Raw genomic sequence first — 144,179 nt, 5'->3', positions numbered from 1 at the left:
ATCCCCCTGTTCCCTAGAAGAGGAAGAGATAGTGGCCAACCACATCAAGACTGCTGGCTCTGAGTTGGGAGCCACTAAGACCTGAGGAGATTTTTGTTTTCTACTTCTCTATTTTTTCTTTTTAAAATTTAATTTTTTTAAAACAATTCTTTTTTTTTTTTTTGAGACAGGGTCTTTCACTGTCACCCAGGCTGGAGTGCAGTGGTGTGATCATGGCTCACTGTAGCTTTGAACTCCCTGACTCAAACAGTCCTTCTGCCTCAACCTCCTCAGTAGCTGAGACTACAGGTGCAACCTCCTCAGAAGCTGAGACTACAGGTGTGCACCACCATGCCTGGCTAATTTTCATATTTGTTTGTAGAGACAGGTTTTCACCATGTTGCCCAAGTTGGTCTTGAACTCCTGGACTCAAGTGATCCTCCCCTCCTTGGTATGTGCTGGGATTACAGGCATGTGCCACCGGGCTGGCCAATTTTTTTTTTTTTAAAGATGGCATCTTACTCTGTCATCCAGACTTGAGTGCAGTGGTACAGTCATTGGCTCACTGTGGCCTCGACCACCTGGGCTCAAGCAATCCTCCCACCTCAGCCTCCTGAGTGGCTGGGATCACAGGTACATGCCACCATGCTCAGCTCTTTTTTTTCTTGTTACCAAAATATGATATGTTTAGCAGGAAATAAAGCCAAACAAAACATTTTATCCATATCTTCCTTTTTATGTACTTTAAAATATATATAAATAATCTAGTAACATTTTACTGTTTCATAATCCAATTTTTTTCTTAACACTCTAATAATTTATTTTTCATTGAATTATAAAACGTTTATTTTATTTACTTTTTGAATAAGTGTAACATGACAACAGCACAAAATTTTAAAATACAAAAGTTACTTATGCAATAAGAATGACTTCTCTGCCATCTCTGTTCCCTAGCTGCTCTGTTGCCTGTTCTCTCAGAAATCAACCACTTTTTGGTTCTTTGTATATTATTCTGCATATAGCTTACACATATATAAAAACTTGTAAGTCATTTTTAATGGTTGTTAAAATGCCACCAAATTAATACACCATGATTTATTTAACTCGGTGTTGGACACTGAGATTGTTTCCGATTGATAAATTTATAAAATAACATTCTGATGAACATTTTTGTAATTAAAGTCTTTAGCTATATATTATTATTTCTCTAGGTTAGATTTAGAAGTGAAATTTCTGGGTCAAGGTTCATGTACATTTTAAGGCTTTGGGTTTATGTTGACAGTTATAGTTCCAAAAAACTGGACTTACTTATTTTCCCAAGTTAGTATAATAAAATGACCCTTTCCCCAACAGTATCGCCAAAACTGAGTACAGTTTTTTTCCTCCCACAATTATTACAACTTGGTAAGTAAATATATTTTGTTTTCCTGATCAGCTTCTTCCAAGGCCCTAGGCTCACCAGGTCCTCCTCTATCCTGTACTCCCTGAACTCCTCCCATGCCCTCTGTTTCAGAGGTCTTATGACCCAAATTCAGTGATTAGGTAGGACTCACAAGATGGAAGAGCAACTAATATTCATAGTAAGGCTCATTATAGCAAAGGTTACAGAGCAAAAGCAGTGGGAAAGGATATGCCTCAAGGGAGTTCAGAGAGGCCAGAACCAGGCTTCCTCAGCATTTCCCACTGGGGACTGCACAGGGGTTCCCTCACTCTCTCTTTCTCTCTCTGGCAGTGAATGTGTGGTATTTCTTTGTCCAGGGAAGCCCCTTTGAGTTTCAGGGTCTGAGACTTTTATGGAGGGGCTGGTGACTTGGGCATATCCTACTATCCCTCCAGCACAGCAACCAAAACCTAAAACCCACAAAATAAAACCAGGTATACATCATTAGTCTTTTTCACTTTTATTTTTAGTAAGTAAAAAACAGTATTATACAGCATTAGTTTCGATGCTTGTGCAAAGCAACCTGATGCTAGTTATGATTTTGTTTGTTCTTACATTTGAGCTCTGTGTTTTTCGATAACTGGATTTCTCAAAAGTCCTCATTCCAGAATTTATCATAGGCTCTTACTCTAGCCCCTACCTTGTACAGAGGTTTGGCCCTTGCTTTTTAAGCTTGCTGGCCTAAACAACTTGCTGGTTAGGGTTCTTACCTCTGTGTAATGGCCTCCCAGACACGGACAGTCTACTATTTGAACTTGCAAGTGTTGCCTTGTCTATAATTCTGTTTACGAGTTGAAGGTGGGAATGGTAACAGAAAAACCTAAGCAAGGCTAGGCACAGTGGCTCACGCCTATAATTTCAGCACTTTGGGAGGCTGAGGTGGGCGGATCACTTGAGACTGGGAGTTCAAGACCACCCTGGGCAACATGGTAAAACCCCGTCTCTACTAAAGATACAAAAATTAGCTGGTCATGGTGGCATGTGCCTGTGGTCTCAGCTACTCGTGAAGCTGAGGTATGAGAATCGCTTGAATCCAGAAAGCAGAGGTTGCAGTGAGCTAAGATTGTGCCACTGCACTCCAGACTGGGAATGCAGTCCAGAAGGTTTCCACCTCATTTTACCCAGTACCTGCACAAGATGAACTCACTCCGGTTTGAACACCTCTGACCGTAGAACCGCTCAGCACCCCAGTTCCATTTTCCAAATCATCTAATCAAGCCCCAGATCCTAACACCTCCTTACTGAGTCTTCTAATGGTTTCCCGTGGTGTGTGGTCCTCTGTGTTAGTCCATTTTGGACTGCTATAACAGAATAACTGAGATTGGGGAATTAATAAAGACAGAGATTTATTTCATAGTTCTGGAGGCTGGAAATTCCAACATCAAGGGCTCCACATCTTACGGGGGCTTTGTGTTCTATCATCCAGTGGTGGAAGGTAAATGTGCAGGAGAGTGCAAGAGTGAAAGAGCAATAGGTAGAAATTGAAGACTTAAACCCTTTCATAATTGGCATTAATCCATTCATGAGGGTGGAGCCCTCCCATTAGGCCCCATCTCCCATTAGGAGCCACCTCCCAACAATGTTACAATGGGTATTAAATTTCCAACATATGCTTTTTGGGGGACATATTCAAACCATAGCATCCCTTTTGCTGCCATTAATCATAAACAAAATTGTTCAATTGCTGGTGTGTTTCTGGTCTTAGTCTTTGACAGGTCCTAAAAGACATATCAACCAATGACAATGTATAAATTTCATTTTGATCTTGATTTGAACAAAACAGTAGGAAAATAAGTAGTTATTAAGACCACAGGATAAATTTGAACACTGTCTAATATTAAGCAATTACTGTTTTTTAAAGGTGAGATAATGATACTGTAGTCATTTTTTTTTCAAATAATAGTTATTTTTTAGAAGTATATGCTTAAATAATTGTAAGCCAGGTGTAGTTGCCTGTGCCTGTATTCCCAACTACTTGGGAAGCTGAGGCAGGATTTCAGCCTGCAGTGAGCTTTGATCATGCTACTCCAGCCTGGGTAACAGTGAGACCGTGTTAAAAAATACATATATAGTTGAAATGATAGGATGTCTGAGATTTGCTTCCAACTATGACTAGGAAGGGAAGTATTGTTTAGAGATATACACAAATCGAGATTGTCAAAATGTTAGTAACTGTTAAAGCTTGCTAAGGTAGTTATTCTATTTTTGTATATGTTTGGAATTGTCCAAAGTTTGTTGTTGGTTTTTTGTTTTGTTTTGTTTTGAAACGGAGTCTCACTTTGTCGTCAGACTGGAGTGCAGTGGCACGATCTCAGCTCACGGCAACCTCCGCCTCCCGGCCTCCTGAGTAGCTGGGACTATAGGTGAGCGCTACCACTCCCGGCTAAATTTTTTTGTATTTTAATAGAAACGGGGTTTCACCATTTTGGCCAGGATGGTCTCGATCTCCTGACGTTACAATCTGTCTACCTCGACCTCCCAAAGTGCTGGGATTACAGGCATGAGCCGCAGCGCCCGGCCAAAGGTTTTTTAAAAACTTATGTTTAATATTCTTTTAAGAGAAAACAATATTGTAAGATCAAAGAAAAGGCCATAACAAGGCACCCCAAAATTTTCAGCATTACTGTTATATCAAACTGAGCACAGGAAGTCAACACCAGAACAAAAGTATGCCAAATTGCAGGGTTTATTGCCGGCGACCACGGAGGACTCACGTCTCTCCAACCCGTGGCCCCGTAAAAGAGGGTGACAAGACATTTTATACCCGTAAAATCACCTTGGGGGTGAGGGGAGAGGATGGGGTGAGGGGCTTCAGACATCCCGAGGGCCAGTGGATTCAAATCACCTTCTGGGCGGAGAGGAGGGTGAGGGGGTTCCGGACATTTCGAGGGCCAGGGGACTATTTGACATTCTGATTGTTATCTAAGGGGTTCACAGATGCTGAGATTAACATTCGTTTACACATCGTCTGGGTAGGGGTGGGAGCCATAGATTTTTTATTTACTTGGCGACAGGATGGAATTATCTGGGGGTGCTTACTCTGGTAAACAAAGGCCAGCAATTCTGGCATTTACAGATAAGAGAAGGTATGCAGCTTTACTTCAATTTGCATCCTGCAAATGATCTCGCAATTTACAAAAGCCAAGGTTAGCAGTCATTGTGAGAATGGAAACAGCTTTCTTCTTTATAAAATGGCATTGTACAGGTTCTAACTCTAGGCCAGCTATATCACATTACTATCCTGAGGGTCAGCACTTCTATCCGCCAACGCTGGAATCAGGGCTGTCAAGTACAAGATGTTTCCAAGTGTCTTAGGCAGATAAATGGATAAATTGCTAAAACTGGATGCAGAACTCAAATCTGCCTCATACATAGGCCATGTGACACCCACCAGCGACTTTGCTCCCTGTCTGCCTTTCTCATGCCGTCCCACAGTCTGACACACTACCAACATGGTGGTGAGTCAGGACGGTGAAACAGGTCGGTTCCTTTCCAGGAGTGTGCGCAGGCGCCAGGCCGCGCAGGCGCATTCCTGCTCCCCTCCCCCGACCTTGGCTAATCGCGCCTGCGCAGTGGGGAGCATCTCGCGCCTGGGCTTTCGGCTGGCTGCAGTATCACTCTGAGGTCGGCCGAAGTGGCTGGCTCAATTAAGATGAGGCTTCTGCTGCTTCTCCTGGTGGCGGCGTCGGCGGTGGTCCGGAGCGAGGCCTCGGCCAACCTGGGCGGCGTGCCAAGCAAGAGATTAAAGATGCAGTACGCCACGGGGCCGCTGCTCAAGTTCCAGATTTGGTGAGTATGTGCACTGGGCCCCGGCCTCCCCGCCGCGCTTCTGCTCGGCGCCGCTGGCTACGCGAGACCCCGGCTTCGCGGCCTAGCTGGCTGTATCTTTGGTTCTGCAGAACGGTGCCGGCGCCCTTCCACAGCCAGCCTTCTCGCGGTCAGGCCGCCCTCCTTTCTTCCAAGTACAAATGCTGACTTGTTTTTCTGCCTCCTACTACAGTGGGAATGGGGAAGGAGGGCACGAGAAGGTTGAACGGTGAAAGGCAAAGACGGGGGGAACACCTGTTAGTACGGAGGACCGGTCGGCAGCGTCACGCCGTAGCCACCCCGGCTGCCTGCGGAGATGGGGATGAGTAGGCGCAGCGTCGGCGGAGGAGCGCCAAGCGTTTGTCACTCATTTCACTTTTCCTGCCCTCTTTTCCGGGGTTATGCCGGGCGGCCTTGTTGCTTGACTAGGTGAAGGTTAATTCGGGTCGTTGGAGAGGACCCGGGAGTGACAGACGCCGTTTTTCTCCTTGACTTGTTGGGGGCACTGTTGAGTGCGAGTGGGGCGATGGACTGCTGGAGGGCGTGGAGGGGAGGTCTAGGGATGCTGGTTCTCAGTTTGAGATTTCCAAAGTGTCAGAAAAGGAGCACGTTTTTCTTATAAACTTTGACAGTTTGCTCGCATTCCCGCCTCACCTGCCTCTCAGGAGTTGCCTGCTCTGGCATCTCCTTCTTCCTTTCAGTTGTCTTGTGTACTCGGAGGAAAGATCTCGGCAGTTTTCGGCAGTGTTTTGTTTTGTTTTGTTTTTTTGAGACGAAGTTTCGCTCTTGTTACCCAGACTGGAGTGCAATGGCGCGATCTCTGCTCACCGCAACCTCCGCCTCCTGGGTTCTGGCAGCTCTCCTACCTCAGCCTCCCGAGTAGCTGGGATTACAGGCACGCGCCACCATGCCCAGCTAATTTTTTGTATTTTTAGTAGAGATGGGGTTTCACCATGTTGACCAGGATGGTCTCAATCTCTTGACCTCGTGGTCCACCCACCTCGGCCTCCTAAAGTGCTGGGATTACAGGCTTGAGCCACAGCGCCTGGCCGGCAGTGTTCTTATAAATGATTTTGTTTTTAACCAAATAGGCATTAGAAGCAGGGCAATGATGCATTTTATACGGTAAGTGGGGTTGGAGGTGGGGATTGAAAGGCTCTGAAGATTAGGGAAAAAACACCAAAATTTTAGAATTATAGAAATGAGGATCTTACACCCCCAAAGATGACATTTTCTCAGGATAAACTGACCATCCCAGGATAACCAGGTTAGTAAATCATCAGAGTCCTGATACATTGGAATGTTGGTGTTGGACATCATTCATTTAAAACAGTTTTTTAAGAACTTCATGTATTAGTTTTTATATATTAAAACTAATAATTTCATATATTAAAGTTTAGATTTTCTACTTATCCAACTATTTGCTTACTCGTTGAAGACCAAGGAAATCCTTAAAATAATAATTAAAACATCAGTTTAAGGTGATGTTTAAGAGTGTTAGAAAATATGATGGTGAGACTTTATTTTTGGTGAAAACTAAAAACATTGCAGTTTCTCCTGATTAAAAAAAAAAAACAAAACAACTCCCTGTACAGTGTACTATGTGCCGGGAATATATCATCTTTTATGTAATATTGCAAATGGGAGGATGGTTTAACCATTAACATCATTAACTTTTTTTTTTTTGAGATGGAATTTCGCTCTTGCTCTGGCAAGATCTCGGCTGACAGCAACCTATGCCTTCCGGGTGCAAGCAATTCTCCTGCCTCAGCTTACCGAGTAGCTGGGATTATAGGCATGTGCCACCATGCCTGGCTAATTTTGTAATTTTAGTAGAGGTGGGGTTTCTCTATTTTGGTCAGGCTGGTCTCGATTTCCTGACCTCATGTGATCCGCCCGCCTCTGCCTCCCAAAGTGCTGAGATTACTTTGGGCAGTCTGGACATTTTAATGATGTTGACACTTGGAATCCATGAAGATGGAATGTTTTTCCATTTGTTTGTGTCGTCTGTGATTTCTTTCAGCAGCGTTTTGTAGTTCTTCTTGTAGAGTCTTCCATCTCCTTGATTAAATGTATTTCTAGGTATTTTATGTCTTTTGTGGTTATCATAAATGGGATTGCATTTTTTGGTTTTCTGCTTGAACGTCATTGGTGAATAGAAATGCTACTTTTTTTTTTTTTTAATAGACAGGATCTTGTTCTGTTGCCCAGGCTGGAGTTTTTAGACTTCATAATGTCAAACTATAACAAAATTAGTTAAATGGTGCAATCACAGCTTATTGCAGCCTCAGCATCCTGGACTCAGTTGATCCTCTGGCCTCACCCCTGGAGTAGCTAGGACTACAAAACGCATGGCATCACATCTGTTACTACTGATTTTCATATGCTGAAACTTGACTGAAGTAATTTATCTGGTTTAGGAGCCTTTTGGCAAAATCTGTAGGGTTTTCTAGGTATAGAATTATATATCAACAGTAGGTCTCGCCTGTAATCTCCGCACTTTTGGGAGACCAAGGCGGGAGAATCACTTGAGATAAGGAGTTCGAGACCAACCTGGGCAACATGGTGAAACCCTGTCTACTAAAAATAAAAATACAAAAATTAGCTGGGTGTGGTGATGCATGCCTGTAATCCCAGCTACTTGGAGGGTGAGGCGAGAGAATCGCTTGAACCCAAGAGACAGAGGCTCAGTGAGCCAGGATCATGCCTCTGCTTATTACTCCAGCCTGGGTAATAAAGTGAGACTCTGTCTCAAAAGAAAAAAAAAAAAGCAAGCAAAAACCAAAAACTAGAATTCTGTCAGCAAAGGCAGATAATTTGACTTCCTTTTTTTCCATTTAGATGACATTTTTTTTCTTTCTCTTGCCTGATTGCTCTGCCTAGGACTTCTAGTATTACATTAAATAGGAGTGGTGATAGTAGACATCCTTGTTTTGTTCCAGTTCTTAGGGGGAATGCTTTCAACTTTTGCCCAATTCAATATGATGTTGGCTATGGGTTTGTCATAGATAGCTCTCACTATTTTGAGGTATGTTCCTTTGTTTTAAGTTGTTGAGGGTAAAACTTAAGTTTTGAATACACTGTGCCATCAGTAACTTTTCGGCCTGGCCTCCATTTCTCTACAGGTGGGACTATAAACTTCCAGAATTCTGTGTTACTTCTCATTCTCTTCTTGCTGCCCTGGTACACAGACACACCCTTACTACTTATTCTGTTGATGTTTTTTCTTTTTTTTGACTGGGTCTCACTCTGTCACCCAGGCTACAGTGCAGTGGTGCAGTCATTGCTCACTGTAGCTTCGACTACCCAGGCTCAAGTCATTCTCCCACCTCAGCCTCTCAAGTAGCTGGGACTACAGGCACACACTACATGCCTGGCTAATTTTTTTTTTTTTTTTTTTTTTTTTTTGTAGAGAAGAGGTTTTGCCATATTGCCAAGCTGGTCTTGAACTCCTGTGCTCAAGCAGTCCTCCTGCCTCAGCCTTCCAAAGTGCTGGGATTGCGGGCAAGAGCCACCTCGCCAAGCCTTGGTGTTTTCTTTCTTTTTAAAACATCTTCTTTAAGGGTATAGAAAGTTGGGAATGAGAGCATGGATAGTACCTTACTTCACTGAAGTTGACCAGCTATTCAGTTCTCCCTTTGGGATGAGCCTTAGGTCTATGAGCTTTCACATAGGAATTTTCCTGAAGCAGAGTTTAGATAATTTTTCTTAATCTTAACCTTTCTCTCTACCTTATAATTAATAAAATTTTCTCCTAAATTTTGCAATTAGGTTGTTGGTTAGTGTCAGTGTTTGGTATGATTTATTTTTGTGAATTTTTATGATTTCAGAATTTGAGTAAGAATTTGAGAAAGGCTATGTACCAAAATTACATTCGAGAATTTTAGTAATGTTTTAAAAGGTAATTTTGACTGGTAGAAAAAAAATGTGGAACAGAGTGAATGGTATTAAAGATTCTTGCAGTAGTTATATGAATGCAAATGGAACCCAACTGTTTTACTTATGATTGGTCTCTATTGTCACATTACAGTGCTTGCTTTTGAAGGTAGCTTAACTAATTTTGTTATAGTTTGTCAGTATAAAACCTAGCATTTGCACCACAAGCAGGAGAGTCTTTTCATTCACCTTTTCTTACACTTTGACAAGGTGTTCATCTGATCCATAGTTGTGTCATTGAGCAGAATTACTTACTGTTGATTTGACCTGGTTATCTCAGCACTACAGATTCATGATGTCACCTGTGTTTGGTTTATCTTTCAGGTGTGCATCTTGGTAGCTAAAAACAGTCGTAGCATTTCAGTCAGTCTATTAAACTGGGTTCTTCTTTCATTATTTTCACTTTTGCTGGTATAGAGAAGGAAAGGATAGAGTGTACATAATTGATGACCTAAGAGAAGTGCAATAGAAAGATATACCAGTGAAATTATAGTTCTTTCTTTCCTTGCTCTTTATTTGTATTGGTAATTTGTACCCTGCTCTCTGGACCTGCTTCTGTATTACTTTATAATTGTTCCCCAGGGTGTGCTGTGTATTTGTCTCTCTGAAATTAGATTGTGAACTTCTTCCGGAAAGGAGACTAAAAAAAAGTTTTATTAACATTTTAAAGTATCTAGCCGGGTGCAGTGGCTCAAGCCTGTGATCCCAGCACTTTGGGAGGCTGAAGCAGGTGGATCACGAGGTCAAGAGATCGAGACCATCCTTGTCAACATAGTGAAACCCCGTCTCTATTAAAAAAATACAAAAAATTAACTGGGCGTGGTGGCACATGCCTGTAGTCCCAGCTACTCAGGAGGCTTAGGCAGGAGAATTGTCTGAACCCAGGAGGCGGAGGTTGCAGTGAGCCAAGATCTCGCCATTGCACTCCAGCCTGGGTAACTAGAGCAAAACTCTGTCTCAAAAAAAAACAAAAACAGAAACAAAAAAAAAACATTTAAAGTATCTAAATGTTGTTAACATTTTTCTAATAATGGTGCTGAGGGCCGGGACGCAAAGTCGAGCATCTCCTGGAGTGGGGACCCAGCTCACTGTCACATGGGGACTTCAGCTTTTGTGGGGTTTTTTTTGAGACAGTCTCACACTGTCACCCAGGCTCAATCTCGGCTCACTGCAACTTCTGCCTCCTGGCTCAAGCGATCCTCCTGCCTCAGCCTCCTAAGTAGCTGGGATTCTAGGCACCCGCCACCGCACCCAGCTAATTTTTTATTTTTAGTAGAGACAGGGTTTTGTCATGTTGGCCAGACTGATCTTGAACTCCTGACCTTAAGTGATCTGCCCACCTCAGCCTCCCTAAGTGCTGGAATTATAGGCATGAGCCATGGTGCCAGGCTATATATTTTTTTAATGTTGGGCATTCTTTCTAATGTTAAGACCCTTTACCTTATTTTTCTTTGAGGAGAATTAGATTTTGATGTTTCATATAATTTGGGTGGTCTCACATAATTTTGATTCTTATTCTGGATCGGCCACCTACTAATGATATGACTCAAACAAGTTAATCTGCTCATTTATAAAGTGTGCATGATAGAACTTCACAGGATTGTCTTGAGGGTTGAATAAGAATATTCAACTAGCTAGCTAGTTTGTTCAAGGACATAGGTATCTGATAAATCTTAATGTTTTCCCCCCCCATTGGATGAGTTAGAACGGAAATAAGAGTTGAAACTGGTAAGCCTATTTTGTCATCTTCTTTTGCCCATAGTGAAAAAGCCACTTTTGTTATATTCTGTGCTAGCCTCCAAAGTTCGTTTTATTTTAGCTTTTATTCTTTTAATTAGCCCAGTTTATTTTTGGTTATGTTCATCTCTTGTGCTTATCCTTTAGACATGTTTTCTAGAACCAAAAAGTCATGTTTCTGAAGCAGACTTTTTAAAAGATACTTTATTTTTCATCAAGGTTGTTTGTGACTCTAGCTAGAATCCCTTCCCACACACAGACTCCAGCTTATTTATCTTTCAAGATCTAATTAGAGTTCTTGGTATTATTCACATTTTTACTGTACCTTCTTGAAGGTGAAGGAGTTCAAAAGACTGAAGATGTAAAGGTTTTTGAGCAGAATTAGACATAAAACTCTGTTATAGTTTGGTGTTGCTATAACAGTATCACAGACAAGGTAATTTATAAAGAAAAATTTATTTCTCATAGTTCTGGAGGCCGGGAGGTCTGCTGTCAAGGTATAGGCATTTGGTAAGGGCCTTCTTGCTGAGTCATCCCATGGTGAAAGATCAAAGAGAGAGCAAGAGAAAGTAGGTGATTGAACTTGCAGCCTCGTCTCCCATTAGGTGCTGCCTCTCAACAGCGTTTCATCGGGATTATTTTCATGCTATGCTTTTTTGTAGGACATAAACCATAGTGTAAAGATACTTGTTAAAATTTTAAATGACTGCTAAAGCAAGTTTCTTTGTTATACGTGGAAAGCATTGCCCAGTAATAATAATCTTAAGGTAGTTTTCTGAAAAAAAAAAAAAAAAAAAAAGTAGGGAGTGGACATAGTACAAACATCTTAATACTTTTAAAATTTGTTTCATGGAGTGGTATGTGATACAATTTACAGTTTCACAAAAGTGAATAAAGGAAGATAATTGTAAAATTTGAGGCAGCTAAAGTTAAATACTCTAGGAACATTCTCGTCACTAAACTATTCAGAGGATGGGAACTTTTTTTTTTTTTTAGAGAAAAAGACCCAGAGATGATTGAGAGGTTCAGGTTAATTAACATGATGGTACATTCATCTCATTAGGTTCCTTAAGATTCTCAACACACGGTGTGTTGGCCACTTGATTTGACTCACAGGTTTTTTGGAGTGAGAATCTTTATAAGATGGCTTTTCTGCTCTTGAAGACTGACAGTAGTTACAGGTACAGATGGATATGTTACTGGTTTTGTGCCAGATGCCAAAGAGGAATGGTAGTGAAGCCACCTGGCCACAGGAGAAAGCACATGCAGTTATTCATCAAGAGACAATATATTTTAGGTTTATTAAAAAAAAATCCAAGGCTTTGGGATCAAGAGAAGGTAAGGTCCTATTGAACAGTTTTGAGTAGTGACAACACAATGCCAGAAAAAGATACATTGGGCTTATAGATGCTGTTATAATAAACGTTATACAATGAGAATGCTAACAAGTACAAAGAAAATAGATATATACAACTTTTAGAGTTAGCTGGCTTTTCTGTTGGAGATTCTTAGGAGGTAGGTGGGGGATGAGTAGTGAGAAGAAGCTCAAGTGAGGCATATCCTTCCTACTAGTAATTCTTAGAAGCTATGGATTAGCTGGTCAGATTTAAAATCTTAGTCAAAATAAATAAACCTGAGGTTTCTTGCTTAGAAAAGCAGGTCAGATGTGACCAGAAATGGAGTTGTTTTTTATTTTTTTAATGGAGGATTTTAGAGAGAAGGAAATAGTATAGAATTTAGAGCTAGAAAGGGTCTAACACATGAAAATATAAAAAGTGCACTTTGTAGGTTATCTAAGATTTTTATTTAGTGGGATCTAGTTCTGAGCTAGAACTAGGATTCAGGGTTTCTCTTTCATTATTAGTTCAGCTAGGAAGAATATTTAGAGAAGCCAGAGTAATTAAGATGAACCTTGATAGGTATAGGAAAGAGATAAGAGAACAAAAATGCAGTAGGTAAGATGGAAGAATTTTAAAATCATTTTTATGAGAAATGGATATTATTGGCTGGGCGAGGTGGCTCAGGCCTATAATCCTAACACTTTGGGAAGCTGAGGCGGGCAGATCACCTGAGGTCAGGACTTCAAAACCAGCCTGGCCAACATGGTGAAACACTGTCTCTACTAAAAATACAAAAATTAGCCGACATGGTGGTGCATGATTGTAATCCCAGCTACTTGGGAGGCTGAGGCAGGAGAATCACTCAAACCTAGGAGGCAGAGGTTGCAGTGAGCTGAGATCATGCCATTGTACTCCGTCCTTGGCTGTAGAGCAAGACGCCATCAAAAAAGGGAAAAAAAAGAAATGGATATTATTAATTTATAATTTATGATATGTTTCACAGAGGGCTTGAAGTGAGAAAATAATTGAAATTATATAGACTATGTAAATATTTCTATAAAACATCTGTTGAAATCGATTCTGTAATTCATTGTCATTTGAATAAAGAGGGTCTGTGTCAGTATTAAGTGCTATTCGAATGTCTACTTTGTACCAGGCACTGGGTATAAGAAATATTATTTATATTATATAAATATATATATATATTTGGGGAGAATATATTCTGGTTGGATCTTGAAGAATGAGTAAGAATTAGGTAAGAGGAAATTGGACAGTATTTTAGGGATGGTGACTGTGAGCAAAGGTATGGAGTCAGAAATATATAAGGCATAATTGAGGATAGGAAGTTGAATAACCCAGTTTCACTGGAAGACTCAGGGCAGTAATTAAGTTGGTAATAATGAGTAATATAGAGTTTTTTGTTTTGAGACGAAGTCTTACTCTGTCACCCAGGCTGGAGTGCAATGGTGCGATCTTGGCTTACTGCAGTCTCCACCTCCCGGGTTCAAGCAATCCTCCTGCCTCAGCGTCCCCAAGTAGCTGGGATTACAGGTGCCTGCCACCACGCCTGGCTAATTTATGCATTTTTTTTTAGTAGAGATGGGGTTTCACCATGTTGGCCAGGCTGATCTCGAACTCTCCTGACCTCAGGTGATCTGCCTGCCTCAGCCTCCCAAAGTGCTGGAATTATAGGCGTGAGCCACCGCGCCTGGCTATAAATTTTTATCAGGCTAGAAATTTAAGTTTAGTGCTCTGAGGACTACGGAAGTGAGAAATGTTGTTTTTGTTGTTGTTCTTTTTTGTTTTTGTACTTACTCTGTCATCCAGGCTGAAGTGCAGTGGCACAATCTTGGTTCACTATAGCCTTTGCCTCCCAGGCTCAAACAATCTTCCCAAGTAGCTGGGACTGCAGGTGCATACCACCATGCACAGCTAATTTTTGTATTTCTTGTAGAGATGAGGTTTTGCCATGTTACTCAGGCTGGTTTCAAACTCCTGAGCTCAAGCAGTACACCAGCCTCAGCCTTCCAAGGTGTTGGGATTACAGGCGTGAGCCACTGCACCCAGCCGAAGTGAGAAGTATTTTTACACAGGTGAATACTATGATGGAATCTACACTCAGGCAGTTGAATTGATTGGAGGAAGGATAGGTGGAAAGCAGCACACCAGTTATTATAATAGTTGAAAGGCAACTATTGGCATGTGGTGGTAAGTCCAGTTGTAACAGAAAAAGCAAATAATGGAGCTGAGTTGGAGGACTGTTATGAGGGAAGCAGGCTGGATATGTAAGGAATATTATATTCAAACTGCATTTGTTTCACTCAGTCTGTGTTCCTGCTTTTCCTCTCATCTCTCTCCAACTTGTGTTTCTTATAACTAGTCTTAAATCTTTTCTCTCATTTAGTAATTATGGAAATACTAAAAAAAAATTTTTTTAAACAAATTCAGGAGGATCACTTGAGGCCAGGAGTTTGAATCCACCGTGGGCAACATAGTGAGAGCTCATCTCTACAAAAAATTAAAAAATAGCTGGCCATGGTGGCACATGCCTGTAGTACCAGCTGCTGAGGAGGCTGAGGTGGAAGGATTGCTTGAGCCCAGGAGTTTGAGGCTGCAGTGAGATGTGATTGTGCCATTGCCCTCCAGCCTTGGCAACAGTGTGAGACCCTATCTCAAAAACAGTTCACTCCATTTTCAACACTCTTTTGACATTAATTGGCATTCTAAAATTTCTGCTTAATTCTTACCTTCATTATTTCATCTTGATGAGATGTTTTTCTCCCTAAAGTGATTCACTAATGTTGTATTACTCTTATACTATTAATGATTTGATAAACCCAAAATTAAATTAATCTGTTTTTATTCTCTTCATTTTGTGTGTGTGTTATTCTTGTGGTCACTACTTTTTGGTCTTCCTATACTTTTGGCGTAACATTTCAGGAAATCTTTTTTCTTTTCTTTATTTTTAAATGCTTTTGACTGTATTTATTTGAGACAGGGTCTCACTCTGTTGCCCAGGCTGGAGCGCAGTAGCGCAATTTGGGCTCACTGCAACCTCCACCTCCTAGGATCAAGTGATTCTCCCATCTCAGCCTCTTCAGTATCTGGGACTAAGGTGCCCGTCACTATTCCTGGCTGATTTTTGTAGAGATGGGGTTTCACCATATTGCCCAGGCTGGTCTCAAGCTCCTGGGCTTAAGTGGTCCACCCGCCTGGGCCTCCCAAAGTGCTAGGGTTACAGGGTTAACCCACTGCACCCACCCAAGAAATATTCTTCCTGGGGAAACAATTTTATCTCTTTACTCTGGGAAGTATTTTTATTAACAGATTTATATTGTAGTAGCCACTCAATAAAAGTGACTTGATAAAAGTGTTTAATAAATGGTGACTTACCTATGTCTTGAAGTAATTTAATTAGCTCTTGTTAAAAGAGCAACAGTTGACTCCGTATAGTAAGGCATCTCTGTATTACTAGAAAGGGATTTGCAAAGTAATAGGACTTAAGATTTCTTTTTAGGAGTTTGGTTTAATTCCTAAAGACATTTAGTTCAGGGGCAGAAGGATAGACATCATACTAAAAATGATGCAACAATTTTAGTATGTTCATATATTGAAGGTGTACTGAGAGAGGCAGTCTTACTCACTGACCCAGAAAGAGTGGAATAATTTGAAAGAACTGGGTGAGGTGGTAGAGGTGATGGTTACTAGCTCTTTACCATGTATGCCTTTAACATTTGTTCACCTTGGTATGTTACATTTTGTGTATTACTGCATTTTGGAAAACATCTGTTGGTAGTGGCGATTGCTGCTTCATGACAGAAAAATTATTTTTAGGAAAAGCAATGATATAGGAAAAAAGTTTCTTGGTTTTTCTTCACAAGTCTGGAGGCAAATATAAGGAGGAATACGCATAAGTAAACTTGTCTAAAAGTATGTTGTGGCTGTCTTATAAACCACTTTATTTTTCAGAAGTAAGAAAAGTTCAGTTTTCAAGTCCTTTTTGGAATCTAAGATCATTAATTAATTCTATTTGGAGTTTCATACAAAGTTCTAAGATTTAACTGAAGATTTAGGGCCAGATGAGTGAAGTAGATTTATGCTTCTAAACACAGTAGCCAGAGAAGTGGGTGACTGGGGGAATCTGACTGATAGTTCAGCCTCTGCATAAGCACATCTCTAGTTGAGTCTCTTACTCTTAAGGGACTTCTTGGGGCTCACAAACTTGGTCCTCTCAGAAGAATCTCTATTATCTTCATCATGGAAGAACCCAGGAGGCCAATTGTATGGGGTACCTGATGATGGCATTGTGGGCAAAGGGAACTTACTTCCTGGACATAGGAAGGATAGCTCGTGAATTATCTAATTATTGAATTTGGGTTCTAGTGTAAAGGGCCTAGGACCCCAAATCACAAACACTATGTCCTGGTCCCAGCCCTGGCACTGGATGGTATCTGTGTTACTCACCACTAAATACTGCCTAATACAGTGCTTGCCTTGTAATAGACATTCAGTAAGTATTTATTTGAGTGAGTGAAATAGTACATTGGATGCATAACTTGGGAAAAGTCACTTTATTTCTCTGGATTTCGTTTTTTCCCCCTTCATCTATAAAAATAACAAATTTTGACTAAATTAACCAAGTCTCTAGTTCTCAAATTACTGCATTAAAAGTTAGATACAATTATTTTAGGTAATCAACTCAACTCCATTGTAAACACCAGTACAAACTTGAGCATTGATATCAGGTAGCATTTCTTGATTTTAAGATAGGATTATAGGTTATCTGGATTACTTTTATAAAACAAAAGCAATATTAAACTTTTTAAATATTTTCCTTTGCTTTTTGGTGTAAAGAAAAGATTTATAACATTTCTTACAGAGAAGGGAATTATGGCAGAAATTTTTTTTTTTAAGAGACTGGGTTTCACTTTCTTGGCCAGGCTGGTCTTGAACACCCGACCTCACGTGATCCGCCTGCCTTGGCCTCCCAAAGTGCTAGGATTACAGACCCGGCCTGTGGCAGAATGTTAATAGGTGGTGAATCTAGGTGGTTTATGTAAGATCTTTATACTATTGTAACCTTTCTGTAAATTTGATATTATATTAGTAATTTGAACTCAGAAAAGCCCAACATGCGGTTAGAAAGAAAGTACGACAATGATAATGATAAAACATTGGGTGAATGTTAAGGATAATATTTGGAGATTCATCAATTCATTTAAATATAGAGATTCGTATCTCTTTGCAAAATATTTAGACTTGTAAGGGACATTCGTTCTAAAGGTAAAGGAAATACTCACTGTAAAGCAAGACTGGTGAGTTTCTCACTTACTGCCCAACCCCCCCCCAAAAAAAACCCTGCAGGTTTTCTTAAATTTAGATCTACTAATATTTTTTACAGTTTTACCCTGTCAGATATTTTTACCCTGTCCCTGCTGTTCCTTTGGGTTGGTAGTGGTGGTTACCAGTTTTTTCTTGATTGACAAAGCTGGCACCTTACTGTAACTTAATTACTGAGCCTGCTACCTCTGTACCAAGTGGAACCTTAAATATTTATCTTAACTTAGAATTTAGTGAACTTTGGTGTTTAACAATATTACCTGAATTTGTAAGCTCTTCTATTGATATAATGGTACCATCTTCTTTTTTCTCATGTGCACTCTGGAGGCTTATTTCCTTTTTTTTTTTTTTTTTTTTTTTTTTTTGCTGGGGCAATGTGTATCTGAAAGTGAGACTTGAACAGAGAAGATTGGATACTGTTGGCTCAGCTTAATCTCCAGAGTAATGATAAGGATTATCCATGTTGTTGAAAATTATGTTCCTAATCTTTGTTTTCCTTTGCAAAGTAGAATCAAATTGTAGAGTTAGAAGGGATTTAAGAGTTTAGTCTAAGTTCCTTTTGTTGTGTTGGGGGAAACAAGTTTGCCTAGTTAGGGGCAGAATGGGAATAAGAACCAGAGTTTCATTCTCTTACGCTTTGATTTTTTTTAAGTCTTGTGTCCCAAATTTGAAAGTCTCTAGTTCAGATGAATAAGAATTGTTTTCATTTCATTTCACTGTTTATACAAGTAATTGGTATTCCTCCAAAAAGGCCAAATCTGTGTGAGAGCTCAAAATATGCTGAATGTGAATAGGTATTTGCTGTTGTCCAACAGTAACCAAAATCTATAAAGTTTAATATTCTTGTTTTTTTAACTTAAAAAAAAAATTAGGCCACATACTGGCAAAAACAAAGTTTAATGTCTTAATGGAATGATTCATTTGAGGGTGTGGTAACTGAAATATGTGAAATATATTTTTTAAAAACTTCATGTATTTATCATCCTGATTCAGTTATTAATTTGTGACTGATTTTGAGAAAAATTTGTAATGTTGATCATTTTTAGGCTTTGTCTAACTACAAAATAAATCTAGGTATATTCTAAATGACTTAATGCAGACACTTATTTTTCTGCAGTGTTTCCTGAGGTTATAGGCGGGTATTTGAGGAGTACATGCGGGTTATTAGCCAGCGGTACCCAGACATCCGCATTGAAGGAGAGAATTACCTCCCTCAACCAATATATAGGTAAGAAATTTTAATTACTTAAAAGGAAAAGAATTTATTTGACTTTATAAATATTTGTGAATTGGTTTAATTAGCTGTCCTTAGTTACTGTAATTACTTAGTTGGTTATAATATACAGAGAATGCTATTTTATATATAACAAGTTTATTTGACCCAAATATAGGAGGCTTTTTCTGTAAGAAGGAATGGGGTCATTTCAGAGATGGCAACCTTTCTAAAGATGTGTTTTCTTACATATTTTTAATTGTGGAAATAGAATAACAATCCTCAGTTTTTATAGAAAGTCAGTGGTATTAAATTCTCTTTCAAAAAATCGTGTTTTTAAAGACCAATTCTGTATAATTTTGTAGTTTAATTTTTCAGTTGATTTTAAATATATTAAATATTTTTGTTTTAAAACTGCACAATAAACTTTAATTGCTTTTTCTATAAGTAACTTTCAGATTTGGTGTCTAGAAAAGTCTTTGCATACACTTGAATTACTAAATTTTAAAGTAGATTAGAAATTGTGACTTCTGATGATTTTCTTTCTTTTCTTTTGATAGACATATAGCATCTTTCCTGTCAGTCTTCAAACTAGTATTAATAGGCTTAATAATTGTTGGCAAGGATCCTTTTGCTTTCTTTGGCATGCAAGCTCCTAGCATCTGGCAGTGGGGCCAAGAAAATAAGGTATGTAACTTAATAGCTTTGGTAACTAGGTTTTTAGGTTGTCGATAAAATATTCTAATGGATTTTCTTATTTTGATATTTGTTATTGATTCACACCTGTTCATGTATTATTTTAATTTATACCACTTTTATCTCTGGACAAGTCACTTAACCTCCCTTCACCTTTGTTTCCATATTGATATATTATGAGTGATAAGGGCTCAACCTTTTTATTTCGGGGGGATAGGGAGGTATTACTTTAATATTACCAGGGCACAAAATAGTTTGTTTTCTGATTTTGATTATATTACTTAGGTCAATTCATATCCAGCAAAACGTATCATATACATAATGTAGGCCTTTTATACCAACTAATGTGGTATTAGTGGGTTGATTCACCTTAAAAAGGGGATTTCCATTAACTTGTTCTTATCAAAACTCCTTTCTTTTCAAATTCTTTGTCCTTTGCCTCTTCTGTTCATGGATCTGTTTTAATTGCCTGAAAGAAACAATGTAAATATACTCAAGAACTTTGTGCTGTTTCTCTTTTCCTTTGTTTGTGTAGGGTCTTTTTACTTCATACATTCTTTCTAGATTACTCTTATTTTATTTTAGTTAAAATCTTTTTTTTTTCTGGAGGGCTCACTATCCTGTCTAAAATGGGTCTAATTTGTATTTTTCTCATGAATTAGATTTTTTTTGTTTTTTAATTCTAGGCCGAATACCTTTAGCAGACTCCTGCATAGCTGTCCCTATTTTTCTTAGGGAACCATTTCTTTCCAGTAACAGGCAAAACTACTTAACATAAATATCTTCAAGTGCTATCTCTAATTGAAATATATCTCTACCTTGTAGGTTTTATGACATTTCCTTGTGTATTGTTCCCAGGAAAATAGACTTAACATGCCCAAATGGTAGAGTAATTCCTATAAAAACAAACCCCACCTAGCTCCTGTGGGGTAGTAGGGAAAGCTCTCTCTCAGCTGCTGTGAACATTTGATTTATTTTTCTGAAACAGCTTGCTGTGAATTGGCATTCTCACTGCATCCTACTCTTAGTCCAGTGGTTTTGTTAAATTAAAACTTTTCTGTCCACTAAGGAATACCTAATCACTTTTGGGAGAGAGTATAGATTTGCTTTGAAAGGTGAATGATTATACTTTAATATGCCTGTGCTTTCTAACCTACTTCTTTCTTAGTTTGACTTAAAATGATTTGTTTGAAACATACAGGTTGTATTGAATACTATATGGAGTTGCTAGTTTTGCATCACAAGTCTCTTATGAATTTATATGTATGTATGTGTTTGTGTATATATATATTTGAGATGGAGTCTCGTTCTGTGGCCCAGGCTGGAGTGCAGTGGCATGATCTTGACTCACTGCAACCTCCGCCTCCCAGGTTCAAACAATTCTCTGGCCTCAGTCTCCCGAGTTGCTGGGACTACAGGCGCGTGCCACCATGTCCGGCTAATTTTTTGTATTTTTAGTAGAGATGGGGTTTCACTGTGTTAGCCGGGATGGTCTTGATCTCCTGACCTCGTGATCCACCTGCTTTGGCCTCCCAAAGTGCTGGGATTACAGGCATGAGCCACCATGCCCGGCCTTATGAATCGATATATTATAAAAATGGTAAAGTTAACTCTTCTTAGGCATGTATTCTTTTGTTTAACTTATTAAGGCTATTATGAAATCTCTTAGAAATTCTGTGTACATTATGAATATCATCTATAAGTGCTTCAGTATGTATAGAGTTGCAAATTAATATTGCTTTACTTTTGCTCTGTGTTTGTTATCTGAACTATGGAATAGCAGTAATAGTTTTTTTATGGGAACTTTTTAAGTAGATTAAAAAGAGCATTTACCAAAATGACTTTGCTTGCTGTACTTAGTTATATTTTCTTTTAGGTCTATGCATGTATGATGGTTTTCTTCTTGAGCAACATGATTGAGAACCAGTGTATGTCAACAGGTGCATTTGAGATAACTTTAAATGGTAGGTTCTGAATAGTTTGCATTTTGTGATAGATTTTAAATGATTTATAATAAACATCAAACTTTTTTACTTTTTATAATAAAAGAAACTTCTTTAGTGTTTATATGAAACTTATTTGAAAGAAATTGAAAATTTAGGAGAGAAGAATTTAGAAAATTTTAACTTAATTTTTTTTAACTTGCTCCCTCAACTTAATCTCTTTACCTCTACTTGAAATTCACATTTTAGAATTCCTTGATGAGTTGGTCCTCTTCTTAGGTCAGATTGTCTCTGTGAACCTTATCTACTTCCATGACTTTAAAATAACATCTGTATGATAATCCCTGAATGTATATCTCTGAATCTCTCCTAAAATGTTGTGCTCAAGAATCTTAAACCTACTCTAAAATAAACTCTTGCTTACTTCTCCTACTGATAATGCCTGTACACTCTTCTGCCCCTCCTTTGACATTTCTCATTTATTTTATGACACCATCATTTGTCTACTCAGTTGCCCAAAGACCTATGGTAACATCACCGTCTCCCCTAGTCTCCATATTTAATGGATTACCAAGTCTTCTCAACCCCATCTCCTAAATTTTTCAAAAATCTACCTTCTGTTCATCTTCACTGCCACCACCCTAGTCCAGGCCATGATTGACTTGTTACTCTCTTTTACATTCTCTAAACCAGGGGTTGGCAAATATGGCCTATGAGCTAACAATGTTTTTTATACTTTTTGGTTAAAAAAATAAAACTAATATTTTGTTACACATAGAAATTATATGAAATTCCAACTTCTGTATTTATAACTAAAGTTTTGAGTTGCATCAATGCAAACTTCATAGAAATTTATAAGTACGCACATAATGTTCTTGATTTATTGTCTCTTGGTTCATAAAGGGTAAAATATTTACCATCTGCCTTCTTACAGGAAAACTTACCGATATCTGTTCTAAACAATATCTTTTTAAATGCAAATTTTATCTTGCATTTAAACGAGTGTTTCCAATTCATTAAATGACTTTACTTTGTTCTCAAGATAAAGACCAGAACATTTAATGTGGCCAGAAGGCTCTGCATGATCTAGTTCAGTGATTATAAAGCTATGGTCCTACGAGCCATATCCTCTGCTGCTTGTTTTGTAAATAAAGCATTATTAGAATGCAACCATGTCCATTTGTTTATATATTGTCTATAGCTGCGTTCAGGCTACAAGAGTTGAATGCCTGTGGCAGAGACTGGTTATCATCCCCAGCCCAAAATGTTTACCCTCTGTCCCTTTATTAGCCCCAGTCTAATCCTTCCCACCCTCCCTTATATCGTTCTTCTATATTTCTTTCAGCTATGCTGATTTTCCCTTACTTTTCGTGTGCCTTTATGTTTCTGTTCTCTCTCCCTCAAAAGTTTTCTGTTCAAATGAATCCCCACTCTGTCATGGTAATTTTTTATCTTTTAGGTCTATTATTTCTCTGACTAGTCAGGAACAGCCTTGTGTATATGTTCCTCCTAGTACAATAGTGCCTTCCACTTTTAATTTTAAGTACACAATTGTAATTTTGTAGCTGTTTGTGTACTTCTTTTGACATTCCCCCTACTAGAATGTAAATTCCCTAAGAATAAGCAGTGTACTTTTTTCTCACTTTTGTATCCCCAGTTCTGTACATAGATGATAAATATTTGTGGAATGAATGCATATTATAAAATAATCCTTAATCTTTTGGGGGGTGGTGCCATTTATTTTTATAGATGTACCTGTATGGTCTAAGCTGGAATCGGGTCACCTTCCATCCATGCAACAACTTGTTCAAATTCTTGACAATGAAATGAAGCTCAACGTGCATATGGATTCAATCCCACACCATCGATCATAGCACCACCTATCAGCACTGAAAACTCTTTTGTAAGTTTTTAAAAATATAACTATGTATAGATTTCTGTTAATTCTTACGAATCAGCATGTTAGTAAATATTACATATATTATCACTTGAGTTTCCAATTTAAGATTAAACAGAGGGATGTGTTCTTCATTAAAATGTTGAAGTGTATGAAGAGAGTTTGGACCTGCCAAAATAAAGTCAGGTTGTTAGTAGTTTTACCTTCAAGGCTTAATAATTGGATCTGTAACCTTATTTTCTTTACTCTAAATTCCTAATGGCCAGAGTCGATCTATTATGCTAGAAGTGTGTATACTTATCCTTACCTTCAAATAATTAGTTCCTGAGAGTATGCACATTCTTTGAACACACTCATGATAAAAGATTTATAAGCAAATGTGTGAACACAGATTAGTTAACTTTTGCTTGGCAGAGTTGTTCTTAGTTCCTTTCTGATCAATGAATTGACTTTGTGAAGAGTTTTTATGAGTGATTTTTGACATAAAATACTCTTTTTTCTTTGTGTCTTTCAGGCATTAAGGGATTTTTGCAAGAGCAGCGTGACTGACATTATGAAGGTCTGTACTGAAGACAGCAAGCTGTTAGTACAGACTAGATGCTTTCTTGGCAGGCTCGTTGTACCTCTTGGAAAACCTCAATGCAAGATAGTTTTTTAGTGCTGGCATCTTTTCAAATTCTGCACATTCGTGGAGTGCAATAATGCTGTATAGCTTTTTTCCCCCCCCAAATTCACTCAGTTAATGTGTTTTTGTTAAGGTAGATATTATTTCTTACAACTTTTTTCTTAGTTGTATTTGAAAAAGTAGAAAATTGAGTTATGATTTGATTTTTTTCCCAAAGATGTCTGTTAAATCTGTTGTGCTTTTATATGAATATTTGTTTTTTATAGTTTGAAATTGATCCTTGGGAATCCAGCTGAAGTTCCCAAATACTTTATAAGAGTTTATCAGACATCTCTAATTTGGCCATGTCCAGTTTATATAGTTTACAAAATACAGCAGATTGTGAACAGTATATTATGCAAGATTATGGGGGAAATCCTATATTCAGAGTACTCTACAAATTTTTGTGTATGTGTGTATGTGTGTGTGATTACCAGAGAACTACTAAAAAATCCAATTGCTTTTTAAATCCTCTTGTGTAGTTCAAGTGTCATGCCTTGACCAATCTAATGAGTTGATTAACTGGGCCTTTATACTTAACTAAATAAAAAAACTAAGCAGATATGAGTTGAATTTAAAAGTTTCAATTTATTGCTCAATGTACCTGTTAACATTATATTTAACAATTGTCTGCTGAAACTTTTGTTTTTGATTTATGGATAATTTTATAAGATTCACTTTAGATTCACATACAAATAATAGGCTCATTTACCGTCTTTAGGATCATTGAAACTCATCCCTCGGAAGAACATTCACTTGAACCTCTTTACAGCATTGATATTAGGTGAACAGGAATTACCTGACTAATAATTTGTCTAACACCATATATCAGAATTTTATTGCATATGATGAACAAACCTTAAAATTTTTTAAATATAATTTTTAAATATTGTTTCAGAGTTCTAAATAGGTAGTTTAAAAAAAAAAAAAAAAAAAAACCTAAATTGATAAAGACTGTAAGAATAATTTAGCAGAAATAGAGCCAGAATGTAGAAAAATAGTCTTGTAACAGAAATCATAACACACTTCAGCTTCCATATACAATTAGAAGTGGTAGAGCCAAAAGTGATTTAGGGAAAAGTTATGAGGTACAGGTTGAGTATCCCTTTTCCAAAAATGCTTGGGACAAGAAGTGTTTCAGATTTCATATATTTTTTTTGAAGTTTGGAATATTTGCATTATACTTAACAGTTGAGCGTCCCAAATCTGAAATCTGAAATGTTCTAATGAGCATTTCCTTAGTGTCATGTTGGCACTCAAAAAGGTTCAACATTGAGTCCACCTAACACTTAGGTGTTAGAAGACCTAACTTTCTATAACAATTAACCTTATACTTTGTTTGGATATTTGTTGAATGCATGTCAGGTAATGGTCCTGATTGTTAAAGCTTCAAGGTGGAACATAGTGTAGTCTCCAGATGCTAGGAAGTTAGTCTAATAATTCACTGCAGAAAATGGATTAAATGGCTCTCCTTTTAATTAAGAGTGTGGAACCATTAACCTAAGTTCTTCATATAGTGACCTTCATATCTCTAAGGGTCCTTAGAGATTGTTATTCAGGCATAATATTGTCTTGTCTTTGACTGGAGCTTAAAAACCTTGTTATCAGATTGTGTTACACTCCCAACTCCCTACCTTCTGCAAGTTGAATGTCTTGCTAAGTGTGTCTAGGGGTTCATCTTCAGTAATGGACATTCCAGTATTGCCACAGTAAACTTCATGACATGTAGACATTCAAAACTTGGGCGTTGGATTTTCCTGTGAACCCGACAGTTGAAAATACAGAGATTCAAATCCAACTTTCTCTGTGTTTGCCTTGGGTTGAATTAAGTTGTCTTTTGGAGAATAGCTTTAAGTGGCTTAGACACTGATAAAATTCAGCTGTTTTGTTGACACTCATCTCTTTTGTCTTATGCTTAGCCATATTTAAATCTTGAATTTAATAGAGTCTAGTGAAAAAATGAGTAGGAATGAATATAAAAATAATATAAGGAAAAAGGGAAAGTAAACTATTTAGACTGTAGTTTTGTTATATTCCCAACGTTTCAAAATTTATGAGTTACTCGTAAATTACTGTGGCTGTGTAGTTTATAAATGTCTGTGCACTATTATTAATTAGAAGACCATAGAACATGCCAGCAGGTTGGCTAATGCTATGGGGATTTTTTTTTTTTTTTTTTACCACAGTTGCCATTGTGGAAGAAATTATTTGGTACCTTAATAAAAAAAAGTTGGTAAAACATGGCTTTATATCTCAGTGTGTAACATGTGCAAGACAAATATGCTTATATCTTTTTCTAGAATATAAGTGGTATAATTTGCTTATGGCACTAACACTATTAATGACAGGAGCCAATCAGCCTTTACAGCTGTCAAAATATAATGAGATCCCAATGATGATTCTTTCTTACTTTGAATGTTAATTAGTTTAGGACTTTGATTGGCTGGCAAACATTTTATCATTGTCAGAATTTAATTTAGATTTCAAAAATAGTTTACAGGATTTTAAACATGGTGTGGTATTCTAAAACTTTTTTTTTTTAAGAAATCTTTTTGAGAGAAAAGATTGTAAAGCTTGGGGACTTACCTCTGTAGCATTGTGAAAATAAACTTTTATTAAGCTGATTTGAAAGGAACTCCTACTCTGTGCAATTAAATCTACACTAGAGCATATGATAACCATACTTAGAAAATTTTGCATTATAAAAGTGATTGTCATTACTTTCTAATGGCTTCTTAACCCAACCAGTATTCACTACCCACTATCAAGTCTGGCACGCAAGTCTTATCACATTCTTGGACCTTACACTACTTCTCAAGCCTTACAGTCTACTTGTGCTTCAGTGCTGCTGAACTGTCAACAGCTCTGTCAATTGATGTATTCTGTGCTGGAGTGGAGCAAAGTGGAACAGTTTACATCACTGTCCTTCTTTACCCCGAACCTGCAGAATTCCTGAAACATTCACACTAACATCTTTAAATCTGGAGAGAAACAAAATGAGTGTTCCCTCTGTATTAACTAGTATAGACAATTTAACCATCTCAGAAGAAAGAGCAAAGATCAGATGTATATTGTTTTCAGTCAGCTGGCTCCTTTTTCCTTAGGCTTCAGAAAAGCAAATAGAAACAAATAGATCCATAGGCCAGGTGCAGTGGCTCATGGCTGGGAGGCCACGATGGTGGACTGCTTGAGCCCAGGAGTTCAAGACCAGCCTGGGCATCACGGTGAAATTCTATCTCTTAAAGAAAAATAAAAAATTAGTCAGGCATGGTGGCATGCACCTGTAGGCTCAGCTACTTGGGAGACTGAGATGAGAATATCGCTTAAGCCCAGGAGGTCGAGGCTGCAGTGAGTCAAGATTGCACCACTGCAGCTGACAGAGCAAGACCCTGTCTCAAAAAACAAAAATAAATAAGAGATAGGCCCAGCTCCAAACTGTATCTTGAAGAAAAATATAAACTGGTGTCAGATACAGTAGAAAGCTGTAAAGTCATCCAATCTATATCAAAACTAATAGACTGTCTTCTGTTGCCTGTGCTGAGCATGAGCAAAATAAAAAAGAAAGCATGCAGACAAACAGTGGTGGTTTTAAATTTTTCATGTGCTTAAGAATAACTGGATCCCATTCCTAAAAGTTCTGATTTGGTTGATCTGAAATGGTGCCTGGTAATTTCCATTTCAAACAAGCTTCAAAATAATGCTGTCTATGGTCTGCACAAGTCCCTAATTTTTGGGTCATGGACTGGTAGTGGTCTACAGCCTGTTAGGAACCCCGCTGCACACCAGGAGGTGAGTGGCAGGCTAGCAAGCCTTACCTCCTGAGCTCCTCCTCCAGTCAGATCAGAGGTGGCATTAGATTCTTATGGGAGCCAAATTCTATTGTGAACTGCGCCTGCGAGGGATCTGGGTTGTGTGCTCCTTCCGATAATCCTAATGCCTGATGATCTGAGGTGAAACAGTTTCATCCCGAAACCATCCCCTCAACCCCCTGTCCGTTGATGGAAAGATTGTCTTCCACAAAAACAGTCCCTGGTACCAGAAAAGATTGAGACCCGCTGGTCTACACTAAGTACCACCATGCCATAGAGCAGAACGCAGAAGATTCACAACTCATTCTAGATGCATCACATGTATAGAAGGACTTGGTAACATGAATTCAGTAAAATGGGAACTCAAAAAGAATGATACGAGAGGGAGATTATGTTTCTAAGAAAACAATGACATAATTGTCCCAGTCTTAAATGCACCATAACCTTTCTTGTTGAGTTATTACATCACAACCTTTTGCATGAATTTCTCTTAAAAGAAAATATTTAATCTTTGAGTACAATGTAAAATAACTGGTTTGAATTGCCAGATTTTCTCAGAGCAAACCAAGTAATAGCATGCCTGCATTGTTCTTATAGTGACAACTGATTTTGATTTTCACATTAAAAGTCTGTTTAAGTTCTTGTAATTCTGAGTAGAGAAAAATTTACATATTTAACTTTATTAGAGTAATTAACCATAACACAACTGTTTAAATTGCCAGGGAAACCCAGTCTACTATTTTATCCCCACCAACCCCCATAGAAGGATTAATTAGTTCATGTAACTAAGAAAGTCCAATGTAGAATTGGCTTCAGGGATTCAAATGAGAGTATCAGAAATCTCTAAACTGGCCTCATTTTCTCCATGAACCTCACCATAATTAGCATAGAGAATTGGAGGTGGGGGTGGGCATTGAGAAGAGGGGATAATGAGGGGAGGGAAGGAAAGAGCATAGATTAAAGTCCCAGAAAAGTACTCTGGTCCAACTTTTGTCACATTCCCTATCTTGGAACTTTCTTACTTGATACCTGCTCCCTCCTGATCGTTTTGTCATCTGTTAACCTCATTTTCCTTTATTGACCCCTTCTGCCAACCTCCTCATTCAGAATTGAAATTGTTATAGGCTGCTCAGATCAACTACGTAGCTATTTAACCTGTTTGAGAGTTGTCTAGAATGGATGGTGCCAGCACTTGATTGCTTAGTTAAGAAAGAAAAACATTAGGGCCTAGGGATGTTGCTGCCTTGCTGCCAACACTCCCTTGGGCCACTGGCTGTACTGTGCTCTGTGTACTAGCAACTCTTACAAGAGGAAAAAAACAATTACAGCTCCTTTATTACTCTTGGAGTTGCTAAGAGAGATCTGTTTGAAAAAGAGTGAGCTGTTGACATTTTCCCCTAAGCTTTTTGAAAAGTGTATTAGCGTTTTAAAAACTGTTAGAAAATGCTGCTAAATTTTATCTTTTAACAGCTCATAAAATCTAGGGGTAAAATTACTTTTTAAGATATTAAAATATATAATGTATATAAGTAACAGGTGACACATAAATATGATTCTTCCAGTAAAATTGTGTTTTATACAGATGTGTAGAAATTTGGTGTTGAGATCTACTTCATTACTTCAATTTTCAAATTTAAAAAGGGCCTCTCTTGGTTAAGTATCTTGCCCTGGTTATATAGCTTATGGCAACAAAACAAAACAGACCCTACACCCTTGGTGGGGCTTGGGGAAAGCAGAATAACAGCAGAGGACTTTGTCGGAAATTTCTCTAGGTGGGAAGAGAGAAGACAGTAACAAAGCAATCTTACAAATTTAATCTCAATTTCACTTCACATTATGCTTAATTTTTCAAATAAACTAAAAAAGGCAGATGTATGTATGTGCAAGAAACACCAGAAAGCCAGTTTATATGATAATTTCTTATACTAATAGAACTAAATTCAGGCTTCAGATTGACTGGGCCTATTTCCCCACTTGGAGAGATCCTTCTCCAAAAGCAGGTTTATAAATTGCAGTTCTTCAGACCACTTATCCTGTTCACTGATTACATGATTAGAAGAATTGTGAACATATACAGAGATTACCAGCTGTGTGTCCTACGCAAGGTGGTTACTTCATGTAAGTTTAAAAACAGCACACCCGGCCGGACGCAGTGGTTCACGCCTGTAATCCCACCACTTTGGGGGGCTGAGGTGGGTGGATCACCTGAGGTCAGGAATTCGAGACCAAGCCTGGCCAACATGGTGAAACCCCATCTCTAAAAATACAAAAATTAGCTGGGTATAGTGGTGCATGCCTGTAGTCTCAGCTACTCGGAAGGCTAAGGCAGGAGAATTGCTTGAACTCAGGAGGCTGAGGTTGCAGTGAGCCGAGATTGTGCCACTGCACTCCAGCCTGAGTGACAGAACAAGACCGTCTCAAAAAATCAAAAACAAAGCACATCACACCTGCCTCTCAGCTGCAGATTGGATCGTGTGTTCTTTCAATGTTCTTGCAGCTTTCATATGGTAAAATGCTGTGTTCAACTAGATCTCAACTTCGGTGAAGCACTAACCTGCATGGGGACATGGCCCTATGCGGCCCATTACAAAACACAATTTTGTTGATGTCTCATTTTAAAATTCATGCCAAGAATCGTTTTATTTCAAATTGTTTGTTCTTGGGTTTAATATAAAAATTTTGTTTGTTTTTAACTCCCTAAATCTTTAAGCAAAATGGATACTCAGGAAATGTGTTTCTCCTGAGGCTGCGTGTAACCCCTATTCCACTGCATCTTGTTCCCTATGGGTGTGGGGGTTTTGTATGTGTGGACAGCATCTTAAGAAATACAATGATCATTATAGAGTCATCTTCAAATTTTTATAAGTTTTCTATATAATCTGCAGTACGGCCTTATGCTTAAGGATTATTGCAGTAACAGAAGATGTGTTTCAGGAACTTTGTATCCGGAATATACATGTGGGAAGATGGGAAATGAAGATGTGAGTTTTAAAATAATACACAAAGTTACAATACCAAAAAAATTAATTAAATGCTATACAAAGTAATGACAAACATGCTGAAAACAGCGATGGGGAAGGCTAAAATGGTGGTTCTATAAACATTGACTGATGAACATAATTAAGACAGTGGGTCTCACGTGGGGTTTTACTCTCCAGGCTCCTGCAGAATGGCCTCTTTGGTCCTGTAATGGATCCTGTTCTTAACTACTATCTCTAGCTGGGACCTGGGGTGGAAGAGTCTGATCGTAATCAGTCCCCAGATGGGGAGAGGGCAGTGCTTCTTTCCTAGCCACCCTGAAAGACTGAAAACTATTAAGGAGGTTTAGTGTCATTTCAAGCGGTCTCCTTTGCCTTTGTGGGTAGTTTCTCCACATTTATGCTTAAAACAGAGGAAGTCTTTCATTCCAGTAATAAAATAAATGGCTAAATTCAAGGTGATAGACATTTTAGTGGGAAAGATTTTCAAGGATAACAAACCAACAAAGGGAAATAGCTCTTATTAGATCTTTTCTTCTTTGATTAGAGAAAAAAGCCAAAGGACTATTTTTGGGGTTTGAAGTGACTAGTGGACTACTCCAGAGGAAACAGAGAGGGTTCAGTGTTTTCTAGAGCACTTCCTGTTTTCTTTGAACTTTGTGGGAATGTGAAGCTTTGGTAAGAAGCAACTTTGAAATGTCACCAAAAAAAAAGACTGGTTTTAGTATCGTTTATTTTTTTTCTTTCAAAGCATTCGTATTAATGAGTTGGATGGTAAGAGGTTATTAACATTCCAGACCAGTAGATCTCAGAAATGTCTTCCAACAGTGAAAATAACTTGTGTTAATCCTCTGGGCTTTCACCTTTACTTAGGCTGACTGAGGGGTGGGAAATAGCTTTGGAATCTGAACTGAGGACCAAGCAAATTTAGTTCGAAAGTCAATCCTATTTAATTTTCCAACTTCTCCGGAATATTGTTTCCATTTAGCTTCTTGAGAGCATTTCTGGAGGGATTGGGGGTGGGGCAGTAACAGTTGTGAAGTTGTGTTGCACAGATCCTGCATTCAGGGTGCATATGGTACAGCAGAGAAGAGAATCACAAAAATGTTACAGCAAAATTGTTAAGCTTCATGAGAGCTATAGGAGCGGGAGGGGACATTGGTTCTAGATCCTTGAGTATATAATTTTCCAGAAATGGGCAGTGTGCAGGAGGAGCAGCACTTCAAGGGTGAGAAAGCAGAAGCACAGCTTTTTTTTGTGATAATTCCTATCGGGAAGGGGGCTGGACCATAGTTTATATCAGTGGGGTGGAGGGAGATATGCTGGAAAACAGCTGTGGGCATTGATGGCTGAGGTGAGGAATTGGACTGCATTCTATGAATAGTAGCCAAGGATTGTCTCTGAGCTGATGAGCCGTAAGATCAGATCTGGCTTTTAGGGGTGAATCTGTCTGCACTGAGGATTGGTGGGCAGAGAGGAGGATAAAGAGGTAGAGGTTCTAACAAACACATTCTGGGCACTCTCAGCATCACATTCCTTGGATTAATAATTTATAAGTAATATATTCAATTTTAAAATTACTGTCAACTTCTGTGGTTACATTCCTTTTGTATCCTTTGCGTTTTACTTTAGAGTTCAGTGTCATGCTGAAACCTGTACTCTATTAGTTTCATTTCTACAATTTAGCTTTTAAACTTTGGGTATCATTTAAATTTTTTCTGTATCTATTTTCTGCTCATTGGCTAAGGAACCTTTTTCCTGCCCCGAGAATATGAGATTCATTGCAATTAAAAACCCTAGTGGTTTAGTGTGATTATTCCTTCTTGTTTTTCTGAGAAGCCATCCATGTCTTTTGTGGACCAGTCAATCCTGACTTTGATCTTTAGGGACAATACACTGTATGCCTTGTGAGTATCAGGAAGGACACTGATCCCAGATATTCACTTAGGGGATGAATTTTCCTCATTCCAACGAAAATTGTATGTAGAAGTTAAACTGATTACCCTTGTGGACTGAATGAGAACCTCCATATTCTCATTCAATACAAGCATTAGGACCTAGACATCTTATCTTGCTGAACTCTAGCAAGGCATATGGGCTGTCTGGTATACAGTACCTAGGATGCTCCCTCCCACCCCAGCCAAGATAGCATGATGCACTTGTCCTTCTCTGGGAAAATAATGAGCAGTGACTGCAGATTTCTCAAGGGGCCCTTATGATAGAGTTGCAATTCCCCATTCTTTTTCCCTTCTCAGAAATTTCTGAAACTCATTTAGTTAAAAGATTAAAAAAACACCACATTGCAAAAGGATTTGTTGAAGTAATTGGGACCTGACTCACCTTCCTGATACAAATCACTGTAAGTAGACAAAATATGTGAAACAGCTACTCTCAGAAATTGGACAACAGGCAGTTCAGGGCCTTGATCCCCAAGAGAAAGACAAAGGAACAACACAAAATATTTCGTTTTCTCCTTGGAGGCTATATTAGTTAGCTAGGGCTGTCATAACAAAATACCACTGACTGGGTGGCTTAAACAACAGAAACTTATTTTCTCACAGTTCTGATGGCCTGAAGTCCAAGATCAAGGTGTTGTCAGGGTTGGTTTCTTTTTAATTTTAAAAAATTTTTGTGACAAGGTCTTTCTCTGTCGCCCAGGCTGGAGTGCAGTGGTTTGATCATAGCTCACTGTAGCCTTGATCCTCTTGCCTCAGCCTCCCAAGTAGTCAGGACTATAGGTGTGTGCCATCATCCAGCTAATTTTTTTGATTTTTTAATAGCGACGAGGTCTTGCTATGTTGCCTAGGCTGGCCTTGAGCTCCTAAGATCAAGCATTCCTCCTGCCTTGGCCTTCCAAAGTGCTGGGATTATAGGCATAAGCCTCTGTGCCTGGCCAGGGTTGGTTTCTGATATGGCCTAATTTTTGTAAAGACAGGGTCTTCCTATGTTGCCCAAGCTAGTCTCAAATTCCTGGCCTCAAGTGATCTGCTTTGGCCTCCCAAAGTGCTGGGATTACAGGTGTGAGCAACTGAGCCTGGCCAAGGGGGCACTTTTTAGACTAAGGTACAGAGAGGGGGATCCCAAGCAGAGTACAGTCGTCTCACTGAGTTCAAGAAGCAGATTGGAGTTTAAGAAGGTGATTTGGAATTTGCAGGGCAGACAGCTATAGAGGAGGGAGCTATGCAGAGAAAGAACTCCAGATATCTGCACAGGAGTTTCTTTGAGTATTGCTGAAATCCCACGAGCTAGGTATACTTTGCCTTATGCATCTCTTCTGTCTGGCTGTTCCTGAATTGTATACTTTATAATAAATCAGAAAATTTTAAGTAAAGTGTATTCCTGAGTTTGTGAACCATTCTAGCAAATTATTGAACTTGAGAAGAGTGTTATGGAAACCCCTGATTTGTGTCTTATTGGTCAAAAGTATGGGTGGTCCAGGACCTGCAACTGGTAAGTGCGAACAGTCTTGTGGAACTGAATACTTAACTTGTGGGATCTGACACTTACTCCAGGTAGACAGTGTTATTAATAGAAATGAATGGAATGTCAGGACACATAGCTGGTTAGCGTGGGAACCCTTCCTCCCTCAGCACACACATTTGATATCAATGTGAGTAGGGAAACAATATAAATAATTTTTAAAGCATTTTTTACTTTTTAATTTTTATTATTATTATTATTTTTTGAGACAGAGTTTTGCTCTTGTTACTCAGGCTGGAGTGCAATGGTGTGATCTCGGCTCGCCGCAACCTCCACCTCCTGGGTTCAGGCAATTCTCCTGCCTCAGCCTCCCAAGTAGCTGGGATTACAGGCACGTGCCACCATGCCCAGCTAATTTTTTGTATTTTTAGTAGAGACGGGGTTTCACCATGTTAACCAGGATGGTCTCGATCTCTTGACCTTGTGATCCACCCACCTCAGCCTCCCAAAGTGCTGGGATTACAGGCTTGAGCCACCGCGCCTGGCCCTACTTTTTTATTTTTAAAGTAGAAATACGGATGCAATCTTGCCGTGTTGCTCAGACTAGTTTCCAGCTCCTGAGCTCAAACAGTCCTCTTGCCTTAGCCTTCCAAAGTGCTGGGATTACAGGTGTGAGCCACACCCAGCCTAGAAAGTTTTCCTTTATGATTTTAAAACTTTTTCACTTTGAAAGCCTCATAGTGATCCAGAAGTAACCCAACAACCTCACAGAATAAAGTATTAGCTCCATTGACAAAAATAACAGTTCAACACTCCTCAATGTAGAATTTGCAGTGTTAATCCAGTAAAAAAATGACTAAACATGAAAGCAGAAAATATGAACCTTAGAAGAAAAATCAGTAAATAGAAACCAACCCAGAGGCTACATGGTGACTTATGCCTGTAATCCCAGCACTTCAGGAGGCCGAGGTAGGCGGACCACTTGAACCCAGGAGTTTGAGACCAGCCAGGGCAACATAGCGAAACCCTGTCTCTATTTTAAACATTTTAAAAAATGTAATTTAATTTAAAAAAGAAACCAACCAGAAGTGACAAAGATGATGGAATTAGCAGACAAGGATTTTAAAAGTTTATATATATGTGGTCAGATATTTAATGAAAAATATGAATAGAATTTATTCATATTTAATTTCAAATATGAATAAGAGAAATTGAAGATATTAAAAAAAGAACCAAGTGAAAGTTCTAGAATTTAAAATACAGTCTTTTATATGAATAATTCACTGAGGCTTAACAGAAGATTAGATACTGATAAAAAGATTCGTGAACTTGAAGAGAACAAAAGAAACTATGCAAATGGAAGAAAGACTGAAAAATCAGCAGACTAAGACCATCAGTGACCTGTAGACAGCATTCTGAGCTATAACTTACAGATAATTAGAATCTTAGAGGAGGCAGGGATGCGAAAAAAATATTTGAAAAATAATAGTGAAAAATATTCTGAAATTAAAAAAAATAGAGACAGGGCCTCACTATGTTGTCTAGGCTGTTCTTGAACTCCTCCACTCCAGCGATTCTCTTGCCTCAATGTCCTGAAGTTTTGGGATTAAAGATCTGAGCCACTGTGCCTGATCATTTTAGAATTTTTTCATTGAAACGTAATTCACATGCCTCACATGCTATCTCACCCCGTTTAAGTAGGCAATTTGATGTTTGTAAGTATATTCACAGGTTTGCGTAACCATCACTGCCACCTAATTTTAGAACATTTTTGTCCTACCTAAAACAAGCCCCTCCAATTACCACAGTCAATTTTAGAATATGTTTATAACTCAAAAATGAAAGCCTGTGCCCTTTGGCTATCACTTGCCTATCCTGGCATCTCTGTAGCCTTAAGAAACCTCTAATCTATATTCTATATCTACAGATTTGCCTATTCTGAACAATTCATATAAATTAAATCATATAATATGTAGACTTTTGTGGCTGGCTTCTTCCACTTAGTGTATTTTCAAGGTTCACCAATGTTTCACTTACTAACATTTTATTTTTTAATTGCAAAATAATATTTCCATATATGAGTATAGCACATTTTATTTCATCAGTTGGTGGGCATTTGGGTTGTTTATTTTTATTTTTTTAGAGACAGGGTCTTCCTATGTTGCCCAGGCTGGTCTTAAACGCCGGGGTCAAGCAATTCTCCCACTTTAGCCTCCCAGTGTGCTGGGATTATAGACATAAGACACTGTGACCAGCCAGGTTATTTCTTTTGGGCTCTAAGAATAGTACTCCCAGCCGGGCGTGGTGGCTCACACCTGTAATCCTAGCACTTTGGGAGGCCAAGGTGGGTGGATCACCTGAGATCAGGAGTTCAAGACCAGCCTGGCCATCATGGTGAAACCCCATATTTAAAAATAAATAAATAAATAAATAAAAAGAATAGTACTCCCATCAGGTGCAGTGGCTCACATCTGTAATCCCAGCACTTTGTGAGGCCAAGGTGGGCATATCGCTTGAGCCCAGGAGTTTGAGACTAGCTTGGGCAATATGGTGAAACTCTGTCTCTACTAAAAATATAAAAAATAAGCCAGGCATGGCAGCACACACCTGTAGTCCCAGCTACTTGGGGTTGGGGTAGGGGCTGAGGCAGGAAGATCACTTGAGCCCAGGAGACTGAGGCTGCAGAGAACCCTGATCGTGCCATTGCACTCCAGCCTGGGTGACAGAGTGAGACCCTGTCTCAAGGAAAAAAAAAAAAGTGCGCCCAAGAACCATAGAATATACATTCTCATATACACAAAGAACATACTCTAAGATTAACCACATGCTCAGTCACAAAGCAAATCACAATACATTTTTAAAAATCAAAATAATACCAAGCAGCTTCTTGGACCACAGTGGAATAAAAATAGAAATCAATAACAAGATGAATTCTCAAAACCACACACATAAAAATGGAACAATTTACTCCTGAATGCCTTTTTGGTAAATCACAAAATTAAGGAAGAAATCAAATAATTATTTGAAACAAATGAAAATAGAGATGCATACTGAAACTTCTGGAATGCAGCAAAAGCAGTGTGAAGAGGAAAGTTTATAGCACTAACCTACATCAAGATGATAGAAAGATCTCAAATTAAAAACCTAATGTCACACCTAAAAGAACTAGAAAAACAAGAACAAACTAAACCCAAAGCTAGCAGAAGAAAAGTAATAACTAAAATCAGAGCAGAACTAAGTGAAATTGAGACCCTGAAAAACCATTCAAAGATTAACAAAATGAAAAGTTCGTTCTTTTGAAAGGATAAATGAGATTGATAGGCCACTAGCTAGATTATCAAAGAAAAAAAAAAAGAGAAGATATAAATAAGCACAATCAGAAATGACAAAGATGATAGATATTATAACCAATCCCACAGGAATATTCTCAGATGTATTATGTACATCTCTATGTGCACAAACCAGAAAATCTAGAGGAAATGGATAATTCTCTGGAAGCACACAACCTTCCTAGATTGAACTCTGAAGAAATTGAAACACTGAGCAGACTAACAATGAATTACAAAATTGAATCGGTAACAAAACCTACCAACCAAAACAGCCCTTGACCAGATGGAATCATGCCTGAACTCTACTAAATATACAAAGAGCTGGTACTAATCCTACTGAAACTATAAGAAAAAAGGTGGGATTCCTCCCTAACTCATTCTGTGGAACAAGTATCTTTTTTTTTTAAACCAGTGTCATCCTGATGCCAAAATCTGGCAAATACACAGCAAAAAAGAAAACTACAGGCACTATTCCTGATAAACAGAAAAATCCCTGACAAAATACTAGCAAACTGAATCCAGCAGCACATCAAAAAGAAAATTCACTACAGTCAAGTGGGCTTTATCCTTGGGATGCAAGGATGTTTCAACACATGCAATTCAGGTCAAGTGCAGCGGATCACACCTGTAATCCCCGCACTTTGGGAGGCTGAGGTCAGTGGATTGCTTGAGTCCGGGAGTTTAAGACCAGCCTGGGCAATATGGTGAAACCCCATCTCTACTTAAAATACAAAGAATTAACCAGGCCTGGTGGCATGTGCTTGTAGTCCAGCTACTCAGAAGGGTGAGGTGGGAAGATCACTTGAGCCTAGTAGGCAGAGTTTGCAGTGAGCCAAGATCTGCCACTGTACGCCAGCCTGGATGAGACTGAGACTCATACCAAATGGGCAAAAGTTGGACACATTCCCTCTAAGAACTGGAACAAGATAAGGATGTTTGCTCTCACTCCTCCTATTTAACGTAGTACTGGATGTCCTAGCCAGAGCAATCAGTCAAGAGAAAGATATACAAGGCATTCAAACAGCAAAAGAGGAGGTCAGATTATCTCTCTGTTTATGACATGATTCTACACAAAGAAAATTCCAACGATTCCATGAAAAGACACCTAGACCTGATAAATGACTTCAGTAAACTTTCAGGATATTAAAAAATCAGTGCGCAAAAATCAGTGGCATTTCTATACACCAATAACATTCTCGCTGATAATCAGATCAAGAATGCAATTCTATTTACAATAGCTACACACACACCCAACACAAAAATACTTAGTAATACATCTAACTAAGGAGAGGAAAGATCTCTTCAAGAACCAAAAAACACTGCTGAAAGAAATTATAGATGACACAAACAAATGGAAAAAACATTTCCTGCTTATGGATTAGAAGAATCAGTATCATTAAAATGTCCATACTGTCCAAAGCAATCTACAGATTCAGTGCAATTCCTATCAAATTACCAATGTCATTTTTCACAGAATTAGAAAAAACTATTTTAAAATTTATATGGAACAAAAAAGAGCCCAAATAGCCAAAGAAATCATAAAAAGAACAGCCACACAGGCATTACATTACTTGAGATGTTTTTCTTTTTTAATATAGGTCTTTACATCTACAAATTTTCTATTGAGCACTGCTTTAGCTGCATCCTATGTTTTGGTACATTGTGTTTTGTTTTCATGTATCTGAAATATATTTTCTACTTTCCCTTGTGATTTCTTCTTTGGCCCATTTGTTAGTTAGGAATGTATTGTTTAATTTACCATTTACAATAGCATCAAAAACAATAAAGTAGGAATAATTTAACAAAGGAGATGAAAAATCTGAAAACTATAAGATATTGATGAAAGAAATTGAGGCATAGGCTGGGCATGGTGGTGGGCTCCTGTAATCCCAGCTGCTGTGGGGGCTAAGGCAGAGAATTGCTTGAACTTAGGAGGCGAAGATTGCAATGAGCCAAGATCAAGCAACTGTACTTCAGCCTGGGTGACAGAGTGAGACTCCATCCCCAAAAAAATTAAAAAAAAAAGAAATTGAGGAAGACATACATAAATGGAAAGATGTCACATGTTCATGGATTGGAAGAATTAATATTCTTAAAATGTTCTTACCTTCCAAAGAGGTCTATAGATTCAATATTATCAAAATGCTGATGATATTTTCCACAGAAATAGAAAATAAGCAGTTCTAAAATTCATAAGGAAACAAAAAAGACTGAATATCTAAAGCAAACTTGAGTTAGAAGAACAAAGCTGAGGCATCATACTTTCTGGTATACAAGGAGGAAGCTATAATAATCAAAATGTAATTTATATAGTATGGTACTCATATAAAAAGAGACACAGACCAATGGAATAGAACCAAGCACCTGGAAATAAACCCATTCATATACAGTCAACTGATATTTGAAAAGAGCATTAAGAATATACAATGGGCCGAGTGTGGTGGTTCACGCCTGTAATCCCAGCACTTTGGGAGGCCAAGGTTGGCAGATTATTTGAGGCCAGGAGTTTGAGAAATATGATCCCTATCTTACACCACTCACAAAAATTAACTTGAATTACATTAAAAGTTTTAATGTAAGACCTGAGAATATCAAACTACTATAAGAAAACATAGGGGAAAATCTCCTTGACATTGGTTTTGGCAATGATTTTTGGATATGACACCAATAGCACAGACAACAAAAGCAAAAATAAACAAGTGGAACTACATTAAACTAAAATGTTTCTACACAGCAAAGGAGACACCCAACAAGGCAAGCTGCAGAATGGGAGAAGTATCTGCAAACCATGTATCTGACGAGAGGCCAGCATCTAAAGCATATAAGGAGCTTATACACCTCAATAACGACAACAAAACCCACAACAATCTCATTAAAAATGGGCAAAGAACCTTAACAGACATTTCTCCAAGAAGACATACAAATAGCCAAGTACAGAAAAATAGTGCTCCACGTCACTAAAGATCAAGTAAATGCAAATCAAAACCACAGTGAGATGTCACCCCACTCATTACGATGAGTATTCACAAAATAACAAAAGACGGCTATTGATGAGGATGTGGAGAAAAGGGAACCCTCATGCACTGTTGGTAGAAATGTTAATTGGTACAGCCATTAAGGCAAATGGTATTGAGGTTCTTCAGAAAATTAAAATTATAACTGTCATATAATCCAGCAATCCCACTTCTAGGTACATATCAAAAGGAAATGAAATCAGTATCCTGAAGAGATATCTGCACCCCCATATTCATTGCAGCATTATGCACAATACCGAAGACATGAAATCAACTTGTGTTCTTTGACAGATGAACAGATAAATAAAATGTGGTAAATACTGATGCAGTGGAATATTACTCAGCAATTAAAAACGGAAAGCCTTACCATTTGTGACGGTATGGATGAATCTTGAAAGCATTATGCTAAGTGAAACAGTTCAGACAGAAAAGACAAATATGATCTGAAATCTGATCATATATTTGAACAATCTGAAAAAGTCCAAGTCATAGAAACAGAGTAGAGGGTGGTTGCCAGGAGTTTAGGAGTGGGTGAAATGAGAAAGATGTTGGTCAAAAAGTACAAACTTTCAGTTATAAGATAAGTAAATTATAGGGATTTAATGCACACATGGTAACTATGGTTAATAACACAGTATTAAGTACTTGAGATTTGCTAAGATAGATCTTCAATGTTTTCACCATACAAAAAAATTTTAACTGTGAAGTGATGTACATATTAACTAACTTGATTGTGCTAATCATTTCACTATAGATATATATTTATATATATAAAATATATAAAAGATTATCAGGTTATATATCTATAAAACTATCAGGTTGTATACTGTAAATACATACAATTTTATTGATTATATCTTATTAAACTTGGAGGATGGGGAATGACAAACCCATCTCCACCCCAACCAATTTATTTTTATGTTTTTAGAGACAGTATTTGTCTATGTTGCACAGGCTGGTCTTGAACTCCCGGCTTTAAGTGATCCTCCTACCTTAGCCTCTAAAGTGCTGGTATACAGATGTGATGCCTGGCCAACATGGTGAAATCCCCATCTCTACTAAAAAGACAAAAATTAGCCAGGCATAGTGGCAGGTGCCTGTAGTCCCAGCTACTTGGGAGGCTGAGGTAGGAGAATCACTTGAACCTGGGAGGTGGAGGTTGCAGTGAGCTGAGATTGTGCTATTGCACTCCAGCCTGGGGAACAAGAGTGAAACTTTGTCTCAAAAAAAATTATTTTTTAAATAAACCAGCAGTAAATTTACTGTGAAAATGAAAATCCTAACAGTTTCACAAGATATTTGTTTACAGTTTACTAATAAACAATGTGCATTTAAATTAGTTGGCTTATTTTGCAGTTCCTAATAGTTTTTTTACTTCCTATCTTTCAAAATTCTTATTGGCAATGATTAATTCCCCTGCATGAAATTTAACACACACACACACACACACGGAGAGAGAGAAAGGACTGGAAAGAGATGGAGCACAATATTAAAGATGGCTATCTGGCCTGGTGCTGTGGCTCACACCTGTCATCTTGGGTGTGTCAAGTTGGGTGGATCACTTCAGGCCAGGAGTTCAAGACCAGGCTGGGCAACATGGTGAAACTGTCTTTACTAAAAATACAAAAATTAGCCATGTGTGGTGACATGTGCCTGTAATCCCAGCTACTCGGGAGGCTGAGACACAAGAATCACATAAACACAGGAGACAGAGGTTGCAGTGAGTCGAGACTGTGTCACTGTACTCCAGCTTGTGTGACAGAGTGAGACTCTGTCTCAAAAAGAGTTGTCATTTTTTAAAAATTATTCAGTTCCCTTAAATAAGTCTAGCTGCCTTGAAATATGATATTGATAGATAGATAGATGATAGATAGAGATATGTTTTCAACTTGGGAATATTTTCATTTTTAATAATTTTTAAAAGAAGCAATGTGAATTTCTTATAAATCAAAGAAAATGTAAATCAAATTAAGCTACTGAAGTGAGTCTCAATCATTTTAGAGGTTTATTTTGCCAAGATTGTGGATGTGCCTGGAGAAAAGGAGCACAAAACCACAAAAAACATCTGCGACCCATTCTTTTTCCAAATAAGGTGTGAGATTTCAATATTTATTTATTTATTTGAGACGAAGTCTGACTGTGTCACCCAGGCTGGATCCACTGGCCTCAGCCTCCCAAAGTGCTGGAATTACAGGCATGAGCCAGTGCATCAGGCCTGAGATTTCAATATTTAAAGAGGAAAGAGCAAATAGTAGGAAAGAAGGAAGGAAAAAAAGAGGGAGAAAAAAAAGGAAGGAATGAAAGGACCAAACAATTGTATATTTTGAGTCTTTGATCAGCATTCACTGAATCCACATTTTACATGGGAAAGGAGGGGATAGAGGAAGTCAGTTATGCATTCATCTCATGCTGATGGATCTGCATTTTTACATGTGATAAACAGAGAGTAGAGGAAGCAGTCAAATATGCGTCTGTCTCAGGTGAGCAGAGGGATGACTTTTCCCTATGCCTGTGATGAGAAGCTGTTAATTTACATTGTCAGGGTGACATTCAATGAAGCTGTTTTAGGGTAAAGATCTTGGGACCCAAAAAGAATTTCCTTCTGATGGCCCAGCGTACACCTGTAATCCCAGCACTGTGGGAGGCTGAGGTGTGCGGATCATGAGGTCAGAAGTTCGAGACCAGCCTGGCCGATACAGTGAAACCCTGTCTCTACTGATAATACAAAAATTAGCTGGGTGTGGTGATGGGCACCTGTAGTCCCAGCTACTTGGGAGGCTGAGGCAGATTCGCTTGAAGCCGGGAGGCAAAGGTTGCAGTGTGTCGAGATTGCGCCACTGCACTCCAGCCTGGGTGACAGAGCAAGACTCCATCTCAAAAAAAAAAAGAAAAAAGAATTTCCTTTTGAGTAAATTTTGAGGGAAGTATGTAGCCTTTTCTTTTTGTAGCTATCTAATTAGGAACAAAATAGAAAGCCGTTTTGTGTGACTTAGTTCTCAAGCTTGACTTTTTCCTTCGGCATAATGAGTTTGTAGTCCTAAGATTTTTATTTTTCTTTCACACTCTTATTACATATCATAAATTATTATTTGGCAAAGTAAATATAATCCAAATAGGCCAGGCGTCGTGGCTCACGCCTGTATTCCCAGCGTTTTGGGAGGCCGAGGTGGGTGGATCACTTGAGGCCAGCAGTTCGAGACCAGCTTGGCAAACATGGTGAAACCTCCCTCTTTAAAAAAAAAATTCAAATAACATTCTGGTATTAGACATGAAGCCACATGATGAAAGACGTTGTCCCATTATCCTGCTAATCTCAACCAATCAAGGCCTTGTTCAGTATCTGCTATAGGCTCAGCACCCCAAAAGTGGTTTTTAAAGATGTACCAAAACAGATTTCAGTTAGCGCTTTGTTGGGATGTGTCCTTATATGCAAATTTTTAGCGCTATTCTCATACATTTTAGCTTAATTATTCTACTATCTATCTCACTTGATAGAAACTAAAAGTTTACTTATCAATGAAAAGGATGAGGCTAAAGGCAAAAATGAAAAAAGAAAAAGAGAAGAACTTTAATGTAGATTAAATTCCTTCCTAGATGTGAATCTAGGAAGCTCTTTTTCACAAAGATAGCAGTGGGAAATGGCAAGAGTGAAAATAAAAAATAAAACGGAATCCTCAGTATTAACAAAATTCCTAGAAAGAAGGCTAACTAAAATCAGGAAAAGAAAGAAAGAGAAGTTAATGGTTTAACAGCAGGAACTAGGTCCCCAAGTCCCAGTAGCTCAGCCTCCCTGGAATACTCTATTCCTCCTCTTACTCCTTTCCCTCTTGTATTTCCCCAGGTAGCTCTTAGCAGGGAAACAATATAATTTGACACTAAGTCTTGAATGGTGGGTAGGCCTAATTCCTCTTATTATACACTAGCACCAAATTTGGAATTCAATGTAAGGCGTGTCCCCTGAAACTACATTTCACCCTCTCCCAAAGAACAGAGAGTTGAGAAGTAAGTCTCAGGAAGTGCAGGAGCTACAGAGTTCTGGCACCCTTCTATGTCTGGAGGTCCTCCACCTTCAACTCTCAACTTTGCTTTCTGTTCTGAAGCAACCCTATCATTGAACCGGCTGAGGTGGTAGGATCACTTGAGCTCAGGAAGTCAAAGCTGCAGTGGGCTGACATTGGGCCACTGCACTCCAGTCTGGGTGCCACAGCAAATCCCTGTCTCAAAATAATAATAATGATAATAGTGATGATGATAAAAGGCATTCTTGTGTTATTAGGCTGGGTGCAGTGGCTCATCTGTAATCTCAGCACTTTGGGAGGCCATGTTAGGAGGATTGCTTGCACCCAGGAGTTCAAGACCAGCCTGGGCAACACAATGATATAGGAGTTAAAAAGGAATTACTTAGGCAAATAATGAGGGTAATGACGTCCTGTAAGGTTTTCCTTTTAATGAAAAGCAGCCCCCAAAACATTTTCTTTTCTAACAAAGAGCGACCTGTAAAATTGAGCTGCAAACATAGACAAACCAACTGGAAGCTTGCATGGGTGAATGTTGGTAGCTGTGCCAATAGAAAAAGGCTCCCTGGGACTGGGCATGTTCAAAATGGTGGCTCCATCTTCCCTTCTCTATGCCAGCCACGTGTACAGTAAGAAGCAGCCAGGCAAAGATCCCATTTACATAATAAGATTAGAGTGGGGCAGCCAGTTTCCCTGTGTATTATGTAAAGGTCACATGATCCAACCAATCAGTAGGCCCTATGTAAATCACACACCGTCTCCTCAAGCCTGTCTATGAAATCCGGTGCCAGAAGTCCCATTTGGGCTTCTCCACTCATGTTTCTCTTTCTTTTGCCTATTAAACCTCTACTCTTTTTTTTTTCTTTCTTTCTTTCTTTTTCTTTTTTTTTTTTTTTTTGAGAGAGTCTCACTCTGTTGCCCAGGCTGGAGTGCAGTGGCCCAATCTTGGCTCACTGTAACCTGTACCTCCTGGGTTTAAGCATTACTGGTTTACATTCTTTTTTTTTAGAGATGCTCAGAATGTGTTCTAAATTGATAAAATAGCATATTCCTTGGTATTTTGGTCATTTTGTATACTTTTTTTTGAATCTGCCCTGTATTAGGGTTCTCTAGAAGGACAGAACTAATAGGATAGATGTATATATGAAGGGGAGCTTATTCAGGAGTACTGACTCACACAATCACAGGGTGAAGTCTCAAACTAGGCCTTTGGCAAGCTGAGGAGCAAGGAAGACAGTCTGAGTCCCAAACCTCAAAAGTTAGGAAGCTGACAGTGCAGCCTTCGGTCTGTGACTGAAGTCCTGAGAGCCCCTGGCAAACCACTGGTGCACATCCAAGAGTCCAAAAGATGAAGAATTTTGAGTCAGATGTTTGAGGGCAGGAAGCATCCGGAACAGGAGAAAGTTGAAAGCTGGAAGACTCAGAAAGTCTGCTGGTTCTACCTTCTGCCTGGTTTATCCTAGTTGTGCTGGCAGCTGATTAGATGGTGCCCACCCAGGTTGAGGGTGGGTCTGCCTCTCCTAGTCCACTGACTCAAATGTTAATCTCCTTTGGCAACACCCTCAAAGATACACCCAGAACAATACTTTGCATCCTTCAATCCAATCAAATTGACACTCAATATTAGCCATCACACTCCCGATCCTTCCACCCACACTCAATATCAGCCTGCTAACTCCTGATCCTTCCACCCAAAAAAACTCAACAAAACAAATGAAAGCATCATCATCTTAATTACATTTATTCATTTATTATATTTGTTATTGTCTTCATTATATCTTGCTTTATACCAGAACTGTGACAGAGGGCAATTAGTTTTAGAGAAAGTGAAGAAAGGTAGGAGGGTTGCTTTAATTTTTCCCAAACCTGGCTGGAGGGAAAATTCACACATCCTTCCAGTTTGTGAAACAGGCGACGGATCTTTATTAAATTGGCCAGCAGAAGAAGGTCATCTCCACTCACGTATTGGAGGATTGGAATCTCCTCAGGGTTTGGTAGCTTTTCAGCAAAGAGAAAGAGAAGGAAAGTCAGTCCAGTTGTGGAACTGGGGTGGTGGGAGGAGCCGAGTCATGGCACTAATGTGGGGTTAGATTCCCTGATGAGGGTCCACTCTAATTCATCTGTAAGCAGGGGTGGTGGTCTTATTCTAATCTGAATGAGAAAAGAACTGAAACCCTGTGAAGACTTGAGATACCAAAGAGAATCTGGATACCTTCAAAAGCTTATAATTTATTCAAGTAAATTAACCAGCACCTACTGAGGGGATCACAAAGATGCCTCAGACACAGTCCCTTGCCTGGAAAGTGCCCAGTGCAGGGGGTAGGACGAGTGCTGGTCTGAAGGCTGGGTGCTCACCAGGAAGGCACTGAGGAGGTCAGTTTTCCAAAGAGAAGTTAGGACTGGGAAAAACTACAACTCTCTTTACTGCTGTTAAATGTACCCTACCTCCAGGAGGCCTTTCCAAATTAACCTCTCCATTACCCCTCTTTGGCCTCTCCTCTCCCCACTCCCTCACAGCTTTTGATGATTCAAAGCTAGTGTCTCCTTGTAGCTGCAGAAACCTGAATGGATTGGCTAGGACAGTCTTACCCAAGGTGTTTTCAGTCTACAGCTTCAGGGCCAGCCTCGGAGGGGCATTTAGCCTCTATGGGGCAGGTTAAATGCAAGCAGAACCCTCTGCAAGCTGAGTGACCACTTACCTGCAAAAGATGCAAAAACTTACAGTTTCATTTCTGCATTTCACTCCTCCTTCCATAGAAAGGAAGGAATCAAGGAAGGAAAGCATGTGAGATGAACAAAGAACAAAGAATAGGCCAGAATCTTTAAATCCAAATCTCACACAGTGACAGAAAACTTTTTACAGATTAAGTGAATGATGGCTCTAATAAGAAAAATTTCTCCCTATGTTGCCCAAGCTGGTGTCAAACTCTTGGGTTCAAGTAATCCTCCTGCTATGGCATCCCAAAGTGTTGGGATTACAGGCATGAGCCACCGTGCCTGGCCTGTGTTAAATTTAATGCCTTCTTATAAATCCAAATGGATATATTGAATTGGAATCAGAGACTTGCAAGTTTTGGGATCATATGAGATCTACCTGGAGATACAAATTAAAGGGCTATCAGCATGTAGATGATATTTAAGAACGTGGGACTCAATGAGATCGTCTGGGGAGAGAGTATACAGAAAAGTCAGCCCGAGGACAAGCTCTAGGTTTCTCCAATATTAGAAAAAGGGGAGGTGAAGAGTAATCAGGCCAGAAAAATGAGAAGAAACCGCCTGTGAGGTACAAGGAAAATCAGGGGAGAGTAGTCTCTTGGAAGCAAGGGAAGAAATGATTCCAGGAGAAGAGATCGTCTGTGTCCACTGCCACTGAGAAGTCATTAAATTGTATAGAAATTAACTATAGTATGTATGAAATATGTAGCAATTTAAAAAATAAAATAGACTGCCAATATTCTTCAAAATGTAGACACCAAAAAATCTTCAATACTCATTAAATGGGAAACAAAATCAAATAGGAACCCCCTACAACAATACAATCTGTATATTATCTAATTTTTATTTTTTAAAAAGATGTATAAAATTGGCCGGGCATTGTGACTGACACCTATAATCACCATACTTTAGGAGGCCCAGGCAGGTGGATCACCTGAAGTTAGGAGTCTTAGACTAGCCTGGCCAACATGGTGAAATCTCATCTCTACTAGAAATACAAAAATTAGCTGAGTGTGGTGGTGCACACCCATACCCCCATGTACTCAAGAGGCTTAGGCACGAGAATCTCTTGAACTCAGGAGGCAGAGGTTGCTGTGAGCTGAGATTGTGCCACTGCACTCCAGGCTGGGCAACAGAGTGAGAGTCCATCTCAATTTAAAAAAAAATGTATAAAATAATTTATAAGTACGTAATAAGAAGAAAGATACACACTAAATTTTGGGTGGTGATTGCTTTGGGGAAGGGAGTTAGAATAGAAAAAGAAATGAAGGGAATCTCATTTTTTAAAAAAAAATTATATTTCCGTATTGTTGAAATCTTTAAATATAAAAATATATTCACAAGTCACTCTTGTAATTAAAAATAAAAACCTAAAGGGTGTTTGTGAGAACAATGAGAAAAGTAAAAAATTTTAATAATGAACTCTTCCTTTTTCATAAAAATAACTCTTTTTTTGATTAAAATTAATTTCTAAGTGAGGAGAGGAAGGGAGGTGGGGGGTGGGGGAAAGAAGTGCGGGGGAAAGAGAGAGGAGAGAGAAGTATTTTTATGTTTTAGGTAAGAGTGTATTTACTATGAATGTAATGTAACCAAAGGAAGCTGTGTTGCAGATTTCTAACCAAGAAAGAAGTTTGTCTGGAGCCTAAACATTTGACTGCAGTTGCCAGACTTACTGAAAGTAACTGTACATTGTAGACCCTCGCTCTGTGCCTGAATCTGAAATATCCCCTTTGTTTGGTGGTCTTGAGATACTCCTTTCTGTGTTGATTACTGAGATTCTATTTCCACACACTGAAAAGTTGAAGGCACCTTTGAAGCTATGTCTTCCTTTAAAAATCGATGAAACAGGACTGGTGTGGTGGTGTGTGCCTGTAGTCCCAGCTACTTGGGAGGCTGAGCCAGGAGAACTGAGACAGGAGAATCGCTTGAATCCAAGAGGTGGAAGTTGCAGTGAGCCGAGATCGCACCACTGCACTCCAGCCTGAACTATAGAGTGAGACTCCATCTCAAAATAAATAAATAATAGATGAAACAGGCCAGGTGTGGTGGCTCACACCTATAATCCCAGCACTTTGGGAGGTCGAGGCAGGTGGATCACTGAGGTCAAGAGTTCGAGACCAGTCTGGCCAACATGGTGAAACCCCCTCTCTACTAAAAATACAAAAATTAGCCAGGTGCGGTGGCAGGCGCCTGTGGTGGCAGGCGCCTCTAGTCCCAGCTACTTGGGAGCCTGAGGCTGAAAGAATTCCTTGAACCCAGGAGGCAGAAGTTGCAGTGAGCCAAAATCACGCCACTGCACTCCAGCCTGGGCGACAGAGCAAGAGTCCGTCTGAAAAAAAAACAACAACAACAAAAAAGAAAATCAATGAAACAAAGGTCCTCAAAGTTTAAGAGCCTTGTTTGAAGTGACACACGATATGTGTTATTTATGTATATAGCTATACATCAATCTCTATTTGTATCCATCTATACATCTATATTATTTTATTTAGTGCCAAGCACCACCCTTAGTACTTTGCATTCTCATCAAATCTTCACAGCAATCTGTAAGGTCGGAATCATTATTCCATTTTATGGATAAGGAACTGAAGTTCAAGTTCGGTCAGGCAAGTGGCAGAGCTGAGGTTTGAAACTACAGAGAATCTGCAACCTGAATTCCATGTTCTTAATCAATGTGCATTATGGCCTGTCACTGAGAGTGTACTCAGGCTGTACCTTGGGAGAGAAGTCAATAGGATAGAGATTCCTTCTTTCAGGAGCTTGCCATCAGTAGGAAAGGCAGCACTGTTCAGCAAGCGCAGGGATGGGGGCAAGTACACAGAAAACCCAGAGAAGGATGTAGTCGAGGCTGACGGGGTGAAGGACTAGGAGATCTGGGAAGTGTCTCCAAGGAGACGAGGCTTATGTTTGGTCTTGAACATGATTCAAACAAGTCTCCTGACCCAGCCCAAGGCTTTCTACCATGGCAGGGAGAAAAATAAACACAATATGAAATCTTTAAACAAAACCCCCAAGTAGCACTACTCAGGCACAAAGCAAACACTCAATAAGTGTTACTTGAATCTAAGTCTGAACTAAAAGGAATTTCAGAGTAAGAAACAATAAGGCTGCCTCAGTTCCACATGAAGCTTTCACTGCATGTTTTTCCATTGAATTCCAAAATTCTAGTGGACAGTAGATTATGCACTATGTAATCTATCAGTAATAAAACTAACAAAAGTTATTTTACTCTTATTATTATTCTAAATGCTTTAAACTGTTTTTTAAAATGTACCTACCTTCACTTTGGTTCCAACACTGATTCTTGCCTGTTGGCCCATTGCTAGAAAAGTTATAGAAATCTTGTCTTGTTCTAGGATTCGGACTCCAATATAACGGTTCAAAGCCAGAAAGACAGGTTTAAATGAAACAAAGGGTGGGGAAGTGATGGAACTTGTCCAATTCCAAGCCCTTATTCTGTTGCCGGCTTGATCTGAATATTGACCTCCCAAGATATTGACGTATACCCTGGGCAGGAAGGAGATTTAAAAATCATAAACAGTAACACTGTAATTAAATACTAGAATTATCCCTGTCACTTGCTAAGGGGAGTAATAGTTTATGCCAGCGAATAGCATGAGTGGTAGAAACGTCAGGTAATCTTAGGAGTGATAATACTATGACTAAATTCTACACTAACTCGAAGTACTGTATCCAATATGAGTCACACTGATAAACTAAAATGGATCCAAAGCACCAAACTGGGATGAAAGAGTCTGGAAGGATGACGAGGGAGCAGGGAAGGTTTAGTCTGAAGAAAGTGAGATACAGAAGAGTAGATTAACCCTGAAAGAGGAGGGAATACCAGTGCTTAGATTTCCACCACACCGAAGTAAAGACCTGTGGCTGTAAATTCAGGGGAAGACTGTGTTGACCTTAGTACAGGAGAGCTGTTTACTGGCAATGCCCAGCTAGGAGCCAGGTGTCCTTCCAGGAGTCCTCCCATCATGGCTGCGTGTGGGGGCAGAGGCTCAGGGAACACCTCTCTGATCACTGCAGTGGAGAACAGATCTGTGACAGAGCAAAGGTGGACCTTAGACCCACTGGGTGACCCCATCTCTTCAGAGTGTGAACGCCTTGCACTTTACTGTATCACATTTAGCCCAAACCATCTGAGATCTGGTAGCACTAATCACTGTGCCATTCTATTCAGTTATCTCTTCCTCATACCCTCTTACCATCCCCACCTTGAGGAGAGACAACAGATACAGTTCTGGGTACTCAGAAAGTTGACTTAATTTGATAATAATTTACTTTTTTAAAACTAGATGACTTGGCCATGAGGACCCCTAACTAACATCTCATGTCCTCAGTATTGATCAGTGGTAGTAATCTAATAACAAAAGCACAAATGAGAAACTAAGGTGATTATCTTGTTGTGTCTGGGAAGGAAAGATTTATAGTTTTATCTTGAAATGTGGGTGAAAATAATATTTGGCTAAAATTATCTGGATAAATCAGACCCTTGTTTATTTAGTAAACATTCTTTGAGTCTACACTAGGTACAGATACACAGCTATGTAGTAGCAAAGATTCAGGATGTGCCTTCAAGGAATGTTAGTCCAGTAAGGGAAACGGATTCACTACACAAGAGGCAGAGAGAGGGCTATGAGAGTATAAAGGAGCCATGTCAGGGTGCCTGGGAGTTCAGTTCACAGGGCAGGGGTTTCATAAAACCATTCTGGGAGAACGTATTGGTTTCCAGTCTAGAAACCAATGAGTGTTGGTGACAATTAATATAGCAGTCCATCAAAGGTAACATAGAATTGCTATAGAATCCTGAAAGATAAGTATAAATTTTCCAATATACATGGTGGTAATGAATTGACTACTGCTGTGGATGAAAAACACAAATAGGTCAATATCCTAACTTTCTCAAGGACTAGCAGTGTACAAACATCACCAATTACTGGCAGTTTCCCGAGATGAGACTGATATACCTGTATATAATTTAAAGGAAAAGACCTCTTTTTGAAAAGTTCAAAAAGTTTAGATTGTATTTGAACTAGAACCAAAATTTCACTTTGTCGGGCTAAATGAAACAATACGAAGTCACAGAGTATATACATAGTAGATTACATTGGGACCGGATCTTAATGTCTCTGGAGCTTTTGTTTGTATGTTATTGCTCTTGGCTGTGGCTATAGGAAGCTTACTAGTTAGTAATGTATCTCAAACAATAACAACATAGTATAGCAACTGTCTACTGACAAGTTGTTTCCATAGATGAAGCGGAATGACATCATCAGGGCACAGACTCTGGAGACTGCCTCAGTTAACATCCCAAATCCCCAGAGTTACCGTATCATTTATCAAGTTTTTTTCTATGTTGTAATTATATAGTTCATATATTCTTACTATGTACAGAAAGAATATGATGAGCTTTATTTTTATAGTTGCTTGCGATTTTTCCATTGAGAAGCATATGGAATGGTGTAAACCAAAAACGCCTCTGAGTTGAACATTACCATCTAAAGGCCACTAACTTAAATAAATCTTACTAAACCCATTCTTAATATTTAAAAAGAAAAACAAACTTTCTCAGAACTAAAACCATGAAAAGAACCTAGTAGCTTACCAGACATTTCCATTGGGATGATAGCAGGAACTTCTGCCAGAGGAATCCAGTACTGCCAGGATAGGAGGGTTAGTGGGCATATCTTCTTGGACTATACAAGTGAAACCATTTACCTTGTTGGGCACTCGAATGATGGCTAGGTTTCCAGATGGATAGCTGAGATCGGATAAGGTCATGTAAATTGTTCTAATGCTCCTTGACTCTTCTGGGAACAAATTTAATTTATGAGAGAGCACTCTGAAATCACAAAGCATTCGGAAAATGGGAGGCACTATATAAATACACAAAAAATGTTATGCTTTATATGTGGATCAGAATGCAGCAATCCTCAACAAAAAACTTGCAAATGAACTGTCCCAATAGAAAAAGGATTATGCACCATGATGAAGTAGGGTTTACCCCAGGTATGCAAGGTTGGTTTAACATCTGAAAATAAATTAATGTAATATACCATATTAATAGAATAAAGAGCAAAAACACACGGTCATCTTAATAGACATAGAAAAAGCATTTGACAAGCTTCAACCCTCTTAATAGTAAGAAGACTCAATGGATTTCAAATATAAATGAATGTCCTCAACCTGATAAAGAGTATCTACAAAAAGTCCACAGCTGGGCTGGGCATGGGTGCTCACATCTGTAATCCCAGCACTCAGGGAGGCCAATGCAGGAGGATTGTTGAAGCCCAGGAGTTCAAGACCAGCCTGAGCAATATAGTAGGACCCTGTTTCTACAAAATGATTTTTTTAATCTTTAGAATTTTAATTTTTTTATTAAAAAAATCCACAATCAAAACCATACTTAATGATGAAAGAATCAGTGCTTCCTTCTTAAGATCAGAAACTAAACAAAAATATCTACTCTTACTACATTCACTATTCAACATTGCACTATTAATAGATGTTCTAGCCACGGAAGTTTAGGGAAAAAAGGGAAATGAAAAGCATCCGATTGAAAAGGGAAGTAAAACTGTATCTATTACCAAATGACATGTTCTTGTATATAGAAAATCGTAAGGAATTCCTAATGTATTAAAACCAATAAATGAGTTCAGCCGGGTTGTAAGCTACAAGATCAATATGCAAAAATAAATTGTATTTCTATAGACTAGCAGTGGACATTCTAAAAATGAGATTAAGAAAGCAATTCTATTTTCAGTAGCATCAAAAATAATAAATATACTGAGGATAATTCACTAACAGTTAATACTCATTTCCATAGCCAGGCTGATTAGAAGTCCAGAAATAAACACAAGATTGATTCTAAATCATTTTGCAAATCAGCCACAGCCTTCAAGAGAAGAAGAATAAAATAAAGTCAGGGCATGAAATGATTAATAATAAAAGTTGGAAAACCATATATTTTTATATGGTTTTTATACAGCCACAGCCTGTAGTCCCAGCTGCTTGGGAGACACTTGGGAGGATCACTTGAGCCCAGGAGTTTGAGGCCAGCCTAGGCGACATAGCAGGACTCTGTCTCTAAAAACTTAAAAAAATGTTTTAGGTCAGGTAAATAATTTAAAATTTATTGATGTAATTAAAACAAAACCTACACACTCTCATAGGCCTAGGGAGCTAAAACTTTATTATGCTTCCTATGCTTCAAAAGTCATTTTTCTGGTATATTATTGGGGTTTGAGTAAACACTTAGGAAATGATGTCTAAAAATGACTTTCTTCTACAAGGGAAGGCTCTCAGTTCATGAAAAGGCTTCCTCATTTTTTGGTTTCTTGTTTTTACTTTCAACAGATATTATGAAGATCTGAAAAGCTCAAAAAGTTTAAATATTAAATGAATGACATAGCTATCAGTCAGAAAGTCCAAGTGATCCATAACTTAGTGTTCCATGAAATGGATATTGAATTTTGGTATTAAAAATTGTCTACCACTCATGGGTGTGAAAACTGGTATACATTTTCTGGGATGGAAGGATGGCAACATCTATCAAAACTTTAAAAGGTACAAATTATTCATCCGGAATTTCTACCCCTATATGTTTAATTAATTAATTTTTTGAGACAGGATCTTGCTGTGTTGCCCAGGCTGGAGTGCAGTGGCACGATCACAGCTCACTGCACTCACTGCAGCCTCAACCTCTCTGGCTCAGGCAATCCTTCTACTTCAGCCTTCCAGGTAGTTGAAACTACAGGTGTGCACCACCATGCCTGGCTCATTTTTTGTATTTTTTGTAGACACAGGCTTTCACTCTGTTGCCCAGGCTGGCCTCAAACTCCTGAGCTCAAGCAGTCTGCCCACTGTGGCCTCTCAAAGTGCTGGGATTATAGGCATGAGTCACCATGCCCAGCCTCAACCCCTGGGCATTTAATTCAAGGAAATAAGTGGCAGCTATGCCACAAAGTATGCCCAAAGCTGTTTATTTAGCTGCTGTGTATAATAGCAAAAATTATGAAATCACCTAATAGGTTAAATGAATTGTAGTACATCTATATAATGAAGTACTATGTGGTTATAAAATGGTGTTGCTAAGTTTCAGTTAAGGTATAAACTGGTTATAAAATGGTGTTCAATTCAGGTATAAAATGGTGTTTCTAAGTTTCAATTCAGGTATAAAATTGGATTTTTTGGGGGGAAAATTATGTATGTTTATTGCATATTATATATTCATAATGTTAGTGTATAATATCATGTAAAGGAATCAGAAAATATGAATAAACAGTTAAAGAATCAGTTTATATGTATGTATATATATGCAAATATATAGTATCCCAGCACTTTGGGAGGGATAATCCCAGCACTTTGGGAGGCTGAGGCAGGCAGATTACCTGAAGTCAAGAGTTCAAGACCAGTCTGGGCAATGTAGCGAAACCCTGTCTCTACTAAAAACACAAAAATCAGCTGGGTTTGGCGGTGTGTGCCTGTAATCCCAGCTACTTTGGAGGCTGAGGCAGGAAAATTGCTTGAACCTGGGAAGTGGAAGTTGCAGTGAGCCAAGATCCCACCATTGCACTACAGCCAGGGTAAGACTCTGTCTCAAAAAACAAACAAACGAAACCATATGTTTTTATTTATTTATTTTTCTTTCTTTTTTTTTTTTCTGCTCCTTGGGAAGCAGGGCTACTTCATAGGAAGTGTGTTCAGAATAGCAAAAAAATCATGTTTTTAAATGCTGGCCAGATATTCAGTGGCTCACACCTGTAATCCCAGCCATTCGGGAGGCTGAGGAGGGAGGATTGCTTGCACCCAGGAGTTCAAGACCAGCCTGGGCAACATAGAGAGACTGTATCTCTACCAAAAATTTAAAAAATTAGCCAGATGTAGTGGTGCATGCCTGTGGTCCCATCTACTTAGGATGCTGAGGTGGGAGGACTGCTTGAGCCCCTGGGATTGAGATTGCAGTGGGTCATAATCATGCTACTATACTCTAACCTGGGCCTCACAGTGAGACCCTGTCTTAAAAAAACAATAGTAATAAAATGCTAACAACTTTTCTCTGGGTGGTAGAATTTGAGGGTAGTAGTTGCCTGCCTGCTTGCTTCCTTCCTTTCTTTTTTCTTTCCCTCTCCTTCCTTCCCTCCCTCCCTTCTTCCTTCCTTCCTTCCTTTTTTCTTTCCCTTTCCTTCCTCCCTCCCTCCCTCCCTCCTTCCTTCCTTCCTTCCTTTTTTCTTTCCCTTTCCTTCCCTCCCTCCCTCCCTCCCTCCCTCCCTCCCTCCCTCCCTCCCTCCCTCCCTCCCTCCCTCCCTCCCTCCTTCCTTCCTTCCTTCCTTCCTTCCTTCCTTCCTTCCTTCCTTCCTTCCTTCCTTCCTTCCTTCTTCTTTCTTGGTCTTGCTTTGTCATTTAGCCTGGAGTGCAGTGGCATGATCATGACTCCCTGCAGCCTTGAACTCCTGGGCTCAAGCAATCTTTTCACCTCATCATCCTAAGTAGCTGGGACTGCAGGTATGCACCACCACACCTGGCTAATTTTTTTTTTTTGTAGAGATGGGAACTCACTATGTTGCCCAGGCTGAGCTTAAACTCCTGGACTCCAGTAATCCTCCTGCCTCAGCCTCCCAAAGTGCTGGGATTATAAGTATGTGCTACCATGCTCAGCCAATATAGTTTCTTTACAGTTTTCCTTTATCTTTCTATTTATTTGTCTTTTTAATTAAAATTTCTATTTTTCAGTTACACTGGATCTTTATGTTTTTCTGTTTTTGTTGTTTGTTTTTTGAGGCAGGGTCCCACTTTGTTGCCCATGCTGGAGTGCAGTGGCACAATCTCAGCTCACTGCAGCTGCCACCTCCTGAGCACAGGTGATCCCCCTACTTCAAATCTCCCAAGTAGCTAGGTCTACAAGCATGTGCCACCACACCCAACTAATATTTTATGGAGGTGGAGTTTTGCCATATTGCCCAGGCTGGTCTCAACCTCCTGAGCTCAAGTGATCTGCCTGTCTCAGCCTTCCAAAGTGCTGGCATTACAGGTGTGAGCCACTGCGTCCGGTCCTATATTTTCTTTCTTTAACTTCCTGTTTTTTTTTTTAAAGTAATAAAGCCAATAAAAATAGCTTGTTGAAAGAGGATACAATATTTGTGTTGTCCCATCTGGAAATGAAGTCAGAAACTTGCTCCCATGTTTGTAGTGCTTCTCTAAGAGCTCATTCCTCACAACCTATACACGACAGAAAAGAAAAGACACTTGTTTCAGATATAAAGTAGTAAGTACGACAACAACGCACATCAGCTGGTTACTAGACAGTGATGCAAATCATTTCTTAATTTAAATTTTGGCCATGCTCAACAACAGGAGACAGTCCTTACCAATTATGTATAGATTGTCCCTAACCCTTGTAAGTATAACTTGATAAAAATCCTTCTGGTAAAAAAAAAAATCCTTCTGGTAGAAATCTGACATTACATGTCTATTTGAATTTTTTTTTTTTAACTTTATACACGGTTACTATAAGAACAAAACAAAAGCAGATAAAACCCAGCCCCAGCACAAAGTGCAGTGCCATTGCTGTCATAAATCAGATATTCACACGTGCATGAGTCTGTTTCTGGACTCTATTATGTATATGGATTTTCTTGTTTGTCCTGCCACAATACTATACTCTTTTAATTACTATATTTTGTAATAGGTCTTAATATCTGGTAGAACACATTCTCCTCTCCTCGGCCTCTTCTTCTTCAAGAGTGCTTTGGTTACTCTAGGTTCTCTATATTTCCACATACATTTGAGAATCAACTTGTCGAGACTTCCCTTCCCCCAATACACACACATGTGCAATCTTGTTAGAATCTGAGATTGTATTGGAGCTATAGATCACTCTGGAAAGAGTAATCTGATCAAAGAGTGTCATCATTAAAATATTTCCTCTGCCTATCCATGAACATTAGGGCAATTTGTTAAATGGATTGCACCCCCATCCTTGTTTTTTTGTTTTGTTTTTTTTTTTGGTCTAGTAATTCCTGAAAGAGGTAGGGCCAGGCACAGTGGCTCACACCCATAATCCCAGTACTTTGGGAGGTAAGGCAGGTGGATCACCTGAGGTCAGAAGTTCAAGACTAGCCTGGCCAACAAGGTAAAACCCTGTCTTCACTAAACGTACAAAAGTTAGCTGTGCATGGTGGCCAGTGGGATTACATACCTGTAATCCCAGCTACTTGAGAGGCTGAGGCAGGAGAATCACTTGAATCTGGGAAGCAGAGGTTGCAGTGAGCTGAGATCACGCCACTGCACTCCAGCCTGAGCAACAGAGCAAGACTCTGTCTCAAAAAAAAAAAAAAAAAAAAAAAAAAGTAGGCTAAACCATCTCATTATGAATATGGTTTTCTTTATTTCTCCTTTTACTTCTGTGAAATTTTGCTTCATATATTTTTGAGGCTGTGCTAGTAAGGACAACATATTTTATAATGATCTTCCTGGTAGATTGAAATTTTATTAATTATAAAAGAGATCATCTTTATCTTTATCTTATAAAGTGATCCTCTTATCTTTATCTTACATTTTCACTTTTCTTTTTTTTTTATTGTTTTGTTTTGAGACAGAGTCTTGCTCTATTGCCCAGGCTGGTGTGCGGTGGTATGATCTTGGCTCATTGCAACCTCCACCTCCTGGGTTCAACCGATTTTCCTGCCTCAACCTCTCAAGTAGATTGGATTACAGGTGTGTGCCACCATAGCTGGCTAATCTTTGTATTTTTAGTAGAAATGGGGTTTCACTATGTTGGCCATGCTGGTCTCAAACTCCCTACCTCAGGTGATATGGCTGCTTTGGTCTCCCAGAGTGCTGGGATTACAGGTGTGTGCCACTGCATCTGACCTATCTTACAGTTTCTTGAAATACATTTTAACTGGGTAGAGAATTCTAGATTGACCATTGTTTTCTTTCACCACACTTAAGACATTCCATTGCCTTTGAGCCTCTATTGTTGGCCGTTGGGAGGTCATCTGCTAGTCTGTTTACTTTTCAACGTAACCTGAATGCTGAACTTTTATTCCCTCTGCTACTTTTAAGATTTCTTTTCCTTCCTTCCTTCCTTTTTTCTTTCTTTCTTCCTTCCTTCCTTCCTTCCTTCCTTCCTTCCTTCCTTCCTTCCTTTTTTCTTTCTTTCTTTCTTCTTTCTTTCTTTCTTCTTTCTTCTTTCTCTTTTTCTTTCTTTCTTTCTGTCTTTGGTTTTCTCCATTTTTTCTTTCTCATACTGCTTGAAATCACTGGGATTCTTAAACCTGTGGATTGGTCTCTTTTATCAGTTTTGAACAGTTATCATCCATTATCTTTTAAAATATTACCTCTTCCTGATATCTTTTTTTCTTGTCTTCTGGTATTTTGAATAAGTGCACTTTAAACCTTTCATTTTATTTTTGTATTATACACTCTCTCTTGTATTTCTTTTTTTTAATCCCCATAATAAATTTTGATATTTTTTCTTTTCAACCTTTCGTCTTGGACATTAGCTCTTTCTTTAGTTTAACCTGCTTTTAACTCTCATCTTTTAAATTTTTATTTTCAATTGTTTTATTTTTCATTTCAGTTGTTGCATTTTTCATTTCAGTTCATTTTCTTCTTTTTAAATCTGCTACCTGACTTTATAGTTTCCTGTTTCCTTCATATAGCTTCAGCTGATCTTTTATTTTCATTAACACAGTTAGACTTCTTCATTTTCCAAAGTCTTTTCAGGTCTCTTCTTATTGGATATTATTCCTCTGGGTTTTTAGTTGTAGTGTTAAGTTTTCTTGTGTTCTTGTTTGACTTTTACTGTGTGCTATAACTGAACTTGAAAAATAATTTGTAGATGTGATTTGAAGGTTGAATTCGTGACTTCCTCCAAAGACAGTTTGGATTTACTTCTGTCAGGCACCTGGGTTTACTGACACCCTTACTTTCTTTTCTTTCTTTCTTTTTTTTTTTTGTTTGTTTGTTTTGAGATGGGGTCTTGCTTTGTCACCCAGGCTGGAGTACATGATAGCTCACTGCAGCCTCAAACTTTCAGCTCAGGTGATCCTCCTGCCTCAACCTCCCAAATAGGTGGGCTTATAGGCATGTGCCACCATGCTCAGCTAATTCATTAAAAATAATTTTTTTTGCTATCTAAATGTCACATATTGTGCTAACAACTACAACAAATAATAATAATAATAAAATTTTTTTGAGAAAGAGTCCTACTCTGTTACCCTGGCTGGAGTGAATTGGCGTGATCTTGGCTCACTGCAACCTCTGCCTCCCAGGTTCAAGCAATTCTCCTGTCTCAGCCTCCCAAGTAGCTGGGATTACAGGTACATGCTGCCACACCTGGCTAATTTTTTGTATTTTAGTAGAGATGGGGTTTCACTATGTTGCCCAGGCTGGTCTCAAACTCCTGAGCTCCAGCAATCTACCCGCCTCGGCCTCCCAAAGTTTTAGGATTACAGGCGTGAGCCACCACGCCCAGACAAAAATTTTTTTTTAGAGATGGGGTTTGCTATGCTGCCCAGGCTGGTTTCAAACTTCTGGCCTCAAGTTATCTTCCACCTTAGCCTCCTGAATAGCTGGGATTACAGGTGCAAGCCAGTTTTCCTGGTTTACCCCTTAAATTCTGTACTTCCCAAAAGAAACAAACCAGGTCTCAGTAATTTAATGTTGGGAAATCTATTCTGAGGAACGATACTATAGAAATGTACTTACATACAAGGATATTTAAAGAAATGCTATTTAGTATAGCAAAAAAATTGTTAAGAATCAGTATGTCCAGGAACAGAAGAATGGGTTAAACTACATGAAAAATTACATAGCTATTAAAATAATGTAAACTATATAATATCATGCATTTTAAAAAAATTGAGACAGGGTCTTGCTCTGTCACCCAGGCTGGAGTGCAGTGGTGCAATCTCAGTTCACTGCAACCTCTGCCCCCAAGCTCAAGGGATCCTTCCGCCTCAGCCCCCTAAGTAGCTGAAACTGCAGGTGTGTGCAAACATGCACAACTAATTTTTCTATATTTTGTAGAGATGGGGTTCTGTCTTGTTGTTCAGGCTGGTCTTGAACTTCTGGACTCTAGCAATCCACCCACTTTGGCCTCCCAAAGTGCTGGGATGTGAGCCACTGTACCTAGTCTTGGAAAATTTGTTTTTATAATCAAGCTAAAAAAGAGGTTAAAATTATATATATGATAGAATTATAAATATGTTAACAAAAACGTATGCAAGGGAAACGATCTAGAACAGTGCTAATATAACTTGATTACGAGAAAAGTGTTCTCCATCTTCACTGTGGTGCAGTAGCCACTAATTACATGTTAGCTATCTAAGACTTGTGGAATAGCTAGTGTGATTGAGGAATTACATTTTTGATTTAATTTAAATCTAAACAGCTCAATGTAGTATTGCTACCATAGTGGGCAGTGTAACTCTAGAAAGTACTGAAATATTAACGTTCTGGAAGAAGTGATTGGGAACTTTTGGTAATTTTCTTCCCTTCTTTTTAATTTTCTATGAGTTCCAAATGTTCTTTAATATGCAACACTTACATTTTAAAGTAAGAAAGCCCTTAATACAAACATAAGACATTGTTATAAAGTCTAGTATAAGTTAAAAGGCCAAGCCTGTGCTAATTCTTTTTAACAACTAGTTAAATGCGTCATGTAGCCAAGCTTCATGAAAGATTTTATAATTTTAGGTAAAACTTATTTTTTTTAATAGCAAGTAAAAAAATTACAAGTTCATTACCTTTCCACATGCCATCCGGGAATCACAACAAATGATGGACATGTTACTGTTTTTTAGTTGAAAATCAAATATTATATCATCTATTGTCGGTTTTTCTGGAATATCCACAGAAAGTTGATAAGAAATTGTTTTTAAGCGCTTTAAATCTAATGGGAAAAGAATCACATAGAAACACATATATGTTTAAAATTTTCTAAAGCCTCTTTTCTAAAATGAAATTTCAAATCCCAATATGAATGCACTGATTCATAAGACATTTTTATATCTGAATTTTTCATCATCTTTAAAAATGCTATTATCCCCATTTTACATATGAAGAGGAGGAAAGAAAGAAAAATGTCAGCCTTCGTTAAATCAGTTAGGGGCTTCTTTTGTCAAAAAATGAGAACATTCCTTTGTTAAAAGAAGAAAAATGAGGCCAGGCTCAGTGGCACACACCTGTAATCCCAGCACTTTGGGAAGCCAAGGCAGGCAGATTACTTGAGGTCAGGCATTTGAGACCAGCCTGGCCAACATGGTGAAACCCCATCTTTACCAAAAATACAAACATTAGCTGGTCATGGTGGTGTGTGCCTGTAATCCCAGCTGCTCAGGAGACTGAGGCAGGAGAATCGCTTGAACCCAGGAGACAGAAGTTGCAGTGAGCCAAGATCCCACCACTACACTTCAGCCTGGGTGACAGAGTGAGACTCTGTCTCAAAAAAAAAAAAGACAATTTTCGTTAAGTGGAACTTTCTGGCTTTTAGTTCCTGTAGAACTGACACTCTAAAGAGTTGGATATCAAGAAACTTTATATTAGGGATCTAGTTACAAAAATAAATAAAAATATATCTTCTCTAAGCATTTTTGTTTTTCTTTTTTCTTTTTTTTTGGCAGTTCAGCTTTTATTTTTATTTTATTTCAGTAGGATTTTGGGGAACAGGTGGTGTTTGGTTAGGTGAATAAGTTCTTTAGTGGTGATTTCTGAGATTTAGGCACAATTATCACCTGAGCAGTGATGTGTAGTCTTTTATCCCTCACCACCCTCCCACCCTTTACCCACAAATCCCCAAAGTCCACTGTATCATTCTTATGCCTTTGCGTCCTCATAGCTTAGCTCCCATCTAAGTATCTTTTCAGTAGCTCTGGGTGGTAGAGGAGGAGCCTGATGCCTAGGAAGATTAAATCATTTACCCTGTATCAGACAGCCTGTGAGGAGAAAAGCACGGATATAAATCCAGGACTTCCGATTCTAAACTCACAGTTTCTTCAACGGTACCAGTACTACAGTGATACTGGCCAGCCAGCTTACACAACTAATAGATGAACAAAATAAGCAGACTCATTTTTGACAGATTTTCCATATCCAAGCTTGAAAACAAAATGGAAAGTATGCTTAATAAAATATGAGACTTGAAAGCTTTTTGCGATTATCTGTAAAGTGCTCTATAGGTGTTGCTAATTTATTTCAATGAATAATAACAATGAGATGAAGACTGAAAACTCCAAAGGCCAGAAGGCTGGAAACGCTAGGTTTTCTGAGCCATTTTGACCGATGCAGCCTATACTATACTTGGAACTAAAAACTTCAATACTACTAATTATTATTATTATTTTTAATAGAGATGGGATCTCACTATGTTACCCAGACTGTTTTCAAACTTTTGGACTTAAGTGATCCTCCCACCTTGGTTTCCCAAAGTGTTGGGATTACAGGTGTGAACCACTACACCCAGCCAATACTATTTTTTAAATACACCCATTTCATCTTTGGTTAAACATCTGAGCTTTCTGATGTTGCACAGCTGGTCTATAAGATCAGCATTGAGGAACTCACCTTCTCCAGAGAAATGAGTCTGTTCCCTTGATATTATTGCAAAACGTCTGGCCATTCGTTGCTCCTGTTTCCTATAAAATAAAAAAATATTAGGCATAAATCTGAAATGTGGTTGAAGCTTAAAACAGTCTACTACAAAATTCAGCTGCGTAAATGCCATCCCTTGTCAATTTGATCTGTTATTGCTTGTGAATCTAGGGAATACATCTTTAAAATTACATATCTTGAAAAATTGAGGTTCATTTGCAAAATGTGCTCTGATTAAGCTGGCCTGTCTGAGTTTCAGTATCAAAGGCTCAGTGTTACCTTTGCATGGCTTTTTCTTTTGCCTTGAATCTGTCCACCTCACTGCCATGGGCTGCATGAGGGTTAATAGCGATCAATTCAGCCTTAGGGGGTTTAATTTTTCTTTGCTCCTCATAGATATAGTCAATCAGATTTTGGAAAGCAATACAACAGGAGGCCTGGAAAACATAGAAGTTACTTTCATCTCATCAGTCCTAGAAGAAGACAATTAGAGGGGATACAAATGACTAAGACTTGGACAACAATCTATCATAACTTTTTATTCTAGTAATAGCTTTATTACGACATAATTCACATACCATACGATTCACCCATTAAAAAGTACAATTCATTAGCTGTAATGTATTCACAGAGTTGTACAATTATCACTACAATCAATTTTAGAATCCGAAACCCATTCTCACTAACAGTCACTTCCTTTCCTTTCTTCTTCACAGCCCCTGGCAACCACTAATTTACATTCTGTCTCTCTAAATGTGACTGTTCTGTACACTTTATGAAATGGAACCATGCAACAGGCTAGGTGAAAGACTGGCTTCTTTCACTTAGCATACTGTTTTCAGGGTTTATCCATATGGTAACATGTTTCAGTACTTCATATTTCTTTCTATGGCCGAATAATATTTAATGGTATGGATATACCACATTTCATTCAGCATTCATCCACTGATGGACAGTCAGGTTGTTTCTATATTTTGGCTATTAAGAATCATGCAGCTGTGAACATTTTTGTACAAGTTTTTGTGTGGACATATGTTGCCAGTTTTCTTGGGTATAAACCTAGGAATAGAATTGCTGGGTCATATGGTTACTGCATGTTGAAACGTTCGAGGAACTACTAGACTGTTTTCCAAAGTGATGCACCAGTTTGTATTCCCCCTCAGCAGTACATATGGGTTCTAATTTCTCTACATCTTTATCAACACTTGTTATTATCTGTCTTTTAAATTATACCCATCCCAGAGGGTGTGAAGTGGTATCTCATTGTGCTTGCGATTTGCATTTCCCTGACAGCTCACACATAACTTTTTTGGGAGACAGAGTCTCACTCTGTCGCCCAGGCTGAAGTGCAGTGGCACAATCTCAGCCTCACTGCAACCTCTGCCTCCTGGGTTCAAGCAGTTCTCCTGCCTCAGCCTCCCTAGTAGCTGGGATTACAGGCGCATGCCACCACAGCTGGCTAATTTTTGTAGTTTAGTAGAGATAGAGTTTGACCATGTTGCCCAGGCTGGTCTCCAACTCCTGGGCTCAGGCAGTTCGCCCACCACGGCTTCTCAAAGTGCTAGGATTACAGGTGTGAGCCAGCGCGCCCAGCCTAACTTTTAAAAATGACAATGTGGGGAAAGATGCAAGAGAAAATCCTACATATGTTTAAGGATAACACTATTTTCACAGGAAACCTGCCTTAGAACTTACATGCCCTTTTGCTTCAGAGCAAATACCCTCATTAGAAAAAAATGCTCTTAGATCGCTTCCACAAAATTCACATTCAGGTGATGTCTCCTCCTCTTCATCCTTCAGAGAGAGAGGAAAAAATTAAAGAAGTCTCCACAAAGACTCGGAGCAGCAAGAGCATGGCCCTGCACATAGTTGGTGAATGGAACAGCAGCGGTGATGAGATGTGCCACTATGTGGTATCACTTCCATTTAAGGGCTGGTGAGGCTTGAGAGCCTGAGGTGGTGTTTTTCAGTTCTCTGTCTGTTGGAATTCCTCAGAGCAGAGCTGAACACATTAGGAAGTATGTGGTCCTCAGAATGCCTCCCTTGTATAAGAAGAAAGTTGAAGAAATGAATTCACTGTGGATACCAGAGTCCCTTGTTGGGGAGGGAAATGTGTTAGTGTGTACCCAGATGCAAGAGACAAGGATAACATACTGGATTTTATACAAATGGTCTAAGGTATTTGAACATCGGTCACTCTTTCAAGAAGTGCCGGGTAAGAAAAAGCCTTGACGTTACTGTGTAGGCTACCATGCACAATGACCAACTTTCTAAAATAAATGAGAGTCCTTTCTCCAGGGGAGCCTAGGTTGGAGTTCTGAATTTTGTCTGTATTGTGAAGGTAATTCAGGACAGGGAGGAGGAGGGGAGGCAAAAAATGGGAGAAATTGGGAGTAGGGGCTCAGCTGACTCAATGTGGAGCTGATACACCGCAGCCATGTCAATGGCCTGAGGCCATGTCTGTGACTGCACAGGCTCCTGAGCAGGTGAGCAGCCAAGCCTTAGGACAGGCCTCCAGAAGAGACCCAGATCACGACTTGCAGATCCTTAACACCACCACGGCATCTGTATTTGCCATGGAAGCCATTCTCCGAGACTGGCAAAAATGCCCAAGATAGGGCTAAAGTGTGACTAAGGTGGCCAGTGCAGCCAGAGATTCACTACCCCAGAGTAATGTCCATCATATTCAGGCCACTGAACCTGTCCAATGCTAAGTACTGCACATTGCGAAAAGCAGAATGCTTGGAGAGGGAAGTCTTGCATTAGGGAAATGATGGAGGAAAATCTAGGCTAGCTATCAAATGACGGAGTACGGCAGAAAGAGAGCTGGGCAATGCCAAGCCATTCACAACCTGCTTCATACAAGGGACTTGGTAGTGAACTCCTCAGCCCGTCGTCCTTTCACCCTCAGCTTGGGGTGAAGCACGGTGGAGATGCTTCAAAAGACCATGAGAAAGGCTGGGTGCAGTGGCTCACACCTGTAATCCTAGCATTTTGGGAGGCTGATACAGGCGGATCACCTGAGGTCAAGAATTTGAGACCAGTCTGACCAAAATGGTGAACGCTGTCTTTGCTAAAAATTCAAAAATTAGCCAGGCATGGTGGTACATGCTTGTAGTCCCAGCTACTAGGGAGGCTGAGATGGGAAGATCAGGAGTTGGAGGTTGCAGTGAGCTGAGATTGTGCCACTGCATTCTAGCACTCCAGCCTGGGTAACAGAGTGAGACTCCATCTCAAAAAAACAGACCATGAGGGGAGTAGGGATCTGCACCTGAAGGGGGCGTGGCTAGAGAGAAGAGCTGGGCAAGCCAGCTGCTGCTTCCCCTACTAGATTGGCATCAACACGAGACCTGAAAGACCTGCTGGGGAGCAGGAGGAGCCACCCTCATCCAAGTGCCAGTTCAGGGACATCTTTTGGGAGGGGCCTCAAGGCCTTCCTCATGGTCAGACCCATCTCTGGGTGTTGAGGGAGGAGAATATAACCTCAGGGACATCCCTAGATACAAGCCTTTGTGGTGCAGAAAAAGGAAGGTGCTACATTTAAATAAAAAATTTCTGGGGTGGGCTGATGGGTCATGCCTGTAATCCCAGCACTTTGAGAGGTCTGAGTAGGAGTATTGCTTGAGCACAGGAGTTCAGCCCACACTGGGCAATATAGTGAGACCACATCTTTTAAATAAATAAATAAATAAAAAGCAAAAAGAATTTCAGCCTGAAGAGTCTGTTGAGTGACCATAAAATTTAGAAACCTGGGTAAAAATAAGAAGCAAATATTTATAGACACTATATTACATGATATACTTAATGTTTCTCCTCATTAGATTGCATAGCTCAAGGTGCTGTACAGAATGGCAATGAACACCACATCAGTGCATCTGTTCAGCATTTCCATAATCTCTATATGGGCATCCATGATGTGTTGCCTTGCATGATTCATGCCCCTCATTGTCAAAGAATAAACCTGCATTTTTACTATGCCCAAGAAGTCATCAAGGGTTTTCAGATCTGGGGAGTAAGCAATTCTTTCCACATGGCCATGAAACCCAGTCCAGGTTTGGAAACAATCATTCCACCAGTCAGTTCCTCACCACTCTGGTTATTTATTGGAGTTACTTGAGGTATCCTTTCTCTTGCCCTTCAAGTACAGGCATTAATCGGTCACTTCACACGATCAAATATGGCAAATATTCACTCTTGTTTCCAGGTCGCCTCCTCCTCCTCCTTCTTCTTCTTCTCCTTCTTCTTCTTCTTTTAATAATAATCCTGGGCAACATAGTGAGACCCATCTCTCCAAAATACTTTAAAAATTAGCTAGGCATAGTGGTGCACACCTGTGGTCCCGGCTACTTGGGAAGCTGAGGTGAGAGGATTGCTTAAGCCCAGGAGGTTGAGACTGTAGTGAACCATAAGCGTGCCACTTACACTCCAATTTTGGTGACACAGCAAGACCTTGTCTCAAAAATTAATAATAATAAAATAATATATTTTTTAAAAGACAAGATCTCTTTCTGTCACCAGGGTGGTCTCAAGTGATCTGTCTCAGCGTCCCAAAGTACAAGGATTACAGGTGTGAGCCACCGTGTCTGGCCTGTTTCCAGGCTTTGTGGCCAATCATAGGGGTTGAATTGTGTCTCCCAAAAAGATATATTGACGTCCTAACTCCTGGTACCTGTGAATGTGACCTTATTGAGAAATACAGTCTGTGCAAATGTAATCAAGTTAAGATGTGGTCATTCGAATGGGCCCAAATTCAATATGACTTGGTGTCTTTAGAAAAGAGGGACATTTGAGGCCAGGTGCAGTGTCTCACGCCTATAATCCCAGCGCTTTGGGAGGCCGTGGTGAGTGGTTAATGAGGTCAAGAGATCCAGACCATCCTGGTCAACATGGTGAAACCCCATCTCTACTAAAAGTACAAAAATTAGCTGGGCATGGTGGTACCCGCCTGTAGTCCCAGCTACTCGGGAGGCTGAGGCAGGAGAATTGCCTGAACCCAGGAGGCGGAGGTTGCAGTGAGCTGAGATCGTGCCATTGCACTCCAGCCTGGGTAACAACAGCGAAACTGTCTCAGAAAAAAAAAAAGAAAAAGAAAAGAGAGACATTTGGGCCCAGACACACAGGGAGAATGCTGTGACAACTGATTCAGAGATTGGAGTGATGCAGCGACAAGCCACGGAATGCCAAGGACTGCTGCCACCACCACAAGCTAGGAAGAGGGAAGGAAGGACTCGCCCCTATAGGTCGGCTCTGCCAAAACACTGATTTCGAACCTCTAGCCTCCAGAACTACAGAAAGTTACAGAAGACAGTAAGTTTCTGTTATCGTAAGCCACCCAGTTTGTGGTACTTGTTATAGCAGCCCTGGGCAGCGAACACCGTCACTCTAAGTATTATTCTAAGTAATTGAGCTCTTTGGCATTTTTTTCCCCTGTAGTGTATGTTCACTGTCTATTGTGCAAGTCATTATGTATTTTTCATGTCATTTTAAAAGAGTAATAAAAAAACATGAATTAAAGTCACCTTGAAGTTCAGGCCTAGATTGGACCCCTCTTCTTTGTATGCCAGAATGGATGGTGGTCCGATGCTGGGTAATGTTCTCAGAGAAGGCTCAAACAGTGTTATGAAGTCCTCCTTAAACTAAATTTAAAAAGAGAAAAGGGTGGTGGGGGGAAATAATTGAAGACTGAATAAACTATTTTTACTATGAGAACAGCGTACTAGTTAGCACGATAAACATTTCTTACCTCCAGCTCATATAAAATATTTAGTTTTGGCTCTTCTGGATCAATTACCCATTTTTCTGAAGAGAAAGAATAGATTTATGAGAAATGTTTAAAGCCTTTGTGCAGTGCATTCCACTTCGGTAATCTGGGATTCACACTCACCATCATCCTCCTAGCCCAGCACACACACACTGTTCAGATGTCCTGAACCCCAACATTTTCACCACCTTCTTACCCATGTTCTTAGGAGAGTCATTTTTCAAAGCGGATGGGCTCTGTGTGAGTTAAGGTGGTTCCCTACTGGTGGTTTACCTTTGCCAGCAAAAGGAGATGATGCCAAACATATATTTACCTCTTAACTTAGATGCCAGAGACTTAGGTTCAGTTTTCTTCCCTGTGAAAACAGTGTACGTTTGTCATCAATCTGACAAAGTAGAAAAGAAGCTGAATATAAAAGAAAGTACATCTCTTGGAAAAATAAGCACCCTTACTATGTTTCTTTTATCTTTTAATCTTTTGCCCCTTTTCCCAAATAACGTTTTGTCAACAATAAGGAAGAACAAAGGAAAGTAAGCATTCTATATATTACAGTTTAAAATGTTTCCCCTTCCTTTCTAGCCCTAGAATAGAGTAGTCCCCCTTGATCTGCAGGGGAAACATTCCAAGACCCTGAGTGGATGCCTGAGAGTTCAGATAGTACCAAACCCTACTGTGCACAAATTTCTTTTTCCTTCACAATTTTACAGATATGATTCATCCTTACCATGTGTCTTAGCAACCTCAGCATACTATTTTTTTCTTTTTTTAATGAAGTCAGTAACTTTTACCTTTTCACTTAAAGGACACACTTTATAAATTCTCTTTGGCTTATCCAAATTGCCAGCATCACTTCTCTTGAGCTTTGGGGCCATTATTAAGAAACTGAGTGGCTCATGCCTGTAATTCCAGCACTTTGGGAGGCCAAGGTGGGTGGATCACTTGGGGTCAGGAGTTCCAGACCAGCCTGGGCAACATGGCGAAACCCTGTGTCTACTAAAAGTACAAAAATTAGCCAGGCGTAATGGGCACCTGTAGAACCAGAGAGGCAGAGGTTGCAGTGAGCCAAGATCATGTCATTGCACTCCTACGTGGGCTACTGAGTGAGAGTCTGTCTCAAAATAAATAAATAAGTAAAATAAAATAAAAAGAAACTAAGAGTTACTTAAACACAGCCCTGTAATACCACTACAGTCAATCTGATCATCAGAAGGCTGCGAAGTGACTCCAACAGACAAAGAGATGATTCCTGTCCCAGGCAGGACAGAGTGGAATGGTGAGAGACTTCATCACTCTACTCAGAATATCATGCATTTTACCACGTATGTGTTGATTATTTCTGAAATTTCCCTTTTCAGACTGCAGGCAGCTGAAACCACAGAAAATGAAATTGTAGATAAGAGGGGACTACTGTGCTACACAGATTAATATTTTCCTCGGTTATAACCATGCCTTGCGTACCCTTTTGTTTTCTGCTTCTTTTAAGTACCATCAGTCTACTTTATGTCTGTTATCCTTGGTGAGATTTTTCAGGTAGGAGGGTGCTGAGGGTTATAGTTCAAGACAGTGAAGTAAACCACCAGGATTACTCTATCTGTAGATTCCAGAGCAGCACTGGAAATGGGGAAGAAGGTAATCCACAAATCAGCAACTTTGAGTAAATGTCTAGAAGAGTTAAAGCAGACAGGATTGTGATGATGAAATCACCAATCAGAGCAACCTATAATGGGACAGAGGCAAAGGGAAGAGGCTATTAAAATGCAAGGGACTCATTTTCTCAACAATGCCAGGACAGCAAGGGCTGCTAGGGCTGCTGTTAGAAACAGAGAGGCTTCAGAAGTTGATCTAGGCTAGGCGTGGTTGCTCATGCTGGTAATTCCAGAACTCTGGGAGGCCAAGGTGGGAGGATTACTTGAGTTCAGGAGTTTGAGACCAGCCTTGGCAAAATACTGAGACTCTGTCTCTGTGAAAAACTTTAAAAAATTTAGCTGGTTGTGGTGGTGCATGCCTGTGGTCCCAGCTACTGGTGGCTGAGGTGGGAGGATCACTTGAGCAGGAGGTCGAGACTGCAGTGAGCTGAGATCACGCCTCTGTACTCAAGCCTGGGTGGCAGAGCAAGACCTTGTCTCAAAAAGTAAGTAAATAAATAATTTAAAAATTTTAAAAGAAGTTGATCTATTTTGGGGAGGTGGGGGGCAATGTGGATCATCTGAAAAAATTTTAAAGATGTTTTAGGTATCCTTATCTAACAGAAATGCCAGCACAGATATTTTAAAAAATTAATGCACAAAGATTTTCATTAATGCATTATTTGTTACAGGGAAGAGCTCAAAAAAAAAAAAAAAAAAAAACAAAAGACAAGAAAACCCTGATATGTCCAGCATTACATAAGTCACAATAACTGTATATGAGGAAATATCATGGAGTAATTTCAAAGAATTAGGTCAGTCATTCCTGGTATGGAAAGACGTCCATGATACACTACTGTCTTAGTTCATTTGGGCTGCTATAACAGAATACCCTAAACTGGGTAGCTTACATGAAAGAAAAATATCTTGTGGCGCCAAAATCACTAAGCTAAGGGGAAAAGTCAAGCTGGAAACCACTTAGGGCAAACCTGCCTCCCATCCTATTCAATGTCACCCTTGTGCTCACTGAGATAAATGCATATCTGATTGCCTCCTTTGGAGAGGCTAAACAGAAACTCAAAAGAATGCAGCCATTTGTCTCTTATCTACCTATGACCTGGAAGCCACCTCCCTGCTTTCAAGTTGTCCTGCCTTTCCAGACAAAACCAATGTTCATCTTACGTATGTTGATTGATGTCTCACGTATCCCTAAAATGTATAAAACCAAACTGTGGTCCTACCACCTTGGGCACATGTCACCAGGAGCTGAGGATGTTTCACAGGTGCGCATCCTCAACCTAGGCTAAAATAAACTTTCTAAATTAACTGAGACCTGTCTCAAATTTTCAGGGTTCACATTTTGGTAACCACAGAGGGATTCTGAGTGGAGGTTCCTCTGACATTTGACAAATCTCCTATCAGTGCTTGGTACTAGCTTGAGCTATCTTTATGGCTCAAACCAATAGGATAATTTGCTGAGGCCTGGAAGCACCCTCTCCAGAGAATCCCTGATCTAAAGTTTATTTTGCTCTACAACTTTTTATTTATTGAAGTTTTACTTGCTTCCAACATAAGGAAGGCATTTTTTTCCCACTTCTATGACAATGGAAGGGAGGTAACTCTTTTACAGAGTTTGAGCTTGCTTCCAACAGGAAAGATGAGATTTTTTTTTTCCCTACTCCTTGGATGATAGACAGCAGTCTTCAGCCTGAGATCCATCCCTAGGTAAGTAACTGAATTGGGTTTTGTCTTGGCTAAGGGTAAAATTAACATCCAGCTGGTCTTACTTCCTCCTTACCACTAGAGTACTCGGTAATCACATAAGCTGTGCGATAATTGTTTTGCTTACTGTTTTTTTTTGTTGTTGTTTGTTTTTGTTTCTTGCTTTTTCCCGTTGGGTTTGAACAATTCTATCTGACTTGGATCAAATCCAAAAGAAAGTTCCAAGTTATGGGGAATGAGGCCTCTGAAGTGGCTAATTTCCCACTGGGGCGGCAGCGAGGGGGAAGGTGGCATGGTTGGGGGAGAAAAATGGCCAGCAAAAGAGGGAAAAAAAAAAGGAAAGATTTTTGATTTTGACTACCTAAGGGGATTTATTTACAGCAAGGCCACCTTTTTGCTCGCCAGGCCAAACTGAAAGCCGTGGTTGTTGCCCCATGCTGCAGTTCCATAGCTAAGGTTCTGCCTTCTTTTTCCACCACAACAGCCTGGGTTTTGGTTCCTAAATCAAGCCCTTTCTGGTTTGATACTTAGTACTTCTGAAATAACAGCAATTTGTCCTAGCTGAAATACAGTGATGAGATTTAAAAAAAATTTTTTTAAAGGAGCTCAATGGTTAAAATCAGCTAACATCCAAAATGTGTGTGTGTGTATGTGTGTTTGTATTTAAAAGGCCTTCAAGTTTTTTTCTTTTCTCTTCTAGAATCTTGTCCCTTTTTTTGAGCAAAAGTTTTTTTTCTTCTCAGTTGACTGAATTCCTTTTTCTTCATTTACTTTTGCTGTCTCTCCTTTCTCTTGCACCCTCTGCTGCATGAGGAAACTAAAATAGTTTATAATAGCCTGGGGTTCCTTAAAGAAAACGGAGAAGGTGCCAGACGCCCTTTGAAGGAGAAACCTGTTTTTCCTTATAGAAAAGGCCCCACTTCTTAATATGTACACACATGAAATGTATATACAATATATATTTGGTAATTTAGTATAGGATAAAGACACCATTTCAAAGCAGAGTGGAAGGGTTGGACTGCTCAAGGAGTAGTTCGGGGACAAAGGTTGGGGGGATAAAAGAATGGCTATTTTCTTAAGCCATTCACAAAAATAAAGTCCATATTGATTAAGGTGCTAAAGGGAAATAGTAAAATTCTAGAAGTTTTAGATGAAAATGTAGGAAAAAATATATATAACCTTGAATTAGGAAAATACTTTTTAAACCACAAAACGTGAGAATCACAAGGAAAAGATTTACTTACATCAAATTTAAAATTATATATAACAAAAAATGACCACAAGCAAATGTAAAAGACAAACTAAGAGGAGCAATCTGTAACATATACAACATTCAAAGAAGTATTACAGATATGTAAAGAGCTGCCAAAAAAATAAACATAAGGAAAAGACAACCCAATGGAAAAATGGGCAAAAGATATGAACACTTTTGCTTAATTCAAAGAAGATATTCAGGTGACCAAAAAATATATATTGGTATCAAGATGCTCAACCTCAGCAATCATCAGAATAATTAAGAAATATAATAATAATCATTTCCACCTACCAGACTGTCAAAAATTTAAAAGAATAACAATATAAAATATGGGAAAGGGTGGGAAAAGGGTAGTCTCAACAACCCTTTTGATGGAAGCATACATGGGGTCAGCTCTTTAGGAAGGTGATGATTAAAATGTGTAACAATTTGCTCAACAATACCACTTTCTTGGCATCTGTCTTAGAGCGATATTTGGGTGTGTAAATAGAGAGGAGGCAGCTTACTGTAACACTGTGGAAGTGAATATCTAGGAGAAACTTTATCCATCAGTTGGGGAATCTTTAAATAAATAATTGTACATCTATACTATGTACTATTACATGACAATTACAAAGAATTTTTACCTGGATTTACTGGTAAAAATTTTCAAGGCATATTAAGTGAAAAAGCAACTAGAATAATATATTCAGCATGCCACCAGTTATGTAAATAACAACAGCAAGCAAAAGGGGCCTCACTACTATACTTTTATATGGATGTAAAAGCTTAGGAAAGGATTTGGAAAGACACACACCAACGTGATGACAGTGGTGACACCTAAAATTGAGGGTAATGGTCAAAAGAAACTATTGTTTGATTTGTATCTTTTGACTTTTTAAAAGTAAGACTGTGTTGATGTTTTGGTTACACCATTGTGCCATTAAAAGCTTAGTAATGGGACTGTGGAGTATGATTCCGTTTCTATTCTACACTTATTTTGCTGTCTTTTGAGCCCACTCCAACCAGGCTTTTATCCCCACAGTTACACGGAAGCTGGTCTTAACCCACATCACCAATGACTTCCACATGCTAGATCTAGTAGTTCTCAGCCCTCATCTTCCTAACCTCTGAGTATCATTTGAACCTGTTGATCATTTCTGCCTCCTTGAAACTTTATTGGTATATAGGACACTTCTTCCTCACTGGATGCTTTTCTTTAATTTCCTCCTTATGCCCCCAACTTAACAATGGAGTGTTCTGGGCTCAATCTCCGGGTTCTTGCCCTCATATTTTCTCAGCAGCCCGCAGTCATTAAAAATAAAAATTGGATTGTATCACTTCTCTGCACAAATTATCCAGCAACTTCCCACCTCGCTCCCAGAGAGAAAGATCTGGTCCTCAGATCTCTCTAACCTCATCCCCTAAGATTCTCTTCCTTGCTTGCTCTACTGCAGCTACACTGGCCTCTTGTTCTAGAAAGAGGCACTTGCTACAGAACACCTTTCCCATGAGACTGTCCTGGCTCATTCTCTCCCCTCCTGTAGGTCTTTGCTCAGATACCTCAGGTTCTCAGGAAAGATTTCTCCGGGCACCCTGTATGAGCTTGCACCCCACCCCCAACCCTCGACACTTTCCAGCCCCTTCCCTGCTTTACTTTTCTCCTTGGCACTTACCTCATCTAATGTTTTATATATTTACTGATTTATTCTGTATATCATTGCTCTTACCATCACCTCCACTTCCCACACTTTAATAGCACTGAGATGGGGGATTTGTTTGGTTTTTTCACTGCTGATTCCCTATTTCAGGCTAGGCCTATGATAGGTGCTTGGCAAACGGTAGGTGCTCAGTAAGCATCTGATGAATGAATGACATAACATAAAATGTGAAGATAAAGCTGAAAGGAAATACACTAGCAAAGTTAAAATTTTAATTATTACATTATCTACTTGTCAGCGGTTTGACATTTAAAAAGTGTGCATATGTTACTTTTATAATAAAAAATAAAGATATGTATCAAAAATACAATGGCAGATTATTTCTTGATGTGAACATAATTGCTACCGTTTATTGAATGCTGAAAATATTTAATCATTTTGATCTTCATAGAATCCTGTCACAATATGACTATTACCAAGAGATGAATAAAATAAGGCTCAGAGAGGGTAAGCAACTTGCCCAACATCACAAGGATAGTATGTGTTGAGGCCAGGATTCAAATCTGGCTCTACCGGCCTTCTATACCTGTGCTATTTCCAATAGGCAATCCTTCCTCCCAGCAAAAGCTAAGAAGTCAAACTACTCACTTGACTGCTCTTTATCAGACAAATCTCGAAGCCAACTTTCTTCTGTTTGTACTGATATTGGAATTCCTGAAGACAAATTGTGATTCATATTTCTGAAATTTAGACCAAAATGTTAGGTTTGAGTAGACCTATATAGTTGTCAGCAGGTCTTCTAAATATAGAACATTTTAAAATCAAATAATTAAGGCACATAGAAAATACTGATTCTATTTTCTTTGAAATATTTTCTTCCATTATTTTCAGTAAACTTAAACACAGTGCGTTTGCATCAGATCTTTTTTGTGGGGGATGAGGTGGGAGGATAGCTTGAGCGCAGGAGTTCGAGACTGGCCTGGGCAGTATGGTGAGACACTGTCACTACAAAAAATTTAAAAAATTAGCCAGGTGTTGTGTTCTGTGCCTGTAGCCCCAGCTATTTGGGAGGCTGAGGCAGGAGGATGGCTTGAGCCCAGGAGGTAGAGGCTGCAGTGAGCCATGATCGTGCCATTGCACTCCAGCTTGGGAGACAGAGCAAGGCTTTCCCTCAAAAACAAACAAACAAATAACCACAACCATACACTGAAGCGTCCTTGTCCTAACTCTAGTAATATTAGAATTACCCAGCTTGACTCCTTCCTGCCCAGACACTCCACAGGAAGTGATGCTGTTATGCTCCACCTACCTGCACAAAAGACATAATGGACTCTCCCGTGCAAGGTCCTTCAGAAAACAGAACTACTAAGCTAGGGAAGGATTCCATTCTAGCTACTTACCAGCCATTCATTTATAAATATAAATGAGCAACGAAGGATTACCAGTCACTTAAGAAAAATCAATAACACTGAAGAAAAAAAGCAAGAGAAATAAACAGAACTCACTTTGAAAAAATAATACAAAGAACAAAGGAGAACTTTAATATATTAAAACAGTACCCTCAAAGAGATAAAAACAAAACAAAATACAAAAAAGAACTAAATTATTTTGAACAGCAACAATCAGAGAACAAGCACTGGTTCTTGAAAATTATAAGTATGAATCCCCCAATAAAAAAATTCCGTACAAGGGCTGAATAGTAGCATGCAAAAAACATCAAAAATCTGGAAGATACTGAAAATACAAAGGAAACGTTATTAAAGATGGAGGATCTACCTAAGAGGTTCAACAGCATCTAGGAGGAGCTCTGAAGAAAGGAAGAAAAGGCGAGAAAGTAATCACATATCAGAATGGTCTGAGGGTAAGACTGGTGAAGCAGTATTGGCTACTAGGAGGCAATGAAGCAATGTCTTCAGAGCTCTAAGGGAAAATGGTTTCAAATCGCTTCTTTCATTCCAGGTTTTATTATTAACAAAGTATGAGGACAAAATGAAGAAATTTCGAGATAGGCAAGAACTCAGAATTTGACTATTCCATGAGACCTATATAAAAAATTCACCTGAGGAGTTTCTCCAGCAAAAGGAAAAGGAACAAAAGAAAGAAGGCAATATGGGAACCAAGAAAGTGTGGCTGGTGAGCTAACCCAGAAAAACTGTAGACAGAACAGTTTGTAGGAGAGTCAAAAAGTCTATTTTTAAAATTTTTATTTATTTATCTTTTTGAGACGAAGTCTTATTCTGTCTCCAGGCTGGAGTGCAGTGGCGCGATCTTGGCTCACTGCATCCTCCATCTCTTGGATTCAAGCAATTCTCCTGCTTCAGCCTCCTGAGTAGCTGAAACTACAGGCACGCGCCCCCATGCCTGGCTAATTTTTGTATTTTTAGTAGAGACGGGATTTCACTATATTGGCCAGGCTGGTCTTCAATTTCTGACCTCATGATCCGCCCGCCTTAGTCTCCCAAAGTGCTGGGATAACAGGCATCAGCTACCGAGCCCAGCAAAAAGTTTAACAAGTTTTACAGACATAGGATTATATTTTCTTGTCCATGGATTCAATCATATTATTGGTTTGTTAACATGGAAGTATGAGTCTTGTTTATTGGTTTTTAATTTTCAAAATCAATCTATTGATTTTAATTATAATTAACAAGCCATAATACAAGCATAATAAAGCTTGGCAAAGTAAATAATGTAAATATATTACATTTAATATAATTTATGTATCATATATAGTTTGTTAATTGAGAAAAAAGAGAGGAGAGATGGAAAGAGGAAGTGCAAAAATATGTTAATTTTTCATAATAGTCAATGATACTAAAATTGATCAATCAAGAAGTAGAAGTTTAAATATCCTGAAGTCCTAAATGTTAGAGAAACTAAAAATAATATAACTACCAAAGTGGAGAGGTGAGAATTCCATACATAGGTCAGAAATTGATAAACCAAGAAATGAAAATGTTATTTAAAATTATAATGGAAACAAAGCTGAAGGTAAGTGGGACTAGGGGTGAAGAAAGGCATGGAGATTTTCACTTTTATACCTTTGTATAGTTTGATTTTTTTTTAACCACGTGTATACATTATCTTTATTACAAATTGAATTAAACTTAAAACATCTAAGTGGAACAGAACAATTCTCCTTAAACGTAAGAATTTAAAAGTTGTTTACAAAAGCAAAGTTAGGTTAACTAGTAATTCAAGATCATGGACTTAGGTTTGGTGTGAGATTTCAGGGAATATTTACAAAGATGTTCCAGATTTTTGTTATCTTCTTATTATAGTCAAAGTGCTTGAAGGCTAATAGCAATAACAAGAAAAAGGAGAGAGAGGAAAAAGGAAAGGCCATTATTTCCCTTTCACAAAAATTGTCCCTGATCATTCTTGCATTTAGCCAATAAAAGCCTATGTTCTAAACTCTCAAGCACTTCCAGTTGTACACCTGCACATATATTTATTCTTTCATGTTACATTGATAAGTGGACATGTAATCTCTAGAGCTAGAAGCTGGGGATAGGTAGGAATCATTATCTCTTCCAAAGTGTCTGCCAGTGTATATTTTTTTTAAAAAAGCTTTTTTTTTTTTTTTGAATAAGTAAGTCTTAAATGCCCTGGATTATTTTACTTCCTAACATGTTTGTGCATAAGGTAAACATTATTGGGTTCAAAAAATATGAAATTTGAAAACATTTTCTTACCTATCTATACTCATTTCAGACATGTCTTTCCTAAACGTCTGAAATATTTTAGGGAAACCTGTTGAATGAATGAAACATTTAAAAATCAGCTACTCCCTCTAAATCAAAAGGGCAGTTTTGCCCCCCAGGAACACATGGCAATGTCTGGAGCCATTTTTGATCATAGCAAGGGTGGAGGACAGGGGTGCTGCAACTCACAGAAAGTCCCCAGTCCTTCTCAACGAAGAATTATTCAGACCCAAATGTCAATACTAGAGCTTCTTTTTTCAAGGAAGTGACTAGAGTGGCTTCAGTACAGGATGTTAAATTAAACACAAAAGAGAGTTGTTTTTTTGCAGAACTGTTTTAGGTAGTACAGCACCCTTAAGGCACTTCTCTGGAAATAACACGAGTGTGTGTGGTGGGGGGAGGGGCGAGGGGGCAGGGGAAGGGAGAAGGGGAGATAGAGGTAGGGGAGGGGAGAGAGGGAGAGATGTCCTGGTGTGAACGCACGCAAAAGTGTTAGAAAAATGAGCACTACCAGTAGCCTGGGCAACAAGAGACCCCATCTCAACAACAACAACCACCAACAACAAATTAGCCAGGGGTGATGGTGTATGCCTGTAGTTCCAGCTACTCGGGAGGCTGCGGTGGGAGGCTTGAGCCCAGGAGGTCGAGGCTGCAGCCACTGCACTTCAGCCTGGGCGACAGAGCGAGACTGAGCCTCAAAAAACAAAACAAACAAACAAAAAAACAAATGAGCACTCCATACAGCAATGCCCAAGTTCAACTTTTACAGTGTTTCGTCTATATCCTAAATCTTGCATCATCACAATAGCTCAGCCGAGTTCAGTGCCTCTGACCAGAGCGTGAGAGAGATTGTGTGTGGAGTGGTGCATGCATTTAAAATCAGGCATGAAACGCAGGTCAACGAAGGCACAGGAGTGGGTGGACCAGTTGCCCCTGGGGACTAGAAAGCCCTCGAGGCAGGGGTGGGCCGGGGGCGGTACTTTTATGGGAGGAAGCGCTGGAGGGTAGGCTCGCGCTAGGCGTTTCGGTGCTGGTCGCGCTGTGGCTGGGCTCGGGCGTCGAGCTCAGGCTAGGGCTGACGATGCTGTCCAAGCGGGAACGCTCGTCTGGGAAGTCCTCGTCGTAGTCACCAATGTCCATGACCTTCCAGAGGTACTCATCACTGAACGTCTCTAGGGCCTCCAACTCCTGCTCTTCCCCTACCAACTCCTCCCCTTCTTCCTTCTCCTCCTCCTCTTCCTCCTCCTCTTCCTCCACTTCTTCCACTTCTTCCTTCTCCTCCTCCTCCTCCTCCTCCTCCACTTCTTCTACCTCCTCCTCCGCCTCCTCCTCCTCTAACCCCTCCTCTGATTCCTTCTGGTCATTCTCCTCCCTCGGGTCTCCGTAGCCGCTAGGCGAGCGCAAGTGAGCCATGGCTGGCGGGAGGCTGGAGTACAGCCAGCCGCGTGGCTGCCGCCCCCGTGGGCTCCCGCGGGCGCGCGCAGCTGTTGTGCGTCTGTCTCCCGGGGCAACTGCCTGCCTCGCGCCCCGGAGCCTCCTGGATTTAAAGCGGCCGGACCCGGTTAGCCGTGTGGAATGTGGTGCGGGGGGCAGGCGGGGGCCACCGCAAGCTTCTTTCTGTCCCTACTTTCCAGCGTCTCTGAGGCTCCTGGCAGCCTGCGGAGAAACTGTCTTTTCTTTCTTCGTCTCTCAGACTTTTTTTTTTTTTTTTTTTTTAACTGGGGTGGAGGAATTGGCTTCTAGCGACGGACACCCACATTGCCACTTGGTATGGCGGATGCTGGAGTCTGGTTTTTGAGTGGACAGATGCTTGCTGGAACCTCCAGTGAAACTTTGTTTACAAAATCAGGCGCCAGCGTCGTTTGCGTATTTTTAAAAATTGCCTTAAATATTAATAAGCGTATTAAAAGTTGTGACAGTGTGTAGGGGTGGCCAGTGACTGTATTGGTAGGAAGAAGAGTAGAATAGACCCTGGGGAACACTTAGCAGTCTCCATTATGGATCCTGGTTAAGAGAGGTAAAGAATGACATCTCATTCCCTCAATGGTCTAATGGGACAAGCCCAGCTCAGGAGAGACAGTAATACGGCTTCACACATGAGGAGGGACACCTGATAGTTCTCTGTGTTAAAGGAAGATGAATTCAACTGGTGGTTGTCAAACTAGAGCATACATCAGAATTATGTCGAAGGCTTATTAAAATGTAGATTGCTGAGTGTTACCCAACCCCCCGATTTTTTTTTTTTTTTTTTTAGATAGAGTCTTGCTCTGTTGCCCATGCTGGAGTGCAATGGCAATTTCATAGCTTACTATAACCTTGAACTCCTGGCTCAAGCGATTCTCCTACCTCAGCCTCCTGAGTAGCTAGGACTACAGGGGCATACCACCATGCCTGGGTAATTTTTTATTTTTATTTTTTGAGAGATGGGGGTCTTCTTAAGTTGTTTCCCAGGCTAGTCTCAAACTCTTGGCCTCAAGTGATTCTCCTGCCTTGGCCTCCCAATGTGCTGGATTACAGGTGTGAGCCACCGCACCTGTCCTTCCCTGGATTTTTGACTCAGTATGTCTGGGACAGATCTGAGAATTTTTGTTTCTAACAATTTTCCAAATGATACTGATGTAACTGTTTCAAGGATCATACTTTAAAAACACCGTATCTTGTGCTCAACTAGCTTGTACTGGATTTGCTTTTATGAGTCGATGAAAAGGAATGTGTATAACAATAATATAACTGAACTCTACATTTTCAGCTGCAGGATACTAGAATCCTTCACCATTGTATTATTGAGGGGATCACTGTAGTCTAGGTAAACTCCTTAACATAGATGAATATAATCACTTCACTTTTGATTTAATACCTGCTTTCTTTCTTTCTTGTTAATTCCGATAGAATATCTTGGAAAGCCAGTTAAGTCTCCTCACTTGAAGCATCACTGATTAGCAGATTTCACTGTGTGCTTACATCACAAAGATGTGTGTGCAGTATATTTTTGTAGATTATAATTCATACTTTGTGAGAATTTTATGAATATAGGCAGGTCCTGATTTTTCAGGCAAGATAGAACATGAATTATTTGATTCCTTTTTTTAATTTTAAGAGACTGATCTTTTTACGTAACTGAATTCCCGTATTAGCTATAGAATGGAATTAAAAACAAGGAAAGATCAATTTGAAAATAATTATGTCAGGCCGGTGCAATGGCTTATGCCTGTAATCCCAGCACTTTGGGAGGCAGAGGTGGCAGATCACCTGAGGTCAGGAGTTCACAACCAGCCCGACCAATACGGAGAAATCCTGTCTCTACTGAAAATACAAAATTAGCCGGGCATGGTGGTGCATGCCTGTAATCCCAGTTACTTAGGAGGCTGAGGCAGGAGAATTGCTTGAACCTAGGAAGTGGAGGTTGCAGTGAGCCTGGGCAGTAAGAGCGAAACTCTGTCTCAAAAACAAAACAAAAACAAAAAAGAAAAGAAAAAAATTATGTCTTCTGTGGAAATTGCTAAAAATGGATGGAATCTACAGGTTTTATTTTTGATGATTGGCATCTGCAACTTTGAGTTTGGGCTGTTTCCAATTTCAGTTGCATTTAGCAGGCAAGGGGGAGAGGTGATCCTTAACTTCTTGTTATCAAAATCATTCCCAAATGGGATATTAGGGGACACAACTAGAAAAACAGGAAGGAGCTCAAGTGTGAAGGAAACAAGAAATGTGGCACTAGCAGGGACAGAGGCTTGTCCCATGTGGTTCTTGTTTTCTCAAGCATAGGGAATCCAGTCTAGTGGAAATGAATTGGAGATGCAGTTTCAAGAGAAAACTTGGTAAGGGTCTTGATGTTAGATACTGAGGGTCACTCCAATTACTGTATCAAAAGTTCAGGCAAGGAATCTGAATAGATAGAAAAGCCAAGAGACCTAGGCAGGAGAAGAGAAGGTCAGGTGGGACTGTGGCTGCCGCCCAGTCCTGTCCCTGAAGCATTCAGGGAATTGGATCTCATTGAGGAGAAGTAACTGTTGGTTCAAACTCTACGAGTTTTATGGGCAAGCATGTTCTAGAGAGTGTCAGGGTGGCCTCTGGGCTGTTAGATGCTGTTTCAGATAAGTAGCTGACACTGCCTGGACTGAAAAAGTGACTCTTTCTGCTGCTGAAGTCTTTGGGACACCCAGGCTGAGTCAGAAAGCCCTTCCCTTAAAACTACCCATCCAGAATGCCCTGATGAAATGGAAGACCTTAAATCTGAAGAAGACTTGAGAGGCTTTCCCTCTAAAAAGTGGTGCTTCTATTTATTTATTGAAACAGGGTCTCACTTTGTCACCCAGGCAAGAGTACAGTGGCACAATCATAGTTCATTGCAGCCTCGACCTCCTGGGTTTAAGTGATCTTCCTGCCTCAGCCTCCTGATTAAGTGGGACGACAGGCATGCACCACCATACCTGGCTAATTTTTTTATTTTTAAAAAGCTTTTAATAGAGATGAGGTCTCACTATATTGCCCAGGTTGCTCTTGAACTCTTGAGCTCAAGTGATCCTTCTGCCTCGGTCTCCCAAAGTACTAGGATTACAGGCATGAGCCACTGCACCCCTTCGTTTTGGCCTATTTCTCCCATTTGGAATGGGTGTATTTACCCAATGCCTGTATCTCCGTTGTATTTAGGAAGTAACTAATTTGCATTTGTTTTACAGGCTCATAGGTGAAGGGACTTGCCTTATCTCAGATAAGACTTTGGACTGTGGACTTTTGAGTTAATGCTGAAATGAGTTAAGACTTTGAGGGACTGTTGGGAAGTCATGGTTGGTTTTGAAACATGAGGGCATGAGATTTGTGAGGGGCCAGGAGTAGAATGATATGGTCTGGCTGTATACCCACCCAAATTTTACCTTGAATTGTAATAATTCCCACATGTCAAGGGTGGGGCCAGGTAGAGATAATTGAATCATGGGGGCCGTTTCCCTCATACTGTTCTCACGACAATGAATATGTCTCACAATATCTGATGGTTTTATAAATGAGAGTTCCCCTGCACTTGCTGTCTTGCCTGCTGCCATGTAAGACATGCCTTTGTTCCTCCTTCGCCTTCTGCCATGATTGTGAGGCCTCCCCAGCCATGTGGAGCTGTGAGTCCATTAAGCCTCTTTTTCTTTATAAACTACCCAGTCTTGGGTAGGTGTTTATTAGCAGCATGAGAACAGACTAATACACTGCTGTAACAAACTACCATAGACTGGATGGCTTATAAACAATGGAAGTTTATTTCTTATAATTATGGAGGTGATGGGAAATAAATCAGGGTGCCAGCATGATCAGGTTCTGGTGTGGGTCCTCTTGTAGGTTGCAGGCTGCTTTCTTCTCATTTTATCTCACATGATGCAAAGACAGTGAGAAAGCTCTCTGGGGTTCCTTTTGTAAGGACACTAATCCCATTCATGAGGACTCTACCCTCATGCCTTAATTACCTTCTAAAGATCCTACCTCCTAATACCATCATAGTGGGGGCTAGGATTTCAACATATGAATTTTGGGAGGGCACAGATGTGAGTCAGGAACTGTCCAGTTGTGGTGAGAAATTAAAAGAGAACAATCAGTGTCTCTAAGGGCAAAGCTCAGTTGAGAGGGGAAAATTGGTGTGGCTCTGGAATCCTTCACCAGCAAAGTGGCTCCATCCACACCTCAGCCCTTTCAATACCTTCTCTTGTTTAACTTTATAACAGTAGTTATTTTTTTTTTCATTTTACAGGTGAGGAAACAAAGTCACAGAGAGGCCAAATACTCTGCCCTAAGTCCCACAGGCTGCAGGCGGGGACACCAGAATTGAACCCAAGTGGTCTAGCTCCAGCAGCTGAGCTGTTTGTCACTGAGCTATCCTGTCTCTGTATCTTCATCTTCCTGTTCTTACCAATAGAGTGGATCCTTCTCGTCTACATTCAACACGCCTCATCTTGCCGTCTTAAATGCAGCCCTCCCTTGACCAGACATCTCCTTGCTGCTACTTCCCCTCTCTGTCCTTTACTGACACGTGAGATTTGATGAAGTTGACCGCTTGTATTATCTGTTTTCTCACCTCCCCCACAGTACTGACCTCGCTCCAGGCTGATTTCAGCTCCCACTGTTCAGCCACATCCACTGCTGCTAAGGTCACCATAACATCTCTGGTGCTGAATCTGATGGAGATTTTTTGGTCATCATGTTGTACATCTCCTCTGGCAGCTTCCAGTGTTGTGGATCCCTCTCTCCTTGAAACATATGTCACGTCATGTCTCATCTCTTGGCTTGAGTACTCTCGGTTTTCATCTTACCTCTTTAGTCTCCCTCCTTAGCTCTTCTGCTTGTCCAATCTTCTTCTATGAAACCTTTACATATTGCAGTGACCCATGCCTCATCCCTGAGTTCTCTTCTCTTGTAAATCCACACCTTTTCCCTAAATAAGCTTATCACCACCTATTGTTACCGGGGTTGTACCCAGCTTGTATGTTCTTGGCCCCTCTAACCCTGAAGAATGGGGAAGGGGGCCCTGGAGGCGTGGTGAGTTTACCGTTCAAATAAAATCATGGACCCAAAGAGTTTTGCAGAAGAGCTTTTTATTAGACAGCCAGAGAGATTGAGAGAAAGGAAAAAAAAAGCTCCCACACTGTTGTAGAAGGGGAACCTAGAGTGGGAAATCCGTTCAGATAGGAGCAGCTGAAATTTTAACCCTCGAGTTATTCCCCCCATTCATGTTTTTGTCCAATGAGAGGAATTCTTTCAAACTTCCTCTGGAGTGATTAATCTTTGACTCTGATACCAGATTGGCTACTTGTTCTATATCCCTGAGTTACAGAGCCCCCTCCTCCCAGAGCTTTCAGCAGGAATTTGGGACAAAAGAGCCCTACCTGGCTTTCCCACACTTGGGAAAATCAGACAAAGAATTTTACCTGGCCCATGTGGAGTCAGTGCTCAAAGAGCCCCGAGAGCTGGGAAACTATTTGAAACCCCTCTGGTCTCCAGATGGAGTTGTGGAGGTGTGCTCAAAGAGCACCTGGGAGCTGGGAAATTCCTGCATTTGAAAAGCCTCCCCTAGTGGACCTGGGAAGACAAGTTTCTTTAACACAGTCCCTTTGTTCCCCCTCTGAACAGGAAAAGTCCAACTGTTGTTGGAACACGGGTGTTGATCACTCTCTAACTACTTCCTGCTGAATTGGGGCGTAGAAGGGGCCCTGCAGCTGAGGTTTCCTCCAGAGGGGAGCCTTCTAGGAGTGCAGATTGATTCAGAGGTCCACGATAGAACTCATGAGCCAAGGACATCCGGGGTTCCATTTACCGGACCATTTGTAGCCTCATGGCCTCAATTCTACAATAATTTGACAAGAAGGTTCAAGATGAGAGGCCCAAAAGGCCAGCAGTAATAGACTGGTTATAAATGGGCCTAGAAGAGGGTAGAGCCAGGACAGCCAGTCGGTAAACAAGCTCCACGATCCTGTTTCTTGAAGGTCTTTAGCCCTGCATTTGATTTATCCCTGAGTTCTTTAACTTTGTTTAAGACAATACCTGATTGGTTTACAAAGAAACAGTGTTCTTCTAAAAAGAGACAGGTTCCTCCTCTCTCTGCTGTTAGCAGATCCAGGATCCTTCTATTTTGGAGAGCCACAGCAGCTAAAGAGGTAAGGTGCTTCTGCAGAGTTACCAGAGAATCAGCAACCTTTTCCATGTCATCATTAACTCCTGAGATAGCTCATAGTAAAACTGAGTAGAGGTAGAAATTCCTCCAATGCCAGTACCAAGTGCTCCTATTATTCCGGCCCCGACTATGAGAGGAATAATTGGGGTTTGAGTATGGTGTGGCCTTGGCAAGACAAGACTTTGCCCCTGAGAGTTGGTGCAAATCATTATGGGGGGGGCACTAGGAAGGAGAGGAGGCATATTTCCCCAGAGGTATTGTTCAGGCAGCAGTAAGCTGAGGTGCCACAAAGAATAAGCCTGGTGCTAGGCAGTTGAGGCCTGGGGATAAGGCAGCCCAGTTTTGACATGGGGAAGCACTGGAGTTGTTAGTAGAATTCACACAAGTGAAGTTTGAGGTAGATGGAATTTGTAGATTGGTGACCAAGGGACCTATAAGCCCCGTATGATTTGAGGGGTTGATAATATCAGAGGGAGAAGAGGAGAGCTGTTAAAAGTCTAATTAGCCAGTAAGTCACGGATAAGGAGAGTTGGTGAGATGTAGGCCAATCCATAGGGGTGACAAAGTGGGGATTTTGGTTTGGAATCCTTATATCCACAGGTGGCTAGAAAGTTTAGGAGGTCCTGGGTAGCCTGCTGACACTGGGTTTCTGAGTTAGCAGTTAAAAGTAAGTCATCCGTAATTGAAGAACCAGAGTACCTGGATGTGAAAAATGACTTAAGTCCTGGCCAAACAGGTGGGGCCGCCTCAAAAGCCCTGGAGTAACACTGTCCAGGTGAGCTGAGAATTCTGGTCTAAAGGGTCTTCAAAGGCGAACAGAAACTGGGAGTCAGGATGTAACGGAACACAGAAAAAGGCATCCTTAAGGTCCAGGACTGTAAACCATTGTGTCTCTCCTGATACTTGACAGAGCAAGGTGTATGGGTTGGGTGCAGCTGGCAATAAAGCGATCACAGCTTCATTAATAAGCATGAGATCTTGCACTAGCCTCCATTGTCCATTAGGTTTCTGTACTCCTAAAACTGGAGTATTACAATGGCTGTTACAAAACCTCACTAGACCCTGAGCTTTTAAGTTCTTACAATATCCTGTACCACTGTTTGGCTTCCACTCTTAGTGGGTACTGTCTTAGGTAAGGAAAAGAGGTGGGATCTCTTAGCCTTATTCAAATTGGGCAGGCATTCTTTTCCTGTGCAAATTGTCCCTCCATTGCCCAAACCCTGGAATTAATTCCTTCTTCAAATAATGGGCAGAGAGGGATTTCTTTCCTGACATTCATGTAGATAATGGTTCCCGCTTTGGTTAACAGGTCCTGCCCTAGTAAGGGAATGGGACTTTTTGGCATGATGAGGAAGGCATGAGAGAAGAGCACATCTCCCAAGTTACAGCTTAGGAGCTGGAAGAAATGTTGGGAGACTGCTTGTTTTAGGATTCCTTGGATAGTTACAGACTTGGAGGACAACTCTCCAGGACAGGAGAGCAAAACTGAGAAGGCCGCACCAGTGTCCAGAGAAGATCGACCTCCTGGCCCTCTATGGTTAGCTTTACCCAGAGCTTGGTGAGGGTGATGGCTGGTGCTGGTGCTTGCCCGGGCATCCTCAGTCTTGCTGTTGGGTTATCTGGTTAGCCACCTTAGGCCCTGGGAACCTTCATGCCCTGGGACAGTGTGCCTTCCAGTGATCCCCTTGGCACAGTGGGCAAGAATGAGGAGGTGGTCCTTTCTTCTGGGGACAATCTTTCTTAACGCGTCCCGGTAGGCCGCAGTGGTAGCAAGCTCTGCCAGACTGGAGGCTAACACAAGCCTTTCCCTCTTCTGAGCCCCTTTGGTCTGCTTGCCTGAAGGCCATGACTAGGCCTGCAGCCTTTTTCTTGTCCCTCCTTTCCCTTTCAGCCTGTTCCTCCTGGTCTCTATTATAGATCACCGAGGTTGCTGGATTTAGTAATGATTCTTCTGGAGCTTTCTCCTAATGGCTGCTGCTGACTGCATAATAAATTTGTCTTTTGGTATTAGCTGACCCTCAATGGAGTCTGGTAACAGGGGAGTATACCTTCTTAAGGCCTCCTATAACCGTTCAAGGAAGCCTGTTGGGTTTTCTTCCTTTCCCTGAGTTCTGGTGGATAACATTGCATAGTTCATGGGCTTTTTCCTAGTTCGCCTAATCCCTGAAGTATGCAGGTCAATAGGTTTCTACAACTCCAGTCTCCCTTTTCTGAGTCAGGATCCCAGCCAGGCTCCATGGTAGGGACCGCTTGTATACCTGTAGGGAATCTATCCTTCTCTGGCACCATTTGTTTTTTTTGTTTTTTTTTTTTTTTGCAATTGATTCTTTTATTATTTTCCAAACAGCCAACAGTCCTCACTTAGGGCTTTCTTCCCTTTTTACGCAGCGACTGTCCTTCTCCAGAGAAAGCGATGAATCTGCCTCCAGCTTCATCCTCTTCAACCTTTTTGACAAGGGGACGCGAATTTCTGATGAAAGTGATCTTACCAAGTTTAAACTCATAATTGGGAATTCCTCTTTTAATATCTCCTGGCTTGATTGGGGAGGGGCTGGGCTCCACCCCTTTCTTCTTTCCATCCAGTCTATTGCCAGAGCCGGAGAAGGCGCGGTAGCCCAGCTCTCCAGCATAACCACTGTGGTAAGCTTCACCTTCTGTCGACTCCTCATGCTGGGCTTGTCTTTCAGGTTCTTTGTAGCCCAGGGGAGCATCAAAGTCCACATTCATGTCACATTCAATGATGGACACTGCCTTATCGGGTTTGGTCTCCATCACACGCAGTTCGTAGATCTTTTCATTATAGTTGATAGCAATCACATCCCCGGTGGTCAGACAGGCAAAGTTCCTTAGCGCATTTTCTAATACGGCTTTGGGGTTGGTGATGTCCAGGAAGTCAGGGCTCTGAGGCTGGAATTTGGAATATGTGGCCACTTGTAGGTTGACGCTCTCCACCTGGACCAAGCCCCCTTCTTCCAAGAGCAAGTTCTGCATCATCCAGTGTGGGAGGTAGCAGATGCCCTCGTCAGCCACAAACTCCAGCACACCACAATGTGTCATGCGGTCCGAATTCTTATTGGTAAGTTTGAACAGCATGGGATAGGTAATGTTAAGTCGGCTGAGTTGGTCCAGGGCTGAAGGCGGCATAATTATCTTCCCTCCTTTCTCCACATCTGACCTGTCATTAGGCCCTGCTAGCATGGACACAGAGAAGCAGCGGTACTGTGTGGAGAAGCGGTTTTGGAAAACCCTGGGAATCGGGTGGTCGAACATGTTGAAAGAGAACATGATGGACACCCCCTTGCAGACGCTGCTTCTCTCGGGGAACGTGACGATGGCCCTCTGGCACCATTTGATCATGTACTTGACTAAGGTATCTTGAGCCAAACTCTTGAGCCACTGCTGGAGCAGCCTCTCTCTCATTGCTGGTTAGGGTCTGACTAAGCAATAACATGCTATCTTTCCAATCTAATTCAAAGGACTGACCCAGGCCCTGAAGAACATCTATGTACCTGTCCATGTCATCAGAAAATTTTCCTAAGTCCGCCTTGATTTGCTAAGTCAGGAAGTGAAAAGAGAGTATATACTTTTGTTGGGCCAAATTCTCCTCTTACTGCCTATAGGGGGCAGAATTGGGGCACCCTAGTAGCCTGAGGTGCCTGGGCCGTTTTAGCCTTCCCTGACTCCTCTTGGGTTATAGGAGCTGAGGAGACCTGGTCAGCATCGGTGGAGGGAGGAGCCACAAGGAGTCCTGGATATGGGGGTGGTCCTGAGGAGGGGCCAGTAGGGCATAGGTTACAAATCTTACATAGCTGAGGATTATCTCTTAGGGAAAAGAAAACTTGCATATAGAGGACCTCAATCCATTTACCTTCTCTCTTACAGAGCACGTCTAATTGTAGGGGTTGTTATAATTTATACTTCTCTCAGGGGGTCAGGTTTCTCCACTTGGCAGAGGGTATCACAGCCACGCTGTTTGGCAGAAAAAATCGAGCCACTTCTTTTTCAAAGATTGTGGGTCAAATAGGTCCCAGTTATCCAGGATACACTTTAAGGGTGATTTTGCCGTGGGAAGAGCAGCACCCATCTGAAATTGAACACAGGGATGCCCACATCCCTGGTTATTCCTTGCAACTGCTAGCCCTGGGGCATCCCCCAGTTACAGCACCTTGCAGTTTTCCTCGTGGCCTAGATGCATGATCATTTTCTGCCCCCCCGCCCTGCCATGTTCCAGGTTTAATCATGCTTTCTGGCATCATGGGCACACGCTCACTGTCTAATGTCCTTTTTGGCCACCTTAAGGACATGGGGACTGCTGGGCTTAGTGGCTCTGTACTGGCACGTCCTTGAAGAACTAGGCCAGTGAGGTTTGGGCAATGGGCGCCAATATTCCCCAGCAAGAGGTTAATTAACATAGGCCTGACCATAAAGCTGCCCTAGGAGGATGAACTGCTTGAGAAGGGCCTCTAAGTACAACAGTCTTAAAGAAGGTAACCATGGCTGAGGCGGGAACAATGCCCTTGGGACCCAGGCCTTCTCCCCCACCCCACTTTCCATTCTAGGAACATGCCCTAGGGTTGTGGGGCCTGTAATTAACTAGTTGAGCCTCGGATCAGATCTGACTATGGTGTTCTAGATGGAGAAGTTCTGCTGTACAGAGATCCGATCCCAGGCAAGACGAATTGTGTATCATCGATTCTGACACCACTCAGTTGGATTGGGAAATTGCGGGTGACAAAAAACACAATGTCCTATAGCCTCCAGTACCCAGTGATAGACTCTGGCTCTGTTAGAACATAACCTAGCACAATGGACTAAGGGAACTGGCCCTGTGCATTTATACTGTAGGAGGTCCTCATAGGCATAAGCCTGAGGGCACCACGGGCATGGGTCCCTGAACTGCCACCCCATGTTCCTCAAAGTCCTAGCAAGAAGGGCAGAGGCAGTAGTTTCTGTGAGGCAAACTTCTTCCCGGCTCTCTCCTCGAAGACATTTCCTACACATGAGGCTACGTCCCTGTGTGGCTGTCTGCCCTGCTCCCAGCACCATCTCTTGTCTCTAACAGGGGCTCAAATAAATGAATTAATGACTTGCCATCTTCAAAATTTTCAACTCCATCTCTTTTATTGTTTCTTACACAGTTTTACCTGGGATGTTTAGAATGCTAACAAAAGAAAAAGTAGTTTATAGCAGCGTGGCCTGTGTGACTGCTGTCTCACCAGTATCAAAAAGAAGTGACTTTTTGTTGATACTTTAAAACATTTTTATTTTACTTTAAGTTCTGGGATACATGTGCAGAACGTGCAGGTGTGTTACATAGGTATACATGTGCCAGGGTGGTTTGCTGCACCTATCAACCTGTCATCTAGGTTTTAAGCCCCTTGTGCATTAGGTGTTTGTCCTAATGCTCTCCCTCCCCTTGCCCTCCAACCCCCAATAGGCCCTGATGTGTGATGTTCCCCTCACTGTGTCCAAGTTGTTCAACTCCCACTTATGAGTGAGAACACGTGTGCTTGGTTTTCTGTTCCTGTGTTAGTTTGCTGAGAATGATGGCTTCCAGCTTCATTCATGTCCCTCCTAAGAAGTGATTTTACACAAAAAGATGCTCAACATCGTTAGCCATCAGGGATATGCAAAACAAAACAATGAAGTACTACTTCACACTCACTGAGATGGCTGCAGCCAAAAAGACAATAACAAGTATTGGGAAGAATGCAGAAAAACTGGAACTCTCATACCCTCTTGAGGAAATGGAAAATGGCACAGCTACTTTGGGAAAACAGACCGGAAGTTCCTCAGTATGTTAAACATGGAGTCGCCATATGGCTCAGCAATTCCGCTCCAGTTCCACCAAGGAGAAATGAAGACATATGTCCACACAAAAACTTGTGCATGAATGTTTGTATCAGCATTATTTGTAATAGTTAAAAAGTAGAAACAATTCAAACATTCATCCACTGATAAATGAATAATTAAAATGTGGTACATCCTTGCAATGGAATATTACTTGGTGATAAAAATAAATGAATTACTTCTATATGCTACAACGTGGATGAACCTTGGAAACATTATGTTAAAGGAAAGCAGCCAGTCACAAAGGACCATGTATGTACTGTATGATTCTATTTGTGTGAAATATAGACTAGGCAAAACAGGCAAATCTATAAAGAAAGTAGATTCATGATTTTCCAGAATCAGTGGAGTCTGGGGAAAGGGGGGTAACTGGTAATGGACCTATGATTTCTTTTAGGGGTGATAATCTAAAGTTGATTGTGGCATTCTTGTTTTTAATTATACTTTAAGTTCTGGGATACATGTGCAGAACATTCAGGTTTGTTACATAGGTATACATGTGCCATGGTGGTTTGCTGCATCCATCACCCTGTCATCTACATTAGGTATTTCTCCTAATGCTATCCCTACCCTAATCCCTGACCCTGACGGGCCCCATTGTGTGATGTTCCCCTCCCTGTATCCATGTGTTCTCATTGTTCAACTCCCACCTATGAGTTAAAAGATTCCTTGACTGCCACCCCAAGAGCCTCAAAGTCCTACCAAGAAGGGTAATAGCCTCATGTGTAGGAAATATCTTAGGGGAAAGAGCCAGGAAGAAGTTTGCCTCATGGGTATCTGGACCCAGGAGGTTGGAGTCTGAAAGGCTGTGCTATGAACATGCAAAATGCTCTGGGTTCTCCTCCAACAACAGCGTGGGAGCTGTTTCTCTCTCTCTCTAATAAATCACTCTTCTGCAAATCTCTTTGGATCCATGATTTTATGAGAACATGCAGTGTTTGGTTTTCTGTTCTTGTGTTAGTTTGCTAAGAATAATGGTTTCCAGCTTCATCCATGTCCCTGCAAAGGACCTGAATGCATCCTTTTTTATGGTTGCATAGTATTCCATGTTGTATATGTGCCACATTTTCTTTATCCAGTCTATCATTGATGGGCATTTGGGTTGGTTCCAAGTCTTTGCCATTGTGAAAAGTGCTGCAATAAACATACACGTGCATGTGTCCTTATAATAGAATGATTTATAATCCTTTGGCTATATACCCAGTAATGGGATTGCTGGGTCAAATGGTATTTTTATTTCTAGATCCTTGAGGAATCACCACACTGTCTTCCACAATGGTTGAATTAATTTACACTCCCACCAACAGTGTAAACGCATTCCTATGTCTCGATTGTGGCATTCTTACACATCTCTATGAACGTGCTAACCACTACTGAGTTGTACACTTCAAGTGGGTGAATTGTATGGTATGTGAACTATATATCTCAATATTAAGCTGGTTTTTAAAGAGGGAAGGAAATGGCTTACTTTTGAGGGTAATTTGAAAGCACCCCTCCAGATATTATTAACAACAGTTAATGTAGCAGCAGTACAGAGCACTGACCCTGCCATCTGCGTGTTTCTTCATTCTAGTATTCCTCTCTGTTCATCATGTGCCCTTCATTTTTTTTCCTTTCTAACTAAAAGAGTTGATAACTTTATTTTCACATTTCACAATACAAATGAAAACTGCACTTTTTTGATTCCACTTCTCCCCTCTAATACCATTCTATCTTTGAGAGGAGGGAGGAGCAAGTCTTCTTTGTCATGCTGTTAAGAAAACACCCCAGAGTCACAGTACTATGATCTCCTGGTGAAGCAGAACAAGTAATATAAAACTGATCTAAAGAGGCCTCCCCTCTATTCTCAGCTGTCTGGTCAAGTCATTTGGGCCAAGTAGGCACCAATGTGAGAGGACTTATCACTGGGGCTCAGACATCATTGGCTTGTGGCCTCCGGTGTTAATCTGTTCTCGTGATGCGAATAAAGACATACTTGAGACTGAATAATTTATAAAGGAAACAGGTTTAATGGACTCACAGTTCCACATGACTGAGGAGGCCTCACAATCATGGTGGAAGACAAAGGAAGAGCAAAGTTATGTCTTACATGGCAGCAATCAAGAGAGCTTGTGCAGTGGAACTCCCCTTTATAAGACCATCAGATCTCATGAGACTTACTATCATGAGAACAGCATGGGAAAAACCCATCCCCCTGATTCAGTTATCTCCCACTGGGCCCCTGCTATGGCAAGTGAAGATTATTACAACTCAAGATGAGATCTGGATGGGGACACGGAGCCAAACCATATCCCCTCCCATGGGCAGCCTCATTCCAGGAGTACATACCATTGGCATCATCCCAGGAGGAGGGGGGCCTGTCACTGGCATCATGGGAGGGGCCCCCAGATGGGATGCTGGCATCATACCTGGTGAGGAATAGGAAGAGACTAGGGGGAGGTTGGATCATTGCCCCTGCAGGAGGAGGAGCAGAGAACAGAGTTGGAGGTGTTTTTCCTTTGTTCTGTCAGCCAGGCTCGGAGCCTGCTCTTCCATCCGTTTCTGGTAGTAGTCTTTCACATTCTCTTTGTGTTTCCTACAGAAATTTCTCTTTGTGTTACTACCAGAAACTAGTTGTGATAGTTCTCACAGATGGAGAGTCACGGGTGAGGTGTGTACTGCAGAGCCACACAAAAGTTAGGCGTGTTGCTCTCTAGTGCGTTAGCCACTCTGTTCCCTGATTTTGCTTTGTTGTGACAGTGAAGCGCTGCACATATGCAGAGCAGCTAATAGTTCTCCCCTCTTTGGATTGTTGGATGAAATTTTTTTGAATTTTATTTTTTATTAATACATAATAGATATACATATTTTGGGGGCACATGCGCTAATTGGATATATTCATATAACTCATTAAGAACATATCAGTGTAATTGGGATAGCCACCACCTTAAATACTTGTTCGTTCTTTTTGCTGAAAACATTTGGATTATTCTCTTAGCTGCTTTGAAATATACAATAGGTTATTCTAAACTATAATCACCCTACTGATCTATAAACCACTGTCTTCTTTCCTCTATTGGGCTAAATGATTTTTTCTTTTATGTTTCGAGACAGTCTCATTCTGTCGCCAAAGCTGGAGTGGAATGGCACAATCTCGGCTCACTGCAACTTCTGCCTCTTGGGTTCAAGTGATTCTCCTGCCTCAGCCTCCCAAGCAGCTAGGATTACAGGTACATGCCACCTTGCCAGGCTAATTTTTTTTTTTTTTTTTTTGTATCTTTAGTAGAGACAGGGTTTCACTATGTTGGCCAGGCTGGTCTAGAACTCCTGATCTAGTGATCCTCCCGCCTTGGCCTCCCAAAGTGCTGGGATTACCAAGTATTAAATCATTTAACCCAGCTGGGTGTGGTGTGAGCCACCATGCCTGGCTGGGTTAAATGATTTAATACTTGTGTTACTCTTGGCATTGTGCCTGGTACATAGTAAATAAATATTAGCTGTTGTTATTCCGACCCAAAACAAGAACATTTTTTATCATTACAGAAAAAAATAGTGCTGCTTATTATGTTTCACTAGTTAAGTGTCTATTGTTTGTGTGTTTTTGACAGTTCTATCACCATGCCCAGTATGTTAATTTCCCCCAGACCTCTCTCCTCTCCACCTTCAACCTATTACAACAGGTTGTAATAATATAGATGAACACTAGGGGGCAACATGCAATTGAAATGAAGAAAATCAGCACACTTGAAATTCAGACAAGATAGAAGATGTCTAGTATCAAAATAAGTGAAATGTCTTCCTTTAATATGGTGTCTTGTAGCATTCTTCTACAGGAGGGCAGTATTATTACTCTATCGGATGAGTATTCCTACTGGAAGGATAGCTGCAGCATTTAAAAAATCCTGCCTGTATGTGCCTGCTATAAAGATGTCAAATAACCATTTTCTCACATGCTGTTCACTCCACACTCCGGCTCTCATGAGCGCACTTAGCTTCTCCTGTGAGCCGGGTCCTCCGATGGGAGGCATTTGGAAGCCTCCACTAGTATAGTGCTGCCTTACAAAGCACATTAAGGGAATATCTAGTCTCTGAGAGGCCCAGGACTGCTTCAAATTCTAGGCTTCCCTGAGATGTCCAGTGCGTTTCTGTTGAGGTGTATGGAGGTTCACTCAGCAGGAGTCCCTCAGGGGCAGGGCCCGAACCCCACCTTCACCTTTGTGTCCCCAGCAGTTTGCAGTGCCGTGCATCTGCTGGAGAAGCTGGGTAATGTCTTTTGGTCTAAATTGAAAATTATGCTCACTTTGTGCCTGAGCAGTGGGACTCTAAACTGCACCCCGAGGCAGTGAATTTTCTTTCATTATTTTTCTGTAATATAAAAACAGCACATGCTCATAATGGAAAAATCATGCTAAAAGAACATCTAAAATATTCATAATCCCATCCATCCAATATTAACTTGGGGAATACTACAGATTCTTTAACTTTATATCATAGTAGGATATGTAGGTGTGTGTGCATGTGTGCATATATATAGTGTTTACATTATGGCAGCATGGAACACCTAACGTTTTAAAAATGTTTTTGAGACGGTGTCTCACTTTGTCACCTAGGTTGGAGTGCAATGGCGTGATCTGACTCACTACAACTTTGGCCTCATCCTCCAACCTTGGCCTCCTGAGTAGCTGGGACCACAGGCATGCACCACCATGCCCTGCTAATTTTTTATGTTTTTGGTACAGACCGGGTTTTGCCATGTTGCCTAGGCTGGTCTTGAATACCTGAGCTCAGGTGATCCACCCGCCTCAGCTTCCCAAAGTTCTGGGTTACAGGTGTGAGCCACAGTGCCCAGCTCTACATCAATCTTTTTTTTTTTTAAGTCATCCCTTTCTTTTGGGAATTCCAGCTGTTTCTAAATTTTTGCTGTTTTAAAGAGCAGTCTGGTGAATATTCGTGTAGCTCAGAGTAAGCCCACATTCTTTATTAGTGTCTTAGGATAAATTCCCAGAGGCAGAATTTCTGGGTGATGGGTAATTTACATTGTCACCAACAGTGACAGTGCCCTTGATCAGATGAAGAGTTTTAATTAAACATCACACCAGAACTCCATAATCTTGTCTCAGTCATGTCATCGCTGCTCAAAACATTTGGTGAACTCTGTTTGGTGATCCAGGCTATGACTCACATAAGAAAATAAATCTTAATCTCTCATCTTGCCTTTGATCTTTGACTCTTGAAGAAAATCTAATTTACCACAAAAGGACAAAGGCAGCAACCATGGCAGATTTTCATATAGGTGTGCCACCAGAGTCAGGAGAAGATGGGGAAGGGCTTCCCAGACTGTTGGGAATAGTGACAAATCAGAGGGTAAGTGTTGTTAGGTGTCTCAGAGGCCAGCCACCATGCCCAGCCTTTCCTAAACAAACTCCATCTAAGCTTTGTCTCAGGCTCTGTGTGCTTTGGGGAAACAACGGCCACCACCCTGTTTGCTGCTTTCTGATGATGATTCTTGCTCTTCATCTATCTAGTTGTTTAACTCTTGCTTGGGGAACATCTAGCATGTTCCTGCTCTGGGGAGGGGCCCCCAAACAGAAAAAGGAATCAGTCACAGGCCTTGCTCTTGAGGAGTTCTTGGTTTAAGAGAGAGAGAGAGGATAGACAGCTAAAAAAAAAAAAAAGAAGAAGAAGAAGAAGGAAAGGAAAACAAAGTGCACCACAAGGTGAGTCTGTTCCAGAGAGCCAAGAAGGAAGAATGCAGGAGACAGGGCAGCTGATCTGGCTTGGGCTATCCAGGGGGTTTCCTCAGGAGCGTCTTTTAAAGGGGGACTAGGAAGTAGTTTGCAGGAACAAGGCAGGAAAAGACCTTCTGGGATGAGAGAGGGGTCTGGGCAGAGACGCAGAGTAATGAAAGAACTTGGTATGTTTGTGAACTGTGGGAAGTTCAAGGAGACTGGAGCGGAGGGTGCCTAAGGAATGTGCTGTAGAGGAGTCTGTCAAGACCTGGGTGCCTGCTCCACCCAAGAGGTTAGCGAAGGGGCCCTCAGTGTCTCCTTTTGTGCTGATGGTCTGGTTTGTCCTTCTGCCCTAGATGGCCCTCTCATCCTAGCTGTAGCTGCTGGCCAGTGGACGCCTGTAGGAATGGACTTGGGGTAGGCCAGGGGCCCCAGTCTGCTGGGGTGCTCCTGGGAAACTGAGTCTTGCTTCATCTAGTCTCACGGTAATGTGGAAGGATTGTTTTGCATCAGTTTCTTGCTCCTAGGGAGAGCCAGCATGCAGCCAGAGCTTCCAGAATAGTTTGGAGGGGCTGGGAAGGTATATCCACTCCCCTACCTCCCATGAGAACATGTCTACCTCTGCCTGGGAGCAGGCTGTACAATCTCCTGCTTGTGTGTGTCTGTTTACTTTGCCATGAAACAATCCTGTAGTGGGTCTGCTGGTGTCTTTTACTGACCCCCATTCCCATTGGGTAACCATGCACCTCCTGACTCAGGGACAAGCCAGTGACTTTTTAGATATTAATTAATTTTTTTTTAAATATAGGGATGGGTTTTTGCTCTGTCACCCAGGCTGGAAGTTCAGTGGCATGATCATAGCTCACTGCAGCCTGGGACTCCTGGACACAAGTGATCCTTCCACCTCCTGAGTAGCTAGAAATATAGGCACACACCACTATGCTCAGTTACTTTTGTTTTGTAGAGATAGGGTCTTGCTATGTTGCCCAGGCTGGTCTTGAACTTCTGGCCTCAAGTAATCCCTGCCTCAGCCTCCCAAAATGTTGGGATGACAGGTGGGAGCCACTGCACCCTGCTGAGACCGGTGATTTTAAAGTAGTCTAGTAGCTGGCCGAATCAAGTGGTCCCCTTTTAGGGAGTTCGAGTCAGCAGTAGTTGGTGAGGAGTAGAAATTGAACACAGAGAGAAGATGCTAGGCAGAAGCAGTGAGGATGGGAGGAGAGCAGAGAGAAGCAGGGTGCTGGCAGCAGAAGCAGATGGAATGCGGCTGAGTCACACACAAGCGGCAACACCAGTGGCTGGGAGACATGCTTCAGACCCCAGTGGGGCCTGGGTGAGTTTCCGTGTCTGAACTACACTCCAGAGTGCCAGATACCTGCTGGTGTGGCTGGTCCTGTGCTCCAGGAAGCAAAAATAGACACACCCTTTCCTATTCCCGTACATAACCTAACAGGGAGGAGGGTCAGCAGAGACACTGCTTGACCCCACTACTTCCCACAATGTAAACTTGAGTAAGAAATTGAGCATTTTGGGCTTCAGTTTCCTCACTTGTAAACTGGGCTATTACTGGTGTCTGCTTCATAGGGTTGTTGTGATGCTTGAATGAGTTAATGGACATAAGATGCCCAGGAGGAGCTGGTGCCTGTGAAGCCCTCCGTAAGCAGGCAGCAGGCTGGATCTGGCCAGGACACCCAAACTGGGTAACTGAGGAGGGGGTGGGAGACTGTTTTCAAAGGTATAGGTCAGATGAAGGGACCAGGGATGGTGGAACGCCCCGGGCTATTACTGGCTGAGAAGTCTTTAGCACGCCTAGGCCTGATGAGGTGAAGGGAGGAAGTAGTTATGAGATGCCCAGCAGCCACAAGACAGGGTGACAGGGCAGGAATCGTGGGGGTCTGGACAAGAGTGCAGTTGGGCCAGCCTGGCCCTACAGGGCAAGGGTGGAAAGGATACATACTCTCAAGTCTTCTCCTTGTTCTGATCTCCTATCCATGACCCCCAAAGGCCAGTCCAATTGGAGGCCAAAGGAAGAGGCTGTTAGGTGGTTATAAAACATAGCGGTCAGCCTGCCAGGGCCCAGAGCAGGTGGTGAGGCATGGAGCAGGGATCCAGGAGCCAGCGCAGCCTCTCCAGCACAAATATCACCAATGTTTCGGTACTGTTGTTATTACAATAAAGACCTGTCACTTGAGGCCTTGGCCGAGTCTCCATTCCTTGCAAACAAAAGAGCCTAACAGAGGCTGGGTGTGGTGGCTCACACCTGGAATCCCAGCTCTTTCAGAGCTCAGGTAGATCACCTGAGGTCAGGAGTTTGAGACCAGCCTGGCCAACATGGTGAAACCTTGTCAGTACTAAAAATACAAAAAATTAGCCGGGTGTGGTGGTGGGCACCTGTAATCCCAGCTGCTAGGGAGGCTGAGGCACGAGAATTGCTTGAACCTGGAAGGTGGAGGTTGCAGTCAGTCGAAATCATGCCATTGCACTCCAGCCTTGGCGACAAGAGAGAGACTTCATCTCAAAAAAAAAAAAAAGCCTAAGAGAGAAGAGCAATGGGAGCTCTGCTGGGAGACCTCGGGGACCACGCCAATCCTGTGGTCATCATCAGGTGCTCTGTTTACCAGCTTGTGTCCTGCACTAGCTGGGGAGAGCTCTCTGGGGCAGGAGAGAAGCATTTTCCTCTTTATATCCAGAGTGCCCAGCAGAATCAGGGACTTATCACTGAGGGCTCTGTTGAGGTTTAAGGACCTAAGAACCTGCTACTCCAGCAGATAGGAGAGGGAAGCACTTAGGGTCTCAGGGGAGAACGCTGAGTCAGGGAGCAGTGCCTGCTGCTGTTGGGTGTGTGTGCTTGTGAATATTTACGTTTTATACACATCAGGGAGGAAGCCGAAGGCATTGCCTGTTTGGGCTGAGGAGGCCAGACCCCAGATGAGGCTCCTCCCTGGAGCCCCTCTTTTGTCAGCTCCCATTTGTGCCAGGCCCTGGGCTTCCGTGGATCACATGACTCATTGCAACTCTGTGGAGGTGGCAGCATCCTTGTTTTATGAATAAGGATGCTGAGGCCAATGAATTCACAAAGGTAGCGGTAATTAGGAGTGTCTGAATTTGAGCCCAGATATGGCTTGAAAGCCTGAGAGTTTTTTTTTTGTTTGTTTGTTTTTTTTTGAGGGGAAGTCTTGCTCTGTCGCCCAGGCTGGAGTGCAGTGGCACATTCTTGACTCACTGCAACCTCTGCCTCCTGAGTTCAAGTGATTCTCCTGCCTCAGCATCCTGAGTAGCTGGAATTACAGGTGCCTGCCACCATGCCCAGATCATTTTTGTATTTTTAGTAGAGATGGGTTTTCACCATGTTGGCCAGGGTGGTCTCGAACTCCTGACCTCAGGTGATCCAGCTGTGGGCTCCCAAAGTGCTGGGATTACAGGCATGAGCCAATGTGCCTGGCTAGCCTGAGTTCGTAATCACTGAGCTAGTGTTGCCCAGTGTGGATACTGCAGGTCATCATTTGAAGTTTTGCCATTCTGTGTATTTCCTGTATTATCATTTACTTAACATTTTTCTTGAAATTGTCTTTTTTGGTACTTTAAACAAGTTTACTTGACAAGGAAACTGTATCATGACCATAAATGGAGAGCTAGGATCACCGACTGTAAATAGAAGGTATCATAAATATAAACATACAGGAATTCTTGGTCTCCAGCCTGGCTTACTCCGAATTCTAGAGCAGAATGATTTTGAAGTAACTCCATTCCTTTTAATTGCTTCGTTGCCTTGAGAGGCCTCTCTCTCCTCTGCCTGTCTGGGCCCTATGATCTGTAAGACTGGATTTGATCAGATTGTAGCCAGAGGTGTGTCTGTAAATGTTTAACAATTGGGGCTCCAAAAATTAAATGTTTGTTTTGTTTTAACACACTCAAGTTTCAGATATATCTTACTGATCTAAAGGAATTGTTGCGCACAATGTTCAAATAAGAAATTTTACAGTATTCTAACCTGCAGATTCCATATAGCCTATTGATTCCCTCAGAATGTTTGCATTGCTTTCTGCTTGCGTCTGTAGCCAACCTGTGGTTGATATTGACAAACAAGTATGCTAGTTGATTCTGGTGTGTGCTGCATCCTGAGCTGCACAAGGGTTCAAAGACCTAAGAGGGAATGGCAGGGAATAAAGACAGACATACAGACAGACATATATAAAGCTGGGCCAGGCGGTCCAAAAAGCTGATGGCGTCAGTCTCTTCGGCCCTGACCTGCCTCGGAGTACTTTATTTCACATGTTTGCAAAGCACATAGCAGAGGGAGGGTGGAGTTACTTAGAACAGCCTGTGATATAATTCTCACACTTTGGTTAACATACATCAGCTAACAACTATTTTGCAGCAAGGTCAGTTTTGAGACCAGGCTTGTCTCAAAAAGATAGCAAGGCCTATCTTTTTCTAGGCCTCTCTGCTCTTCTCTAAGACATACACATTCCCCTATTATGGTTTCACTTCTCTGGAGTTGACCCAAAGTTCACAGCAGCCTTGCCGCTGATTCCCCCAGAGTGGGTGGGCTACCCTGGCTCTCTACAGTTGATGCCAGTAAGATTAAAATGAAGGAAGCTTAACTTTCAGATGTTTGTCAAAATGTCACTGGTTCATCAGTGTCATCAATGATGTGAGTGACTTTTTTGTTGATTTGGGCAATAGTTTTTGACTACTAGAAAAATATTTCTTTAACTTTTTTTTCTATGTGCAATGTAAGAGTTCCAAGTATGACACACTTTTAAGTTAAAGCTCTATTAGTAACACTTTCTTCATCATTTTCTTAAGTCTAGACACCAAATAATAAATCAAGCCCCAATGTGTTGCCTCTGCCACTTTCTAAGTATTGCTACCATGGCCTATTTCAAGCTACCAATGTGACATCAGTGAATGAGGAGCTGGGGGTGAATGAACAGTCACACAGTCATATACCTTTCATAATGTTTGCACCATGCCATTACAGCAGACATAAATAACAATAAAGCCCCTAAAATGAAGTAAAATAGTTGGGAAGATGTAAATATTTACTCCCTTTGTTTTTAATATAAATTATTACATTAGAAATCTAGAATTTAATTTTTAATAATAACTGTGTTTATCAACTGGCTCTCAAGATTCCTAAACATTTGACTGTTGCAAGTTGGTATGTGCCAGCTCCTGTGTGCCACTGATTATGGTCCTTATCTTGAAACCAGGCAAGCTGCATCTGTTCCCCTCATGGATTCACCATCCAGAATAATTTCTACTCTTCTTGTTTGTAAACACACCACTGTGCTCTGCTCCAGTAAAATAGCAGAGTTTGTTTCTCCTCACACTTTCTCACTTCATCTCCTGCTTTCCTCCTTCTGATTCTGCTCCCTGGATATTCCTCAAACACATGAGACATACACACCTCAGGGCCTTTGCATTTGCTATCTCCCCTGCCTAGAATGTTTTTCCTCCAATTATCTGCATGTTTCATTCCCTCATCTCTGTCAAGCATTTGCTCAAATATCACTCTGTTTATAATTGCAATCCCTCCTCCCCTCTATTCCCCTACTGATCACCCCTTTTCCCTGCTTTGCTTTTCTCCATAGCCTTGACTATTTTCAACGTATTATACTCTAAAAAATCTTTGCATATATTTTGTTTATTGCCTTCTACCCTCCATGAGAATGTAAGCAACACAAGGCTAGAGGTCTTTTTGTTTTTACGACAGGGTCTCCAAAAAAAAAGACATGGTCTCACTCTGTTACCCAGGCTGGAGTACAGTGGTGAAGTCTCGACTCGACTCACTGCAACCTCCATCTCCTGGGTTCAAGCAATTCTTGTGCCTCAGCCTCCTGAGTAGCTGGGACTACAGGCATGTGCCACCACACTCAGCTAATGATTTTTGTAGTTTTTTTTTTTTTTTTTTGTAGTTTTAGTCGAGACTGGGTTTCACCATGTTGGCCAGGCTTTTCTCAAACTCCTGGCTCTTCTCAAACTCCTAGTGACCTGCCAGCCTCAACCTCCCAGAATGCTGAGATTACAGGTATGAGCCACTGTGCCCAGGCGGGGGTTAGAGTTTTTGTACATTTTGCTGCATCCTTTGTGTATGGAACAGTACCTGGCATAGGGTAGGGAAGCAGTATGTATATGTGTTGGATAAATGAATGAATGAATATATAATGTGTAATATATAATAGAAACATTATGTGTCTTTTAATCTGTAGATTCTCCTTCCATCTCTTTTCCTTTCTTGAAATTATTTATTGAAGAACCCAGGTTCCCCATAGCAGAGTTTCCTATAGTCTCATTGCAGCCCCAGAATATCATCTGATCAGATTCAGACTGGATTTTTTTTTTTACAAGACTGCTTCAAACCAACCAGGGAACTATTGGGAAAGAAACCCCGACTGCTCCATAGTTGACGGTGGTGATGTGTGTACATCTATAACACAAAAGACAATATCTGTCCTATAGATTTACATTACACGCACACACACACACACACACACTCACAGACTCACACGAGGCAGGGCTCCAACTTCATTCTTTTGCATGTGAATATCCAGTTGTCCCAGCACCATTTATTATTCAGAATGGAGAAATTATTCTTTCTCCATTGAGTTATTTTGGCACCCTTGTCTAAAAAAGGGGAGATTTTAAATTAGATTTGTGTGACCAGATTTGCTTCTTTGAAATTTATTTTGGTAGAAACATTGAGAATTCCAGTCAATGTCTATTCAGCTACAAGGCAGAAAATCCATTCAAACTGGCTCGTTTGAATAAAGGGGGCCCCTCCTGCCTAGGCTGTGGTCTTGAATCATTGTTTCACACTAAAGAAATCAAGATTCCTTGAAGACATCGTCGATTATATTTTGAGGGCAGGGAAAGAACAAGGTGAGCCTGGAACATCAAAGACTATTTGTGGTCATATCAAAAGCACTCAGAAACCAAGCTGAATAAGCATTTGTCAGGCCAAGATGGAATGGTATGTATATCAACAAGGATTAATAGTGGCAATGAATTGAAATATATAAACAAGTTTAAATCCATTAATTCATAATGATATTCTTTTTTGAGAGAGATATAATAATTTTTATTTTAGTTTTTGAGATGGAGTCTTGCTCTGTCACCCAGGCTGGAGTGCAGTGGTGCAATCTTGGCTCACTGCAACCTCTGCCTCTGGGTTCAAGTGATTCTCCTGCCTCAGCCTTCTGAGTAGCTGGGATTACAGGCATGCACCACCACACCTGGCTAACTTTTGTATTTTTAGTAGAGACAGGGTTTCACCATGTTGGCCAGGCTGGTCTTGAACTCCTGACCTCAGGTGATCTGCCTGCCTCAGCCTCCCAAAGTGCTGGGATTATAGGTGTGAGCCACCACGCTCAGCTTGCCTGATATGTTTTTTTTAAATGTTACTTCATTTATTTTTGAAGGATGTTAAAAAACAACCTCATTGTTTTGAAAACTGATAAAGAAAAATAATCAGGCATTTATGTTATCCTTCCCCCATAAAATGTACCTTAGGGTAAACAAATAGTTGAAAAGAGGAAGTTTGTCACTATATAAGTTTTCTAGCTAATAAAGAAGGAATGATAGATTTGAACGGTCATTCTATAATTCCTAATAAGTGAATATGAGCCATCAGTGGCTGTTAATATCACTAAAAGAGATAGACAGAATAAGAGGAAGAGAGCAACAGACATTGTCCTTTGTGTTACAGACGTACATATCACCACCACCATCTATGAAGCATTCTTCTTCCCCACCCCCCCACCCCCCCACCCCCCCGACAGTTCCCTGGTTGATTTGAAGCAGTTTTGCAAAAAGAAAAATCTAGTCTGAATCTGATCAGATGATATTCTGGGGCTGCAGTAAGACTATAGGAAACTCTGCTATAGGAACGCTGGGTTTTTCAATAAATAATTTCAAGAAAGGAAAAGAGATGGAGAGAGAATCTGTAGATTAAAAGAGACATAAGCTTTTTATCAGTAGCAATGTAAGGATCTTATGTATGTATCCCAGTTCAAACACAATGTATATCATTCAGAGAAATGTGACCTCTGACTGGATATTTGATTATATTAAAATTTATTATTTTTGGCCGGGCACGGTGGCTCACGCCTGTAATCCCAGCACTTTGGGAGGCCGAGGCGGGTGGATCACGAGGTCAAGAGATCGAGACCATCCTGGTCAACATGGTGAAATCCTGTCTCTACTTAAAATACAAAAAAAATTAGCTGGGCATGGTGGTTCGTGCCTTTAATCCCAGCTACTCAGGAGGCTGAGGCAGGAGAATTGCCTGAAACCAGGAGGTGGAGGTTGTGGTGAGCCGAGATCGTGCCATTGCACTCCAGCCTGGGTAACAAGAGCGAAACTCTGTCTCAAAAAAAAAAAATATTATTTTTACAGATGTAAAAACAGTATTGTCAATATGTTTTAAAGGCCTGATCTTTAGATATTCTGTACTGAAACATATACAGAGGAAATGATATGATGCCTGGGGTTTGATTCAAAGAAATCCACATGTGGATGTAGGTGAGGGTATAGAGGAAGCACCACTGGCCGAGAGTTGATAATTGTTGAAGTTGGTGATAACACATCAACTTCATTACATTATTCTCCTTCCTTTTGCAAATTTACATGATAAAATGTTTTTTAGAAGTTATACATCTTGGCTGGGTGCAGTGGCTCATGCCTGTAATTTCAGCAATTGGGGAGGATGAGGCAGGCGGATTACTTGAGGTCAGAAGTTTGAAACCACCCTAGCCAACATGGAGAAACCCCATTTCTACTAAAAATGCAAAAATTAGCCGGGCGTGTTGGCATGCGCCTGTAATTCCAGCTACTCAGAGGCTGAGGCAGGAAAGTCGCTTGAACCTGGGAGGCAGAGGTTGTAGTGAGCAGAGATTGTGCCACTGCACCCCAGCCTGGGAAACAGTGAGACTTTGTCTCAAAAAGAAAAGTTAATGCATCTTGACGGCAATAATCATAAAATTAAACAAAATTAGGAGGGAGGAACTTTGTGTGTTACTTTCTTTAATTTTGATGGTGGGAGTGAATAAATATGGTCTAAAATTGAAAAAAGATTAGAAGAATTAATTATGAAGGTGCAGCAAGTCATCTCCAAGATGCCTCAAAGCAGGAAATGGAGTGTGGCTGGGCTCCTTGGGGCACGATCAGGACCTGGGAGGGTCGGCAGCGGTGGCTGCTCCCTCCACCCCTCGGAGCCTCTTGCTCCCGCATCATGGCTTCCTTTGCTAGTGTGCCGACTTTCCAGGGCTGTGTGACTCTGGTGCCCACCGCTGACTGTCCTTGACTCTCTCAAGAGGATCTGACTGGTGGCTGCTCAGCCAATGAACCGCTGGTCTGGGTAAAGTCTTATCAGCTGTGACTTGCATTACCAGTTTGTGGGTGTGTGAATTAGTAGGGGGTTTGCATGGGGTGTTCCAAGAACTATGGGCAGGGCAAATTCTCTAGAAGTAGTTTTAATTGTGGGCAGAGTTCTGAAATTTAGGTAGTATGAGGATGGGTTAAAGTATAGATTTGAATTAGGGATCAGGCAGAAAGGATACTGCTGAGCTCAGATATTCACTCAACGCCTTCTACGTGTCTGACCTTGTGTGGGTGTCGGGAACCAGGAATCCTAACAGAAACGGGAACCGTTACCAGAGGCTCTTGGCCTCTCTAACCCCAAAGAATTGGGAAATGGGCCCCAGACCGTCAGAATAAAAATCATGGACCCTAAGAGTTTTGTGGAAGAGCAATTTATTAGTCAGAGAGAGAGAGAGAAAAGGCAGCTCCCACACTGTCATGGGAGGGGACCCAGAGAGGGAATCCGTTCGGGCAGGGGAGGCTGAAGTTGTATTTCTCGAGTTATTCCCTCCCCATGCATGTTCTCGTCCAATGAGAGGAGTTCTTTCAAACTTCCTCTGGATTGATTGATCTTTGACTCCGTTACCGGATTGGCTACTTGTCTTACAACCCCCGAGTAACAGAGACTCATCTGCCAAAAGCCCTCAGCTGGGAGTTTGGGGGACAAAAGCCCTAGTTTGCTTGCCCTCATGGAGGAAGACAGACAAAGAACTTTACCTGGCCAGGCTGGAAGAGGTGCACAAAGAGCCCTAGCCGCCTGAGGCAGGAAGCTGGAAAATTTCTGCGCTTGAAACCACGCCCCTCGTGCACCCAGGAAGAGAAGTTCCTCTACTAATATCATCTCTCAAAAGGTTGGGAGTCCCAGGAGATAGGCCTGAGTCACATCCTCTTTCCTGTCTATATGCACCTCTCTCCATCGCCCAAACCCGGGTCTTCTCTATGTATGGTGTTTAACCACAGCTTAAACACCATACATACAGTGATGGTGCACAGGTTTTGATGTTTCCATCCTGGCCTTTCCTCAGAGCTCCAAGCTCATACAAACAACTGTCTGGTTGATGTCTTCAGCCAGGTGTCTCTGGATTTCTGCCCTATGCTGGCTCCTTCACCAGTCTCTGCCCAATACGTGGAACTTCTTACCCATTTACTCAGGATGAAAGCCTAGGAGTGATCATCCTGGATTCTCTCTTTTCCTTATTCCTATAATCATCACTCCTCTCCCACCCATTCAACCTTTTAGCAACTCCTGTTAACTCTATCTTGGAAACAGCCCAAATCTGCCCATTTCTGTTCATCTCCAGCTTTGCCCACTGGGTGAAATGCAATAGCTTCCAAAATGCTTCCATTCCTGCCCTTTACAATCATTTTTTTTAATCGAGCAGCTAGAGCTAGTTTGAAAAACCCAATTCCCATCATCCATGCTCCTTGAAACTCTCCAGTGGCCTCCCACTCACTGTACCTGGAAAGAAACCCAGGCCCCTAGCTGGCCTCACAGGGCAAGGCTCTAGCTCCTTACTTGCCTCTCCTCAAAGCATTTTTCCTGCTGGTTGTGCCTCAGGCCTCTGCACTTGCTGTTCCTTTCTTACTGCAGTGCTTCCCTCCATGTGGTTTTTACATTCACTTGCATTCCTCAGCCTTCCCTGGTTATTCAATCTACAGTATTGACAGGTCACTTCACTTGTTTCAGCAGCTGTATGAGAAATATAAGAGAAAATAAGGCAGTGAGGTTGGACTGGGTCAGAGGTTCTCAACCCTGACTACATGCTGGTCCCTTCTGGGAAGCTTTAAAAAGCACACAGAAGCTCAGCCTTATTGCCAAGAATTCTAACTTAGGTCCTGGCATTCTTTAAAATTCCCCACATGATTCTGAAGGATGTATGGGGTGATAACCTTTGGGCTGACCAGTGGCATCCTGTGTTAAAATGTGGATTCTGGTCAGGAGGTATGGGGTAGTGCCTGAGATGCTGCATTTCTAGCAAGTTCCCAGGTGATATTGATGTTGCTGATTCGTGGACCACACCAACTAGTGAGGGTCTGAACGATTTCTGTCTCCATCCCCTTCTATCATGCCGTGACAGTGGGGAAGGCAGTCCCAAAGCACAGGTGGTATATTCTGTATTCACCAGGCATCCTGCACCCCTCCATCTTGTTCATCTTTACTTACTACAAATAAGCAATATTTCTGCTGGTGGTCAAAATAGGTGAAAGCCAAACAAGAATAATGATGGATCACGTGATATGGTGAAGGGGCATGGACTCCGCAATAGGTTCGTATCCCAATTCTTCCTTTCTAGCTGTGTGAGTGTAGGCAAATTAATCTCTCTGAGCCTTCATTTCTTCAACTCCAAAATGGGGATAATGAACACTTCTTATTTTATTGAAAGGATTAAATGGGTTAATACAGACAAAGCACTTTCCACACAATAGCTACCTGATGGATGGCAACTGCTGTGATCTTGGTGGACTTTGCAAATTGATCTAATCTTGTAATCCAATTCACTGCAGGTCACGGAAACTTTGATCTGTGCTTGCTGCAAGGATCATCAAACATAGAGCAGAGTTGGCCTTTGATCTGAATGTCAGGTGACTCGATGACATAAGAAATTTGAAGGCACAGAACCTTCAAACCCTTATTTGTGACCTTTCCTAGAGGGTGACAGGGGCAGAGAAACCCTTTGTTTCTTCCCGTCTCCAGATTGCTAGATTATCTCCCTATCTCTGTTCCCTGCCTACTTGCATAATTTCCCCAGTGACTTCTGATACTAAAACAGAAAACCTTAAGTCTTAAAGTGTTGACTTTAATGCTGCTCTCACACTAGCGCGTTAGTAGTTATTTATTCATTCAGATATTAATTGGCTGCCTAGGTGCCAGGGACTTCATTGTCTCTATTACCCTGGAGGTTGTCAAGGGGAGGCAGGCGCCAAACAAAAAAAAAATATGTAATTGTGATTGTGGTGCCATAAAGGAAAAGAATAAGGCACACCGCAAGAGAATATTGAAGAGCTGTGACACTGCTGATTTTCATGTCAAAAGAGCCTTCTGGTTGCCTGTGTGAGAATAGATTGGAGCAGGCAGGAGGAAGGAGGACAAGCAGTGAGGAGTAGTGGTTCTGGCCCAGACGGTTCTGGCCCAGACGGTGGCAATGGAAATGTGCAATCAAGACTGGGAGCAACTTCCCTTAGCTGTAAAATATTGGCTTGTACTTTAAACTGTTTTGTAATTTTTCCCCTTTTACTCAATACAGAAGACACCACGTCATCATCATAGAAAATTCTAATCAGCAGTGTAGTTTTGGGCAGTGCTTTCCCCTCTGTAGGAATATTTGTTTACTCTGTAAAATGGTAGTGGTGGTGGGTATTGGTGTCAATGGGATCCAAAGTTCTTTGTCTTGTCCTTTGAAGACTCCAGGCACATTTACAGTATTCATTCACAAATAAGAGATTTTAAGCTTCAAATTAGTAGAAGGTTTAACAGTACAGGGAATTAGATGTCTCCCTTTAAGCGCTCTTGGCAGATCAGTGAAATTTACTTTCAAGCACAGCCTGCGTGAATCAGGAAGGGTCAAGGCCACAGGCCTCTCAAGCCAGATCCACAAAGCAAAACTTGTCTCGCTACCCAGGCACCACCCCTAGTTCTAAACTGTGGGAATCTGAGAGGCAGCTGGAGCATGACTCACCTGCCAAGGTTGATAGACGGACACATGCTGGGCCACAGTGATCCTAGAACCACCTTGTACAAAGGCTGGCAGGAATGATTTACATAGCTCAACCTAACATTGAATAGCTTCATTGTTTCACAGAAGTTAGTACTGAAGTAAATACATTTGTGATACATTTAGCTACTTTCTGCTAGCTAAAACCAACTCTCCCTTTCCCAGACTAAACACCATTATGTTCGCTCCTTGAGCCGGACAGACTCCATCTTGTCTTCTTCATTTTATTTATTTTCTCCCATTGAGCATGTAACTATAGTATGAAGCTGGGTCAGGCTGACACTGGGCACCCAGGAATGCGTTTGTTGATAAGATACCAAGTGAAGTGGTGTCAGCAGAGCCTGGAAATGCAGGTGCAGGGAGCGCCCAGAGCCCCCATTATCTATAATTTAGTTGTATGCCTCTCATGACAGCTTTACCCCTCACACCTGGCACTGCTTTATTTCTTATATATCAGTTTATCTTTTAACTTTTTGCTTACTCTGCTTTTGTAAAAACTTTACTTTAGCTAGGTTCCCCCTCCCTGTTAAAACTAGTGTATAAAAGACCACCTAACCTTTTCTTGGCGGGGGGCAAGAGAATTTTGGGCGTTAGCCACTCTCGGTCACCAGCTCAGTAAAGGACTCAGTTCAATCTCAGAGTGTGGCACATTCCTTGACTCACTAGGGTACAAAACATTTAGAAAATAAACCTTCAAATGTTGCAGATTAGGACACTTCGAACCAGAGAGGTCAACTGACCAAGTTAAGGTCACATTGCTGGCTACTTGGCAAGCCCCAAGAACCTGAATGAAGTTAGATACAAGGAAAATTACTTTGGGTGGTATTATAAGGACTTGCTTGATGCTGCTAAAAGAGACACTTGGCCATTAGTTTGGATGTGTCAGTTGAGTCCAAGGTTCTAATTGGCAGAGTTCCAAGAGGCTTCAACACCTCTTCTCTGAAGTATCCCATAATCCCCTGGACAGTTCCCTCTAAGAACTCCGCTGTCTCAATCCTTTAAATCTTCTAGCTTCAGGGAAACCAAGACCAGTTCCTCCTTACGAGAACATTAGGAACCCCTGATCTCAAGGTTGGTTGGTTGTTTAAAAAAAATTAAAAATATAGAACAATGCAACTAATAATATAACAGGGAATTAGATGTCTCCCTTTAAGCGCTCTTGGCAGATCAGTGAAATTTACTTTCAAGCACAGCCTGCATTAATCAGAAAGGGTCAAGGCCACAGGCTCTCAAGCCAGATCCACAAAGCAAAACTTGTTCTAGGCACCCAGAATTCATGACTGTTAACATTTTCTCCCAAGGTATTTTGAGAACCCTTTTTTCTTTAGAATGACTCATGCATCCTAAGACACAGGTTTAATCTACCATCATTTAATCACCAGATTTTTATCAAATTAGAATATTGAACTAGAACAGGAAACAGAAAAAATTATTTTATTTTTAAAAATATAGTACTTAAGTGGACCGTGTGATGAGTTTTGACAAATGCCTATTATTGCTTTTCTTTTTTTTTTAAAGCAACGAGCCAAGGAATGTACTCATCCTGTTTTAAATTGCATTTGCAATTGGAACTGTATAAAAAGGCATTTCAATTTACATAGTCATTTTTTTGCTGTTTTCACTTCCTGTTAAAGCAGGGAACAACCTGGGGATTTTTGTTTTCTGGTAGAATATGCACAGTTTCAAGAAAGTCAAGAGTAAAGGTTAAGTTTACAGATTTCCAGTGACAGAGATGAAAGGGAACTAACTGTGGAAAAGCAAAGTTCAGAGTTGCGTTGCCTACAACTTTTTCATTTGTTAATTTCTAGAACCAAGTTTGAATGAGGAATCAAGAAGCCTGAATTCTAGAACCAGTGCTGCCACTAATGCACTGTGTGGCTGCTGGCCCATCACTTTACCTCTTTGGGCTAAAACTCTTTTTGTGCTTTTGGAATAACTTGTGTCCACTTTCTCCTTCTTCATGTCTTTTGTTTAAAGCTTTGCCTTTTGTGCACTGTTAACTAATCAGTCCTATTTCCTCTATCACACATAATAAGCGGGTAAGACGTGGACATGAAGTGATGCTGCCAGGCTTGGCTGGTGTATGCGCACTGCACCTTGAGTGGGTGCCAAGAGGGCCCTGGAGGCCATATCTGGACTGGCTCTGGTCCTGAGGGTCAAAGTTCACCTGCTCCTATATCCTAGTTTCACCTTCACAGATCCCTCTGTATACTGACTTGAAATATGACTTCCTTCCTTTTTTTTTTTTTTTTTTTGAGACGGAGTTTCGCTGTTGTTACCCAGACTGGAGTGCAATGGCACGATATCGGCTCACCACAACCTCCACCTTCTGGGTTCAAGCAATTCTCCTGCCTCAGCCTCCTGAGTAGCTGGGACTACAGATTTACACCACCATGCCCAGCAAATTTTTTTTGGATTTTTAGTAGAGATGGGGTTTCACCTTGTTGACCAGGATGGTCTCGATCTCTTGACCTCGTGATCCACCCGCCTTGGCCTCCCAAACTGCTGGGATTATAGGCGTGAGCCACCGCGCCGGGCCGAAATATGACTTTCTTAGTGATAAGAGTTACGGTTTTCATTCATTCACCACAAAAGTTGTAAACTCCTACTTTTGTGCAGGCAACCGTTTTTCACTTTTATTTGAAGAACATCCTAGAAGAGGTTACTTTAGCAATTCCTGAAATGCCAGAACCCTATGCCGGCTAAAAACTCAACACTGTATTTCACTTAAAAAACAAAATCAACTCCAAAGCCATCACCTCCACTTGGTAGTATGCTAATGAAATTGGGACACTGAGGCTGGGCGTGGTGGCTCACGCCTTAATCCCAGCACTTTGGGAGGCTGAGGCAGGTGGATCACTTGAGGTCAGGAGTTTGAGACCAGTCTGGCCAGTATGGTAAAACCTCATCTCTACTACAAATACAAAAATTAGCTGGGTGTGGTGGCATGGGCCTGTAGTCCCAGTTACTTGGGAGGCTGAGGCAGGAAAATCATTTGAATCCAGAGGCAAGGTTACAGTAAGCTGAGATCACACCATTGCACTCCAATCTCTGTCTTTAAAAAAAAAAAAAGAGAGAAGAAAAGAAAAGAAATTGGGACGCTGAGGTAAGCAGTCATCAATCCTCACTAAGCATTTGGCACTAATCTCTGAATTCTTTTGGGAGTATATGGTTGGGACTGAGGGAGTGGGTCACCTTGGATCAACCCCAGCACTCTGGATGTCAGCACTGGCCAAGTGTCTTCCTTCTCACTCGGTAAAGCAGGAGCAATCCTCTTCTTGCGCAGCTGCTAACACTGTCAGACAGAAATGACAGCCCTGGGAGGAGACCTGTACCACCGACAGTCAGTGGTTCAGATGTGTGAGCCTGGACCCCAGTGCTGTCATGGACCCATGTCATGACCTTGGCCCAATGACTGTTTCCTCAGTGAAAACAGTGAAAGTTCCAACCCCAGATGCAGTGGTAAAGGTTCATTGCACTTGCACACAATTGATGCTCAATAAATACCCATTATTCAATTAGGGAAATAAAGCACAACATCCATTTTTGGAAAATATTTATTAAAAAACTAGTGAATGTGGCAGAAAAACAAAACCAACACACACCTTTAAATAGCAAGCATATGACACACCGGTTATAAAGCTTTTCCAATCTACTGATCTAGTCTTTCACACCAGCTACTATCAAGTAGGGCTTCTGAGGGAAGCCATGTGTAAACGAGTCCCCTGTTCTAGTGGTGAGCAAAACTAATTACATGAGAACTAATGGCCATATGACTTGCTTTCTAGGCAATCCACCCAAAACACAAGTGAGTGACCAGATCTCAGGCGTGTGTTCATGTGGATCTGTAGTTCTAGTTTTAATTTGAGGGTCAGGGGAGGTTAGGGAATGAAACAGTAGAAAGACAAACAGTATCGGCAGAGGGCAATCTTAAAGCACCTTTAAAATCTGGACCCTTTCCCACAATTTAGCCCAGTAATTTTCAAACATTGCTGTTGAAAAGAATCACCAGATGAGACTGTTAAATTGGCAGGCTCCCTAAATCTGCAATTTTAAGATAAGCACTCCGGGTGATTCGATGTCTATTAGCCATCCAGTTTGAGAAATACTGTTTAAAATGCATTAAAACAATTCCTACCTCCCACAAACAAAAGTAAAGGAATCTGCTGACAGTCACTGTGCTTTTGTCAATGACAAGGGACCAATATGGGAAGGCAGGCAGGAAGGGGCCTCCCATTCCTAACACACTGATCTACAGAAGCCCTGTGCAACAGCCTGTCAAATGTTGTTTAGGATGTACATAAAATTTAATAAGAGAGTTGTTTTAGATCACAGAACAGCCTCTAAATCACCAACAGGCCAACCCCATTCATCCCAGGTTAATGAACTTTGTGGGGTCAATGCCAGATGGGAAACTGCTGTTCAAACAAAACACAGGTAACTGTTGGTCCTGACTTGTGAAGACATATGGAATAAAACCTTTATAAAAACCTTTATTAAACATAGAGCACTATGCTCACATAATTTGGATGGGTTACGAAAGCCACATCATGGACAACAAGTAGAAATAGTCACGTTGATTCCAAGGTTCCCATTATCTGCAAAAAGATGTGCTATGGCTGTGTCGAAAACCAGGCAGTCACTGTTCATGATGGCCGCAGCCACACCATCGTGAATGGACCGGGGTGTGGCCTCCCAGGTCAGTCTCCGCCGGTTCCCGTTCAACTCCAGTCTGTAGGCAAAGTTCTCGGCTTGCTTGCGGGTGCCAATGAGCAAGACGATGGCAAAAAACTGCTGGTGGCCTTCGTACTTCTCTTGTTTCTCCAGCACCAGCATGAAATGATGGCCGAAACATGACTGCATCATCACCCAGTCGACAGCCCCTGGCAAGTTAATGTCTGTAGCTAGAAAGACGATGTCTTCTCCCTGAAGGGTGGTAATGCTCTTGTGGGCGTGCATGAGATGGGACATCACAGCTTCCAGGGACCCCTGCCACTTGCAGGAAGCGCCAGGACAAGGGCAGGAGTAGGGACGGTATTCACAGATGTCTTCGTGTTCTGGCTTCTCTGTATGGTGCAGGGTTAGGGAACAGCCCGTGGTGGCATACTGCGGAAAAAGAAATGCATTGAGCCATGGGGCCTTCTCAAAACTTCTGTTGGTGCAACCCTCTATAAGTACTTAACTACTCTGTTTTCCTGGGCTTAAACTGTGTTCCTAACTACTTTTGCTCAAAACAAGTGAAATATTCAAGATTAAAGGTCTCAGTCTCTCTTCATCATTAGTGTTGTCATGCATAAAATCAAAGGTATTTCCTGAACCAGAAGTAGGCTGTTTTCCATGACCCTGTTCTACTGTCAAAAGGACAAGAACTAAATTCTTTTACGTCGCGCATCTCAAAATTGTTGAGCAAGTCCTGTAAAATCTGGCCTTCCCCATATTTTCTGTGAAGCTGTTTTTTAAAGAATTCAATTGCTTGGGGCTGGGGATGGGGTTGGGCAAGGAATATTATATTATCTCCAAATTAGTTTTTGCACAAAGACGACAGTGAAAACTATAATTCTGTTGTCCCTCTCCACTGTTTCCTGGCTCAAACTGGGGGCTGGCAGCCTGGCCATGGGGAAGGCTGCCCTTCGGTTCTTGCTCTTTACTGCAGGCTAGGGTAGCGAAGGCCTGGAGACCCCTTCATACTTATAGAAATATTACCCCACTGTAACCTTTTGACCTTCCCTCTGGGAGGTCTTTGCCCGTATTTTCTGGGTGGAAGGAAATCACATCTAAGAGCTACTTAACTACGAAGACTGCCAGTTAGTCTGGTTCTGGCCAGAGGAGGTTAAAATGAGAAGGGCCTAACCTTCCTCTCAAAGCTTGCTGACCCCCACCACTTCCTCAAGTTCAAGTGCACATGCTTCATGGCCAGGTATGTCAGGTCCTCACGACAGGCCCGGGAGGAAGCAGAATTAGATGAGTTTGCTGATATGATCAGTCTGCCCCTCAGACACTGCCTTAATAAGGTAGGAGAACAAAACTTTTTTCTCCCTTGCACTTGGGATGACATTCCTAATGGATGTGGCAAAAGACCACACCAACAGGAATTGGACTTCTCCTGACTCTCACAAGATGAAGTTGTTAATTCCTAGATACCAGATGGAGAATCAGCTCACAAGTAGACACCTGCCCTGACACTAAGCTGTTGTTCTGTAAAGAATTAAGGAACCTGAATCACCTTTTCAGGTGAAACTAGATGTCAGCCTTATACCCCTGGAGCAGAGAGTGGCAGGGGAACTGTCTGACTTACCACACTTGGATTCCCCTGCTCCACCAAGACAGGAAGGCACCAAATAAGGGCAGGGCCAGGTCATTTTTTTAAGATGCTATGGCCAGTTGCTTTTATAAAAAACCGCCACCGCTGTTTTTGCTTTGTTCTTCCCCGCTTTATGGAATAACCCCCCTTTTAAACTTGTAGTCAGTCAAATTCGAACCTTTATAGATGCATTTATCACTAGCAACAAGCAGATAGATACTATGCACTGTGCGCCTTCTCCATACAAGATGCTAAGCTACAGTCACTCAGAGGATTCTGAAGCAAAGATGACAGCCTCCACTCTTAGGGGGATTAGTCTCCCCTAATCAGGAAGGAGAGTGGCTTGAAGAAAGAAATGTAGCTCATCTTCCGACCTCCACTGCCCCATACCTAAGCGGATTATAATCCTCAACAGAAACCGGCAGAAATGTTTCACTCTTACTTACTTTGCCCATAGGAATTGTTTATCTTTTAAAACTCTGAACTAATTTTTAAAGCCTGAGTGTAAAAGAACTCACTCAGGAGAAACAAATTTATTTATCCATGTGTATTTATACTTTGTGTTCCTTACTTTATAAGGCCTGAAAAACAAATCCCTATTAACTGTGTTTTAAATCTAGGGTGCGGCTAAGAATACAGAGCCTCTTAATGTTCTTCTGTGAGTGACGGGTGAGACACTTCTGCCCAGAGTTTTGACAAAAAAACACACACACACAATAAAAATAGCAAGAACTAAGCCCAGAGCCTGGCAGATTCTCTGGCTGAAACAAGCCCTGAATATCTGAAGATGTTTCAAAATGAACTGTTCACCATAGCCACACAGGAAAATCCCAGGAATGAGATGAACTCTGGTCAAAGGCACACAGAAAGGTACCACCTATACCTCTGCCCAAAGCCCCAAACCATTCCTCGTTCATGATGAACTCGACATTGACAACAAACATCTATCCTCTGGCAATGATTGTATAACTTTTCCCGCTCAGGTAGGAGTATTTATACTCTGAATGATTTGCTTTGCCTTACAAGTCACATATTCAGCACTTCTCTCCACCCAAATACAGAGAACAGGGAACCTCCCAACTGCACAAATAGAAAAGGCATTACTTTGCATTTGTGTGGACAGCGATCTCATGTTTTTTTATAAGGATCTTGCTACATCCTCTATTAACTTAAATAAATAGTTTGAAAGCCTTAGGTGCTTACTCTGCTTTTCCTAAACAAGCAGAACTTTGAGGGCAATCTATTCCTTCTCTTTCCATCACAGGTAAGGTTCACATCTTCATAACCCCTCGTACCACTTTTATGATGACTAAAGTCTAAACTTTAACCCCCTACACACACACACACACACACACACACACACACACACAGACGCACGCACGCATGCACGCACGCCACATTTCATACTTACAGCAAGCTTGGCATTGTTCTGAAATGACATTTCAGAGCACCATGGGTGTTTGTCACTTTCATCAGGGGCTCTCATTCAGGGATCTGAGAGAGGACTTTAAGAGTTTGTGAATTCCCCAAGACTGATACGAAACTGTCTAAGTCCTTCTGAGCAGCAAACCCAAGTCTCACTGGTCCCTGGCCTTGGGCTTGTGTTTCCTTGAAGAGCTCTAAGGGTTTCTAAGGGTTTCCAGGGCTGAGAACCGCTATTTGAGAGCACAAGAAGGAATAAGCTGTGGATCCTGCCCTTGTGGTGTTTCCAGTTGAGAAAGACCATGTAATAAATTTAACAACTGTGTAAAGGAAGACCAGGAGGGCAACAGGTGATTTCAAGGTGGGACAGGGTTAGGAGAACAGGGTAAGAAAAGCTTTACTGTAAACCAGTGGATTGTGGATGGAATTGTTCCAAATGGTTCTAGCACAGGGCAAGCGGAGGTAACATGGGAATCAAACCTAAAGGAGGTTGGGTGCAGTGGCTCACGCCTGTAATCCCAGCACTTTGGGAAGCTGAGGCAGGTGGATCACTTGAGGTCAGGAGTTTAAGACTAGCCTGGCCAATATGGTGAAACCCCATGTCTAACAAAAAGTATAAAATATTAGCTGGGTGTGGTGGCATGCACCTGTGATCCCAGATACTTGGGAGGCTGAGGCAGGAGAATCACTTGAACCCAGGAGGCAGAGGTTGTAGTGAGCTGAGATCATGCCACTGCCCTGCAGCCTGGGCAACAGAGCAAGACTCCGTCGCAAAAAAAAAAAAAAAAAAAAAAAAAAAAAAAAAACCCCAAAAAACCCACAAAGAAACCTAAAGGAGAAGGCAGGTCAGGGACTTTCCTGACAATGGAATTTATATTTAGTTTCTCGACAGTGGCGCTACTAACATTTTGGACCTGGTAATTCTTTGTGATGGGGGCTGTGCCGGGCACTGTAGGGTGTTTAGCAGCATCCCTGGTCTCTATTCATTAGATGCCAATAGTAACCACCCCCTGCCCCTCAGCTGTGACAACCAGAAATGTTTCCAGGTCTCCAGGCATGGCCAAATGTCTCCTAGGGGGCAAAATGGCCCCAGCTGAGAACCACTGATTCTGATGAGAACCAGTCATTCTAATTCTCAATAATGACAAACCCTGGCTTCCAGGCAGCCGCAATCACAATTGCAAGGAGGGGCTCCTGCCAGCAAGCAGGTCCAGTGCGTCACTGCCCCACCCAATGAGCACTACCAGGGCAACTCAGGAATGCCAGCCCTGCCACACAACAGAACATGATCGCCTGCAAAGCATGGAGTCAGACCAAGGAGCCCGTTCTATCCGTTTTAGAAGCTGGATGCTCCCAGAGTATGGCTGACTGGTCAGGGCCCTGTGGTCCTTTGTGGCCTCACCAGGAGCAGAGCCCTGCGTTCCTAGGGTGCCCCTCCAGGGTTCTTTCACTGCACACAACAGCTCAGGAGTCAAAGACTGAGTATTTTGAGAGAAAGAAATAATTTACATCTGCCTTCACACCCTGGCCCGCAACCTAACACACATAAAATACAAAGTTCACAAATACACTCTTTTTGGAAGCGGGTTCTAATATTAACTTCTTTGGTTTGCAGGTTTGCAAGGAGAGAAAAACAGCCCTGAAAGTACCACTCCCTCAGGAATAAGGCAGCAGCATCTCACAAACCAGGAACCAGCCATTAGGGGCCCCCGCCAGCCTTCTCTGGCATCTGGCAAGAAAGTCCTGAGGTTTCACTTTTCATACTCTGGCTAGGGCTTGGCCCACAAAATGTGAAAAGGTCAAGGACTTGTGCGTTTGAGCTGGGAAGGGCTTTCCTTTAGATGTCTGGTTCTTAGCTGTACCCTCTTGTTATTGAGAGAAGGCACCTGGGCTGGTTCACAGAGGGCTGCCTGTGTCTCCTGCGACAAGCCCACAGCTATAAATGAGATTTCTCCTTTGGGAAATATCTGCTCATTTCTCCCAGGGGGGGAAAGAGGTTTTAAGTAAACCTCTCTAAAGAACACACGCACACACACACACACACACACACACCCTGAAAACTAAAGAAGAAAATAGGGAGGTAGGGCCGGGCATGATGGTTCACACCTGTAATCCCAGCACTTTGGGAGGCTAAGTTGGGTGGATCACCTGAGATCAGGAGTTCGAGACCAGCCTGGCCAATATAGTAAAACTCTGTCACTACTAAAAATACAAAAAAAAAAAAAAAAAATTAGCAGGGTGTGGTGGTAGGTGCCTGTAGTCCCAGCTACTTGGGAGGCTGAGGCAGGAGAATTGCTTGAACCTGGGAGGTAGAGGTTGCAGTGAGCTGAGGTCATGCCATTGCACTCCAGCCTAGGCAACAAGAGCGAAATGCTATCTCAAAAAAAAAAAAAAAAAAAAGGAGGTAGATGATGGCCCAGCAGAATGAGAAATAAAAAGATGCTGAAATCCCATTTCTGACTTCTCTTTAGAAACTTTTCATGTTGCGGTGGATCAAAAGTCTTGTGCAAATGTTTTCTGCCATTGAGATGCAATGTGTAATCAGGACCCTCATTTTTTAGGTCTTTGCAGAAAGCAGCAAATAGTTCCCATTCTTTTCCTGGGTGTGGGGTTTGAAGGCTGTATTTAAGTTGGAATTTAGGCAGGGTTTTTCCTTTTCAGCATAGAAACCCCTTCAGACACAAATACACACAATGAGATATGTCAGAACACAGTAAAACACAAGACACCTGTTATTTACCTAATAAACACAGTTACACTGAGTTTACTTATGAAATGAACATACAAGCAAAATAAGCCTTCTTAGTAGGGTGCTAGTGAGGGTCACGAATGCTGTGACTGGTTTAGAACAAGTCACACAACCTGTTTAATTAAATCTGATTCCATGCAATTCAAGAATGACGTACTGAACCCAACAATCAACAGTCTCCTCAATGGGAGGGAGGAGCACGTGCTCCACAGAAGCACATCTCTTTTGGGAACTGTGAGGTAACCACACTTCCTAGACCGGTGTACCTCCTAGGAAACAGCTGAAATTTATTAGCAAAATACCTGCCAGCACCTCAAATGAGAATGTCTCAAGAAAAATAAACCATAATCAATATTTTGGTGTTGATGCTCTTAAACTTTTGAATTAAATCCAAGAAACGACTTTCTCTTGGAGTAAACAAAAGCAAATGGTGCTTTCCTTCAATCTAAATAAGTTGTGATGATCACAGAATGCACACTGACGGCTAAGTGCAATGCATAACCCTAGAATGAGAAACCAAACTTCCTACAAAGGACATTGGGGCAAAAGCTGTAATTTGAATATGGACTGTGGATTAGATAATAGGATCTGCTGTGTGTCAAATGTCCCTATTTTGGTAACTGTGCTATGATTATATAAGAAAATAATTTTACTCAAGCCTGTAATCCCAGCACTTTGGAAGGCCGAGGCGGGTGGATCATGAGGTCAAGAGATCGAGACCATCTTGGTCAACATGGTGAAACCCCGTCTCTACTAACAATACAAAAAATTAGCTGGGCATGGAGGCTGAGGCAGGAGAACTGCCTGAACCCAGGAGGCGGAGGTTGCGGTGAGCCGAGATCGCGCCATTGCACTCCAGCCTGGGTAACAAGAGCAAAACTCCGTCTCAAAAAAAGAAAATAATTTTAGATGAAACATAGTGATGTATTTAGGGGTAAAGGACAAGATGCCTATAATTTATATTCAAATCATTAAAAAGTATATGTATGAGCAGAAATAGCACAGATGATAATGCAACTGGAGCAAAAAGGAAATAACTGGTGAATCTGGAAAAAGACTCTGAGGGAATTTTTTATGCTATTATTGCAACTGCTGTGTAAGTTTGAAATCACACCAAAATAAAAACATGGCCAGGCAAGGGGGCTTACACCTTTAATACCAGCACTTTGGGAGGCTGAGATGAAGGGACTGCTTGAGCCCAGGAGTTTGAGACCAGCCTGGGTGACATAGGGAGACTCCCGTCTCTATAAAAAGTTAAAAAAAAAAAAAAAAAGCCAGGCCTTGTGGTGCACATGTGTAGTCTCAGCTACTTGGGGGATAAGGTGAGAGGACTGCTTGGGCCTGGGAGGTCGAGGCACAGTGAGCCATGATTGTGCCACTGCACTCCAGCCTGGGCAACAGAATGACAGATATCCTGTCTCAAAAATAAATACATAAAAACATATTAAAGAATATCCAGGGACTGAATTAGCATATTTATCCTTTATGGGATAGAAATGGCGTATGCAGAATTGGTTGAATTAAGTTTTATCATAATAGTGTTTGTTTAAAAAGAATATATACCTTTAACTACACAACTTCATGTAAATGCAACTGAAGTTGGTAGTTTTTCTTTTACAAGAGCCTCTGTGAGACTGTAGTGAACCAATGCAACTTTGCAATGAGAAATGAACTGTCATAATAACCAACACTTCTTTGGCCCCTAAGACAATGTATTCTCCACTGTCCTCTGACAAGTCTGTGGCCTTGGCATGTAGTTTCATTATTAACACCCCCAGTGGTCCAAGGTAAACTCCACTTTCCTCCGGGCCAATTTGAAAGATGAGCACCAGGAATAAAATTTATCCAAGCCCTCTTTTTCTTTTGGGAGGTGAACCTGGAAGTGGGAAGAAGAGCTATATGAGCTCAACTGGAAGGATGAATTTACACAGTGTAATTTATTATGTATGATTAGCAGATAATTCTGACTTATGCAAATGGGAGCTGGCAGCTAAACCTAGTATAGATCCATGTAACGGTAAAAGTTACATTTTAACCATCAGTCAAACTTTTAAAAGGACTTCTAGCAATTCAAGCTAGCTGTTTTGTGATTTAAAATGTTAATCTGCTCCACAAAGACCACTGAATGATTGATCACAGGTTATTTTCCAGTTAATTTACGCGTGTGTTAATTTTGCTTATTCGTTTACTGATTCATTGCCTGCTTCTTGCCCATGCAGTATTTGTTGATAAATGAACAAATGTTAGATTTATCTGCAGAAGATGGAATGTTTTCCACCATGTTAAGTTTACTTTAATTAGAAGTTTTACTGTGGAACTTAGAATTTAAAAAAATGCAATAGACCTTGAGATCATGTAGGAAGAAATGTTTGTTTTTGATTTCAGGTACTATGGTTTTGTCACTTTTGAGAAAGGTGTTTCACATATTTTATTTACATAACTATTTGGAGTGAGAAGGTTTTAATTTTTTTTTTTTAATTAAAACAATGGGTCTTGCTTTGTTAGCCAGGGTAGTCATGAACTCCTGGCGTCAAGCTCCTCCCACCTCGGTCTCCCAGAATGCTGGGATTATAGGTGTGAGCCACCATGCCTGGCAGTGAGAAGGTTTACAGCTCTTCTGAGATCTTACCTAGACTGGAAAACATCAGCACCGTTGTCCTTTTGATGGCTGTATGTCCCTCTTGCTTAAAATATGTTTACAACAATGGTAGAGTAGCTGCGATTGCAATGCAAGTACTTAGTGTCCTGTGTGACTTTGAGCCTACCAAGTCCCCTATGAGTGGGTCTATAAAACGGTCTATGACTTACTCCTTGACTACTGCTAACAGTGGAAGAGTTGTGGACTCCTCAAGTTAATCATGTTCAGGCTTGGGAGGCAGGAGAAAGTGAAATCTGTTCTTGTGACTTATTTATAATACTGAACCTGCATCTGTCTAGCATCCTTCCACTAAGAACCTTAGCGCATTTGCACTTAACTGGAATGGTAAATTCCTGAACTGCGCTGTGAGGCGGTGTAAAGAGGTAATCAGGCCCGTCAAGGTGACTCACACCTGTAATCCTAGCACTTTGGGAGGCTGAGGCGGACGCATTGCCTGAGCTCAGAGTTCAAGACCAGCCTGGGCAACATGGTGAAACCTCATCTCTACTACAATCCAAAAAAAAATTAGCAGGGTGTGGTGGTGAGCGCCTATAGTCCCAGCTACTCGGGAGGGTGAGGCAGAATTGCTTGAACCCGGGAGGTGGAAGCTGCAGTGAAGCCGAGATTGCATCACTGCACTGCAGCCTGAGCAACAGAGCAAGATTTTGTCTCTTAAAAAATAAATAAATAAAAAAGATAATCATCAACCAATAGTGCAGTAACGGTTTTATGGACAGTGATATGAGAAGGCACTATTACTCAGCACTAGAACTGTCAAACAGTGTCACCAAACAGTGGTGAGATTAAAGAAACACTGTTAACTTTACTGCATTTCTTCTGGGGAAGGCAATTCTAATTAAAATCCTGGGCCCAAAAATCTGTCTGTTTTGCCTAAAAGAAAGTCAACAAACCACCTTTTAGCTTTCTTACTAAGAGGTGTCGGGAAGACTTTGGCACAGTTTTTTCTTTCTTTTTAAAAAGAGAGGGCCCTGCTCTGTGCTCAGGCTGATCTCCAACTCCTGGCCTCAAATCATCTCCCATGTCAGCCTCTCAAAATGTTGGGATTAACGGGCGTGAGCCACCACAACTGGCCTGGCATAATTATTGCTGCAGAATCTGAGAACATCCTGCTATCCAGGGAGGGTGTGTTTAACTTTACGAAGACTCCCTGGGCTGGCAGGGGTTTATTTTTAGTCTTAGAAACTTTAAACAAAAGTTGACTTCTCATCCGTCCATAGCCACAATTGGCAGGTAACCACACTTTGTCCCGGAGAACCAGTTTTGTGAGGTCCCTTCAAAGTGCATGTTCAAGCAAACAAAGCACCTCAAAGAGCAGAGTTAAAGGCTCTCTGCTGTGTGGCCAGTACCGCACGCACCCTTTCAGTATGCCCTCACTCTTCCGTGCCAGGTTCCCACCTGCACAGCCACTCAACTGCCCTGACAGTTCTTCAAACAGCTCTATTCCCCTCAGCAGTCTTTATTTCTCAATGAAACCAATGACTTCACCAAAAGACTTAAGTGGTAGGGTTGTAAGATTATCAGATAGGTTTGGTACAGGCTTACACCTGTAATCCCAGCACTTTGGGAGGCCAAGGCAGGAGGATCACCTGAGGTCAGAAGTTCTAGAACAGCCTGGCCAACATGGCGAAATCCCGTCTCTACTAAAAATATAAAAATTAGCCAGGCGTGGTGGCGTGAGCCTGAAGTCCCAGCTATCAGGAGGCTGAGGCACAAGAATCACTTAAACCCGGGGGGTGGAAGTTGCAGTGAGCCAAGATTGCACCACTGCACTCCAGCCTGGATGACAGAATGAGTGCATCTCAATATTTTTTTTAAAAAAAGATTATCAAATAAAAATACAAGATGCCCAGTATCTCTCAGGGAATATTTGGGATACTTATTACTCCTCTCTGGCCCCACAAGTTATTTGTTGTTTATCTGAAATTCATAACTGGGCATTCTATATTTGACTTGGCAACCCTAATAAGAAGGCTCTGGTAACAATGGCATCCCTGCAAAAGCCACTCCTTGAGTCTAGAATGGGAAGAGGGATCACTGTTCCTCAGATGGGCACAGAATAGGCAAGAGGTTGCAGTGAAAAAGACACCGTATATGTAATGAGTCCAGACTGGAGTTTCTGTCCCCGAACTTAAAATGCATGAGTGTGGGCGCCTAGCTCGGGCCACCTATAAGCAAGACAAGCAACATCCTTCACAAACAACTCTGCTGGCTTCCCATGCAGCCTCCTTATGAGCTTCCACCCCTTCTTTCTTCACGGGCAAAACACTGCGCATCTTTCGGCATGCAGCTGGTGCCACGGCAGCGAGGTCTTCAGACTCCTAGCTCCTAGTACTTCAGAAAGGCTCTGCCTCATTGGCACATCGGTCTCCACCACTAGACTCAGAGTTTCAGAAAGAGAAGGGTGAGCAGAGGCAAGAACTGGCCAGGCAGATGGGTTGTGGGAAAGAGAGGGCCTGGAACTGCAGGAGATTCCAAGGCAAGAGTGAGTATGATGTAAAGTTAGTGGATAGGTCAGCAGCCGCCAATTCCGGGCTGACACTGAACCAGGGAGGAAAAGCAGGCTGCAGCATTAAGAACACCAAACGCTAACACCCAGTGTCGGCGCTGCTGGGAAGAAATGGATACTCAACTGTAAATGATTCTAAGGGAGAAAACAATTTGGTTCTACTATCAAAAAGCTTTGATTTCTCAGGCTGGATGTGGTGGCTCATGCCTGTAATCCCGCCACTTCAGGAGTCTGAGGCAGAATCACTTGAGCTCAGGAGTTCAAGACCCAGCCTGGGCAATGTGGTGAAATCCTGTTTTTACAAAAAATACAAAAATTAGCCAAGCATGATGTTGTGTGCCTGTAATCCCAACTCAAAAGGCTGAGGTGAGAAGATCACCTGAGCCCAGGAAGTTGAGGCTTCAGTGAGCTTTGATTATGCTAATGCACTCCAGCTTGGATGTTAGAGTGAGACCCTGTCTAAAAAAATAAACCCACTTAGATTTCTGCAGATACCCTTGGGTTATACCATCCAATTTCAAGGAAATTATCTTTAGGAAATAACTATTTTTTTTGTGTACAAAGATTTGGTTATAGCAGTGTTTTTAAAAAAAGTCTCAGTAAGAAAACAGAACTTAAATGACCACAAATAGGATCTTGATTAAATAACTCTGGTACTGTTATAGAAGTGCAATATTATGCGGTCATTAAATGTGATCCTAAGGAATTTTGATCACTGTAGAAAAGCAGTCACGATGTGTTAGATGAAGAAGCAGATTATGAAACGGTGTGGACCACAGGGTTCCCCCTCTGTATTGGTCCATTCTCCCATTGCTATAAAGAAATACTTGAAACTGAGTAATTTATAAAGAAAAGAGGTTTAATTGGCTCATGGTTCTGCAGGCTGTACAGGAAGCACAGCGGCTTCTGCTTCTGGGAGGCCGCAGAAAGCTTCCAATCATGGTGGAAGGCAAAGGGAGAGTGAGGCATCTCACACGGCAGGAGCGGGAGCAAGGGCAGGAGAGGTGCTTTATACTTTTTCAACAACCAGATCTCATGAGACTTACTGTCATGAGAACAGCACCAAGGGGATGGGGCTAAGCTATTCATGAGAAATCCACCCTCAAGATACAGCCAGCCACCTCCCACCAGGCCCCACCACCAACACTGAACATGAGATTTGGTGGGGACACAGATCCAAACCATATCACCGTCTCACCTGCCTTTTTTTTTTCTTTAAAGAAAACTCCGTTGATGTAGAAATAAGTTTGCAAGGATGTATGTAAAATGGTATAGTGGTTATCTTTAGGTGAGGGGGATTATAGAAGATTTTAATTTTATACTGTTTTCTATATGTTCTACATTTAAAAATAACGTTAGAAAACAAAATATGTAAAAATATACAAAATATAATACATATAATTTCAAATGCTGCTTAATCTAACCAGCCCTCTCAAAAGATTTAAAGAAATGAAAAAAAAAAAAGCCTTATCACTGAAAAACCAATGCAAAGGCCAACTTACACAGCTCTATGAAAATGCTATATGATAAGAGTAGGAAAGAGAAGCACATTGGGAAAATCTACGAGAAAAAAATAAGAACGATTCCTTTTTCTCTTTTTCAAGTTTATGCATGAACCTGGCCTCAGACATCAGCTATTTGGTTTCCATCAGCTTCTAACCATGCACATTTATTTAGTGCCTGGGCTGTGTGAGGCACTTTACATATGAATTATTACTGTATTTCGTCCTCACAGCAACCTTGAGGCTTGGAGGTCACCAGCCAGTCACAGTGTGGCTGGAGTTGGGATTTGGACCAGGAGGCTAGACTAGGGGCTGCCCTCAAAACTGCCAGAGTAAGAGGGATCCTGGGGGTAAAAGGGACCAAAAGATACTATCTTTGTTGATTCAAAATTTTTAAAGCAGTGCATAGGCCTGCACATTTAACAAAGAATATTTTTCTTTTCTTTTCTTTTTTTTGAGACAGCGTCTCACTCTGTTACCCAGGCTGGAGAGCGTTGATGAGATTTCAGCTCACTGCAGCCTCGATCTCCTGGGTTCAAGTGATCCCCCAACCTCAGCCCTCTGAGTAGCTGGGAATATAGACACAAGCCACCATGCCCAGCTAATTTTTATATTTTTAGTAGAGACCAGGTTTTACCATGTTGCCCAGGCTGGTCTTGAACACCTGGATTCAAGCGATTCTCCTGACTTGGCCTCCCAAAATACTGGGATTACAGGCAAGAGCCACTGCACCTGACCAGGAACATTTTCCATCCCTCTCTTTATCACCTGTGGGCAAAAACTGAGAAGAGGATAACCCTTTATTCTATAGATGCAACACAGTCTATAAAAATCATTACCTAAAATCTCTACCAAACTGGAAATGAGGAAAACAACAGTTTCCCAATGTAAGGCAAAGTTGATAAAATTCTGTAGAGCATTTTCAGTATCCCTCAAAAGCCTTAAAAGGATACCCCAGTGCTTAAAATAAAGATACATTTGATCAGGAAGACTTTCTTATTTTCCTTTTCAGGAAGTCCAGAGTGGAACCACATTCAAATACCCTGTGTATGATCATGTCCTGAAAAACTCACCAGCAATACAGAGTGGCCCCAAATGCTGACACTGGCACACAGTTCAGCAAATGTGTACCTGCTGTATGCCCCTTTCAAGGAGTGAGGACCTTGTGGGTTTGAATAAGCACTGCCACGTCTCGCAAATTTTGTCAGAAGCAAAAGTCTGATGCTTAAGACATTTTACAGTGAGGACTTACTATAGTCATGTATACAGCACTTTTTATGGGGCTTCAGAAAACAGCTCTAACACAGAACGGGAGAGTCTAATCCAATCTTGGGCTGGTATTTTATAGGCCACACCTGCTGTAACTTTTGGTAAGCCTCTGTTCTGGTTATACTAAGGCTCAACTTCCACTGATAATGATTTATTCCAGTTCCAGGTTGTGGTGACCTGTGAAAAACCTTTAGCCAATTATGTGTAGAATCACCATTAAGCTTTAGTACTGCCATATAGTATTCTAATGCTTCTGCTTTATACCAGGAGTAAAATACAATGAAAGGTGTATTATCAGTTTTGTTCTTTAAAATCTTGAGCCTCGGAGTTAATATATGTGGACTCTAGTCCTTGCCAGTTCACTCTGTGTTTTTATGGGCCAACCTTGTCCATGTCAGGCAGTAGTGAGGACTTCAGGGACAATTTCCAAAGTAAACAGTTTTATCTTAGGAGAATTCTGGGGGTTAGGAAGAAATTTTTGAAAGTATTTTTGGCTACTCAGCTTGTGCTTCCAGGTGATCCCCCCGTCACACCCTTCCAAGCACCCTAATACCACCCATCTTCCATTCCATATGGTGACGCAACAGCCCTCAACAGCAGTTCTAATCTGATTTCCGAGCACCCACCAGCTAGGTGTTGTCTCCATTCTTTTTAATGGATGAACAAACAGGGTCAGGGAAGTCTGTGAGTGTACCGAAGTCACACAAAGCCAGGACGAGAACCCAAGTCTTCTGTTTCCTGCTCGCGTTCTTTTCACTAGGACCGCTTTCTAGATTTTACAATTTTAGGGTAAGAAAGAACCTTGGGATAATCATTTAGTCCAATCCCTTGTCTTAAAGACCCTCAGGTGCAAAAAAGAAACTGATCTATATAGAGTCAAACATCTAGTCACAAGGACATCATCTGAGGTTTCCTGGTGGCCAGAAAAGAATATTCTCCTGGCAAAATAAAGATAAAAACAAGTTACAAAGTCACCAACAGTTAGGGCCTAATAGATTTCCAAAGTTCATGTATGGCAAGAGTTAAACGACAACTTCCAGGCTCAAGGAATGCGTCTATAAGAGAATGAGATCAGAGGCGGCATGCTGGCAGCTGGAATTTGGCCTGGAGACATGGTTGGTTTGGCCTGCAAGTGCTGGCTGTAAATGTGAAGTCAGCCAATGCTGGAAAAAAACTGAGATATTTAACATAAAATCCAAGCCGGTCACGGTGGCTCACATTTACCATCCCAGCACTTTCGGAAGCCGAGATGGGAGGATCGCTTGAGCTCAGGAATTCAAGACCAGCCCAGGTAACATGGTGAGGTGTCATCTCTTAAAGAAATAAAATCCAGATTTCTGGCTTTTCTTGAAAAAATCTAAAGGTCTGATATGTCTGCACCCACATCCCTACCCTAACCAATCAGCCAGAACTGAGTAAAGGCTGCCTCTTGGGAGGTGGTACCATTCCCTGGCTCTCCACTGTCTCCACCACTCCTCCAGGTCTCCCTAACCCTGAGGCCATGCATGCGTCACATGTCTCTCTCCCCTGCATTACCTGGCCCTGCTCCCATTTAGAAACTTTGTCTCCACTGGCCTAGAGGATGCCACGGAAAGTCGTTTAAACTTCCAACCGTTTTGTCTAATCTGACTTGGTTTGATTTATGTATTTATTTATTTTTTAAGAACATAGACATTGTCACAATTCAACCACAGGGAAGACTTGTCTGGCTGAGGATTTCAAATTCCATAATGATTTGGAGATACGCTACTAGAAACTTTCAGCGAGGATAAAGAAAAGGTATCACAGTGTAAGAAGGCTGGAGTGGATTAGCATTTCTCACAGTTGGGGAGAGAAATACTTGGCTGATATCAAAATATGTCATGACACGAATGTGTCAACCTTCACTTCTCCCCCTAAACCCACACACTGAAGGGGTGATTTTAAGTCCGAGAACAGGATGTCAAAAGTTTTCAGGCATGGAACAAGCCATAGAATGGATTAAATAAATACCCCAAGTGGAAGAAAGCCATAAACTATTAGACATATCTTTTTTTTAAATTTGAGATAGAGTCTTGCTCAGTCACCTAGGCTGGAATGCAGTGGCACGATCTCGGAACTCTGTTAGGCCCTAACTGCAACTTCTGCCTCCTGGGTTCAAGTGATTCCCCTGCCTCAGCCTCCTGAATAGCTGGGATTACAGGTGCCCGCCACCACGCCTGCTAATTTTTGTATTTTTAGTAGAGAGGAGGTTTCACCATGTTGTCCAGGCTGGTCTCAAACTCCTGACGTCAGGTGATCGGCCTGCCTCAGCCTCCCAAAGTGCTGGGATTACAGGCATGAGACACCACCCAAAGATCTGAACTAATAATGCACCTGGTTCCCTGTTATCAAAGCTGCTGGCCGAACTCTAGGCTTTAATTAATTACCCTACACCTAAGTAGGGTAGCTATTGGCAATATATCCATTTTTTGGCTAACTGAAGCAGTCTAAAGATGTGATGATATTCCACAAAATACTAGGTTTGTAGGTCCCCGCCGCACCCACCCCCCGCATCTTCCTACCCGACATACCCTACAAAATTCCTGCCAATGAATTTCATAGTGAGTATGTATGTTGTCATTTTGGGATGGTCCCATCAGAGGCCCATCTGGTGAACTCATCGAACCAGATGGTTTCGTTACTGGTGTCAACCTTGAGTTATGATTCAGAATGTTGGAGTATACACTCAGATTCGAAATCCCTACGTAGTAAGGCGTAGGACAAAAGATCTGTGCCTTTGAGATGCAGGTGCATGGACTGGTCCACTTACTAGCTGTGTGATTTGACAAGTCACTTCACACTTAACCACTCTGTAGGCATGAGTTTCCTCATCTGCAAAAAAAAAAAAAAAAAAAAAAGGCCAACTAATAAAAGCTGACCCCTACGAAGCAGTTGGCAGACAGAGAGCGTCCAATAACATCCAGATAGACTCTCTTCTTTTCACGGAACGCTAGAAGCTACAGGTTTTCAGAAGTCAAGCAGTCTCATCTCTCATTTACAGATGAGGAAATCAAGGCCCCAAGAGGTGGTCTTTCAGGCAAACAGTGGCAGTGCCAGGCAGCTCTTGAGATGTGGGCTCTGGTCCTTAATTCAACATTGTTTTTTTTTCACATGAGCCAGCCCATGAGAGATTCTGAGAGCAGGTGGGGACAGTGAAAAGGCAGTCCTCATAATTTCTAGGAGCCTCAAACTGTAGGCCAAAGGGCTAGGAAAACAGACCTACCTTGTTTTAAGTTTGACGCCGGCCTTACCACTGACAGTTGTTTCTCATCCTCTACGGCTAACACATCTTGGTTGGTCGCTGGGCCTATGTATACATTCAAGTTTGGTTTATCTAGACTAACTGGCTGAGCTGCCTGCCAATAGTTTCGATTATTGATCAACCAAAGGTGAGGCATGCACACTTCAGCTTTATACAACTCACACACATACACACACAAAAGCATCCCCAAGATCACATTCTAAGCTTGGTTCCTGGTCTGTAGGAGAATGGTTGACCCTTTTACATTTCAGCTTGCAAAGTCATGGCTTTTCCCAAGTGCATTCTTATAGAGACTCAGAAAGTTACTGACATGTACAGAAAGGCTGAGAATCCCTGATTCCCAGAACTACTCTTCAGGATTGATTTCACTAGCCTGTCACACGTTAGGAAAGAACATACGCTTTCATAGGAACCAGAGTTCTAGATCCTGAAAGTGAAACTCCATGCTCCTTATAGCATAACTGTTTCCTTCCCCTTCTCTTGGGAACAGCATGATTCTATTATGAGGTTGTGTTTTAAAAACAAATGATAGATTACTGACTAATACCAAATGCTCATTTGTGAACTATAACTCACCTAAAGCCATTTTTTCTATTAGCCACTGCAGGTTTAAGGGAAAGTAAAGGGGTGAGAAAATGACTCCCCAGAAATCCTGTGGGGCATCCCCCACCCCTACAATATGTCTCAGACATCAAATAGCCACTCTATGTTAACTACCACCAAACCTTTTCCAACCACTAGTGTGTCACCTTTTTCACAACCCTAAGACAACTATGCAAATACTTTAAACTTTGAGAAACTGGGCTGAGTGGATTACTGAGCATTATATGAGGAGAGGTTGAAAGCAATTTATTAAGGCTGCCTGAAACACCACAGTCCAAACACTGATTCAAACCCTTATTTAAATATGCTATTTTAAACTTGATTTGTGGCAAGGCAGCAGACCAAATTAAATCACTCATTTACTGACCTGAGCCCCAAGCCTGAATTCTCTGGTGGATTATTTTTAATTTAAAAATGAGCTCTTGTCCTATAAATAAGCAGCACCAAGGAGAAACGCAAGACAGCCTAAATGGCCCAAGAGGCAGAACAAGTTACTTGTACAAAAAAACTGGAAAGTATTAATGACATTATTTCCACTTCTAATTTCAGAAAATGAACTTTCCAGATTTTAATGAAGTAATGTAGACAAGTATGTCTGTGAAATTGCTCCTGAAGGTTTCCACGTAATAGCTGCAGATAAACAAATGTTCTAACATGATCACACAATGCAATACCATGCAGCCATTTAAAATACAATGAAGTCGGCTGGGTTTCAGACATAGAGAAATATGTGTGATAATATGAATTTTAAAACAGCAAGTTGCAGATGCCATTTCTGGAGAAAAACTTGTATCTCTGTGTGGGTATTAAAAAAAACCTCCCTGACATACACTGACATCTATGATTCTATGTTTAGCTGCGAGGGTGTATGTGTGTATATATAGTTTAAAAAGATACACATTAAACCTAACAATGGAGGGAAAGGACGGGACAGGTCCTGGCCTTTCATTTTACTTCTTGTCTTAATGGTTTGCATTTTTCACAAGGGCACTGAAAACTTTTTACATTAAATAAAAAATGAAGTGATGAGCTTTCAACAACTCAAACAACAGCTCTTGAGTGCCCTGTTAATTTCTTGATTGACTGTTTTCACCCCACTTAATACAAAAACGCAGCCACACAACTCCTCAGTCCTTCCCAGTCTTTGGAAGGCTAGGAGAGAAAAAGGCGTGGCTTGCAGGGTTTTCTTGTAGCTGGAGGAAAACAGGCTCTAGGGGTCCTTTTTTTAGCTACACTCTCGAGAACTCCCACGTGTCAGGGGTGCGCAGAAGGTAGATGCGGGGTGCAGGGCTCCAGTATCAATTCAGCCAAGCCGAGTGCTGGTAAAGGGTGTGTTTAGCTTGCCTGTTTCCTCCCTCCTCAATCCCCACAGTTTCTCGGTCCAAGTTTTAGTGGTGCGGCCCATCCTTACCGAGCGTACCCGAATACACATCTGCAGAGGACTCGGGCATTGGGGCGGGTGAGTGAAAATGTTCTAAAGACCAGCGAATGCCAATTAATCTGGGGTCAGTACTCGGTAAATTTCAACCCAGAGCTACTACTTTCAAAGTGGGCTTGAGGGAGGGTGAACGAAGTGTAAACATTTTTTTTTTTTTTTTTTTTTTTTAGGAGAGATGCTGACCGCCTCTCTGGGCCTGCGAGTGGGTTGCAGAATACCGGAGTCCCTGAGGTCACCGGCGGAGGTGCGCGGGCTGTCCCTGGACTTACCTTACAGGGAAACAGGACTGCTGAGGCCACCTTCTCCATAGCCAGGTTCCTGATGCTGGGCGTCAGGGCGCCCCTGCACGTCGGGCAGCAGCTCAACTTCTGGCGGCATTGGTTACACACCAGGTGCCCAGCCTGGCACTGCAGGATAGGAGGCAGGACATAGTCAAAGCAGACCGGACACTCAAAGAGCGAGGTCAGCTCGTGGTGCTGCGGGGACACCGGGCCGGCCCCGCCGCCACCGCCGGGGCCCGAGATCACCGCCGCCGCGGCGGGCACCGCGGACGAGCCGGGGCCCGCAGCCGAGATGGTGGCGGCGGCCGGGGGCGCAGCCGGGGACGGAGTGTGCTGGGGCTGCGGCGGCGGCTGCTTGCTGCACGGTTTATTAGCGCTGGGGCCGGTGGAGGACGGGCGGCTCATCGCGCTCCGAACCAACCATGGAACTGCGGGCGCCTGCCTGCCGCGGGGCCGCCCAGGTCAAGGCGGTGCGCGCCCCGCGGGCAGAGAGCTCGGAGGCAACGCCACGGCGCCCAGCCCAGGTCCGCGCGGCGGAGACGCTTGGCGCCCGGGAGGCGGAGGGTTGGACCACGCGGATGCACTCCGCAGCCCCCGGAGTTCCGAACGCGCCTCCGCAGTTCCGAACACGCCTCCGCGTCGGACCCCGCGCGGTGCCCTTCTCCCGGCGCGGCGTCCCGGGCCCCGAACCCCGAACCCCAGCGGTGCGCGAAGATCCCTGGCCCACCAGCTTCTGGAGCGGCCGCTGACGCAAGCCCCGGGGGCGCGCGCGGACGTGACGCCTGGACACGTGTGCGGCCGCCCAGGCGCGCGGGGACTGGCAGAGCCACCCTGCGCCGGGGCGCTGGCTCCACCCGGCTCCAGCTGGCAGCGCAGGGGGCCGCCTAGCGCCGGCGCTTCCTGCTTAGGCTGCGGGCCGGGCCTGCGCCAGTGAGCATGCCTAGATCGCCACAGCCTCGGGGGGTTGTGTTTTCCAGATTGGGGAGGGGGCCACCCTCGGGAAGGCGTCGCCGAAGTCCTTTAGCCACACCCCGGGGTGCCTGGCTGACTCGTCCCTCGGCTCAGACGAGAAGGGCAACTTCTGGCAGGGCGGGAGCGTGGATGGTGGGTGGGACCGGACGCGGGCGGGCAGGGGCGGGGCGCGGGCGCCCCTGCACTGGTCGGAAAAAACCGAGAGGTGTCTGTTGGGGTTGACTCACCAGCGCGCAAGAGAGGAGGGCGACGCTGCCTCCTGGGTTCTGTGTTCGGAGTCAGGACGAGAAGCTTTGGGTGGGAGCAGGGCGAGGGGCTCGAGTTGGGTCTGCAGTGGGCACAGGACCTAGTTTTGTACAGTTAATGGTGGGTTTGAGTAAAGGCGGGGGAGGGGGGCGGTGGGAAGGAAGGAAGCTCCCTTTATTCCTTTCCCAACGGACCTGAAGGAGGCTTCATTGAATTGAGCGCCCCTGGCTTGTAGAGCAGGAGGAGGAGGCATTTCATGGACAGCATTGGCTGAGAGTTCGAGATCATCTCGGAATGCCAGAAATGTGGGTTGGGTCGTGAGGTCTCTGAAGACAGTGGGTGAGCCTCCAGTATAAGGCGCTGCGTCCTTTTGGTAGAGAGCTGGCAGAAGTCCGAGTGTTTGTTGCGCGGCTAGGCCAGCCTGTGCGCCCATCAGAAGCGCTAGCGAGGGCAGGGTAGCCCGGAGTGAACCGCATGTTCAACTGTGTACTCCGAGTTAAACTGTTTTTCTGCAAACTTTGCTTGAGCCGGTGACTCTGGAATTGGGGAAAGGGTTACCCTAGGTGGCGGATATTTGTAGGAGACACAGAGGTAAGGACCAACTGTTAGGAATGTGTGAAAAGTGGTTTCCTCCAACTGTAAAAGTGGAATAAAAACAATACCTATCTTATGGGGGGGCAGTGAGGAGTAATGAGTTTGATATATGTCAAGCTCTTAAAACTACGCAGAGACTCCATCTCAAACAAACAGAAAAATCAACCTTGCCCATCATAAGCACTGTTTAAACGTTAGTTGTTATCTTTTAAAACTATTATTGGATGCTTAATATGAATGAGTAAAACTTGTCAAAGAAATATGGCGTTAGAGCCCAGAAGAAATAAAGTTTATAAAGGGCTTCCATAGAAAGACTAAATGCGTGGAATTTGGTAAAAATCTTGAAAAAACTTAGTAGGTATAGATATTCAATGATTCAGTAAATGTTTCCGGAGCATTTATCACGTGCCCGCTACTGTTGGAGCTCAGAGAATGGTTCCTATGCAGTTTACGTTCTAGTAAGAGAGCGAGGCCCGATAACCCTGGGAGAGGACGGATCTCAGGGACCGCGAGATGGGAAGGCATTGTAGCAGGAGCTGAAAAGTACAGAGTGAAAGGAGGTATTCTGGGATTGCATTGGGACTTGAAGGGGACATAATGGGAGTGTAGGGGCGTGGGGTTAGCACAAGGGGAGCCTCAACTGGCTTACTAAGACATTTACCTCAATGATAGGGGTCAACCACTGTAGGGTTTTGTTTTTTTTTAAGAACACGTAAGTAACAACACTAGGTTTTGTAGGTTTTTGAAAGCTCATGGCTGAACCTGAGTTTTTGGATAGGTGGGGAGCATAAAATAATACCTAATGTTTATTGAGTCCGCACTGTATGTTGGGCATGGATAGTTTTAAGTATTTCTCATAACTCTATATGATGAATACTACTGTTATCCCCATTTTGCAGTTGAGGAAAGTGAGACACGGATTACTTTACTCAAGGTCTCACAGCTGAGAATGTGGGAACCCGCTTGGAGCCCTTCTTCTGAATTATGCCTGACTCCTACTTGTAGTCTGGTTGAAGAGTTAAGATTAGCACACTCAACAGAGATAGAAAACAGTTGTTCAGCCTATAATAAAGTGCTGAATTTTGTGGGCAAACTTTACATAAACTCTTTCCTTAGCTGGTCTTGAGAGAAAAATTAAATCATATTCTATTTATTTCATTTTCATCTTTTTATGACACAAAACATAAGTGATGACACAAAAATCACCCACAGTTTTACTGTTACTGGAGAAAACGTAATCGTTTTCATTCTTAGTTTAAAATCAAAGCATTTGGAATTTATTACTGGAATGTATTTTCTTTCCTTCCACTTCCGGCCTCTCTGTGTGATGACCCTCATTCCCAGCACTTCTAACTAGCTCTCATTGGGACACTGGAGTCCTCATGCTTGCCCCATTGACATGAGCTTTCAATGTTCCAGCTAGATAGGCCCCAGTCATTTAGAAAGCAATTTGGTTTGGGAGGTGTTGAAATAAAGAACAGGAAAAGCAATTCTCTGCAGAGAGAATTTGGTTTACTTTTCTAAAAATACAACAAACCCATCCACTCTTACCCTGGCAGATGCCTCCCCTGTTATAGAGAAATGTCTTCTTTCTTCCTCCTTCACATCATTGCACACCTGATGAAGTCAATCAGGGTAATTAAAAAACAAAAGCAAAACAAAGAAACTGGGCAGTTGCTGAAGGCAGGGGAGGAGAGTGGACAGGCCTGCTACGTGAGCCACGTAGGTGACCAGGCTGGTCTTTCCAGTCCGCCTTTCTTCTTCCTTCCTTGTGGTTTTTGAAACAAAGAAAGGTGACCTTTGCACTGTGAGCTAGAGCCTCTTCTTTCAGAGAGCAGTCAGCTCAGAGGTCACATTTAGCGTGCACTCAAAATGTGTGCTGAGTTGAGTTGTTGCGAGGATTATTTACCCTTCGGAGTGTTGCTGCTCTTTCCCGGCCTGTTTAGTGAATGTCTGTGGCCTGGGGGAGCAGAGTCCAGCCTTTTGTTACCTCCTGATTCATGACTCATTTACCACATCTGCTGTATGAGAGGTTGGCCTCATTTGCCCACCCACTGAATCCCAGATTGTATATGTCAAGCAGGACACCTCTCCTTAACCCATCTGCTTGCTCTGTGCTAAGCTTGAAAGACTGGGGTTATACTGAGTAGCCTTTTCTTTCCCTAAAATAGCAAGGTAAGTCTTTAAAAAAAAAAAACACCTCACAGGTGAGTTCCTAATCTTACTAAACTGCTGAGCACAATAAGAAATGCTCCAGTTAGGCAGACAAGCTCTTGCCCTTTTTTCTGTAAGTTACAAATTGTGTGGTTTTGCAAATCAGGCAACTTCTGCAATCAGGCAAATGGGGTGCATTTGCAGAGCAAATTGTGGTTGGATATTTAGAGATGACTCAAGTATGCACTGGAGCTTGCCACATGGAAATTCCTCATCAGGGGAAGCGTGTGGGAAATCTGGAGGTGATGTAAGGCCCCCTGGTAATTATAGTAGAACTTTTAACTTCATCTGTTTCTGGGGTAATTTCCAAATGCTCAAACTTCTTTTGAATAATTGTGGGTCACTTAATTCAAGTTTTTTCTTTTTTTTACGACAGGGTCTCACTCTGTTGTCTAGGATTAGTGCAGTGGCTGGATCATGGCTGACTGCAGCCTCGACCTCCCAGGCTCGAAGGATCTTCCTGAGTAGTTGGGACTATAGGTACGTGCTACCATGCCTTGCTACTTTTTTATTTTTTGTAGAGAAGGGGCCTCACTGTTACCCAGGCTGGCCTCAAACTCCTATAGTCAAGTACTCCTAATTCAAGCATTTCTTAAACAAGCATCGTGGACTTAGTACTGTGTACTAAGAATAGGTCTATGTATTTGCATTATTTTTGTATCCACACTAATTTTCTCTCATGCTCATCCTGTACCAGGGAATGTTCTAAGCATCTTAGATTCTCACAATGTCTTTTATAGGGTTGATGTTTATAGATGACAAAACTGCGGTAGAGAGGCCAAGTGAGTTGTAGGATGTAGTCATTAAGAAGGCTCCCAGGGATCCCTCCTCCGTAACAGCTTCCCTGTGAATGAGGGCTGATCTTGCTTTAAATGAACAGAATATGGTCAAAGTGATAGAATGTCACTTCTGAAATTAGGTTAAAAAAGACTATGAATGCCATCTTACTGTCCCTCCGTTCCTCTTGCATGCTGTCTTAGCTTGAGCTGCTATAACAAAATATCATAAACTAGGTGACTTAAATAACAAACATTTATTTCTTAGAGTTGTGGAGGATGGGAAGACCAAGGTCAAGGTACCACAGGTGTCTAGCAATGGCCTGCTTCCTAGTTCATAGATAACAGCCTTCTCACTGAGTCCTCACATAGCAGAGATAGGAAGCAAGTTCTCTAAGGATTCTTCTAAGGATACCAGTCTTCTTTGTGAGGGCTCCACCCTCGTAACCTCCTTTAATCCTAATTACCTCCCAAAGACCCCACCTGCAAACACCATTACTTTAGGGAGTACAGTTTCAGTATGTGAATTTTGAGGAGACACAAGTATTCAGTCTACAACCTTCTCTAAGCCCTCTCTGTGAATGAAGCCAGTTACCATGTTGGGAGTAGCTCTATGAAAAGGTCCACATGACAAGGAACTCATGTCTCTGGCCAACAGCCAGTGAGAACCCTGGGCTTGCCAATAATGAGTGAGTTTGGAAGTGGATTCTCCCAGCCGAGCCTTGTGATGATTGCAACCCTGGCTCACAAGTGATTATGCTTGTGACACCGTGACCTAGAGGACTCAGCTGAGTTGACACACAGAAACTGTGAGATAATGAATGTGTGCTGTTTTTACTTTTATCTTTATTTTTAGAGACAGGGTCCTGGTATGTTGCCCAGGCTATAGTCCAGGGGCCATTCTCAGACACAGTCATGGCGCACTGCAGCCTGGAACTCCCAGGCTCAAGTAATCCTCGTGCCTCAGCCTCCCAAGTTGCTGGGAATACAGGTGTGTGCCACTGCACCTGGCTTCAGTGTTTGCTGTTTTAAGCCATGAAGTTCTGAGATCATTTGTTACACAGCAATATACAACTAAAACACCTGGCCCAGGTCACAAGGCTTACATGAAAAATGATTTTTAATTATAATACTATTTAAATATATGGAAACAAATACAGGAATATGATTTTTATTATCTACACCTATAGAAACAAAAACACTGAACACCAACAAAACCAGAATTCATGTTCTTCTTTCTTATTTTTATTTAAATCCATATTTTTCAGATAATAATTTAATATGATAGAAAATGTGCTCAAATGGAATCATCATTTAGTTTGGAAACAACCTCAGTGTCCATCAATAAGAAAAAGAACTATTAAAAACCATCCTATAAAATGTTCTGCAATTTAGAAGAGGCCTCCAAGACAAATTATTACATGAAAAAAGCCACTGTGGCTGGGCACGGTGGCCCATGCCTGTAATCCCAGCACTTCGGGAAGCCGGGGCTGGCAGATTGCCTGAGGTCAGGAATTTGAGACCAACCTAGCCAACATAGTGAAACCCTGTCTATACTAAAAATAAGAAAATTAGCTGGGCGTGGTGGTGTGCACCTGCAGTCCCAGCTACTCAGGAGGCTGAGGCAGGGAGAATCGCTTGAACCTGGGAGGAGGAGGTTGCAGTGAGCAGAAACTGTGCCATTGCACTCCAGCCTGGGCAACAGGGTGAGACTCTGTCTCAAAAACAACAACAAAAACCACACTTCAGCCCAAAGCTCCAAAATGATTCCATTTCTGTAAAAAATACCATGTGAGGCAAAATGACTGTATGCTTCCAAGAGCATAGAAAGGTCTGGAAGAAGACACTGAACTGATGGCAGCAGCTGCCTCCGGGAAGGGGAATGTGTGCGGATATGGAGTATGGGCAGCATACATACTTTCTATATTTCTGGAGTTTGTTTTTCCTTCTCTTGTTCTTTTTTGTTCGTACAATGAGAATTTATTCATGTGTTTCTTGTATTCTTTTTTAAAACAGTGTGTTGTCCTTGCCTTTCTGGGGGTTATTTTAGTGAAAGATTGATTTAGCTGCAGGGTTGGTGCCAAATGGGTGATATGTAAAGACTAGACAGCCAGAAAAGGTGGGCGTTATACTGCTGCGGAAAGGACCTGGGGGCTTCAGTCAGGTCTGTGGGTCTGAGAGGTGACTTGCTCAAATTAGTATTGTAAAAAGAGTAACCCAAAGTGTGTGAGTAGAATTTGGAGACCCCGGAAAAAAAGAAATAGATGGGTTGGAGGATCTGCTGCTCCAATGGAGGCTTCCTGGGTCAAGTAGAGTTGAAAGCTGTGAGCCAGGTTGTGACCAGTTGTCAGCTGGCCAAGAGCAAAGATTTATTCTGTCAGTACTGTCACATTTGGAGGCCACGGATAACATCAAGCCCAGGCCTGACTTTTTGGAGAGATAGTAGCCCAGTAGGGGAATAACATTAATTATAAAACCCTTACACAGTGCTCACTGGATATCAGACACTCTTTCAGGCACATTGCATTTAATCCTTCTTAGAACCTTGGAAGGCTTGTGCTCTATGAATCCCCTTTTATAGATGAACAAACCTCCAAGAGGAAGTTTAATCCCCTGTGCTAGGTCATATGCTGTTGTTGTACCTGAGTGAGTCAAGGAATGTGCCACATTTTAAGATTGAATTATGAGTTCTTTATGGAGCCGGTGACGAAGAGTGGCTAATGCCCCAAATTTTTTTGGCCCCGAAGAAAAAGTTAGGTGGTTTTTTATACACTAGTTTTAACAGGGAGGGGGAACCTTGCTAAAGTAAAGTTTTTACAAAAGCAGAGTAAGCAAAAAGTTAAAAGATAAACTGATATATAAGAAATAAAGCAGTGCCAGGTGTGAGGGGTAAAGCTGTCATGAGAGGCATACAACTTATAGATAATGGGGGCTCTGGGCGCTCCCTGCACCTGCATTTCCAGGCTCTGCTGACACCACTTCACTCAGCCTCTTATCAACAAACGCATTCCTGGGTGCCCAGTGTCAGCCTGACCCAGCTTTTAGTCTGGGAAAGGGAGAGTTAGTTTTAGCTGGCAGAAAGCAGGTTATCGCACTGGTGAGTGGCAGAACCATGATTTGGATCCAGGCTGTTTAACTGCAGTGACCATGCTCTTAACCAGTTGGTGGTCCTGCCAGACATCATTTTGAAAATCTAATACAGTGTGATAAACACCACAATAGAGTTGGGAAAAGAGAGGAGGGTGAAGTTTAGCACTTCCTGGGCAAGTGTGAGGAAGACATCAAGGAAAAGCAAGAGTAGGAATGTGACAGCCAAAGGAGGGGGTGGAGACTGCAGTTCAGAGACAGGGGAGCACAGACGTGAAGGTGCAGAGCTCCTGAAACCTTCCCACCTGGGGGAGTCTTCTGTCCTCTCTCCTTTAGGAGCCATCCTTGGATCCCCACTGGCCTCCTTTCTGAACCCGCTATGGAGGCAGAGTTGCATACACAACAT

The 144,179-nt window shown here is 41.6% G+C and overlaps 3 protein-coding genes, 1 long non-coding RNA gene and 1 pseudogene across 7 annotated transcripts; 2 read left to right on the top strand and 3 right to left on the bottom strand.

Annotated features, from left to right (window-relative positions):
• Nucleotides 1–4,986: 4,986 nt before the first annotated feature.
• Nucleotides 4,987–24,449, top strand: SELENOT (selenoprotein T). Its single transcript, NM_001199929.1, is given in 6 exon segments — nt 4,987–5,209; nt 18,698–18,808; nt 19,354–19,480; nt 21,366–21,453; nt 23,182–23,335; nt 23,844–24,449. Coding segments are annotated over 5 exon segments (588 nt in total). The 5' UTR covers nt 4,987–5,072; the 3' UTR covers nt 23,307–23,335; nt 23,844–24,449.
• Nucleotides 24,450–45,512: 21,063 nt separating this feature from the next.
• Nucleotides 45,513–81,086, bottom strand: ERICH6 (glutamate rich 6). 3 transcript variants are annotated; one of them, XM_035278284.3, is made up of 15 exons: nt 80,570–81,086; nt 79,581–79,638; nt 76,534–76,625; nt 69,957–69,998; nt 69,626–69,681; nt 69,402–69,518; nt 65,578–65,676; nt 64,162–64,319; nt 63,856–63,926; nt 62,040–62,185; nt 57,419–57,504; nt 52,892–53,047; nt 50,553–50,781; nt 47,149–47,258; nt 46,420–46,557 (listed from the first exon to the last, which is right to left on the bottom strand). In XM_035278284.3, the coding sequence occupies exons 1-14, from the start codon at nt 81,000–81,002 to the stop codon at nt 47,160–47,162; spliced, it is 1,842 nt and encodes a 613-aa protein (XP_035134175.3). In that variant the 5' UTR covers nt 81,003–81,086; the 3' UTR covers nt 46,420–46,557; nt 47,149–47,159. The 3 variants fall into 3 exon arrangements, with proteins under 3 accessions (XP_035134174.3, XP_035134173.3, XP_035134175.3); XM_035278282.3 differs by lacking the exon at nt 47,149–47,258 and having other exon boundaries at nt 45,593–46,557; XM_035278283.3 differs by lacking the exons at nt 47,149–47,258; nt 65,578–65,676 and having other exon boundaries at nt 45,513–46,557.
• LOC144579900 (uncharacterized) lies at nt 80,574–98,660 on the top strand. Its single transcript, XR_013528540.1, has 2 exons — nt 80,574–80,741; nt 96,181–98,660. It is a non-coding gene; the product is annotated as an uncharacterized LOC144579900 (long non-coding RNA).
• LOC100397716 (ubiquitin recognition factor in ER-associated degradation protein 1 pseudogene) lies at nt 89,526–90,573 on the bottom strand (annotated as a pseudogene). Its single transcript, XR_013528539.1, has one exon. The product of XR_013528539.1 is annotated as a ubiquitin recognition factor in ER-associated degradation protein 1 pseudogene (transcript).
• Nucleotides 98,661–115,414: 16,754 nt separating the features above from the next.
• On the bottom strand, nt 115,415–136,636 carry SIAH2 (siah E3 ubiquitin protein ligase 2). The gene is made up of 2 exons (XM_002759492.6): nt 135,873–136,636; nt 115,415–116,977 (listed from the first exon to the last, which is right to left on the bottom strand). The coding sequence occupies exons 1-2, from the start codon at nt 136,287–136,289 to the stop codon at nt 116,420–116,422; spliced, it is 975 nt and encodes a 324-aa protein (XP_002759538.1). The 5' UTR covers nt 136,290–136,636; the 3' UTR covers nt 115,415–116,419.
• Between the last annotated feature and the right edge of the window lie 7,543 nt (nt 136,637–144,179).

This window comes from Callithrix jacchus, chromosome 17, assembly GCF_049354715.1.
Source record: "Callithrix jacchus isolate 240 chromosome 17, calJac240_pri, whole genome shotgun sequence".
NCBI classification, from domain to species: Eukaryota; Metazoa; Chordata; class Mammalia; order Primates; family Cebidae; genus Callithrix; species Callithrix jacchus.
This window is presented reverse-complemented; position numbering and strand designations above follow the sequence as displayed.

Bases quoted from the DNA above. Each gene is read 5' to 3' on its own strand.
- ERICH6 (XM_035278282.3), bottom strand. From the start codon at position 81,002: ATGGCTCACTTGCGCTCGCCTAGCGGCTACGGAGACCCGAGGGAGGAG. The intron at 53,048-57,418 runs GTATCCTCTTTC...ATCCGATCTCAG, and splicing joins GATGGGACAACACAAATATT to CTATCCATCTGGAAACCTAG. The intron at 50,782-52,891 runs GTAAGCTACTAG...CTTCCTGCCCAG, and splicing joins CATCCCAATGGAAATGTCTG to GGTATACGTCAATATCTTGG.
- SIAH2 (XM_002759492.6), bottom strand. From the start codon at position 136,289: ATGAGCCGCCCGTCCTCCACCGGCCCCAGCGCTAATAAACCGTGCAGC. The intron at 116,978-135,872 runs GTAAGTCCAGGG...CTTTTTCCGCAG, and splicing joins CAGTCCTGTTTCCCTGTAAG to TATGCCACCACGGGCTGTTC.